This window comes from Ursus maritimus, unplaced genomic scaffold, assembly GCF_017311325.1.
Source record: "Ursus maritimus isolate PB19 unplaced genomic scaffold, ASM1731132v1 scaffold_16, whole genome shotgun sequence".
In the NCBI taxonomy this organism is placed as follows: Eukaryota; Metazoa; Chordata; class Mammalia; order Carnivora; family Ursidae; genus Ursus; species Ursus maritimus.
In genome coordinates this window covers 58,203,601-58,313,697 of record NW_024424008.1, presented here as the reverse complement: position 1 = coordinate 58,313,697, position 110,097 = coordinate 58,203,601, and the positions used below count along the sequence as shown (strand labels likewise).

Here is a 110,097-nt window from a genome sequence, read left to right as displayed (position 1 = left end):
ATCAAGAGAATTGCAGATTTTCAGAGCCTTTTGGGTTTCAGAATTTCGAAAAAGGATCATGGTCTTTTATTATGCCTTAACAGATAATTCAGAATTTGTGACTTTTCTCTAGTTAGTTCATCTTTGTCATACTTCAGCCTTGCACATAGCAAGAGCACATTAAATTTTGAATCGAGTGTTCAATCACACGGAAAAAGATTTCATAGCTTCTGCACAGAAAACTAGTTACACATGTAAAATATTTACAATGCTTGGCCCATAGTAAGTACCTAATAAATGTCACCTTTTATTTTTGTTTTTAGTGGTATTCTTACAACCACCGAATTGCCAGGAAGCCAGTTTTAATCCCCAAGGTGTCCTGGAAACTAATTGTTGATAATGGCAGTCTTACAGATCATTGCAAAGGGTCATGACTCTCTGAAATGGTCTGATTCTTAGAATCAGGGGAGCACGCTTTAGCAGGACAAACAGAAGATGATACAGGTCTTGGGGATGGCTGGCGTTCCCCGATGGCATCCGACCCAATGGACAGGGCCTCAAATAAGTGTAGCCTTCGTGTCTTGCCGTAGCTGCGCTAGAAACAGTCATCACCAGAACAGTGTGTGTGCGCGGTGTGGTAAGGACCCGGGCCAAAGGACTGGGCTTCTTAGTTATGTATGAAATGATTATCGGTAGCATTGTTTTTTAAAAGATTTTTTGGAAATGGCTTTATTGACATAGAATTCACGTACCGTACAATTCACCCATGTAAGATGTATCATTAGATGGTTTTTCACGTACTCCGAAATGTGCAGCGATCACCACAATCAGTTTTAGAACATTTTTGTCACTTTGAAAAGAAATCCCCACACCCTTTAGTGGTCACTCCCAACACCCCTCCCACTTCACACCACCTGAGTCTTAAACAACCACTGAATCTACTTTGTGTCTCTCTTTGCCTGTACTGGACATTTTATATAAATGGAATCAAATAATACATGGTCTTTTGTGACTGGCTTCCTTCCGTTGGCATGTTTTTACGGTAGTACAAATTGACAAATGATGGGCAAAAATATTCTCATGTTATTTATTTTATTTTTTAAAAAAATATTCTCTTTAATTTGCATTTTTCTGTTCTGAGGCTAAGCTGCATTCATAAATTTATCGATCATTTGTATTTCCTTGGTGAACTATGTATTAATATCCTTTGCCAATTTTCAGTTGGATTATTAGAATTTTTCTTACTGATTTTTTTACGACTACTTTCTATAATATGGACAGAAACGCTTTGTTTTGTGTTTTGAGATTATTCTCTTACAGCCAGGACTAGCTTGTGTAAGTTATCTTCTGTTTAAAGTTTTCATTTTTCTTCCTGTCTTCTAGGATTTATGTCTTGATTGGGAACTTCTTCCCTAGCCCAAATTATAAAACACTGTCGTACGTTTTGCTTTTTATGTTACCACTTTTATATGTCAGAATTTATTTGAACATGGTGTGACATAGGAATTTTTTCTGAATAGTCCGTTGTTCCAATGTCCTGTGTTCCTTTCTCCAAACATTTGAATTAACATCTTTATCACAAAAGATTTACTCTTCTATAGTTTAGCTTCTCTGTGTCTGTACAGAATCTGTTTCCAGACTTCAGTTCCACTGATTGTCTATTGTTGAGCTAACACCACACTTTCATTTGTTGAGTTTTTTATTAGCTTAGTTTTTTAAGTAGGCCCCATGCCCAGCACGGAGCCCAATGTAGGGCTCAAACTCACAGCCCTGAGGTCAAGACCTGAGCTGAGATCAATAGCCAGATGCTTAACCAACTGAGGCAGCCAGACCCCCCTGGAAGTTTTTTTTATTTTTACAATTTTAAGTAATCTCTGCATCCCACGTGGGGCTCGAACTCAGGATTCCCAGATCAAGAGTCACATGCTAGGGGCATCTGGGTGGCCCCGCGCTCAGTGGGGAGTCTGCTTGAGATTCTCGCCCTCTCAAATGAATAAATACAATCTTATAAAAATGTAAAATAATAATAGAATAAAAAGGCATATAATTCTCTGCTCTAGATGGAATGACTGTGATCAGGGACCCGAAGGGCTGCTTGTGCTTCTCCCATTGGGTCTCACCATAGACTCTGCCATACGTCTTTCCTAACCACCAATGGCAGAGGGTCTGCTGATTTTGGGTCCAGGTAGTACAGTCACTTGCACCACAATTTGGACCTGTTGGTGCTGCAGTTGGTTGGGTTTGGTTGTCTACTGTCCTCCAAAATGAGGGCAAGACTGGTGAATCACATGGAGATGTGATGAAGATTATCACCCCTGAATTCTAGAATCTTTAAGAATAGCCTTAATTTCCACCATTTCCCTCAGGATATATATCTTCTCCTGCCAGGGCAGAGACTTTGGCCTTCCGCACTATGCTAGCTTTTATTTAGTTCACAGGCTGATTCCCCGGTATGGCGGGTAAGGTACCAGGCGTGTCTGTTTCGATTCTGCATTGGAGGACGGGGCGAGAGGACCACCAGGTGGGTCTGTAGATGCAGTGGACCCACTGAGAGCTGGAACCAGTCAAATGCATCATTTAATACCTGGTTCCCATATGTTTCCATTATAACAGTGGGACCATGATGACACTTTAGGTTTCTGAATCTCAAAGTCAACTTGTACCTTGTGTCAAATGGTCCTTGAAATATTTGGGTATTCCCCTTTCCCAAGTGCATAGTTGCCAAAGTAAATAACTGTAAGTCTCTTTGGCAAAGAACAGGAGAAATCATCACTATGCCCACTCGCTGAGTTGTTGTGGGGTCCTTCTTTCTGGGGACCCAACTTCTTCTAAAGTCAATAGGTTCTGGGAATGTGGGACGTTTTTTTGGAGTGACTGCCCTCCTCATCATATATCCTTGATTTTTTTTTTTGACAGTATAGAGTGACGTATTCCACTCTGGCTGCCCATCGTCTAGAAGCAGAGCCATTGTATTAGTGAATTAGTTCCAGAGAACCAATAAGACATAGATATCGAAGAGATTCATTATGGGCAATTTGGCCATTAGATTATGGCGTCTCACAAGTCCAGAATCCGCAGGGTCGGTTGGCAGGAGAGCCAGAATGCCAGCTTGAGTCTGGAGGCCACCTGCTGTAAAATCAAGAAGAGTCAATATTGCAGATGAAATGCAAAGTAGGAGGCACCTGGGTGGCTCAGTTGGTTAAGCATCTGCCTTCGTCTCAGGTCATGATCTCAGGGTCCTGGGATTGAGTCCCACATCGGGCTCCCTTCTCAGTGGGGAGTCTGCTTTCCCTCTGCCCCTCACCCTGCTCTCATGCTCTCTTTNNTCTCTCTCAAATAAATAAATAAAATCTTGAAAAAGAAAAAGTAAATGTAATGTGGGTTGATATGTAGTTCAGCAAGTCCTCCTTTGTTTTTTTAATTTATTTTTTGTTTTTTTTCTCCTTTGTTTTTTTTAAATTTTTTTTGTCATTCTTCCACATATTTCTTCCAAATACATTTTCAATTGGCTTGTCACATTTCTGTAAACAAACAAACAAAATCAGGTAAGCATTTTATCAGCATTTTATTGAATATACAATTAGTTTAGGGGAAACCGTATCAGAGGTAAGTGTAACCAGACGTCCCTGCCAGTCTGAGCTGACTCTTGCGTGTGTCCAGTGGATGGGCTCCAGCTATGGTACCTTGTAAATTGCACCAGTCGAAGGAGGGCTGTCCTATTCCAGCCACCCCATCGACAATTGAGCGGGTGAGTTCTATTCAGAGAGAAGAGAGAAGAAAAAAGACATTGGGCCTCCCTTCCAAGACATATTCTCCAGCACAGCTTTAGACTATACTGTAAATATTTTATGCCCTACTCGTCCCCTTATGTGTGTCGTCCGTTGGCTCAGAATTAGTTTCTAACTGTATTATCTGAAATCATCAATATATTGTAAATGACAGGGCTAAGTGAAGCCGAGTACGAGCTGCATTGATCCTGAGCATTTTGAAGGATGCCCTGAAGACTAACAGAATAAAACAAAACAGAAAGAGTGAAGGGGAGAAGCGGAGGTTGGTGGACGAGGTGGCAAAAGTGTGGTTTTGATATTTTGATGTGACACTGGGGCTCTTGGCTGGCTCAGTCGGAAGAGCACGTGACTCTTGATCTCAGGGCTGTGAGTTCGAGCCCCACGTTGGGTGTAGAGATTACTAAAATAAGTGAACTTAAAAAATATACTGATGTGACTTCATTGCCTAGTCTTGTGAAACCTGGGGTTGTTTTAATTTCATAAGTCATAAGTAATTTATTAAGCAAAATAAAGCAGACACATCCTTCGTGCTCCAACAACTGGATTGCTTTGGCACAGAAAAATTCTCTGACAATTTACTTCGGGTTTAATTCAATTAGGAAATTGAGTTTCATGTAGAAAGTCTGTAAATTCTATTACTAAGATATTATTTTCATCATTCATCCTTATCTTGTCAACTGTCTAAACAGAGAATTTAAAAATAAATTGGATAAGGCTTTTGAATGGTACTAGCTTGAGTAAAAGTACTATTATAGAATTGTAAAATAAAATTCTAATTAGATGAGGTCTCCAAGTGATAGCATGAATAAAAATGTTATAATTGGCCAACAGCTGTTAATTTGTTTTTTCCACTTAGCGCTAATTAGGCAAGATAAAGTTGCTTGTTTTTTCTGGTACTGGGAAAGTGAATAATTGTGTAATTATAGATAATGAAACAAGTATTAGAAGTATTAGGGTGTCTCTGTGTGTGTGTGTCTTTTTTTTTTTCCAGGTTCTTTGAAATCCCCCTTAAGCCCCAGATCAACTTCGTCTCAGACGGCATCTCCTGCTCCTGTAGTTAACTGATATGCCACTAGGGGGAGCGCATGAGACAGAGCGTTGAACACTCCCCATCCCAGCGGCTGCAACTCCAACAGTAGTCGCTGGAGGGCACCAGACTGCAAAGTTAAGGAGCCCAGACTTCAAACCTGTCAGTCTTCTTTTTCCAAGAAGGAAGATTTCTACCTGCTGGGGAACTATTCGTTTTGGGGAATATTCAGTGGGAGAGGAAGGGGAAGAGGATGAGGTTGACTTGGGCACCGGAACAAACAAGTCCAGCAAAAATGTCAGAAAACTTGGAGCCATCTGCAGGTTAACCGCTCCTCTCCTACGAGAAGAGTTAGGGTATATCATGAGAGTAAGGAGAGATCCGCGGATGTGACAGGTGCAAAGAAGATCTAGAGTCTGAGTCTTTGGTGAGACAGCCTCAGAGAAGGTAAGAAGAATCAGGTCTAGAAGTGAAGGCTCAACCCCACAGTTCAAGCAAAACATTCCTTGAGCATATTTCCGTTGATATTTTTCTGTGAAGTCATCCTTCAGACAAGAGGAACATTAAATTCCAAATCTGAAGACTTGGATCTAGTGTCAATCACCAACACTAGCTACTATGGTGGAAGATAACTTGACTCCAAGCACATTCATAGGATACAAGTTGGTCAACCCATCAAGTTGGTTAAAATATCTGTTTGTTCCAGAAATCGTACACCCAATCACTGGTTTTTCAAGAATTGACAATTCTGGGGTCTCACAGTGTTGTTTTGCAATATTTTTCATCTTTAGACACTTTTTCTATTTTTCAGGATTTGGGGTTATTTTCCATTATATAAATAAAATGTCACAAACCCCATATTATTTAATTCATCTTTGTCTAGAAAACACATTTAAAGCATAAACTTCAGGCGTTGGCTAACAATTGTTAATGAAGAAGCTGGAAAGAACGGTGACAACTTATCGGTTGCCTTGAGAACACCAGCCTCAGACTAGTTATTAAAATTTGTTCCCCAGAATTCTCAGTACTTTGGTTAAGCCTGTCTTTCTCCCTGGGTTCCCTCCTCCTTCTAATAAGAATCAAGAGAATCCCTGGGGCCCCTGACTGGCTCAGTTGGTGGAGTGTGTACAACTCTTGATCTCAGGGTTGTGAGTTCAAGCCCCGTACTGGGTGTAGAGATTACTTTAAAATCTTAAAAAAAAAAGAGAGAGAGAGAGAATTCCCAAGAATCCTCTGGATTTGAATGGAGTAGGAGCGCCGTTCCCCAGCTTCCACACTTTCAACTGTAACAGAGGAAAGGGGACCCTAGAACTCTGTGTGTTTCTGGCAAGATCCCCACCCAGCCCTACTGCCTGACACACCTCCACTATCTGCTCTTACACTATTAAAACCAACCTCATTATGCCTTTACCCTTGTTATGTCTGTATCCACAAGAAGGTTACCCCTGGGCACTTACCCCATCTGATTTCGTCTCCCATTTCCCCAATCTCCAAGCCTCTGGACAGGCAGTAAAATCCTCTGTACCCTCAAACTCTTCTCTTTACTTTTTTATTCTCCGTGAAGCTTGATTCAGCCCTGAAGTCACTGCCTCTCCTGCGTCTCTCACAAGATGGTTGATGTTCCCTGGGCCTGGAGCTCCTGTGCTGGTCTTCTCTGCCTCCCACTCCCAGTTCCAAATTATCTTCTCCCTTCCTTCCTAGAAACACTCTGTTTTGAGTTGGGTGTCAATGGACTATCCATCCATGAACTCTCCTTGTCGCCATCATGTATCGACCCCTGAGGTCATACTCTCATTCCTTAGTTAAAGTGCTGACTCACTATCATTCTCTCCAACATGACCCCTGTCATAATTCTTAGTGATTTCAATATTAACAGAAGATTACTAACACTCTGCTGTTTTAGTAAGATTTCTCCTGAAACAAGGACTGGACATACCAGTGGTTTATTTGGGAGATGATCCAGGAATCAGGAACTAGGGAGCAAGGAGAATAAGATAGGGAAGGCGGAAAAGCCTCTGTAAAGGTGTGGCATCAAGGCCACTACCATGAACCCCAGAGACTCAAGTCCACTGAGACCTCTGGGAAGTCTCCTGAGTGCCTCACAACGTTGTCTACCAAAGCACTGGAGGCTGGGTCACTTACTCACTGGCTTCTGACCCTACTGGTTGAAGGTTTTCCTTGAAGCATTATCTTCCCCATACTTGCTACATTTGCTTGTGAACCTAGTAGGCTCCTGGGGTCTTGGAGAAGACCCCGAAGTGAAAGCAGAGAAGAGAGGTGCCCTTTTCAAGTGGGAAGCTATCAGGGGGAGACTGAAATTCTTTCCACCATAACTGCTGCTGAAATCAGAAGTGGGTTAAGGAATGTGACTAGGATCCCAAAAGCATCAGGAATGCCTGGTTTCTCAGTTCCCTACCTTCCTCTTTCCCAGGGATCCTGTCCTCCACCCTACCTCAACTCCCCTCTCTCCTGCAACCACTCACAGCCTGAGCTCTATTTCACCCCCAACCACCTGCTCATATCTTTCCTATCAACTCGGTCCCCTATTGTGTCTTGGCTCCAACAATCCTTAGAATCCCAGCTCTTTGATCCTTCTGTCTCATCACTGTTCTTCACTGTCCCCGACCCGACTCAGCTTTACTCCCACAGTCAACCATCACACTTATGCTTTCACATGTGTGCTCAACTTCCTGCATCATCCTCCCTCAGCACAACCCCAGCCTTGGTCCCATCGCGTTCTCTACCCATTCATTCCTTGCATCTGAGCAGCTGAATGTGGGTTTAAAACCAGACAGATCCTGCCACTCACGAGCTGCGGGACTGTGGGCACATCACCTACTCCTGCCGAGTCTTAGTTTCCTCAGCTATGCTGAGCAGTCTCAACTAAAATTCAGGACCAGTCGTCTCAAGGGCGTCCTTGGGGCTGCCGAGAAGTCACAATGCACTCCCTCAGTCCCTTCACTCCCCCTCCACCGTAAATCATAATTCCCCACCTTCTTTTCTCACAATGCCCTCGCTGTCAGGCTTCCAACTTGGGCAGCAGAGCCATCAGAAGAGAACGTTCACTTCCAACAGCCCATGTAGGCGTCGTGCCCCTCCGGCTGCTGTGTGTGACGGCCCCTGCTCCCGGCCACCGCCATCCGCGCTCCTCATCAGGACAATGGTTCCGGCAGCTTCCCCCCTTCCACCTTCTGCATCTTCGTTTGTTCCCTCCTACCAGCTTGTTCGCATCAGCCGGACGTGAAGTTTAAATGCTGCGTGAGTTCTCCACGAGGAGGGAAGACTTGGGGCAGCACGAGCCGTCACCTCTGTGAAGCGCACGGGGCCTGCCGCGTCCGTACGGCTCTTACCGTGCACGACTGCTTACGCGTGATACGTTATGCTCTACACGCCTTATCACAGTTAATCTTTATTTCTAAATTTTTCTTGAATATTTTACTCATCTGGGAGAGAGACTGTGTGTGCTTGCACACGCGCTCGAGCGGGGGAGGGGCAGAGGGAGAGGGACAGACAGACTCTGCCCAGCGGGGATCCCCCGAGGGCTCGATCCCGCAACTCTGAGATCATGACTGAGCCCAAACCCAGAGTCGGAGGCTTAACCAACTGAGCCACTCAGGCGCCCCCATATTTAATCTTTAAAATAACTCCATGAAAAAGAAAAACTCCTCTATGATGCAGATGCTATTTTTTTTTAAAGATTTTATTTACTTATTTGAGAGAGAGAGAGAGAGAGAGCATGAGAGGGGGGAGGGTCAGAGGGAGAAGCAGACTCCCTCCCGCTAAGCAGGGAGCCTGGGACTCGAGGTTCATGATGGCCCGAAGGCAGACCACAGCGAGAGAGGCAGACCTGTGGAGTAGGAAACAAGGGGGAGGATTTGGTATTGTGGAGGCCAAGTGAGGAAAGTGCTTCGGGACCGGGAGGGTGGAGATTGGGACTGAGACGCGCGGAACAGTAAGACCAGGGCGGTGACCATCAGAATTGGCAAGAGTCAAAGGAGGGATTCATTTCTTTTAAGGTGACAGCTGCTGACGAGTGGGGTTTTTTATGGGGGTGGGAATGATATGGGAGAGAGGGGAACACCAGACCACAGGAGAGGTAAAAGCCTGCTGGAGGAAGGGAGTTCTTGGGACAGGACCCAGAGTGAGAGCAGAAGCAATGGTCCTGAGCTGGAGCAGGGGCCCGGCCAGCATACTGCAACCGGGGAGAAGAATTACGAATGCGGGGACCGAGGTTTGAAGATGGGCTGTGGGAAGAAAAGAAAGCTGCCGTTTATGTTTGCAGTGAAGTCTGGATGGAGGTAATGCACTGAGGAGGTCTGAAATGAATGGGTGTACCAGGGAATGGGGTGGAAGAGCAAGCCCCCTGGAGAAACACACGCCAGGATTATTGGGTTGTGTTCAATGCTCATTTGTGGTCTAAGTCTGGGAGTTTAGAGAGAAGCCTCTGACCTTGGTTCCAGGCTTTTCTCTGGTGATGTTTCACTCCTTGGGTGTAGGCGTGAAAAAGATGGAAGGGTTTATTCAAGGTTGTGACTGGGTTACTTATGTTTGATGGACCGGGAAAGGGACGAGTTTTGTTGAAGACATTTGCAAGAAAAGTGATCATGTGACATGTAGAAAGGGGGCTGTGGAAGTTTCCCCCCTGACCTGGTCCCATGGGTGGAAATCTCAGGATGATTCTCCTTAGTTTCACACAGCTGCTAGCGGGGTTTTCATTTCCTCCCCCCCCACCCCCCTACCTCCCCACCCCCAGCCCCTGGCCACACATCTTGTCCAGGGCCCCACTTCCTAGAGGTAGGCATGGAGCTTAGAAGTGTTCGGGGGCCATGGAAGAGGGAGTCACCCATATAAAGTAGTGCCATGGGCTGAGCGCGGGACAACTGTCTTATAAGCAATATGGAGAAGGCAGCTCCCTCTGACATAGCCTTCCGAAGAAAGACAGCTAACAGATGGCTCAGCACTGGTGATGTGTGACAGTCCCCGGCAGAGTGGGGAAGGATCTTCTGGCTTAGGGATAAGAATAGAAATGGATATCGGGCTATGGTTAGATTCAAGTTTGGCTTAGGCTTAGGGTTGGCTCCCATGAGTCTTCCTAGTGCTGGGCGGGTGTGGGGGGGTGAGGGCAGTCTTGAGGTGGACTCTTTTTCTCCAGGTGCTGTACAGAGATCTGGGAAGCCCAATGGCCATCCCCCTCCTCTTGGGTCTGTTTCTCTCCTCCCTCTCTTGCTCTAAAATCTTGTAAACTCTTGGTGTCCCTCCAGGTTTTCACCAATTCTCTTATCAATCAATATATCGATTAAACTTTACATATTATCTTTTTTATGTGCAGAAACTTTTTGTTTTTTGCTTCCTACAAATCAAAAGCTTTGACTTTATAGCTATCACGTTTAAAAGGGACTGCAAGAGCCTAATTTTGAAGGAATAATCCTAAACACGCTGGGGGCAATGGCTGCATTAGGGCCTGCCAATAATTGTTTGAATGTCCATCAAGAATTATGAGAAAAAAAAAGCAGGAACGTATTTTTCAGTAATTTATATCATACAGCTGAGTGGGGGAAAAAGACGTAAGAGAGTATAAGTAGGACGCCACCATTTGTGGGGAGAGAAAAGAGAATACGTACACAAATGCTTGCATGGACACAGAATGTCCTAGGGTTCCACAAGAAATTGGTAACTGTGTTTGTTCCTGCATGAGAGATGATGGGTGGGCTGGGGGACTGTGGAGGAAGGGAGGCCTATTAAAAAAAAATTTCCTCCAACATTTAATTATGAAAAATTTCAAACGTATAGACAAGCTGAGATATTTTACACATTGAACACTAGTATACCCACCACCTAGATGCTGTCATTAACATTTTACTATACTTGCTTGGTCAACCTTTCCATGCAACCATCAATCCCTGTTATATATATATTTTAAGATTTTATTTATTTATTTGAGAGAGAGAGAGAGAGAGAGAGAGCACGAGTGGAGGGGAGGGGGAGAGGGAGAGGGAGAAGCACACTCTCCACTGAGCAAGGAGCCCAATGTGGGGTTTGATCCCAGGACCCTGGGATCATGACCTGAGCTGAAGGCAGTCGCTTCACAGGCTGAGCCACCCAGGTGCCCCAAACCATGTTATTTTGAAAACATTTCAAAGTAAACTGTAAACATGACCTCACTTACTCCTAAAGTCTTCAGCATGAATACCATTAACCAAATTTCAAACCATTTACTATTTTTTTCTTTTGAATGTGATGCAAAAACCTTAAGAGCACACAGCTAAGTTTTGACAAATACATACACCTGAATAACCCAAATCTCTACCACAGTCTAGAACATGACTCCAGGAAGGAGGCTTGCTTTTAGCTGTGTTCCTTTTAGCACATTCTGAATTTTGTACCACGTGCTTGTGATCTCTATTTTAAAATAAATGCAATATTTAAGCATTTAAAATATTTAAACATTTCTCTAATGATGGGCCATCAAATCAAAATAGGAAGGGGAAGACAGTGAAAATGGGGAATGCTAGGCAACAAGGAAGTGTTGTTACTTCCAATGACTTCCAAGGAGCCCATGGTAAGGAGAGTTCACGGGAAGCTGGGGACAACTTGTAGAAGTGTTGCCACGACAAGTGAGGGGGGATGAAATATCCTGTTAGTCAGTGGGATGTTTGCAGCTGAGTTTTGTTTTTTTTTTCCTAAAGATTTTATTTATTTATCTGACAGAGAGAGACAGCCAGCGAGAGAGGGAACACAAGCCGGGGGAGTGGGAGAGGAAGAGGCAGGCTCCCAGTGGAGGAGCCTGATGTAGGGCTCGATCCCATAACGCCGGGATCACGCCCTGAGCCGAAGGCAGACGCTTAACGACTGAGCCACCCAGGCGACCCTGCAGCTGAGTTTTGAAGAGCAGTCATAGGGTCCATGCTGTGGACATGGGAATGGTGGCAGTTAGGGTATTAGTGTCCCTCCCTACCATATGCTCTGAATTGCACAGTGTTTTTCCTTTGCACTATTTATCACAACCGCAATTAAGCAATTTTTAAAAAGATTTTATTAAGTAACCTCTACACCCAAAGTGGGGCTCGAACTCACAACCCCAAGATCAAGAATTGCAGGCTCCACTGACTGAGCCAGCCAGATGCCCTCAACTAAGTAAATTTAATTTGTGTAACTACACTTAATATCCAGCTCCTTTATGAGACGATAAGCTTCAAGATGGCACGGGGGTTCTCTGCCTCATTTAATCCTATATTTCCAGCACCTAGTACATAATAGGCGCTCAAACAAGTATGAAATACTTAATTGGATTCTTAAGCAGCGTTAGCCATTAATCAATGCAATTACTTTATCAATTTGTCAACTTTTTAAAAGATACATCAGGTTGACGATAATGTAATCAATTTACACCTTAAATTAAGCAGTGGAGTTGGCCTGGGGTTGAAGAGAAAATCCAGTTTCCCTGGAAAAGGGAACCGTAATTACATCAAGTTTGTCCTGGACGAGGCCTTTTCTCTGACCCAGTTGACTGACGTTGGCCAGATCACCCTGCAAGACAGATAACCTCCGATAATGGAGGGTCAGCTCTCTGCTAACACTTGGCCAGGACATCCCAGGCACAGTGGCTCTGAGTCCTTGGTCTGTCACCCAGTTACTGTTTAATCGTGCCTAGATCGCTCTAATAAAGCATTTGTAAAGTGGGGACGCCTAGGTGGCATGGTTGTTGAATCAATTTAAGGAGACATTAGGGAAGCTCCCTACATTACCCTTCTGCTTGTTTACTATTTACACAGTAGAGGGAGCACGTGGAGGCGGGAATTTGGTCATGCTGCCTCTCTGTTCAGAAGCCCAAGGTGATTGCCCACCTCCCCCAGAATCAGAGCCCGTCCTTAATCACAGTGGTCCACAAGGCCCTGAATGATCTTAGGCTCTCCTTCCCCTCTCTGCTGTCCACACACCAACCTTCTCACTGATCTTCCCACTCTCTGGGCAACCTGCCACCCGGGCTTCCCCCTGGCTGGAATGCCCTCTACACACAGCCTGGCCTCGCCCCCCATCTCCTTCACGTCTTTGCTCAAATGCCATCTTCTCGGTGATGGTGACGGGGTGATGGTGACGGTGACGCCTGCTGGGGTCACTCTTTGCAAAGTGCAAACTTCATGCCCCTTCCGGGCTGCATTTTCCTCCAGAGATCTTATGATTTTTCCCCCCTAAAATATGAATATAGGGCACCTGGGTAGCTCAGTTGGTTAAGCATCTGCCTTTGGCTCAGTTCACGATACTGGGGTCCTGGGATGGAGTCCCTGAGCAGGGGGAGTCTCCCTATTCCTCTGACCTTCCCCCTGCTCATGCTCTCTCTCTCTAATAAATAAAATCTTTAAAAAAATATAATGAATGTAGGAACGGATATGGTTTGTACACATGCATCGTATAATACCAGGTACACCGTCATTTCTACTGTGTTAGATTCTCTTCCCCGGGCCAGTGGTTAGTGGTCTGAAGGGCTAAAGCTTGGGGGTTTACGGTGAGTACCTTCTAGGATCATGTGCCTTCAGGAAATCCAAGATTAATATTCATTGCCTGAACAACCTTGCATGGATTATTTTGGCGCTAGGTACTCTGGGCTGGAAATATTAATAGTTAACACTTTTGCGCCTCCACTGATTCATGCAGTCATTCAACAAACATTTATTGGACGCCTTCGATGTGCCAGTTCTTACTGACTGAGCTGCCGGACCCAAGCCGAGCTGTCACAAGCGTCTCCTTCGGGATCGCGGCGCTCCCCAGCACACCCAGTCCCCGGATTTGGGGCGGAGGTGGGGGGGGGGGGCAAGGAATATATCCAGTCCCGCCAGCAGAGGGCGCGCTGCCGCCCTCTCCGCAGCCTCCCGACCCACCAAGGCTTCCCGGCTCCCACGCTCGCTCCCGAGCGCGCCCCCGCCCGCCGCGTCACGTGATGCGGCCGCGGAACCTGAGCTGCCGGGCCTAAGCCGAGCTAAATTCGTTGCGGGTGGCTTCCGCGGGTGCAACCACAAAGGCTAATCCGAAAGACTGGGGAGGCTCGCGGAGTCGATGCTTCCTCTTCCAATTCAGGTCGGCTCCCGCTATCTCCTCCCCGTTCGCCGCTGCCGACTGCCCGAGCGTGTGCATGAGCTCTCTGGTGTGGGGAAACGCCGGTGACCATGTAGGCGGAAAGAGCGAGGAAGCTCCAGGTGCCTGGGACGAGGTCAGCGCTGTCGGCACGCCTCCGCTGCGCCCAGCACACCCCCGGTGCAGGCCGGCGGGCTGCTCGGCCCTGCTGGGAAGCCGGGCCTCCGCCTGTGGCCTGGCCCGGAGCGGCACGAAATCTCGCGCCGTCTCGCGAGAGGCGAAGTTGCAGGAACATGGCGACGTCGAATCTGTTAAAGGTAAGACCCTCCGTCCAGCCCGGCGTGGACTTCGCGCCCGCCGGCTCTGGCGCCTCGGGAGAGGCCCGGTTCGGGTTCGGCGGCCAAGTGTGGGAGTGCTTGGGGGTTGTCCGCCTCGGGGGAGGCCGGGGAGGCGGCCGCCGGGGACCAGAACGCTGGTCTGTGGCCTTGGGGTCGGGAGGCTCCGGCTGTCCGCCCGCCGGCCGGCCCGGGGTGTGCAGGGCCCGGCCGAGGGCAGGCGGCGAGCGCGGCTGGCGGGGGAGCCGCTGTGGGCCGGGGCGGCGGGCGCGTGGTGGTGCTGTGCGCCGGCCCCGCGTGCCGCGGTACCCTGGGGGTCTCCGGTGCGGCGAGAGTCCAAGACGCATGAACGGGAAATCCGAGAGAATGCTGCCCAGTCGGTCTCAACGGCCCGGCTGACCCTCGCCTTCTTAATCTCTGTTGGCCTCCTCTTGTGTGCACGAAATTCCGGGTCAGACAGCAAGCGGTGCCTTCCACCCCGCTCGCGCCCTCCCTCTTCTGCTCGCTGCACCTTTGCTCCTGTCCTCCCATTCCTGAGTTCCCATTTTTCATGTTTTTCCTTGGGAAACTGCTCCGCAGCCACGGTGCAGCACACAGTCCGCTGAGTGCCGAGGAAGCGCTCCGCAAAGTTACCGGATCCAAGACAAGGGTTAAAGTTAGTTTTGGATCTGTGGGATGGCAAGGGAGATGCAGGCCCAGAGGGGCGTATTCCCTGCCCTCAGAAAGCTGGGAGGAGAATGAGGAACACATGGCACATGCATAATAGAAAATAATGGAAAATACGTTGAAATATGCTGGAACCTCACTTATGTCTTCTTTACACCACCAGTACTAACTGCCTAACAGATGGGACTGTCTTATGAAATGCAGACCAAATTTTACTAATTTAAGAGGCAGTATATCTTCTTTTAAAAGGGGGAGGGGCCTAGAACGAAACTCAGTCTGCCACTTAGAAGCTATGTCACTTTGGGCAAGTTTCTTAACTTCTCCATGCCCAGGTGTCCTTATCAATAATACGGCGTTATCAATAGCATCTATCTCGTAGGAGCATTGTTAAGATCGAGTCAACGTATGTAAAATGCCTAAAGCAGTGACTGGCACTGAATTAGTGCCCGATGCATGCAAATAACCAGAGTGACTACTGCTACTTTCTCTGAGAAAACGAATTCATGGGAATGGAGTAAGCCAACCTACTCTCTTAGAACAGGATAGCAAAGTTCTAATAGATTCAGAAAGAAAACTTGTTTACCTTCTGAAGACTCCTGCTAGTGCTTCCCACATGTTTACATAAGCAATCGCTAATGTTACTCGTCGAAATGTGTTTAAGAAATAATTGGGTTCATGATCGTTTGTGTTTTTTTTTTTTTTTGGACTTGATTACTTGGATGTAAAGCAAGGGCTTACTCCCCCAAGAATTCTCTCTTAGAGAAGAGCAAGTCACTTTATTCCACTCCCTAGGAAGCCTCACAAAGGAGGAGAAGGTGCCCGTCTGAAGCTGCTTGAGTAAATACCAGTGAGTGCTTACTTTGTAGAGATTATGAATCTGTGCATCCAATACACAGCTGTAGAAGGAAAAAACTGCTTCAATATATAGAAAGTGGGCATTTAGGACTTAGGTTAAAAAGTTCACAAGGATTCAAAAAGTTCTACTCAGACAACTTTTATAAAATAAAGGAAGGTGATAATGCTTTGAAAAAACAGGTGAAGGACTCATTCACTCTAGTGAACATGAAGACAGATGCCAAAGATACACTGAAAATTTTTCAAATTGTTTTATGAAGTGTCGAAAGGGGGAGAAATAATTTCTGAATGTTATTTTATGTAGTATGTGATTTTAAATACATACAACTAACATCATATAATGGGCATTATACATAGACATTTGATTCTTCTATCTGTATCTCCGAAAGTTTACATGTTCAAGTTGGCCAGAAAAATCTTTTTCTTTTTTTCTTTTTTCTTTCTGTATTGGGAGTAGGGAGGGGGGTTGTCTCATGTTAATACTTAAAGAAGCAGCTAATTAAAAAGTGAAAAGTTTGTCATTTTGGAGAAATGTAGTGAGACCCTGCCAGGGTAGACCCGTAACATAATTCATAGGATCACTTAAATTCAGGTGTGGTACCTTGAGTAAAGATAGAGCTGAGTGGGATGTGGTCAGATTAGCCTTGTTTGCTTTTTTGACAGGACTAATAGACCGGTTCATAAGAGAAATGCCTTAGACATTGTGCAATTAGGTTTCACCAGAGTGTATTTGACAGAATTATCATGTCCTGTGGTCAAAATGGAGAAGCGTGGGCTAGATGAGAATACAGTTAGAACTGGATTCATGATCATAAACAGCTGTACCTGAAGTGATAAATCATCAACCCTGAAGTAGGTCTGTGGTGTCCTGCTGAAAAAATAAGTTTTCTTCCTATTTGCCAGTAACTTGGGTGGAGTTAAGTTTATTGAGTTTCTGGATGACAGTTTGGAGGGATAGCTAATATGTTACGAAAGATAACAAGATTCAGAGCTTTGATAGGAAACGTACAAGTCAGAGGGCAAAGCAGTAAAAACCACCTACATTTTTAATATTGGAATTTGATATAATAATGATTGTATTGTCTATTTAAAGCAAGTGGACTATGACTAGATTTTGGAAATCTAATATACAAAGATTTGTGTTGTATATTTTGTCATGAACAGTTACCAGTTACTGGGGGGGGGGGGGAATTATATCTCCCCAAACCTTTTAGTATTACTACTTTAAGTTTGTTTTTTTTAACATATAATTCTGGTTCCTTTGCTTTGGCAGTATCTAGACCCTGAGTGCTGTTTTCTTCATTTCTAGTTGAGTATCCTATCCCAAATAGCAGTTGTTTAAATCTTATTTCACTGAGTCTCAACCCCATTTAATTCTTAGCATATTACTGTATGTAGGTATTTCGAGTGCCCTTCACTGTGGTCAGTACCACACATTCATCCAGTTTCCCTATATTCTCTTTTTCAAGGCACCTGCTGTGTTGCTTCCTGGCTTGTTCTTCAGCCTTCATTTCGCCTGCAGGACCTGGCAGCACATTCCCTGTTATTTTGTTTCAGTCCCCTTATTCTGGCTTCCATGGAGTAAAAAAGTTCATGTATCTCCTCTTATAAAACTTCGACCCTTTTTCCTCTTGCCATTCATTCCCCAGGTTGTTTGAAAGGCAGCCCCCACTTGCTGCCTTTATAGTTCTTCACCTTCTTGCTCAACTTACCGTGACTCTACTCCCCTTACCCCCACCTAGTTAAAGCGAAGCTGCTAGTTTTGAGAGCAGTGGCAACTTCCTGATTGCCAAATGAGATTTTTCTCCGATATTATTGATGACTATCTCTGCTTCCCTTTTGATTTTTATGAGATTCTCTCTGTAGTGTCCTCTCTCTCAAATCACCGGTGTTTTTCACTGACCTCCCTCCTGTCCTCCCCAGTGTGATTATTTCTCAGGAGTTAATCTTCGGCCCTATTCTATCTTTGTACTTCTGTTTCTGGGGCAGTCCTAACTCCCATGATTTCACTATTTTTATCTCTTAACTCTGATCTGAGCTCTGGACCAAAACACAGTTCTGACCATATCACTTTCCTGCTCAGATACCTTTGGTGGTTCAAATTCTTTGATATCTTTCCAGTTGGGTCTTCTCCCTAATATCTCTCTGTCTGCCTCCCCTGCCCCCTCCTGCTCTCTTTCCTCTCTGTCCCCTTCTCCCCCTTTTTCTCTCTCACACACCCCTACTTCTACCTGGCTGGTTTCTTGTTGGTTCACTGGTACCATTATCTCAGTACTGGCCTCTTAAAATCTGTTTAGTCAGTAAGATCCAGCCCAGATTCCTCCCTTCTTAGTGCTCTCATTTGAACCTGTTGCCTGTGTGCACAGCCAGAGCACCGCATCACATTCTTTTAGCACTTGCTTTATGCCTTGTATATTAGTTGCATAGTCTATTTGCATATCTAACTCCCTTTCAGGATTGTAAGCTCCATTATTGCGGGGTCTTTATTTTATTGATCTTTTGATGCCTTAACCATCAAGTGTGGTGATCACTCATGGTAGGTGCTCCGTGAGTGAGTAATAGTTGCTTCAAAAGAGAAGTCTAGTGCAGTATCTGTGCATTGTAGATACTCATTAAATGAGTGTTGATTGGTTAAAAGGAGGAATTTCTTTTTTTTTTTTCCTTAAAGATTTTATTTATTTATTTGACAGGATAGAGACAGCCAGCGAGAGAGGGAACACAAGCAGGGGGAGTGGGAGAGAAAGAAGCAGGCTCCCAGCGGAGGAGCCTGATGTGGGGCTCGATCCCACAACGCCGGGATCACGCCCTGAGCCGAAGGCAGACGCCCAACCGCTGTGCCACCCAGGCGCCCCAAAAGGAGGAATTTCTGATTCTGTTCCCTTGTAATTAGATCTAGAGAGAGGGGGAGAAAAGAGGGGAGAAGTATAAAAACCAATCCATTAGAGAATCCAAACTTGAAACTGAAATAGGCACGCTACTGTTCCCAGTGGAAACTTTTTTATTTTTTGAGAGGAAAGAAAATGGAAATTCATTATTAAAATGATTCATTAGACACATATGTACTAGGCACCATGAATGATACAATGATGTGTAAAACATCTGTCCTCTTTGGGAAATCACATATACTACAGGAAATTAAAAGGCACTAATGATTTTTTCTAAGGCAAGAACGTAAGGAGTGTTAACACTGTGTGGTCCTTCACAGACTGAGGAGATCATTTCTGGTGGATTGATCAAGCATTGGAGTTGGATTTTGAAGACAGGGTAGACTTTTTGTAGGTGGTGATTAGGGTAAAATTTGGTGGGAATGGAGAGGAGATTGGTTCGGCTGTGCTGGAAGCAGGACTGCCTGCTGTGTTGCATGCTAGTGAATGGTGTTCCTTGAAATTGTCGGAGCCCAGTGGCCCAGAATAGGGGAAACGCGAGGAGACAAGAGGATGAGGGAAAGTCCTGGGCTGTGAAAGGTCTTCAATACAAGGCAAAGGAGTTTGAAATAAAGTCCTGTAGATGATGAGGAATATTTGAAAAATATGTGAGCGGAGATCTTGTCAAGCCCTCAATTTATTCTTGGCTCTTCCACATAAAACCTATTACTTAGCATTACTTTTATTTTATGTGTATTCAAAATCTTGACTCGTAGGGTGGTCATGAATGAGGGGCATTTGTGCCGGGGACACCGTGTTCATTGGAACCTTAACAGGGAGTCAGTAAGTCTCTGGAAATTCATTGAACAAGTTCAATTCATTGAACAAGTATTCAGCATTTTCTAATTCCACCTGGTGATTTAGGCAAATTCCTGCCCACGTATATTTTTCTGTTGGGGAGAGGCAAAAAAACATATAAGCAAATAAATAGGTCAGATATGCTATGAAAAAAAACAATTAGGGTAAGGGTAGAGAGGGATCAATGTTATTTTTGATGGGTTGATAGGGGAAGGCCTCTGAGGAGGTGACATTGGACGTGAGACCTGAGTGAAGCAAGGGCACATGCCATGTACATATTTCGGAGATTTCCAGGTAGAGGGAATTTTAGGAGCGGCCAGCATAAAGGCATTAAGTCAGGAACATGCTTGGCAAAGAACTATGGATGTGATTACCGAGATGTGAATGTTGTCAGTAAATGGTTAAGATACACAACTGAGTGGTTCTTTTTAATTTCTATTTGAACATAAGTGAGAGCCTTATTTAGAAGCTACCTTGTCACTTTTCATTGAGTTGAGGGGAATTGCCCTTCCAAATGGGCATGTGAGAGGCACATGATCCTTCGAGCCACCTGCCCTCCCTCCAGTGTCCCGTCTTAGACATGGTTACCTTCTGCATGGCCTAGGGAGAAAAGGAACTCAGGGTTATGTATGTTGGTGGACTAAATTAGTTACTATAAGTCTGTGATAAATGTCGATGTGAGCATTGTTCATGTTCTGTGAAAATAAATGAGCAATTAATAATCTGGCAGTGATGTGTATTAATGCTCTGACAGGAAGTGACAGTTTAGGATAGACTTTGAGACATCAGTCGTTTATCAGTGGGTTAGAAAAGGGAAATTTTAGACTGCAGGAGGGTATCAAGAGGACACTAGACATCCATCTCGGGGGCGGAAAAGAAGGGTGGAGGAGAGATAGACAAAGACAGGTGTTTCTTATTGGATGTTTTGCAAGGTGTCCTGGTGAACCTAGTTGTGTCCCAGAAAGCCTTCTGACTTGTGCCTCGGTGTAGGAGGTGTAGAGTGAGTTGGTGCCTGATGGACTCTACACAAGTGACCAGGTGACGGCGCGGGTTAGAACATTGGTCATAAGACATGTAGTACAGGTGATGCCCTGGATGTGTGATATTTGTAATGGGGTTTGTTCATTCTACAAATATGTAGGCATTTATTCTGTGCTGGATACTAGTCTAAGTGTGGTAGAGTAGTGGATATGACAGACAAGGTCCCTGGTCTTTGGGGCTTATATTCAGACTTGTAAATGCTGACACCAAAGAAGTAACACATCGGGTAGTTTTTGTAGAAACGAGAGCTATGATGGAAACAGTATAATCAAGAGTGTTCAGAAGATGGGGGCACTATTTTACTTATATACAACAAAATAATTTTATCTTTTTCCCCTCAATACTGCTTTCAACTACGTTCTGTTGAATTTTCCTTCCCTGCCACTTGATGACATTTCAACCCCGTCTCCTAGCTTTCTGTTTTTTTAGAAAAAAAGTCCTTTTAGTCTAAATTAAGAATTTCAATCTCAAAGCCAAATTAAATCTATATGCTTAAGCCCTTGGCTTCAGATCTGCAGAGAGGAATGGGGTAAAGGCGGTCTTCTTAGGTTGGTTTAGGAAGGCCTCTGGGGGGTGACATTGACGCTAGACCTGACTGATATGCATTCTATTCTAGGCAAAGCTCTTGAGGTGCTGTGGTGAGCTTGGCTTACTTGAGGAACACGTTTAAAAGGGTGGTGTGGCTGGAACCTAGTGAGAATTGCCAGGAATCAAATATATACTGGAGTTCTGTGGTTCTTTTGGTTAATGGGGATTGCAGATGTGGTTTTAAAATCCCATAACTGGGAATGCTAGTGGGTCATAGACTATATAGGAACCCACACATTCAAATAGCCTCATGATTTACACGGAAGACACAAAATACACAAATTGGATTCCTTTTGTAAAGTGATTAGAATGCCATCATTGGATAAAATTCATCATCAATAGGATAGGAACTTCACAGAGGGAACAAATGCACATCTTAAATCACACAACCTCCCTGTGATGCAGTCAGAATGTTACAGGCATGAAAGTGTGCAGGTGATAAAAGTAATGGCTACTAATTGTGTCCATGTCATTATTTTTGGCCTTGCCTCAACTTGTCCTTTAACTTTTCTTGTTCCTTTGTCATCACAAGGATGTTATAAGAACATGTACAGTAATAATAACTAAATTTTCTGTTTTTTTCCAAATGCAAGTTTGTTTGTTTTAAGATGGTTTGGGTGTTTTTTTTTTTAGTAAGCTCTATACCCACTATGGGGCTCGAACTCACAGCCTGAGATCAAGAGTCGCTTGCTGCACTGACTGAGCCAGCCGGGCGCCCCCAAATGCAACATTTGATATCATAAATTGTTGTCATAGGATTACTTCTACAGTTTGATGCCATATGTTTTGTCCCATATGTTATGTAGGGATTTCTGGACATTTCAGGGCAAACCAATTGGTCAGTATTTGTGTTATTTTGTTGTAAATTGAGTAATTTAAAAATGATTCTAAGTACATTTTGCAAGCTAGTGGACAATTTTCTGTTTTTGTTTACTCTCCTGTGTTTAAGCATTACTAATTTTTTTTTAAAGATTTTATTTATTTATTTGACAGAGATACAGATAGCCAGCGAGAGAGGGAACACAAGCAGGGGGAGTGGGAGAGAAAGAAGCAGGCTCATAGCGGAGGAGCCTGATGTGGGGCTCGATCCCATAACGCCGGGATCACGCCCTGAGCTGAAGGCAGACGCTTAACCGCTGTGCCACCCAGGCGCCCCAAGCATTACTAATTTTTTTAGCATGGTACCACATTTTATATGTGCACACAAGGAATTATGTACCTACCTTTTTCTTGGGATTAAATAAAATGGAATTGTTGCAGATGAACCCATTGTTTGAAAAACCACTCTTGAATTTCAATAGAAAGTGTGCAGAACTTTTTTAAATAACATATTCTAGAAAGATCTATATGGCATTTTTCATTACTGCACTATAACATCCCCCCACCCCAAACATTTTACAAAAAATTAAACTTCGCTTTCTTCGTAATGCATGCTTGTTTTTCTTTGAAATAATCACCATGGCTATAGATAAGAGATCGTAGGATTTGACCGTCAATTTGTTTTAGAACTGGTTATTCCATTAGGGGGTACTTTATAGATACAGCTGAACGTATTTTATTGGTTCTGAGTAACCAACATGTTCTATTAAGAGATCCTGATTTCTCTGTATTGATTAGAGTAGGAAAGGGAGGTAAGCCTTTGTTCATCTATTTTTCTTTCTTTTTTTTTTCTTACTGTTTTCATCCTATCTCTCCTCTTGTTTCTGAGAAACTTCACACTGATGCTTTTTTTTTTTCCTCAGCCTTGTGGGGGAGACATTAAGTAAAGAACAGTTTAGTAGTGTATACTTTTATCTTATTTAAAATAAAGAGGAACAGTGAACACAGGAGAAAAGAAATGAGGCCAAGAGTTGAGTTAGAACTTCAGCATTTGCTTTTATTGGACTGTACATCCCAAACAACCTACCATTTCTTCCAAATCATTCAGCTCAAGTGCATTCCTCCCCTGGCGTTTCTTCTATGGTCAGCGTTCTGTCAGTTACTCACTCAAGTCAGAAATCTGAGTGCCGTAGAAAGAACAAACACATGTTTAGGTACCCTAGTCCCATTTAAAAAAATGAGAAAAAAGTGTGTGTGGGGTTATATATGATTTTTTTTTAAAGAAAATGTTTTAGACCTATTTATTAATCTATATTGGACCTCTAATCTAAATTCTAAAATTAATATCCTTTGTATTTTGAATTATATTGGGGAGTTCCAGTGAGGGGGAGCGACTGATAAGTCATTTAAGAGCTTAGTGCCTTAATGTTGCTTTTGTTGAGTCATTTTGAGCTTTCTCTCATTCCTATATCTAACTACCACCAAATCCTGTTACTGTAGGAGAATAAGAAGGAATAGTAGTTATGGTAGGAGTCCCTAATGTAATAAAGGTAGCCAGCACTTATATCATGTTTAATTATTTCATTCATGTCTCTCAGCATTTTAGATGTCTTATTAAATCCTGTAACAACCCTTGCACATAGATAACTTTGTTAAATCCATTTGACTTAGATGAAACTGAAGCACAGAGAGTTTAAGTAACTTATTCAAGGTCACATGGTTGGTAAATGGCTAAGTCATAATTCTTTTCTTACAAAACGCTTCATGAACATCTCACCAGCAGCACCTTGCCTCCGTGTAGGGCTTCGTCATGTATTGCTTGTATGGACTGTTGTGGAGGCTTCCTGTTAGACTGTTCTAATTTTTCCTTCAATGAATTTATAGGTGATCATTTAGAAGTCGAATGTAATCATGCCAATAGCCAGTGGCTACCTTTCCCCCCCAGCTAAAGAATTTTATTTAATGTGTTTAATCTGTTACTGTCATTTATTTTGCTTAGATTAAATACTTTCTTACTTTCTGACACAAAAAGGTGTTCCAGGATCATCTCTGCCCCAACCTTGGAATTAACATTTTCTCCAAGGAACCTTTTCATGGAGTATGGTATTGAGAAATCAGAATCTGGATGCTAGGTATGCTAATTGCTACTGGGGTGTTGTTCCTCCGAGGCCCTCCCATTGGGCGGAGCTGGGACACACATGCCCCTACGTGCATGCGCGCGCACGCACACACCCTGTGCTCGTTTCTGTATTCTGTAGACACCAGTGAGTTCACCGCAGTCCTTCCAATTCCAGTAAACTCATTTCTGTCCTTTTCCCTTTCCATATAATGTGACTTCTTTCTCTGACAGTGAGAAATCTCATTGACACTGGCTTTCGGACTGAGTTATTCAGGAAGGAAGGAAAGAAGGGAGGAAGCTATTACAACATTTTTAATATGTATAGATGTAAAACCAGCTATAAATTCCTTAAACTCAGAATTCTTTAACAATTAAAAGATAGTTACCAATTAAATACAACACTAAAAACTCAGTAATATTTAAATGAACAGCACTAGCGTAACAATTTTTAAAGCAAGATTTATTGAAATGTGACCTATATGCAGAAATGCATATAAATCCTACATGTGTAGCTGGATACATTTTTTATAAAGCAAACATACCTGTATAATCAGCACCCATATCTAGAAATAGAATATTAACAGTACCCCTGAAAGCCCCCTCGCTCTTGCCCTGTCCTAGTCTCTAATTTGGAACCCCCAAGCCCAGGGTAATCACTATGCTGACTTCTAATAACTGTAGATGTGCTTTCTCTGTTCATGAACTCTATTCGTGTAGTCTTGTGACTTTTTTGCTCAACATGTCTGTGAGGTTCCTCTATATTACTACATGTTAAATTTTTGTTGCTGTATAGTATGCCACTATTAGGAATATTTCACAGTTTATTCATCTTATTGTTGATGGACATTTGGGTTGTTAATAGTTTTTTACTCTTGAGAATAGAGATACAATGTGCTTTCTTGTACAGGTTTTTGGTAGATGTATGTATGCAGCTCAGTTGGAAGTCTACCCAGAAGTGAAGTTAGTGTGTCACATGACATACATATGTTTAGCTTTCGTGGATACTGCTAAGTAGTTTCCTAAAACAGTTGTATGAGTTTACACTCACCGGAAGGATGAGAGTTCGGGTTTCTCTGAATTTTCTCTAATACTTGGTATTGTCATTCTTTTCAATTTTAGCGTTTTGTATGTAGTGATATTTCATTGAGGTTTTAATATGTATTTCCATGATGATTAATGATGATGGGTGCTTTTTCATATGGTTATTGGCCATTTAGATATTGGCTTTGTGGAGGGTCTGTTCAAGTGTTGTGCCAGGAATTGGATTGGATTGTTTTTCCTCTCTTACTGATTTTTAGTAATCTCTACATATTTTGGATAAGAGCCTTTCTTGGATATATGTATTAGAAATAATTTCTTCCACTCTGTGGGCAGCTTTTTCACCTCCTTAATGGTATCTTTTAAGGAGCAAAAGTTCTTATTTTTAATATTCAAAAGTTCTTATTTTTAATATTGTACAGTTTACCCAAATTTTTTTTATGGCTAGTGCTTGGTTATAAGGTCATACAAATGATCCAGACTCTACTTGTGTTAATATCTTACTTAATTTTTAAAAACAAAAACAAAATGAAGAATTTATTGTTATACTTTTGAGCCACAAAAATATATCTTGGGACCCTTCTAGGAGTCCCTTAATCACAGTTTAAGAAATGCCATATTAGAGTGTGATTTCCTTGAAGACTTTTCATTTGTAAGTCCCAATGACTTGCATAATTCTTCAAGTACATTAGGCAATCAAGATATTCGTTCAATGAATAAATGAAACAAAGGAATGATGAAGCCCCCCAAATAAGTTCAGACTCTTTCACCAGTCCTGTAAGTTTTGTTGCTGTTTTTTTCATTAAAATTAGCTGTTTGCGTTTCTAAAAATTTAGGCACTATCAGAATTTGTTTAAAAAATTTTTTTCCTCTATAAAAGAAACCTAAAGGTTTTAAAGGGAAGTTTAGTTTGAAATTTCTCATTTCACTGGAAAAAGATGTTTAGCTTTTTGGAAAAGTGTTCTCTTTTGCACCATGTTTAAAGATAAATATGTCTTTCATGTAGTGGTGCTTCTGCGTTGTGGTTTTTAGATTATTACCAGTGAATTTTTATAATCATGGATTTTTTTTTTCCTGCCTTTTTTTTTTTTTTTTTAATGAAATTAAGTCAGGGGTTGTATTCTGCCCATAGGTTGCAAGTCCCTCCATTACTCATTCAGGAAACACTCAAGGAATAGTTAAGAATAAGGCTCTAACAGGGGCACCTGGCTGGCTCGTTCACAAGGGCGTGCGACTCTTGATCCTTGGGGTCAGGAGTTCAAGCCCTATGTTGGGTGTAGAGATTACTTTAAAAAAATAATAAAATCTTAAAAAAGAAAAAAAAGAAAAGAAAGAGGCTCTAACCGGAATACACTGCTTGCATTTGAACCCCAGCTCTGCCACTTATTGTCTATAATCTTAGGGAAATAACCTAACCTAATCTCAGGTTATAGTGTACAGTTTTTTTCATCTATAAAGTGAGAATAATATCACCAAACGCAGAGAGTAGTTATAAAGATTAAATGAATTAATACTTGTAATATTTAAAACAGTACCTGACACACAATTAATAGTCAGATATTATAAAGTAAAACAATCAAAGTTGATGGAATGAGCTACATTGAAGATTATACTGAACTTAAATAATAGAAGTTATAAATAGCTGAACTCAGATTTGGTTACAGTTATTGGATATTCAAATTACCCACCAAAATGTAAAGGAAGCTATTTAGAGATGAGCAAAAGGAAATCATCTTTCGTATCGCAGTTATCACATGTAAAAAATTTATTGACCCTAACCCCAGATTAGTTAAGTGCCATATATTTGCAGTGAAAGAAATAGTACAAAATATTGTAAGGGAATGACTAAACAAAAACAAAAATATAATGAGAAGTTTTTTAAATTTCACCCTTCTATAATGTCAGTGTCAAGCATCCTACTCTGATTACCCCCTCCTGTCTTTCTGACTCATTTTAATGTTCTTAGTCCAGTAATCTAGCTTCACTAAGGCCTTTAATTCATTGATTCTACCACCTTAGTGTCTTAGTGTCTTAGTGTCTTAGATCTGTGAGTTGATAATTTTTATCAAATTAGGAAACCTTTTGGCTTTTATTTCTTCAGGTATCTACTCACCCCTCCACCCCTGACCTCAAGACTCTGGTTATATGTAAGTTAGGTCATTTGATGTTGTTCCATAGCTTCCCGAGAATCATTTTTAGAAATGTTTCTATGATGTTCATGCTTTCCTCTATTTTCTTGAACTTGTGAAGTATATCATAGCTGGTTTAACATCATGCTGTACTGAAACTATCATTCATGTCATTTCCGGGGCAGTTTCTGTTGATGGGCTTTTCTCTTGATGATGGGTTATATTTTCCTTCTTTGCCTGCTTGGTAATTTTTAATTCAATGCTAGACATTGTGAGTTTTATGTTTTTGGGGCCTGAGTTTTTCAAATATCCTGTAAATATTTCTGGATTTGGCTTTGACACAATTAAGTTACTTGGAATCAGCGTGATCTTTTTGAAGCTTGCTTTTGAGTTTTGTTAGAGTGGGTCTGCAACAACATTTAGGGTAGGAGTACTTTGGCTCCGCTATACATGCAGTGCCTTTCTGAGGACTCTCTCTAATGTTAAGGAGCATTTCTACCCCGGCTGGTAGGAACACAAACTATTCTTAGCCCTTTATGAGCCTGGCTGATTGTTCTGTCTGCTCCTTTCTGATGGACCTTTCCCTAGTCTCTGATAGTTTTCTCATACACATGTGCAAGTCAGAATTCAGTCAAGGGCTCAAGGGGACCTCTCTGTATAGCTCTAGTACAGCTCTCTTTTTTTCTGTCTACGCCACAGATTTTTGTCTCCTTGTCCTCTCTAAACTCTGGCTCCTAAGTGAAGCGTCCAGGCTGTTTGTGCTGAGGCTTGGAAACTCTCTAGGCAGTATGTTGGGGATTTGTAGGGCTCTCCTACGATGGTTTTCTCGGGAAGTACTGTCTTGTACTGCCCTTTGGCTCTAGTTGTTGAGGCAGGAGGGGGAAATCTGGCTACTGTTGTTCAGTTGTGGTTGGAAGCAGAACTCTGTCTCTTATTCTGATGTCCTTTCTCTCAGTCTTTACTGGCATTAATTCTTTGTTCAGTATTGTAATCACTCCCTTGAATACACTTTGACCTCCCTGCTCCTCTCTCATTTCACTTGCAAAAACCGCAACCCTGGTTAAATCATCTCTCTACCTTTTAGTGCCAGCACCTGTGTGAATGTTGCAGGCAAAAGACACATCTGTACCATTTTCACCTTAAATCCATGACCAGAGTCTGTAAGTGAGCCCAGTCACACGATTATAGTCATTTATTCTACTTCCTAGATAGCTGTTTCGTATCTTTTCTCTCAGAATTCTAGTACCTCCTCCCACATCTTCCAAGGCATTTTCCTTTTTTCTACATCACTGAGAAATTGAAGCAATCAGAGAAGTTTGCAGAGTGGCACTTACATCATCTCCCCTCCTCCGAACATCTGAATGTGCACGCCTTGCCTTCCCCTCTCAGTGTATAGTCATTTCCTCCACCTGTGCACTGTAGGCCCCTCTCTCTCTTGCCTACCCAGGGCAAATTAAATTTAAATGCAAATTCTCCAGCGGTTTCCCTCCTTTTCTCCCACATCATCAATAGTATATCTTGGAACATGCCCATCAGTATAAAAACATACTGTATTTATCCCATTGTAAAAAAAAATTTGACTCCCTCTCCCTGTATCAGCTCCCCTGCCATTTCTGTGCTCTTGTACAACAAAAGTGCCAAGAGTTGTTTGTATTTTTCCAGTTTTTTCCTTCTTTTTCTCTCTTTATTCGCTCCAGTCAGGCTTTTGTCCTTAGCGCTCTATGAAATGCTTTTCTATGATTAATGTAAAGCCTGACTTCCCTTTTGCTATTTCAGTAGTCCTCCTACATAATCTTTCAGGAGCATGAGCTGCCCTTGATCACTCCCCCCTTTCTTGATATGCTTTATTCCCTTGGTTTCCAGAATACCAGAGTCTTGATTTTTGTGCCACCTCTGTGGTTGCTCCTTCTGTCTCCTTTCCTAGTTCTTACTCTTCTTCCCACCTCTTAGTGTTGGATGCCTAAGGCCGTGGGCCTTGGTCCTCTTCTCTCTTAGGTTCACTGCCTTGGTCCAGTAACAAGTTTTAAAATCCATCTGTAGGGGCGCCTGGGTGGCTCAGTGATTAAGCGTCTGCCTTCGGCTCAGGGCGTGATCCCGGAGTCCTGGGATCGAGCCTCAACATCAGGCTCCTCTGCTGGGAGCCTGCTTCTTCCTCTCCCACTCGCCCTGCTTGTGTTCCCTCTCTCTCTGGCTGTCTCTCTGTCAAATAAATAAAATCTTAAAAAAAAAAAAAAAGAATAAACCCATCTGTACTCCAGTGACTTCCATATTTTAATTTCCTGACCAGACCTTTCTTTTAATTGTAGAGTTGCTTATGAAACTGTATTCAACATCTTCAAAGGGCTGTTGAGTAGATGGGTCAGATGTAGCCCATCTGAAACCAAATGCCAGGGCTTTCCTTCTCAGCCTGTTCCATGTGCGGTGTTTTCCCTTCCAGTTGATGGCAGTGCCATACTTCTTGGACATGTCAAATGACAACTAAAACAATTAAGAAACGAGTTTGATGTCCTTGATTCCAAGGAAGATGATCCATGGGTTGAGGGAGTACAGTGCCTAACAGCCAGTGGAGAGAGTACTCTTCCTGAAGGATTTGGGGCAAGGGCAAGTTTTGTAGAATGTTAGAAGAGGTGGCACAGAAACAGGGCCTGATTGGTTAGGACGTTGGAGATTACCTTATGAGGCAAGCAGGCCCGCTTCTCAAGGGTAAGATAAGCTAACTGAAGCTGAGTTGGAGGACTGTGGTGTTAGGTTTCCTTGGCAGTGAGGTTTTTCCCGTAAGTGCAGGAGGACGTAGGTTTAGATTTGTGACATGGGCTGGGCTCCAGGAGTGGACTTCCTATTGTGGGTCTTGACAGATCAGACAAAAGCCTTAGAGTCCTGCTTTGCTCTGTTCTCTCATGCCCGATGCATACTATTGGGAAATCCTACTTACTGCCACCTTTAAAACATAAAATGTAACTACTGCTCCCTACTTCTGTTGCTGCTATGCTGGTCCAAGTCCCTGTCACCTCTCACCTTGCCTCCTAAACTTACACTCAGCTTGCTCTTGCCCCTTATAATGTATTTCTAACATTGCAATCAGGAAGGTTTTTATTTTATTTAATTTTATTTATTTATTTTTAAAAAATATTTATTTATTCGACAGAGATAGAGACAGCCAGCAAGAGAGGGAACACAATCAGGGGGAGTGGGAGAGGAAGAAGCAGGCTCATAGCGGAGGAGCCTGATGTGGGGCTCGATCCCATAACGCCGGGATCACGCCCTGAGCCGAAGGCAGACGCTTAACCGCTGTGCCACCCAGGCGCCCCAGGAAGGTTTTTATTTTTTATTTATTTTAATTTTTAATTTTTAAATTTTTAAATTTTTTTCAAGGTTTTCTTTATTGACTTGAGAGAGAGAGTTCAGAAGCTGGGGGAGAGGTAGAGGGAGAAGCAGACTCCCCACTGAGCTGGGAGCCTGACATGGGGCTCCATCCCAGGACCTGGAGATCATGACCTGAGCCAAAGGCAGACACTTAACCATCTGAGCCACCCAGGTGCCCCAGGAAGGTTTTTAGATGTAAATCAGTCATGTCACTGCTTCCTCAGAATCTTCTCATTGTTCCTCATCTCACCTATAATAGAGGTTATAATGGCCTTCAAGGCCCTGCAAGATCCAAACCTCTTTTGCTTCCCTCACTTCCTCTGCTCTCTCATCTGTCCTTTCTCTGCTCTACCTTGAATACATCAAGCATGCTTCTACCTTAGGGTCTTTCCAGTGGCTGCTTCCTCTGCCTGGAATGCTCCTTCAGATGTCCCTCATGACCAGCTCCCCACTGGCCTCCTCATAGCCCGCTTGTGTGTTTGAGAAGAAAGCCTGTGAGGGCATTAGTTGCACTGAAAGGAGTGAGGGATAGAGGGGCAGGGGTATAGCAGATGTTGAAATCTTGGTGAAAAAGAGCGAGTGGGCAAGATAATCCTAGATATACTAGGAATTGGTGAGTTCAGCCTACTGCTGTTCTGAGTAATAATGAGAGAATGCATAAGACACTTTGTAGCAAATTGATAGAGATGAGGCAGCCTTCAGTTAGCCAATGGAAACGTTCATAAATTAGGGTTCATAATTTGGAGGTCCCTTCATATACTGATAAGGCATGCTGTTTTGTAGATAGTGGATTTGGTGTCCTGCTGCTTAGTTATGATTTAATGATATGCTTTTCAGTTTAACAGAGAATAGGCCAAAGAATTGCTTGAACATCATTTTTTGACTATAAAAGATTAATAGAAAACATTCAGTTATTGAATTCCTCCTTTAATTCAGTATTAGGGGAAAATGTTTCTGAAGTTAGTTTTTTATGTTTCATCAAGCAGAAGAACCAAAATGTATTTCCTGTTATTTTGCCATAGCTAATAGGTTTCAGAGTCTAACTGGTATTTAATTTACCTCAAACACCTGTTTACTCCAGTCCTCTGTACCTTTTTGATTTTTAATCGCAAGATTTATACTATGTTTAATTTTATGAATTGCCAAAATTGCTAAGGGAAATAGACTTAGTTGATGTTACAAAGTATCCTCAGATTAAGGGGATATATTCTCCAGCGTCATAGCCAAAAAAACTTTCTGTGGTTCTTTTGAATTTGTTTATTTGCATGCTCCTCCCTCGGAACAGTAGAAAAAGTGAAGCCAGTCATAAGGTTAGTACACAAATTTTATGGCATAGAATTAAAATGTGACTCTGAATTTCTCCATTGCCAACACTTAAGAGCAAAGTTACCTACATGATTCACTAAAGTCTATAAGGTAAAAACGAAGCACAGCTAATCCCAGTACAAAATTTTGAGTGAATATCACTTGTGGGTGCTTATAATAAGAATGTTGTAATTTTGGGGCACCGGGGTGGCTCAGTTGTTGAGCGTCTGCCTTTGGCTCAGGTCATGATCCCGGGGTCCTGGGATTGAGCCCCATATCGGGCTCCCTGCTCAGCCGGAAGCCTGCTTCTCCCTCTCCCAATCCCCCTGCTTATGTTCCCTCTCTCGCTGTGTCTGTCTCTGTTAAATAAATAAAATCTTAAAAAAAAAAAAAAAAAAGAATGTTGTAATTAAAATACGTACCTGGGGCAAGACAGTACGGTAACTTTTAGGATCATCAGTGTTCGTGGATATAAAATGTGAGCACAGTCTGGCTGTGATGTCTGTCACCTCATTGATCAGCAGGGTTGATCTGGCTGATCTGGCTGACTAGACAGGTGTCCCCTCCTTCCCTCACCACTCCATGTACATCCCTCCCAAAGCTGCACACTTGGTTGAAGAGGATGACCCTCCCCAATAGAGGAAGACAGTTCTTTTGTCGAGGGTATATGAGTAGCTATACTCCTCTGCTAGAACCTCCAAACAAGCTCTCAGGGTCCATTTGTAGGAGAGCGCAGGGTAGTAAGGCTTGCAAGACTCCAGACACATTCAAATGCAGCCCTGCATGTCATAGACCCTCCAACATTTTTATCATGAATTTGCTAAATATGCTGATTCTGAAGTCAAGAGATTCTGATCCAGTAGGTCTGAGTTAAGTTTTAGAAACTTGTATGTGAAACCTCCGCACTGGGTGATTCTGGTGTGGGATCTTGTTAGACCACATGTTTAGAGACCACTTCTGGGTTTTAATTTTAGGGAGTTTGCAGATTCCAGGTAGTCAGTCTAGAAGCTTCCCTGATAACGAGTGAGCAGCATCTTTAAGAACATTATATAGTAAAAACAATGAGTTCCATAGGTGTGTTTGGACATTTTTCATGAGCATGTTAGGAAATGGATGACTCGTGTGGAAATTTATTGGTGAAAGCAAGTCACATGGCCACAGTAGTAATGACTGAACACATATGGTCTCTCTCCTCTCTCTCTCTCTTTCTAGTAATGTAATGAATTGGTGACCTCTTTTTAATATTCGACCACTTCACATTTGTGGGATAAACCATGTGTGATTATGAAGTATCATTCTTTTAATACACCACTTGTTTAATTTGCTAATACTTATTTAAGATTTTTGCACCTATGTCCTTGTTGAATTTGTCTAGAGTTTCCATTTCTTGTGCTCCTCTCACCAGTTTGGTGTCAGGGTTTTGTTAGTATTAAAAAAGGGGATGGGTATTTTTCTGGTTTTTGTTGTTGTTTTGTTTTTCCGTTTTCAGAGTTTATATAGACTCTCAGTGTATTTTTTTGTGGGGAATTTAGGGCAACTATAAAATTAGAAGGCACAGTCTCTATACACAAGACCACCCTCGCTTCTGATACCAGCTACAGGTTTGGAGGGTTCCCAAAACCACCCCGAGGTTCAATAATTCATTAGAAAAACTGATAGATCTTACAGACTCATATGTCATGATATGGCTTATTAAGGAGAAAGGATACAGATTGAGATCTGCCAAAGAAAGAGACATGCAGGGCAGAGTGTAGGAGGGTTCCAAACACAGAGCTTTCCTCGTCCTCTCGCTTGTAGTCAGATCGTGTATCTCTCTTGGCCTTACTGTGTGACCATGTGTATGGAGTACTGTTTGCCAGAGAAGCTCACCCAACCTTTAGGATCCAGAGTTTGCTTAATTTTTATTTTTTGAGTGATCTCTACACCCACCATGGGGTCACAACCCTGAGATCAAGAGTCGCGTGTTCCACTTACTGAGCCAGCCAGAGTTTTTATTGGGGCTTCGTTATGTAGGCATGACTGATTAATTGCTTGTGGATAATCTCAGTCTCCATTTTGGTTAACCCAAAACCACCTCTCAGAGTTACAGTGGTGTTTCTGGATTGGTCAGCCCCAACCCTAAGGACTCTGTGGGTATGGTCACTTCTCTCCTTAAATCACATTTGTTAGATTATCCAGTTTGACCCAAGGTTACCAAGCAAACAAAGGTCTCTTATCAGACACACTCTGAGAGCCCAGAGATTACCTACCAGAAGTCAAGGACAAAGACCAGACCTTCTCCTTGGGCAAGGCCAAATTCTTTATATGTTTGTACAATTAATTTTCTTTTTTATGGTGTCTTACTGTGGTTTCTTGAAACCTGATGAAGTTTATAGGGATTCCATTATGGAAAACAGATTGTTTTAAATTTTGAACCTTGCATTTCTCTAGTGAACTCTTGAAAGACAAAAATAACAAACACTTTTGATTTAACTGCATTTAAATTAAACTCTTTTTTTTTGTTTTTGTTTTTAAGAATAAAGGGTCACTTCAATTTGAAGACAAATGGGATTTCATGCGCCCGATTGTTTTGAAGCTTTTACGCCAGGAATCTGTTACAAAACAGCAGTGGTTTGATCTGTTTTCGTAAGTAATCCATTAACTCTAACTTTTTGCTAACGTAAAGGAAATTTTGGTGGTGCATTTCTATATCCAAATGGAATGCTCACTTTAGACTGGACTGTTTACCTGTTTACAGTTATTACTAGTCCATGTCCTCTTCTATAATCAGTGATTTGCTAGGGGGACTCTGTCATACACAGCTGTGGTTTATTGCAGCAAAAGGATACAAAGCAGAAGCAGCAAAAAGGAAAGGTACTTTGGATAAAGTCTGGGGAAGAACAGGCACAGGCTTCCCAGAGTACTTGTAGAATCACATATGACACAGTCTCTCCAACAACAAGACTGACAACATGTGATACGTTGTCTACCTGAGAAGCTCTTGCAGACTCAGTAATGAGCGTTTTTATTGGGGACTGGTCACATAGGTAGCCTCTGCTTGGCATATACCCAAATTTCAGATTCTCAGATCAGGTGTTCAATGTAAACCATATAGATTGTACATTTAAGGCACAGTGGGCCATTCTTACTATCAAGAAAGTTATATATCAGGGTAGGAAACTGTTCACCATTTAAGTAAACTCATTATTAGTAGGATACAATGGGACAAGGCAAGGCCAATTTGTGGTACCGATCTCAGTTATGTCTTTTAGAGGTCCTAGATTTAGCTAGTGAAAATAAATCCCACCAACCATGAAGTTTATTTTAGGAAACCAGGTAGTTTTCTTCTTTCCTTCCTTCCTTCTTTCCTTCCTTCCTTCCTTCCTTCCTTCCTTTTCTCTTTACTTTTCTTTTTTCTTTTCTTTCTGATTTTATTCATTTGAGAGAGAGAGAGAGTGCACAAGCAGGGGGAGGGGCAGAAGGAGGGAGGGAGAAACAGACTTCCAGCTGATGATGCGGGACTCGATCCCAGGTCTCTGAGATAATGATCTGAGCCAAAGGCAGACGCTTCATCTGAGCCACCCAGGCGCCCCTCTCCTTCACTTTCTATATGAACCTTTTTTACATGGCCTGCAGCGTCAACTCAGGCACAGCACAACTACGGGCCCCTAAGTTGAAGCACACCTGAAAGCTTTCCAGGGTTAAAGCAGTGTCATGATCATCAGAGCTTGTCCACAATGGCATATGTGGTCCCCCAGAAACCAAGAGTTTACTGTTGTTCAGGTGCTCCAGGCGATACATATGTTGGTCAGGCAGTATACGGTAACAAGGCCCCCAGGACCATTAGCTCTAGAGTTCTCATTCCTGTTGTGTTAATTCAGTTCGGGCCTTGTTTTCAGATGAACTGCCTGAAGGAAATTAGTTCCAAATAGTTTTGTTTATTCATGAAACCAGCTGATTGGCCTCACTAGTGTGGATGATGTTTTGAAGGGCTCTGTGTGGGAAGTGTAGGAGTTGGGCTGCTCCCTGCTGTCTCCTAGCACTGTCAGGTTTGATTTCAGGGTACTCACAGCAGCGAGGAAAACCAGTGCCGGAAATTGTCCTTCAGGAAGACAGCAGAGCTTTGAAGAATAATGCTGAAAAACAAAAATCATTGATGTCTTCCTCCTCCCCTGTGCCTTCTCAGGTGCTGTGTTTTGTTTTTTCTTTCTCGGAAAACCAGTGTGTCCCATTCAGTAATGAAAACTTTTCAGTTTTTTTTCCCCAATCATGTGCACTTGCAAGAGGAGCAAACACATTTTTACAGCAAAGTACTTTATATACCCTTCACTAGAAAGATGTATCGTGTTTGGGTGTTGTTCTGGATGAAATCCCAAGTGTTCAGAAATTTTTAAAGTAGGTTTATGTCACCTCCCATGCCTTTTGTCCTGATCATTTATCTAGTGAGCGTCTTAGAAAAGATCTGCTGCTTTCTGGAGATGGCTGTGTTTCACAACCAAGTTGCCTTATTAGGGTGAATGTACAAGGATGGCGAGGTGAAGGTGAGGGAAGTAGAGTCAGGTTATTATTAATCCATTGTTGAAAACTGAATACGAGTCCATCACAGTGAGACCTCACTGAGAGGGTGTCAGGAGTCCCATCTGTGAGGGGTGGGTCACTGTCTTGCCACTGGCGGCTTTTGGCAGTAACCACAAGTTAGGAGTGCAGGTAGTGTCTGTGTCGGATAAACAGAGCCAGGCCTCTGCTTGACTTCAGATGGCGCCATCAGAGAATAAACCCTCTTCTGTGGGCATCTGGAAGTGACTCAGGTGGTCCAGCCAGAATCCATGGTGGTTTCAGTTTACGGCTCTGCACAGGGTGTCTGAAACCTGCAGCAGTCCTCATGTCAAAGTCCTCTTCACTGAGCATATGTGTGCTTTAGTTCAGCACAGCTTATGTTGAACTTGAAACTGCCAGTAACAGATAGTATCAAGTTTCAGCGCAGAATCAGATCCAGGCAATTAAGATCTGTAAATTTGAGATTCTAAAAAAGAGAGCAACTTTTCTTCTCCAGCTGCAAAGCCAAGATCGTGACAGACAGACAGTCATGTTCCACGTCCAAGTAACAAGCAGGACTTTCCTAAGCCCTTTTCATCTTACCAGTCTTGGAGACCAAATTGACTCATTCAGAAACATGCACATCGGGCTGGAAAATCATTAGCCTCTTAAGGGTCAGACATCTGATTTCACAGGAGCCCAATGGCAACTAAAAACTGCTTTAAAAACTCCAAAAGTGTATTTCTATCTAAAGATTTCCTTTGTTTTTATGTTGTCCCACTTTTCTCAGACATACCAGTAGGTTAAAATAGTAGTAAATATCACCCTTTACAGAGGGTTTTTCTGTTCCAATATTCAGACACTTTAAATTCCAATTCCCTTACCAGCAGTTTAAAACAAGGAAGTTGTGTCCACTAACTTTTTGAGGGATAGCCTTTCCTGATAGGTACAATCCCTGTAGCATTTATGAAAGTACAGGCATATAACATTTTACATCTTTTTTGATCATACATCCAGATGCCATTGCCACAAAATACAAAGCCATCTTTTAAACCTCCCCTTTCTTCCCATTATAAATTCATTCAAACCCCTAGCAGCGTTGACAACATTAATGTTAGAGTTGCTGGGAGATCCTGGCTGGAAATCGAGGGGCCTGGAAGGATTGCTTTAGCAGCAGCCGTTGGGCTGAAGAAACAGCTGGAGTGGTTTCCTCTCCCTGTAAGCACCCCACCCCAGCATTTTCTCCCCTGATTTATCTAAATCTTTCTCCAACCCCAGGATCTGACTTAACTATTATTACCTCATGGCTCGGGGAGTAGGGGGGAGAATAATGCCAACATTTGACATTTTTGATTCACCCAAAGCTTAACTTTGGGCCTTTTCTCTTTCCAGTTGGAGGCAAGAACAAAATCAAAGGTGTTAGCCAGACTGTGTGTTTTCTTCTTTCACTTGAGTCCACATGGCCAAAAGCAGCCAGGGATGAGGAAGCCAGCTCTATAGGGATAGATCTCTTGTTTTCAGCTTTCCTGGGTAACTCTTCTCTCTTAAAACACATGCAGCTCTGCTGCTGTTTCATACCATAGCCACTCAAACACCAAAGGTTCATTGTCCAGTCACTTCCTCCTTTTATCAGACCGTGCTCTCACCATGGTTCGGCGAGTCCCGGCTAGTCTAATGAATCCCACTTCTGACACCAGTTGTGTCACCAGTCTCATGACCGCCTCGAGGTTTGGTGATTGCTAGGAATACTCACAGGACTCAGATATAGTTGTATTCATGGCTATGATTTATTATAGTAAAATGCAACAAAGGTGTGGGTGGCAAATTCAGGGGAAACCAGGTGCATGTTTCCAAGCATCCTCTCCCACTGGAATTACACAGGAGACACCTAATTCTCCAACAGCTGATTGTGACAGCACATGTGAAAGTCTGTCTACAGGGAAGCTCATTAAAGACAGTGTCCAGGGTTTTAACTCTGCCTGACATGAACTTAAGTCCCAGACTCCTAGGTGAAAAGCAGGTGTTCAACATAAATCAGATTGTTTACCTAAATATTTAGGCACAGTGAGCGATTCTCATCAGGAAACAGAACCTTCGCAAAATCCAAGTTCCCAGATACCAGCCAATGGCCAGCATTGCAAACATATCTTCCTAAGGACAGTGGTCTCAGATCTGCTGTAGCTTTTCTGCGTATGTTTTAGTGGAATATTGTATCAGGAGTTACAGATGTGTGACTGAATGATCCATACACATTAAGCTGTTGTGCTCAGTTTTTTTTTCTTCATCACGTAAGAAAAATCTAATTTCCCTAAATAATGTAGAACTTGTTGCATAATATTAACTTTTATGCACAATTCTGCCTTTTGAAAAATTAAAGTTCAATAAACAGCTAAGCCTTTTTAGAAATACATAGCATTCATGTATACTTATGTTCTTCTTAAATTATTTGATTAAACTATTTTATGAATAATATGTTGAATGTGGTGGGGTCTTTTTTGGTTTTGTTTTGTTTCTGTCAATTTGTGTTAATTGTGTCATTTATCATCTAGAATAATGCTTGTTTTCTGTGCACTCCTGACTGGGAGGAGTGTAGTGTGTTCCCTGCTTAAAGTGCAGTTCTAAGCAGAAACAGTCAGTACCTTTGTACTTGCTCTAGTTAGTGGTCTCATCACGTCGTTTTTAAAAATTCTTGATCTCCTTGGAGTTACCCAAGGTAGCTCAATATGTAGTCCTGTTAGGTTAAAGGATTCTTGTATATCTTAACATGTTATCACCAAAATTGCAAGACCTACTTTAGTTGAAGCCTTTAAAATTTTAGGGCTGCTTGGGTGCCTCAGTTGGTTGAATGTGTCCAACTCTTGGTTTTGGCTCAGGTCATGATCTCACGGTTGTGGGATTGAGCCCCATGTTGGGCTCTGTGCTCAGCGGGGAGTCTGCTTCCCCTCTCCATCTCTCTTTGCTCCTTCCCCTGCTCATGCTCGCTCTGCTCTCTCAAATAGATAAATCTTAAAAAAATGTATTGTAAAAAAAACTTTCAAATTTTATCCTGTTTGATCACGTAAATTAATAACATTTAGGTTGCTTATATCTTTCTAAATTTGGGGTGCTAATATATTGTAATTAAACTCCTTTGACTATTAGCTCCTTTTTTTCCTCATAAATCCTTGTTTCTCAATAAGAGTGCTTTTGGCATTTTAGGTGGTTATAAAAGATTGTCGAGCATATTGTGGGATGTTTATCACCTCTGGTCTTCACTCTCAGACACTCTTGTAGTGGACATTCCTTGTCCACCCCCACCCCTCATTAGTGAAACAAACAAAAAAGCTATGATACTTTTCCAAATGAGCTGTGGGGATGGTATGTCCCTCAGTTGAGAACTACTGCTCTAGACACATACTTGGTTTGACTCTGGTTAGTGAAATTAAAGCCAGAATTAAATAATAAATTGTTTTCAACTTGTGAGACCTTATTTTTATTTTTATTTTATTTATTTATGTGTTTATTTAAAGTAGAGTCCACACCCAGCGTGGAGCACACCATAGGGCTTGAGCTCACGATCCTGTGATGAGCCACCCAGGCACCCCAAAACCTTATTTTTAAGAAAATATATCTTCACTATAAATTTTTTTTAAGATGTTATTTATTTGCACGAGCAGGGGAGGGGCAGAGGGAGAAGCAGACTCCCTGCTGAGCAAGGAGCCCGAGGCAGGGCTCAGTCCCAGGACCCAGAGATCATGACCTGAGCTGAAAGCAGGTGTTTAACTGACTGAGCCACCCAGGTGCCCCTTTACTATAAATTATCTTAAATAATATTTTTCTTGAGGGCGCCTGGGTGGCACACTTGGTTGAGCCTCTGACTCTTGGTTTTGGCTCAGGTCATGATGTCAGGATCCTGGGATCGAGCCCATGTCAGACTCCACGGTCAGTGGGGAGTCTGCTCTCTCTCTCTCTCTCTCTCTCTCCCCCCACCCTCACCCTATGCCCCTCCCCCTGCTCATGCACTCTTTCTTTCTCTATAAAGTAAATAAATAAATCTAAAAAAAAATTATGAAACATTTTTCTTGTTCCTGAGTTGGTTTTGGGCATCACTTTCTCCTCTCTTGTCTATCTCGTCTCCATCATGTAAGCTGACTTGTTGTTGTGTACCCCTTAAATCCTGGTTTCTTCCAGAGTTCCATTTTTTTCCTTTTAACTGAGTTCTCCTGTCTACAAAAACAATCCAGATTATTCTTCTGAGTTGAACTTCCGTACTCAAAGGTCCTATTGTTTTTTTCTATATGTCTGTCTCTTAATTTCTGTAAGTACTCCATATTCAGAATGATAAAAATGTGTTATTCATAGCTTCAAACCAAAACTCTGAAAGCTACCATCAGCTTCCTGTATTCTTACTCCCTCATATTGAATTGATTACTAGGTTTCTTAGGTTTCATAGGTTTTATTAACTATCTCTTGAATTGACCTTCTTTCTATCCCAGCTTCTTCCCCGGCCTTCATCTCATCTAAGTATCAATAGTCTTCTGCCTCCCTGTCTTTGTTGTGTCTCCATGTATCAGTTGTCCACTGCTGCATAACAGATTACTCTCAAGGTTAGCAGCTTGAAACACTGCACACTTACCCTGTCATGGTTTGAGCGTCAGGAAGCTGGTAGCAGCCTGATCGGGTGTTCCAACTCAGGGTCTCTCGTGAGCTTGCAGCGAAGCTCAGTAGCAGATGTAGGCCCAGACTCAGGCAGGGCTGAGTGATCTTTCACGGGATTGTGGGCAGGGGTCAGTTCTTCCCTAGCTGCTCAGTTCTTCACCATGTGGGCCCCTCCATGGAGCAGTTTACATGTGGCCGCTTGCTTTGCGCAGAGTGAGAGGGTACTCCCCAGACAGAGCTCATGGTGTTTCTGTCATAGTTTTGGCGGTGATAAGCCTCCACACGTGTCACGCGCTATTACCCGCACAGACTTGCTTGTACACTGTAGGCGGGAACAGTACACGGGTGTGAATACCAGGAGACCGGGATCATCGAGGGCCGTCTTAGAGGCTGTACCTCAGAGTTAGAGGAAATAGATGGTGCAAGGTTTAGAAAGAACTCTTTAAAAACTCCAGCTTATGTCATAGAGGAAGAAGATTTAAAAAGAACTTACATTGAAAACGAAAGTCAAGATAAAGAAGAGATCTTTGAAATAAAGGATAAAGAGCCAAAACATAAAGACCAAATCAGTGATTTGAAAAATAAAAGCAGAATTCTCCCTGGATGTAGAGCAAAAACAAAGTATGGAAGATAAAATAGAAATGAAGAGATAGGGAAGGTAGATCTAGAATTGGGTAAACTTGAACCAGGGGGAGAGACTAGAAATAGTAGAGGAGAGGGTATAGTCCAAAAATACAAGGTGGAAACTCCCCAGGTGGAACTCTTGTCCCTTCCCACCCATCTCCACAAGTCTTAATATTGAAAGTGCTAGAAAACATGCTGAGACATATCCTTAAGGAGTTTCAGAATTCCAAGGATAAAGAAAATACCCTAGTTTTCTTGGCATGAGGGAAAAAAGTTAACTTTCAAAACAAAGCCGACTGTATTCAGCACTTTTCATTGGCCAAATTGGATGTAGGAGGTTGATGAAACATTTTCTTTAAATATTTGAACAGAAATTATTCCAAAATTAGTATTTTCTAGTCAAGTTTATAATCAGGTTTAAAACAAGATGAGCATATTTTCAGATAGGTAAGGATTTAGAGGATCTAAGGGTCCTGCAGAAATGACGTAGGTAACCTTTCTTCTGTTACCAACGTTGGTCATTAAGGAATTGAGCTTTACTAAGCTAGACAGAAGGTGGTGCTCCCCAACTAGGAATCCGGACCTCAAGATGACCATGAATAGAAGATGGCAGACATCATCCATCCAAAACTATAAGGAAGTAGAAACCAAAACATTTTAGCTGATAAAAATTATTCCACAGAAACCAGCTATGAAGCAGAACACAGACACAATGTTCCAAACTGAGTTTGGTATCCTCACACACATTTAGGGTAATTTAAGAAATCTTGAATCAGAAATTCAAAAGCTAAGGAGAGAAATCAACAAAAGTAAGAGGAAATAAAATGAAAATTGAACTCAAAACAAATAGGAAAAGTCAAAATCATATCAGAAATTAATAATCTCAGTAGATGAAGAAAAAACAAAAAGATAAATGTTTCCTAAAAAATTAGAAAAATAAAAAATTATTCTTTAATCTGATAAAGGTCATCTGCAAGTATTCTAGCAGTAGACATAATTTCAATAGTGATACGTTGGAAACCTATTTAAAGTTGGGACTAAGACCAAGAGTCTATTTGCACACTTCATTTCTTTTCCCCCTAGATTTCGAAATTTGTTGCCATGGTATTATCAGTAGTATATTTATATTGTACATGTTTATATATCTCATATATCATCCCTAATCCTACATATTTTTCTTTAATCTGATCTTTAAGGAGTTGATCCATTTTATTGATCTTTTCATATAACCAAGTTTTAAAAATTGCTTTGATAAAATACATCATATCAAAACTTGTTCGATCCATCTAAGCAGGGCTTAGGTGCTGAGGAGTTTATATAGCCTTTAATGCGTATGTCAGGAAAAAAGAGTTTGGAAGTCAGTGATCTGAGTGCTCATTTCAAAAAATGAGGACAAAGCCTAGCACGTTAAAACTAAGGAAAGTATAAGGAAGGAAAAGACAAAAGCCAAAATTAATGAAATACAAAATAATTGTGCAACAGAGAAAAGGAAAAGGCAAATATTAGTTCTTTGGGAAGAATAATATTTATTCAATTTATTTTCATTATCAGATCCATAATTGCTTTTTTTTTTTTTTTTTAAGTGGGCTCCATGCTGGGCATGGATCCCAATGCAGGGCTTGGACTCAAAACCCTGAGATCCAGACCTGAGCTGAGATCAAGAATCGGACACTTAACTGACTTAGCCACCCAGGCGCCCCCATAAGTTGCTGCTTTATTAATGTCTTCTTTCTGGTTACTTTGAATTATTATTATTTTTTTCTGGTTTCTTTTAGGATGAATTCTTAGTTCTTTTATCTTTTTGTTTCAGATGAAAGCATTCAGGGCTATACATTTTTTCCTTAATACTGCTTTTACTGTTACCATAGGTTTTACAGTATGAAATGTTTTCCTTTTTATTGCTCTCTCTATTGTTAGGAAATTTGTGTTCTCAAATCCACGCATTATCCAGGGACTTAATTTCTTTTTCTTTTTTTTTTTTTTTTAAAGATTTTATTTATTTATTTGACAGAGAGAGAGAGCCAGCGAGAGAGCGAACACAAGCAGAGGGAGTGGGAGAGGAAGAAGCAGGCTCCCAGCAGAGGAGCCTGATGCGGGGCTCTATCCCAGAACTCCGGGATCACGCCCTGAGCCGAAGGCAGACACTTAATGACTGAGCCACCCAGGCGCCCCCCAGGGACTTAATTCCTAATAGTGATGTCTTTTTTGATCACTTATTTATTTATGGATTATGATCAGAGAAATAGCCTGTAAAAATATTTTAAAAAATTTTATATGGGTGCATATGTTCTTAGGAAAAAATTATCTTTTTTAAATAATTTTTTTATTTTTTATAAGATTTTATTTATTTATTTGTCAGAGAGAGAGAGCACAAACAAGGAGAGCAACAGAGGGAGAAGCGGGCTCCCTGGAAGCCCGACGAGGGGCTTAATCCCAGGACCCTGATATCATGACCTGAACCAAAGGCAGACTGAGTCACCCAGATGCCCCCCCCTTTTTTTTAAAGATTTCATTTTTAAGTAATCTCTATACCAAGTGTGGAGCTTGAACTCACAACCCTGAGACTGAGTCACATTTTCCACCCACTGAGTCAGCTAGGTGCCCCGAAAAAATTACCTTTTTGATAGTTGTAATGAGAATCTCTAATAAATCATATTTATTGATTGTATTTTTAAATTCCTCTTTGTCCTTAATTTTTTTTTGGTCTAGATTTTCACACGTTGAGAGATCTTGGGATAGACACTGCTGACATGCTAAGCCACACCCATTCCTGGTTTTATGTGCCTTGTGTACTTTCCATGCGGCTGCGTTCGTAATACTCACTTCTTCAGCTTCCCTTGCTGTTTGGTCACGATGTGACACAGTTCCAGCAAAGAGGTTTACAGGAGGGCTTCTAGGTTTTGCTTTTCAGATGAATTAAACTAATGTGCCAGGCGTGGTCTTCCTTTTCCACCTTTAACCTTCACAGGGATAAGAGGCTAACATGCTAAACTGGTGGAATGGAGAGAGAGGGATGATCTTCTCAGTCTCTGACCACACACCAGCAGCTGCCTACCTGTAGACTTCCTGTTATTTAAGAAAAATAACGTAGTAGTTGGAGCCACTGTTAATTGAATTTAATGTTTTATCTAAATGCATCCTAACTGATATAATTAAGGATGTTTTAAGTATTCCATTGTATTTGTATCAAGTTCTTTCATTCCTAATTATTTTGTGTTACATTTTGATATGCATATGTATCAAAATGTAACACAAAAATAATGTAAGTAGTTGGATATATCTTCATAAATAATGCTTATCATTACATAAGATTTCTTTTCTCTAGTTCTTTTAACCTTAAATTCCTTCTTGGATGATATTAATATTGCCACCCTGCTTTATTTTGGTTTGTGTTTGCCTGGTATCTCTTAAGACACACTGTCTTTTTATTTTCCTTAAAAATTTTTTTTTGGTAAATTGTACATTACATAAAATGTACCACTTTAACCAGTTCAGTGGTATTTTACAATCATTGGCACTGAGTACATTCACAGTGTTTTGCCAACATCAACATTATCCATCTTTTGCACCGTCTTCCTCGTCCCACACAGAAGATTTGAGCTCTTTACCTGTATGAATTTGCCTATTCTAGGTACCTCGTATAAGTGAAATCATACACTGTTTGTCCTTTTGAAGGACATACTGTCTTCCAGTGGGATAATTTATTGAGTTCATATTTAATATTACAACTGATATCCTTGTTTTATTACTTCTCTAACTTTATCACTCAGTAGATATTCTTGTTTCTTCGTTTTTTTGTTTTCCGTATTTTTGTTAATCTGAAAGTTCACTTCCATTAGTGGTTACATTCCTATTTCTCACTTTCCATCAGAAGCAAATAGTGTTACTATTAATCAAAAGCAAAATACCTGTTTTTTTATACCAGGGTCACACTTTCTCTTTTACTTTCTTTATACCCAAGGAACTTGAAACCTTTGGAATACTTCTTACCTCCTGCTTCTTCTCCCATCCCTTCTGTCTATTGCCTTAAAACCTTTGAAGAACCTTTACTTTGTTCCTTTCCCACCCTGCCCGCTCCCCAATTTTTCTAATATAGTTAAGTAGTTAAAAAGAATTTTGCTTACATGTCCCTTCTTTTTTTTTTTTTTTAAAGATTTTATTTATTTATTTGACAGAGAGGGAGACAGCCAGTGAGAGAGGGAACACAGGCAGGGGGAGTGGGAGAGGAAGAAGCAGGCTCCCAGCGGGGGAGCCTGACGAGGGACTCCATCCCAGGTCCCTGGGATCACGCCCTGAGCTGAAGGCAGACGCTTAACGATTGAGCCACCCACGTGCCCCTACATGTCCTTTTTTTAAAAGCACTTTGGTTGGGGCGACTGGGTGGCTCAGTTGATTAAACATCTGCCCTTAGCTCAGGGTCCTGGGATCGAGCCCCACCTCCACCTCAGGCTCCCTGCTCACTGGGGAGCCTGCTTCTCCCCTCCCACACTTTGGATATATATTTCAAGAGAATGTATTTTTAACTATTCAGATTTAATTTCGTACATTTATTGCTTGCTATTACTCCTTCCCTTTATATTCAGATGTCATTTGATATAACAGATAAAGTGAATGAACTAGAACTACTTGCACCTATTATGGATAAATACCAGAAGCAATGTTGAGTGAAAAATCATTAGAAAAACTGTTGTTTGATACAATCTATCCTTCCTTCCTTCCTTCCTTCCTTCCTTCCTTCCTTCCTTCCTTCCTTTCTTCTCTTTCTTTCTTTCTCTTAAGAGAGGGTGAAGAGGGAGAGAGAGAATCTTTTTTTTTTTTCCTGTAAAAATTTATTTATTTATTTGACAGCGCACAGGCAGGGGGAATGGCAGCAGAGGGAGAAGCAGGCTTCCCATGGAGCAGGGAGCCTGATGGGGCCTTGATCCCACACCCTGGGATCATGACCTGAGCTGAAGGCAGACGCTTAACCGGCAGAGCCACCCAGGCACCACCAGGAGAGAGAGAATCTTAAGCAGGCTGCACACCCAGGTCAAGAGTCAGATGCTTACTGACTGAGCCACCCAGGCATCCCTGTTAGATACAATTTCTGTGAAGTTCAGAAATACTCATAGTCTGTTGTAAAACTTGAAAAATAATAACAGATTCAGTCTTGGTTACTTCTGGGGATGGTGGAAGAGAGTAGGATCAGGGAGAGGAACATACAGGTATTACCATAGGGTATTTATTAACCCATTAACGTAGGGTATTACCATAATCCATTCCTCAGGTATAATATAAAATTTTTCAAAATGTGTGTGAAGATTGACCAGGAGACTTGAGGAGGTCTTTTGTGTGATGATGAGTAATACTGTGTTTTGAATAAGAGTGTATTGAGAGCATGCTTTCCTGATGTAGCAACACTTAGGAGTAACTGGAGGTTGATAAAAGGGGGTGGAGAAGTGCTAAATCAATCAGAAGTTTAACTCTTTCGGGTGAGATTAATCCCGCATTCTTCACCACACCATTCCTTCTTGCCTTATGAGAGTCAAGCCACATTTTAACCCTTCTGACGTGTATACCCAGCAGTACTTCCATGGACAAGGATACCAGGGTAGTCCTCTTTCGGGGTGGCCTCTGACTCCTCTGAGGCATGACTTTTGCCCAAAAACTCCCAACAGCGTTACCATACTTTCTTAGAACTGCCTGACAGCCTAAGGCCTAAGGCTCTTGGTACTTAGCCATCCTTTCTGTTCTTCCCTACAGGGAGCAGACTGGTTTTGGAGGTTTTACGTTTAGAGCTACTATGATGTATAATTTGTTTCAGAGACTCACTTTGGCTACTGTTTGTGGAATGGTTAGTTTGGAGAGTTGCAGGGGTAAATTTGGGGAAATGGTTTTCTGAGTGTTCCGGGGCCCACCTGCCGGTTTCAGCGTGTGCTGGCCATGTGGCCCCAGCTCCACCGTATACTATCTTTGCAATCTTGGGAATGTTCCTTAACCTTTATTTGCCTCAGTCTCCCCATCTGTAAAATGGTGATAAAAATAGTACTACCTTCAGAGTAGCAGTGAAGGTTAAGTGAATTAAAACAGCTTAGAATAGTACATTGTTATTCAGCAAATATTTGTGTTTGCTGTATGCTAGGCAGTGAGCTAGATACCACTCTAAGCTCAAAGCTAAATTTAACAGGTGACAAAAGCAAGTTCAAATTAATGATATGCAGACAGAACTTTGAATTACAGTGATGTCCCTGAGAATCTGGACATAAAACAAACGATTTGGCCATTGTTATAATGTTACAATTCTGGAGATCTCTTATTTTGATTTCTTTGGCTTTTTTTAATAGCAGGGGCTCCATTCGTTACTAAATGAGTCGCTGGGGAACATTTTGTTTTTGTTTTGTTTGTTTTGTTTTTTAAATAAAGGAGATACAGTGGTAATTCATGTGTAAATAGGATGACTCTATGGGGGAAGCTGAGAGATTTGCTGGTATTTAAATGACTAAATTTTTTTTAAAGAGATGGAATAGTTTACGTGTATTGTGGTGAAAGATTAAAACAGTTCATACTTTACATGAGAAAAAAAATTGATAATGGTTAACCATGGGATGTGGGATTTAAAGATGGGAGCAGGCTTTTATAATTAAAGATAAGCAGTGACTAGCAGAGATTTAAGGAGGAAAACAATGACAAAGAAAGCAAAATGAAAGTAGAAAAAATGTGTGTGTTCGATAACTTACAGAGAACTCGTGGTTCTTAGGGATGGATTTATCCACCCTCAGCTGGGAGTAGCACGGTCCTCAGAACTGTATTCATGCAGAACTTGATGTGAGTTTTGTCTTTGTCCTAGTGTTCATGTTTGTTTACCTGCTTTATTTTTACAGGGATGTGCATGCAGTCTGTCTCTGGGATGATAAAGGTCCAGCAAAAATTCATCAGGCTTTAAAAGAAGATATTCTTGAGTTTATCAAGCAAGCACAGGCAGTAAGTTCCATATCTTTAGATTATTTTAAGATTTAGAGAATATCATATTTTCCGATGTAGGACTTCTAGAAATAATCTTAAAATATCCCATTGACTTTTGACATTTATTGATTAATTTTTTTTAAAGTTTGTTTATTTAAGCAATCTCTACACCCAACGTGGGGCTGTAGCCCACGACCCCAAGATCAGGAGCTGCGCACTTTACTGACTGGGCCAGCCAGGCGTCCCATGTTGATTAAATTTTTTAATGAGATGATTGTTATTGGTCGTTTATTCCCCCTCAGTAACATTTTTGTTAAGACAGTACATCATTATCCTCAATTAAAAGATGCTGTACAGAATTCAGTTTTTTATACGTTCTTTAGAAGTCCCCACCATTTTTTTTTTTTTTTGCTGCATGTCAGTACACAAGAATCGATTTTTTTTTCCTCACAATTAATACCTCTTCTTAAGCTGAGAGTAATTTTCTTCAATTCCAGATACTACTTCAGCTGCACTGTCCTTTATTGCTGCTGCTGAGCTGAAATTCACTTGGGTTGATAATATGTATAAGTGTTTAATATTACTAAAATGAAGACAGAGCTCATTTAGACATTAGGTCAATTATGCAAGAGTTAGTTTTGTTTTGTCTTTACTAACACCTTTGTTTTTTGGGAATAGTTAGTGCAGAGATAAGGTATTACTTTGAATCAACTCTTAACACTGAATTTTTTTTCTGTTCTATAAAATGAAGTTAGAAAACAACAGAGCTAGAATTTTTTATTCTTTAGGTGAATTTTTATGTCAGTATCTCAAACATTAGTCAAAGTAGTCTATTAGAAATTTTGTTAAATACTAATAGCTTAACAGTTCAAAATCAAAAATGGTCTTTTTCTATATATGACTTAAAGAAAGATGTTGACGTCAAGTACCTGATTGTTATATATTTAATTCTGCTACTAGCCACCACCATGATGTTAAAAGATTCATGTCACATGGGGTATTACTTACAAAATGAAATGTTTTGATATCACCGTTAATTCTGTCATCTTGATTTTTTAAAAAGATTTTATTATTAGAGAGAGGGAGGAAGGGGAGAGAGACAGTCGGGGTGGGGGAGAGAATGAGAGAATCTCAAGCAGACTGCTGAGTGCAAAGCCCGACCCGGGTCCATCTCAGGACCCTGAGATCATGATCCAAACTGAAACCAAGAGTCAGACGCTCAACTGACTGGGCCACCCAGATGCCTCCTGATAAATGATTTTTTTAAAAGTATAGTTTTGGGGTGCTTGGGTGGCTCAGTTGGGTAAGCATCTGCCTTTGGCTCAGGTCATGATCCCTGGGTTCTGGGATGGAGGCTCCCTGCTCAGTGGGAAGTCTGTTTGTCCCTCTGCCCTCCCCCACTTATGCTCTCTCGCACATGCGCTCTCTCTCTCTCAGATAAATGAAAAATTAAAAAATATATATATAGTTTTATAGGAAATTCTCTTTTAATGAATATAAACGATATTTTCAGGCTTTGCTTATATAAGTAAATACTTCAGTATCACACTTGAATCACAATTATACTTTTCCAGAACTCATTTAGAAATAATGCATTGGAAAGCATATCAGCTTTCCTGTTTATGACTTTCAGTGAAAATATAAATTATGTTTATTTCAAATTGATGGAGCTTTAGTCTTTAGTTTCTGGAAATGGGCTCCTGAAGAATCATCTTAGATATTGTTAACAAATGTTAAAAAATACACTTCACACTAGAAAACAAAAGTATGTGTTTCACTGTAACATGACTCAGTAAAGTCTGGAGGGTAGACTTTAGCAAGACCCTGAGGATGAGGTTTAGTGTCACTAATTCAGAGTGCTTAAACGGTAGGAATAGTAATGCCAGATATGCCTATATGCTTTCTCAACTTTTTTTTTTTTTTTTAAAGATTTTATTTATTTGACAGCAAGAGCACGCGTGGGGCTGGGGGGAGGGTGGCAGAAAGAGAGGAGAAGCAGGTTCCCCGTGAGCAAGGAGCCCGACACAGGGCTTGATCCCAGGACTCCGGGATCATGACTTGAGCTGAGGGCAGATGCTCAACGACTGAGCCACCCAGACACCTTGATTTCTAAACTTTTAAGAAAATTTAGCTTTGTGAGTTATTTTACTAGTCAGTTATTAGACTAATTGAGCTTATCTGGTTAGGGAGGACCAAATCTCTTAAACAGGAGAGATTGTTTCCATATGCATTAAGATGTTTATAGCATTATTTGAAATGACGAAATGGAAAGTAAAAGATAAATGTACAATGCTTGGCAGGTTATGAGGGTATTTAATTTTGTTTTGTTTTAAATTAATGTAAGTGTTCTTTTTTGCTTATAATTCTGTATAGCAATTTGGGCTAGGCTTACCTGATTTCTCCTAAGCTTATTAATGTGCCAGCAGGTAGCTGGTGGCTTTGCTGGGACTGGATGATCCAAGAGCGCTTTTCTCACATACTTGGTAATTGGTGCTGGCTTCCACCTGGCATTTCTCCCTCAGGTGGTTTCCCATTCTGGGGGAACCCAGCTTTTGAGGTGATGGTGGAATCTTCAGGACCTCCTCAGATCTTGGTTCAGAAGTCTCACGGTGGGGGCGCCTGGGTGGCGCAGTCGTTAAGCGTCTGCCTTCAGCTCAGGTCGTGATCCCGGCGTTATGGGATCGAGCCCCACATCAGGCTCCTCCGCTATGAGCCTGCTTCTTCCTCTCCCACTCCCCCTGCTTGTGTTCCCTCTCTCGCTGGCTGTGTCTATCTCTGTCAAATAAATAAATAAAATCTTTAAAAAAAAAAAAAAGAAGTCTCACGGTGTTACATCTGCATTCTGTTGGTCAAAACAAGTCACAGGACCAGCCCAAACCACTAGTGCAGAAATACACTCTGCCATCTTTTAAAAAATTGAGATATAATATACATACCAGAAAATTTACCCTCTTAAAGTACAAGGTTTAGTGGGTTTTAGTATATTCATAAAGTTGTGCAACTATCATCCACTCATTCTAGAACATTTTCATCACCCTAAAAAGAAGCTCTGTACCCATTAGGAGTTAATCCCCCATAACCCACTCCCCACAAACGCTGGCAACCACTCATCTTCTTTGTTTCCGTGCATTTGTTTGCTGCGTGCATTTCCTGGAAATGAAATCCTGCAATATGTGGCCTTTAATGACTGGCTTCTTTTGTTGATAATAATGTTTTCAAGGTTCAACTACACTGTAGTATTTATCTGTGTTGCATTTCTTTTTATGGCTGAATAGTATTCCATCGTATGACTATACAACATTTTTTTTTAAGTCTATTCATCATTGGTGGACATTTGGGTTGTTACTACTTTTTGTCTGTTTTGAGTAATGCTGCTATGAACATTTGTGTGTAAGTAGTTTTTTTTAAATTGAGTTATAATTGACATAATATTAGTTTTAGGTGAACAACATAATGATTTGATGTTTGTATATATTATGAAATGATCACCACAATAAGTCTAGTTAACATCCATCACCACACATAGTTACAGAATTTTTTTTCTTGTGATGAGAACTTTTAAAATCTCTTACCAACTTTCTGATATTCAGTACAGTATTGTTAACTGTTATTGCTACCCATATGCTACATTACTTCTTCCTCAGTCTTATTTATTTTATAATTGGAAATTTGTACCTTTTGACTCTTTTGCCCATTTGTGCCCCACCCAGCACTCCCTGCCTCTTGTAACTACCAGTCTGTTCTTTGTATCAGTGAGTTTGGGTGTTTTTGTTTTTGTTTTAAATTCCACATGTAAGTGAAATCATATTTATCTTTTGCTGTCTTATTTCACTTAGCGTAATGCCCTCAAGATATATCTTTGTTATTGCAAATGGCAGATTTCATTTTTTTTCTAATGGTTGAGTTCATTGTATATATATATACCACATTTTCTTTATCTTATTCATCTATCAATCGATACTTAGGTTGTTTCCATATCTTGGCTATTGTAAATAATGCTGCAGTGTACCTGAGAGTACATATGTCTTTTTGAGTTAGTATTTTGTTTTCTTTGCATAAATACCCAGGTGGGGAATTGCGGATCATATGGTAGTTCTGTTTTTAATTTTTCGAGTAACCTCCATACTGTTTTCCACAGCGGCTGCAGCATTTTACGTCCCACCAGCAGTGCGCAGGGTTTCCCTCTTCACGGCATCCTGGCCAACACTTGTTCTTTCTTCCTTCTCGGTACGAGCCATTCTGACAGGTGTGAGGCGATGGCTCACGTGGGTTTGGTTTGCATTTCCTTGGCGATGAGTGAGGTTGAGCACCTTTTCGTGTGTCTGTTGGCCACATCTGTGTGTCTTCTTTGGAAAACGTCTGCGTAGATCTTCTGCCCGTTTTTCAGTGGGATTGTTTATTTTTTGCTATTGAGTTGTAGGAGTTCTTTGTCTGTTTTGGGTGTTAGCTCCTCGTCAGATCGGTGACGTGCGGTGATTTGCTCCCGTTACAAGGTTGTCTTTTCATTGTGTCCGTGGTTCCTTTGCTGTGCCACAGTCCTGTAGTTTGAGGTGGTCCACTTGTTTATTTTTGCTTTTGTTGCTTTTGGTGTCACATTCAAAAAAATCACCAAGGCCTATGTTAAGGAACTCACCTAAGCCTGTGTTTTCTTCTAGGAGTTCTATGGTTTCAGGTCTCAGGTTCAAGTCTTTAATCCATTTTGAGTTAATTTTTGCATATTGTGCAGGATAGCGGTGCGGTTTTGTTCTTTTGCACGCGGCTGTCCAGTTTTCCCAGCGCCATTTATTGAAGAGACTGTCCTCCCCATTGTATATTCTTGGCTCCTTGGTTGTGAACTAGCTGACTGTATACGTGTGGGTTAGTTTCTGGGCTCTGTGTTCTGTCCCGCTGATCTCTGTGTCTGTTCTGATGCCAGCACCACACCGTTTTGGTGATGACAGAGCTCTGTAACATAGTTGGACGTCAGGAAGGTGATGCCTCCAGCTTTGTTGTTCTTTCTTAAGATTGCTTGGACCGTTCTGGGTCTTTTGTGGTTCTCTACAAGTTGTAGGACTGGTGGTTCTTTTTCTGTGGAAAATGCCATTGGACTTTTGATAGAGATTGCATTGAGTTTGTATGGTTCTGGTAGTGTGGACATTTTAATGCTATTATTCTTCCATTCTGTGAGCACCGAATATCTTTCCATTTATTTGTGTCTTCTGTTTGTTTCATCTGTGTCTTAGAGTTTTCAGTGTACCGTTCTTTCACCTCCTTGGTTGAGTTTTTTTGTAGGTATTCTTGGGATCTATCCCAGAGATACAAGGTTGGTTAGTTCAACATCCACAAGCGAATCTTTGTGAACCACTACGTTAACAATATGAAGTATAAAAATCTTATGATCATCTCAAATAGATGTAGAAAAAGCATTTGACAAAATGCAACATCTGTTTATGATAAAAACTCTTAAAAAGTGGGTATAAAGGGAATGTACCTCAACATAATAAAGGCAATATATGACAAACCCACAGTCACTCAATGTAGAAAATCACACTCAATGTAGAAAAGCTAAAAGCTTTTCCTGTAGGATCAGGAACGGGACAAGAATGTGAACTCTCACCACTTTGATGAGGCATAGTACTGGAATAGCAGTCAGACAAGAAAAAGAATTAAAAGGCATCCAAGTCAAAAAGGAAGATTTAAAAAAAAAACAAACCCGTCACTCTTTGCAGATAACATAATATAGAGAAAACCATGAAGATTCCACCAAAAAACTGTCGGAACAGACAAATTTAGTAAAGACGCATGATACAAAATCAATGTACAAACGTCTGTTGAATTTCTTTACACTTAAACTATCAGAGAAATTTAAAAAACAATCCCATTTATAGTTGCATCAAAAAGAATAAAATATGGGCACCTGGCTAGCTCAGTCAGTTAAGCGTCTGCCTTTGGCTTCGGTCATGATCCCAGGGTCCTGGGATGGAGCCCCGCATTGGGCTCCCTGCTCAGCAGGGAGTCTGCTTCTTCCTCTCCCTCTGCCCCTCCCCCCAACTTGTACTCTTGTTTTCTCTTTCAAATAAATAAATAAAATCTTTAAGGAAAAAAAAGAAGAATTGCATGCTCTACCAACTGAGCCAGCCAGGGGCCCCAGTCCTTAGTATTTCTCTGTTATCAGTTGTAATGTCTTCTATTTTATTTCTGATATTGTTTGAGTCCTCTCTTTTTTTCTTGGTGACTGTGCACAGGTTTGTTATGAACTTTTTTTGGGACATAGATATTTATGGCAGCATTTTTCGTGATAGCCAGTGGGTGGAAATAACCCAGATGTCCATCAGTGGACAAAATAGATAAACATAATGTGGTATATCTATAAAATGGTATAGAGTTCAGCCATAAAAGGAATAAAGTATTGATATATCCTAGGACTTGGGGGTCCCTTGAAACTGTTAAATGAAAGAAGTCAATTATTAATGTCTGCGTATTATAGGGGCACCTGGGTGGCTCAGTTGATTAAGCTTCTGATTCTTGATTTCAGCTCAGGTCTTGATCTCAGGGTCATGAATTCAGGCCCTGCATTGGGGGTGCTGGGTGGCTCAGTCAGGTGGACTGAGTCCATCTCTTGGTCTCACATAGGGTTGTGATCTCGGGGTGGTAAGATCGAGCCCTGGGTAGGGCTCTGCATGAAGCATATGGTTGGCTTGGTATTCTCTCTCTTCCTCTGCCCCTCCCCTTCTTGTGCACGTGTTCCCTCCTTCCCTCCCTTGCGTGCGCTCTTTGTCTCTCAAAAACAAATAAATCAATAAAACGTTTAAAAAAAAAAAGTCTACATATTACATGTTTCCTTTCATATGGAAATCTGGAACAAGCAAGTATGTAGACACTGAAAGTAAATTAGTGGCTGCTTACGGCTGGACAAGGGATGGATGGGAGTGATAGTTAGGGAAGGCCAAAAAAGTGATGGCTTAAGGATATAGGGTTTTAGGGTTTTTTCACTGAAATATAGTTGACGTAAAACATTTTATTAGTTTCATGTATACGTTATGATTTTACATATGTACCAACATTGCCACAGTAAGTATTTGTGAAAATGTTTTTATTTTTCTTGGATATATACATGTTTTAATTTCTCTTAGATATAATATAGTTTGTACGATAAATAAAATATTTTATATTTATAGCATGAATGTGGTCTGTTATTCTTTCAAACACCTACCTGTATTTATTTCAAATTCGTACGATTCTTTTTTTTCAGCGAGTACTGAGCCATCAAGATGATACAGCTTTGTTAAAAGCATACATTGTTGAATGGCGAAAATTCTTTACACAGTGCGATATTTTACCGAAGCCTTTTTGTCAGTTGGAGATTACTTTAATGGGTAAACAGGGCAGCAATAAAAAATCAACTGTAGAAGACAGTATTGTTCGAAAAGTAAGTTAATTGTTGCATTTTTTACCCTAATAGTGCTCAGAAAGAGGGTGATTTTACAACTTTAGAAAGTAATTCAGATTTTAAGTGGGTTTTTCTACTTGATGTATAAATTCCTTTTCGACTCTTGCTGGGTTTTACTGAATACTACTAACTTTGTTCCATCCACGTTTAGCTGCACTTCTCTTTCTTTATGTCATGTGGTGTTAAGTTGTGGATCTGTGTCCTCAGACTTTACTCCCTTAATTTCTCCTTTTCCTGGTTTTATCTTCAGTATTCTATTTCCTACTTTGTATTTCCTTTAAATTACTTTTTTCCTCTTTCAAAAATCTCTTGTTAGGTTACCTTCTTGTATCTTTGTGTTTAATTGTGGCTAAACTGTTGTTATCTACATGATATTCTTTTTACTTGATTCCAGTTATCATGAACTCATTATGTACTGTGTTCATTTTCATATTTTTGCATAGTTTCTAGTTAGAAGCTCTGTGTCCAGTAATCCCTCGTGATTTAATGTAAAGAACTCAGCTTTGAAAGTGGAATTCCTGGTTTTCTTTTCAACTCTTCAATCAGTAATGACCTAAACTCTCTGTCCTCATTTCTCATATGTATTTCTGCTTCTGAGAATCAAGTGAAAACATAGATTTGAAAAGAAAAAAAGTGAAAAGTGCCTCTTGGACTTTAAGCAACTTGCTCCTTGCTGTGATGGTTATAGCAACAAAGTCAGGCATTCAAATAGTGGCATAGGCATTCCTGCCCCTTCCCAGCTCTAAACTTTGTGCTGATGTGGACAGGGATGCCATGAATTTAGACACCCAGTGGTTCTCCAGTAGTAGAAATAACTGTAGTGTGAGAAATTATCCCCTTCCCCCCCAAAAGAAAAAGAGAAATACTTCTAGATGCTTTTTAATTTGCAGTTTCATAATCTTGTCCTCTCTTGTTTTTCTGTTATTCTTTCAATTTATACCATTCCCTACTGATTACAGGAATCAGCATCATTTAATGATTAAGAGCCTAGATTCTGGGACCATACCTGTTGGAGTCACATCCCAGTGTTGCCATTTATGAGCTGTATAAGTGTGGGGAAGCTAGCTTTCCTCTCAGTGCCCCAGATTGTACATTTCTAAAAAGGGAGATAACAGTACTGATTTATTGGTTTTGAGGATTAAATGAGTTACTTGTGAAAAGCACTTAGAGCCATGCTGGGTGTGTAGTGAATGTCGCATACCTGCTCTTGTTATTATTGATGCTGGTGCTGTTGTCGTTAATACATTTTCTGTATCTGACACAGTTTCTTGGAATGATGATACATATGGCTGTGTATATAACATTGCCGTCATTTAAGTGGAACATCTGTCAGGTGCATTTGTGTGTTTTTTTTAAAGGTCCAGTATCACACAGGTTTTCATTTGGTGCTTTTTGCATTTATTGTGTGTTTATACAAACATGTATATGAGCATTCCAAACACCAGTATTGCTGAAATTTAACCTTGTATTTATAGGAGAGGATAACCTTTAACATGTATTGTTATATTTAATTTTTACAACAATCACTTGAAATTTGTATTATTATTTGTACTATTTTACAGATGGGAAATCCAGTAAATAAGTTAACATTTAACCAAACTTAAACACACTCATTCCCTGAAGTATTCAAGTGAATATAGGCCTAAGAATTTGATTTCCTTTTTTAGTATTTCTAGTTAAAATTTTTTGTGTGTCTGTAGGATACCTGGTATATGAATAATTGAGATGACTGCATATTTCTTTTTTTCCTAGCTCATGCTTGATACATGGAATGAGTCCATCTTTTCAAATATAAAAAACAGACTCCAGGACAGTGCGATGAAGCTGGTACATGCAGAAAGACTAGGAGAAGCTTTTGATTCTCAGCTGGTCATTGGAGTAAGAGAGTCCTATGGTATGTTCTGAACTTTTATGATCATAATTTTTTTCTGGAAATTCTGCGACCGTTGCAGAATATAGTACCATCGGAGTTATGTGTGCTATGCAATAGTCATGTCTACTTTTGGTGCCAGGTGCTTTGAAGAGCCCACAGAAGGTAGTAAATCTCTTCAAGGAAATACGGGAAAAAGGTCTATATTCCTGTGATTAATATTGGTTTTCTCCATCTCATTCAGTTCTTGGCTGGTGAATCCTTTCAGTGACCTAAATTAGAGAAATGTAGATTTGAATCGATAGCTCAGAAAAGGTGGTAACTGGTTTTGTCCTGTTTTCAGAAAGTATGTTTATTCCATGTACACATTCCTCTCTGAACTTTTCAGTGTCTGACCATGATACTCTGGTTTGTTCTTTAAATCAGATAACACTGTTTTCTCTGAGAATGCTCCTCCTCCCGCTTTACTTGTCGCTCATCCGCATCCTGTTTGCTGGCGGAGGCCTTCCCTGATTCCCAGACTAGGTCAGGTCCCTCTCACATGGCTTCATAGTCCCGGTGCCTCCCTCTCATCACTTTAGTTCACTGTGTGGTTGACACCGTTTCTTTACTGAACGTAGAACGTGGGCACTAAGAATGCCTCGGTAAGAATTTTTTGTATTAATGAACCTTCAGCTGTCTTCGATTGGCTCTCTCTGTTGCCCCCATATTTCTTTAGGTATCAAAGTCTTTAGGCTTTCATTACCCATGCTGTTGAAATTTATTCCTTCTTATTTCAACTACTACCAGTTTATACTGTGTAAACTCTGCTTCTGGACTTTTGAAACAGTCTTCTTACAGTGATCTTAGCACTATCATTTAACCCACATACTGTTCACAAGGTGAACTTTTAAGTACAATTTTGTTATTATTTTTCTTGGCATTTGGTGGTACACCATGCTCAAATCAGGGAGCTGAGGCTCTCCACAGCTACGCCTAACTTCCCATTCTGCCTTGTTTTCTATTAACCTTACAGTCCACTCAGACAACCTGGTCATTTTACCTTGACTTGGCCTTGTGACTTCTTCCCAATATTTACTTCCTTTACTAGCTTCCGTGTAAATTCTAGTTTTTCTTTAGACTCACCTCAAATCCCATCTCGGCTGTGAATGGTTTCTTGACCATCTAGTTGGAAGTCATTCTCTTTCCTATTCAGAAATACAATAGACCATGTTGTCTGTACTGTTTGTCACTTGAGTGCTTTATGTGTTACCTACAGAGAAGGATTTTGTCTCGCATAATTATGTTCTCCTGAGCGTTGTCATAGTCCCTTGCACATAATGACTCCTCACTATTTATTTCATTTTTTGTACTCGAAATACTGGTTTAAAGTGTAATTAGAGTAAAATTTTATTTTCTGTTTTTCAGTTAACCTTTGTTCTAATCCCGAGGATAAGCTTCAAATTTATAGGGACAATTTTGAGAAGGCATACTTGGATTCAACAGAGAGATTTTATAGAACACAGGCACCCTCGTATTTACAACAAAATGGTGTACAGAATTATATGAAATATGTAAGTCAGAACTGAGTCTGTGTGATCATTTGAGCTGTTCTCTTGATATTCTTAAAAATGATTGCTATTTTGCTTCTGGGCAGGCAGATGCTAAATTAAAAGAAGAAGAAAAACGAGCACTACGTTACTTAGAAACAAGACGGGAATGTAACTCTGTTGAAGCAGTAAGTAACTGTGTGATCGTGTATTCTTTGAGATTATTTCAAGTAGTTGCCCAGGGATGGCAAATATGTGATGCGAGTATTCTTACTCATCCTTCTCACGTCTCTGACCAGCATGACTAATGCGTTTAGTACCCTTGTCCCGGTGCCCGAGCACAGCTGCAGAAGGCCCCTTACTCAGGACTCAGTCCTTGTTCTTGTGAGCTGATGTGCAAGATGAGATCTATTTGCCATCCCTGCTCTGACTTCGTTACGTTTAATGTACTTAATTTTTAACAGTCTCCTTATATTATGTTTTATGTGCATCTGTAGTTAACCGTTTTAGTGATTTTCATGTTGCAAGTAAAATATGCTCCCTAGAGATACAGTTGATTCTTGTTATTCACAGTGATTTTGTTCCGTAAAGTGACTGTGAACACTGAATTAGTGAGTACTGATCAAATCATTACTTCTAGGGGATATTTATTCTTGTTATGGGAAGATGTTTTCAAACTTGTCATGAGATGAAATATTACTTGATCAGGGAACATCAGTCTTTATATTGTTATTTTGTTTTTCTTTATACTGTAAGTTCCTCAAAAAACAAACAAAACTGATCAGAGATAGTAGCCATGTTACAATATCTGTCCTGAGCGTTTTCTTAGAGAGAATGACCTAAATGTGCTATAGTAAGGAAAACAGCAGTCACGTTCGCGAGAGTCTTAGAAATTGCTCACATATGGCAGTGGTACTTCCTCTAATTCCCTTCAGTCTTTGGAGCCTAGGAACTGGATTTAGATTTACATTCAAGGGGGCAATATTCCTGTTTGCCTATGACCAAACATTTTCCAGCTATGGATGGATTTCTTTCTTTCTTTCTTTATTTGCTTCTGACTTTTCTTCAGCTCTTCCGTCTTGAATGATAGTCATGTTTATGCCTTGTTCAGAAAACAGGTTGAGTTGGATTTTTTCCCCTCTTGGCTTCTTGTTTTGTTTTGTTTTCTGTTTGTCTTGCTTTACATGATATACAGTGTATTTCCTCTTTTAGTGGTTAAATAACTTTCATATTGGCCAGAAAAGAGGGCTAATTTCATGGTTGTTTATAGAAATTTTCTGTAGAAATTTAAAGCCAGGCTTGGACTTCATCCAGAATGCAGGGAAGGCTGTTGAATGTTTTTTAAGCAAGTGTGCCATGCTCAGAGTTATCCCCCGGGGAGATTAATCTGGTAACGGTATGAAAGAGGAGTTGGAATGGGAAAGAGAAGAGGAGAAGGTAGGAGGTTTTGCAATAATTCATGCAGGGGTTTAGGAGTACCACGTAGATGATAGCAACGGGGACGTAGCTGAGCGAGTAGAGAGAAAAAGACTTCCTAGAAGTGGAACATGGTGTCATATGGATGGGGCTAAAGGTTAAAGGGAGCGGAGTCTGTAGTGTTCCCAAGGCTCTGGCCTGGGGGAATTCACTGCTACGAGAGGTTGGGAGGAAAAGTAAGTCTCAGTCCTGCGTCAGAAATAGGAGTCAGTGTGAGGGGTTCGAGTTGATGGATGTGCCCGTAGCATCTGGCTGGGATGTTGCAGTTCCGTGAGATAGAATTGTTGTTTTTCTCCTCTAGTTTATACAGCTTAGTTGTATCATATTTATATGAAGCCTAAGGAGTTCAACTGTAGATGTCTAAGATAAGAGAAAGCAAGAAAAAGATGATGACAATGGTAGATAGTCAGCTGCACATGATAGTTGGTATAGAGCAAGTAAGCCTCCCTTTCTACTTCATGTATTTTTATTTTTTAAGATTTTTATTTATTATTTGAGAGAGAGTGAAAGCAAGAGAGATCACAGAGGGAGAGGGAGGAGCAGACTCGCCGCTGAGTGGAGAACCCAGTGTGGGGCTTGATGCCAGAACCGTGGGATCATGACCCCATCCGAAGGCAGAAACTTAACCAACTGAGCTACCTAGGCGCCCCTCCCCTTCTACTTCAAAGCGCACGCGCACACGCACACGGAAAAAAGTTAAAATAGAAGGTGTGAATTTACTTTTTCACAGTTACCAAATAGCGTGAGCATCTCATCAAGCTAAAGGACTTTAGGGTTCAAAGATAAGTTTTTTCATTACAGTTTTCAACAGAGAGACCCTAAGTGTAATACAGCGTGCTTCCAAAGAAACTGTACTTTATTTGGGATGTGGGAGGTCCTTTGTGTGGTCTGTTTTTCTTTTGTTTTGATTTTCTGCTTATTTTTAAAAATGAACTCTTGACTCAAGTAATAAGGTATATACAGAAAAGTGCACAGAAATCTCAGGTATGCATTATCACAAAGTGAACATACCTATAAAATCACCGTGACAATAATTACCAGCAATTCTGAAATCATCCATCATGCCCTCTCCAAATTAGTCTAACCATCTTTTTCTTCAAAGGTTATCACTCTCTTAACTTTTAATGACGTAGATTAATATGCAGTTTGTACAGCAATATTTGGTGCAGAGGAGAAATAAGTACCAAAACTGCAGGATTAATTTTAACATTGGGAATTTCAGATTTAATGAAGATGTATTGTTGTTTATACACCTCACTGAGCTAAGGCCCTTATACTGTGTACGTAACATTTATTATATATTTGTTAATTTATAGTTTCTGTTTTCAAAGAGAAATGATATATATTAAAATGAAGTATGTTGTGATGGAAGGAACAGTAAACCAAAAAATCACCAAGTCCTGATATAAATAAAATATAAAGAGCATTATTTGAATTGCTAGTAAGAAACAAGTCCCTTTCTACACTACAAACTATTCAGAACAGACTTACTGCCCTAAATTCTCTGGGAAGAATTATCAGCCATCAGAACATGCAATGGTATGTACTTACCTGTTAGACTATTCTTATTAATGGAGGACAATTACAGTATAGGGAAAATATATTTTACTGTTAACAGTCACTTCATATGGGGCTATACTGTAGTGCACACCAGAATTTAAGATTAAAGTATGTATGTTTTTGGCATTTATGTTTTTCTCTGTAAATTAGCGAATTATTGTCATTGATCAATTACCTTCTTTGTATTTAGTTAGTATAAATCAATATCAATTTTTTCAACCTGACTAGTTTTTTTTATATATGCAGAGAAACAAGTTTTTCGACCTGTATTGTGTATAGTAGAGAAAATCTTACCTAGGTAGTACCCAGTTGTGAGGCCAGGCCTCCTAAATGTCAGATGAACATCTCAAGTAATGTTACTATAGTACTTAGCAGCTCCCTGGATTCTTTCATTGTTATCAGAGTTTTGTTATCTTGGATATTCCAAGCAGCTGATAACATCATTTGCAAATAATAATGATGCTTTTGCCTAATATTAATATCTCCTATTTCCTTCAAAAGACTCAATCTATTAGTAGTTAATTTTGGGAAAAATGTTAAATATGGGGGATCCTTGCTTCTTCAGTCTTTGATGGGAGTGCTTCCACATTTTCATCATTAAGCGTGGTGTTGCATTTTGGCATGATGTATGCATTTTGTTACGTTAAGAATCTATTCATTTATTCTTCTTTTATGAAGAGTATTATTAAAAATGTATATACTTTAGTCCCAAAGCCAGTATCTTATTTAATGGAGAAACGAGTCATTTCCACTAAGATCTTGAACAAGGCGAGGATGCCCACTATTTCTGCTGCTTTTTAACATTGTATAAGAGGTATTAGCCTCTGCAGTTAGACTGGAGAAATCAGTTGGAGGTATGAGAATGGGTGAGCAGAAGTAAAACTCTCAGTTTGGAGATGATATGATAGTATATTTGGAAAACTCCAGACAATCAACGATAAAACTAACTCAAACAATAAAGCAATTCAGTAAGGTAGTAGGATATTAAATTAACATGCAAAAACCAATAGTCTTCTTATACACAAATAATAAACAGGATATAATATTAAGGAAAACATCACTTATGGTATTAACAAAGAAAATTAAACACTTGGGAATAAATTTAACAAATATATGAGACCTGTAAGAGGAAAACTTTTTAAACATTCAAAAAACACAGAAGTAAACTCAAAAAAATGGAAAGACATCCCTTGTTCTTAAATTCTGTGACTTAGAATTATAAAGATGTCAGTTCTTCCCTAAATGAATTTATAAATTCACTGTAATGCCAAGGCAAATACTAACAACTATTTAATGAAGTTAAGACAAGTTGATGTGTGGGGGGCCTGGGTGGCTCAGTCGTTAAGTGTCTGCCTTCGGCTCAGGGCGTGATCCCAGCGTTCTGGGATCGAGCCCCGCATCAGGCTCCTCTGCTGGGAGCCTGCTTCTTCCTCTCCCACTCCCCCTGTTTGTGTTCCCTCTCTTGCTGGCTGTCTCTCTCTGTCAAATAAATAAACAAAATCTTAAAAAAAAAAAAAAGACAAGTTGATGTGAAAGTTTGTGTGGAAAAATAAACATGTAGGAATAGCCAGGAAAACACTGGAAAAGAAAAACTATGAGTAGAAAGCCCTACCAGACATTAAGACATCCTTCGTAAAATAGTGTGGTAATTGTGCATGAATGGATAGGGGACCAGTGGGATGGAGTAGACAGTCCAGAATTTTATGGGACAAAGGTTGGATCTCAAATCATTGGGGATAAAGATAGACTTAGAAGATGGTGATGGGACAACGCAGTAGCCATTTGGAAAAAGATAGGTTTGTATATTACAGCATTCAGAAGAATAAACACCAAATAGGTCAGGGATTGAAATGCTAAACATGAAATCATATAGGTACAAGAATAATTCCTCTTTTAACTTTGGTTTAGGGGAAAGCTTTTTAACATGACTCAGAATTCAGAGCCAATAAAAGGAAAGATTGATGAATTTGACTACATTTTTTAAATTGTGGGGGTGCCTGGGTGGCTCAGTCGTTAAGCGTCTGCCTTCGGCTCAGGGCATGATCTCAGGGTCCTGGGATCAAGCCCCACATCGGGCTCCTCTGCTGGGAGCCTGCTTCTTCCTCTCCCACTCCCCCTGCTGTGTTCTTTCTCTTGCTGGCTGTCTCTCTGTCAAATAAATAAATTTTAAATCTTAAAAAAAATAAAATTGTGAAAACCATAAACAAAGTCAAAAGAGAACTGACAATCTGGGAAAGAATATTTGCAACATATATCACAGAGAAAGGCCTATTAGCCCTGCTATATAAAGAACTTTTAAAAATTGAGGAACAAAAATGGGTAAGAACCCGGTAGAAAAATGCTGAGAAAAGATACAGACAGATGACACAAATATATACCTAATACTGGCTATCAGACATTTGGAAAATACTCAGACTCATTCTTATAGAAGAGTTCCACCTTATAAACATGGAGGGTTTTGACAGTCCCTATTAGGCAAATATCACAGTAATAATTGTTGTAGACAAGCTCCGAGAATGGATATTAAAGTTAATAACCAAAACTGTGAGGTAAAATGGAGTACATTAACAGCTTCAAAGTATATTCCCCAGGATATGTTCTAAGGGAAAAATAGTAACTTTACAATGCAGAAACCCAAAAGACACTATCTTTTTTTTTTTTTTTTTAAAGATTTTATTTATTTGATGCAGAGAGAGAGCCAGCGAGAGAGGGAACACAGTGGGGGGAGTGTGAGAGGGAGAAGCAGGCTTCCCGCTGAGCAGGGAGCCCGGTGCAGGGCTCAGTCCCAGAACGCTGGGATCATGACCTGAGCCAAAGGCAGACGCTTAATGGCTGAGCCACCCAGATGCCCCCCAAAGACACTATCTTAATCAAGTGAGTAAGGTTAACATCACCAGTTGGAGGGACGTACTGACATGGTGAACCTCTTGATGTGATGCACTGAGAAGACAACCTCATTCCTGTGGTGTTCTCATCAAAAATGGATAACCTTATTCTAATGAGAAAAGATTGAACAGTCTCAAATTGGACGACAATCTACACAATAACTGACTAGTATTCTTTAAAAGTGTCAAGATCATAACAGACCAAAAGAGTAAAAAAGAGAGAGACAGACCAAGGAACTGCCACAGACTGGGGGAGAGTAGGAGATCTAAGCAACAACTAAATGCAGTGTGGGCTTGTAGGTAAGATCCTGGGGTAGGAAAGAGACGTTAGTGGAAAAACTGGTGAATTTCTAGTAAGATCCGTAGTTAGTAGTAGTAGTTTACTATTTTCCTGGTTTTAGTAGTTGTGTTGTAGTTGTGTAAGACATTACCATTAGGGGAAATGAGGTGGTGGATGTATGGGGACTCTGTGCTGTTTTTGCAACTTTCCTGTAATGCTAAAATCAAAATAAAATACAAAAATAAAAACAAAAACATATTATGAAGAATGCCTTTTCAATATGGGAAGCATCGGTAGAGTTCACTACATGGCATTTTCCTCCATTGGACTAATTCAGTAAATCACATCAACAGAGTTCCTCACGTTAAGCCATTCTTCCATTTTAGGAATGAACACAATGTCCCATTTATTAATGGATAAACGTGTGCCCCAAAGGGATTTTGACATATCCTATATAGCCAATAAAAGTTACTCCCAAGATTTTCCCCTCATAGTTTTTTTTGTTTTTGTTTTTGTTTTTGTTTTTTAGAGAGAAAGCGCTGCAGCAGGGGAGGGGCAGAGGGAGAGAGAATCTTTTTTTTTTTTTTTAAGATTTTATTTATTTATTCGACAGAGATAGAGACAGCCAGCGAGAGAGGGAACACAAGCAGGGGGAGTGGGAGAGGAAGAAGCAGGCTCATAGCGGAAGAGCCTGATGTGGGTCTTGATCCCATAACGCCGGGATCATGCCCTGAGCCGAAGGCAGACGCTTAACCGCTGTGCCACCCAGGCGCCCCAGGGAGAGAAAATCTTAAACAGGCTCCACACTGAGCGCAGAGCCCGATGCGGGGCTCGATCTCACAACCCTGAGATCATGACCAGAGCTGAAATCAAGAGTCGGATGCCTAACCGACTGAGCCACTTAGGTGCCCCTCCTCTAAGTTTCTTATATGTAAAATGTTTAGATGTTAAATTTAGTATGTAACGAGAATAATATCTTTAGAATCCTTTTATAGATTTATCCTAATTCAACTTTTACTTGAAATTGCTTGTCATTAATACAGCAGAATCAGTGGGAAGTTAGTCATGCTGTGAGTTGTTTAAATATCACAACATGAAGATGCCAGTAAGCAAAAGGTGGGAAAAAAGTGGGGAGCACTTTTTTATGTTCTAATTTTTAATTCTTTTTTTTTTTTTTTTTTTTTAAAGATTTTATTTATTTATTTGACAGAGGTAGAGACAGCCAGCGAGAGAGGGAACACAAGCAGGGGGAGTGGGAGAGGAAGAGCAGGCTCCCAGCAGAGGAGCCTGATGTGGGGCTCGATCCCAGAACACCGGGATCACGCCCTGAGCCGAAGGCAGGCGCTTAACCGCTGTGCCACCCAGGCGCCCCTTTAATTCTTTTCTGATGCCTGGCCTGTGTGTTGGAAAGTTTTGGAAGTTAGGAAAAGTGGAGGGTGGATTTTAGTCTTGTTTTGGAGAACGTTTGAATTCTAGATTTGTATGTTTGAACTAGGCGTATATATATATATATATATATATATATATATATATATATATAGCTTTTATATATAAATATATATATACAAAACTATATATAAAACTATATATATATATAAAACTATATATATATATATATATATAGTTTTTAAAGATTTTTATTTATTTATTTGACAGAGATAGAGACAGCCAGCGAGAGAGGGAACACAAGCAGGGGGAGTGGGAGAGGAAGAAGCAGGCCCATAGCGGAGGAGCCTGATGTGGGGCTCAATCCCACAACGCCGGGATCATGCCCTGAGCCGAAGGCAGACGCCCAACCGCTGTGCCACCCAGGAGCCCCTAGGCTAATATATTTTGATGAACTCTCTAGGCCAGGGGTTTTCAGGTAACATCTACCTCCAGAAAGTGTTGTGCAGATTGTGGAGGCTTTTTTGGTTGCCACAGTGATTGATTTGTAGTGAATGAGGTCAGGAATGCCACATGTCTCACGGTGCTCAGAGTGTCCCACATAAACCAAAATTAGGTCACATCCCAAAAGGAGTGAGTCAGTGGTCCCACTGGCCACACGGGTCAAGGAAAATCTTGTTATGCCTGAGTGTAAATCTGAATTGTGTTTTACTTATAAACCAAAATATTTTTACATGATATTAATAATACACCTTATTTTCTAGTGTTGATATTATTGCGTAAGTTGGGGGAAGATAATATTTTTATTGCTGTTTGGGATTTAAACCTATTTTTACTACAGACGCTTATGTCGCCGGTAGCGGTGCTCCCTGTGGTGTGTGAGTCGCCGGCCTGTCTGTGCTGCACTGCATTCGTAGTTGTCACCTTCCCAGAGACACCACGCAGAGGGGCAGGCGCCTGACTGCTTCATTGTATCTCTTGTTTGGTTGTGGCCACGACTTTACAGGTTGAAATATATATTGACTTATTATAAAGAACTGTCCTTTGATTTCTGCTGTATGTTATAATTAGAGATTGTATCAATGTTCTTGAAATAACATATAGGTAAATTTCAGTGTAAGACTTGCTGTAAAAGGGAGAGTTGGGCCTGAAGGGTTTGAGAACCAGTGCTTTGGTGGTGCAGAGCCTTGAAAGTTTATGACGAGGGGATCAAAGCTGCTCTAAAGAGGCAAGAGACTTGCTTTTGGTTGTCACGAATGTGGTAAAAGGGGTTCAACTAGGTACATAATGATAAATGAAGGGAAGTAAGAGGCATTTTGAAGAAATAATTAAAGGACATTTAATTTATTTATTTATTTTTAAGTAAGCTCAGCGCCCGATGTGGGGCTTGAACTCATGACCCTGAGATCAAGAGTCACATGGTTACTGACAGAGCCAGCCAGGTGCCCCTAAAAGACATTTTAATGGCCTGTATGATGATCGAAAGATTTGAGACTGGGTTATTGGAGTAATCTGAGTAGAGAGTCAGAGAAGAGCTAATTGTGAGAGCCCTCTCCAATTTTTGAAAGATTGTATACTTGTAAGAGCTTAAGGACTTCTGAGGAGTTTTCAGTTAGAATTTTGGGGAGGGCAGTGTGTATAAATAATAATCAGCCTATTATACAGCACTTTGTGAAAAGTAATGAAAAATCACTGTCTTCAGTATTACATAAGTAATGATGAGTTACAGCTTCTGTCTCCTGGCTCCAAACTAGTACTTTTCTTCCAGTGTGATGGGCCATGGGATATGGATCAAAATAGATAATCTACAGATTTGTTTGTTTGCTGGTGAATATGCCCTGGGTTTATGGGGAATAGGATTCTGTTGCTAGAGACTACAATCCTCTAGTTTTATTTTTCTTCATTAAACCATTTGACCTATGTTTATTGAGCACTCATTCACTCAGTGAATATGTATCTAGTCTCTATTAGTAGTGAGGTAGGTAGAAAGGGGTACACCATGAACAAAAAGTCCTTGCCCTTACAGAGTTAGCATTCAGATAGAGGAAGACAGATAACAGACTAGTCAACAAATAAAAATGATTTTTTGAAAATTTTTACTCAGGTTTTTTTTGTTTTGTTTTGTTTTTTAAGATTTTATTTATTTATGTGACAGACAGCCAGCGAGAGAGGGAACACAGCCCGGGAGTGGGAGAGGAAGAAGCAGGCTCCCAGCGGAGGAGCCCGATGTGGGACTTGATCCCGGAACGCTGGGATCACGCCCTGAGCTGAAGGCAGATGCTTAACGACTGCGCTACCCAGGCGCCCATACTCAGTTTTTTAAAGCTAAAAACAAAATACATTTTCCCCACCCCTAGCCCCCTGCCTCTTGGAACCACCGATCTCTTCTCTGTATCTATGAGTTTGGGGGGTTTATTTCTCTCTCTCTCTTTTTTGAATGATTCCACATATGAGAGAGATCATATGGTATTTGTTGTTTTTTGCCTTATTTCACTCAAGCATAATGTTCTCAAGGTCCATCCAAGTTATTGCAAATGACAAGACTTCATTCTTCTTATTGACCAAATAATATTCCGTTGTGTATTTGTATCATAGTATCTTTATCTTTTCATCCATTGGTAGACACTTAGGTTGTTTCCATATCTTGGCTATTGTAAATAATGCTGCAGTGTACCTGAGAGTACATATGTCTTTTTGAGTTAGTATTTTGTTTTCTTTGCATAAATACCCAGGTGGGGAATTGCGGATCATATGGTAGTTCTGTTTTTAATTTTTCGAGTAACCTCCATACTGTTTTCCACAGCGGCTGCAGCATTTTACGTCCCACCAGCAGTGCGCAGGGTTTCCCTCTTCACGGCATCCTGGCCAACACTTGTTCTTTCTTCCTTCTCGGTACGAGCCATTCTGACAGGTGTGAGGCGATGGCTCACGTGGGTTTGGTTTGCATTTCCTTGGCGATGAGTGAGGTTGAGCACCTTTTCGTGTGTCTGTTGGCCACATCTGTGTGTCTTCTTTGGAAAACGTCTGCGTAGATCTTCTGCCCGTTTTTCAGTGGGATTGTTTATTTTTTGCTATTGAGTTGTAGGAGTTCTTTGTCTGTTTTGGGTGTTAGCTCCTCGTCAGATCGGTGACGTGCGGTGATTTGCTCCCGTTACAAGGTTGTCTTTTCATTGTGTCCGTGGTTCCTTTGCTGTGCCACAGTCCTGTAGTTTGAGGTGGTCCACTTGTTTATTTTTGCTTTTGTTGCTTTTGGTGTCACATTCAAAAAAATCATCACCAAGGCCTATGTTAAGGAACTCACCTAAGCCTGTGTTTTCTTCTAGGAGTTCTATGGTTTCAGGTCTCAGGTTCAAGTCTTTAATTTGTGTTGATTTTTTTTTATTATATTGTGCAGGATAGCGGTGCGGTTTTGTTCTTTTGCACGCGGCTGTCCAGTTTTCCCAGCGCCATTTATTGAAGAGACTGTCCTCCCCATTGTATATTCTTGGCTCCTTGGTTGTGAACTAGCTGACTGTATACGTGTGGGTTAGTTTCTGGGCTCTGTGTTCTGTCCCGCTGATCTCTGTGTCTGTTCTGATGCCAGCACCACACCGTTTTGGTGATGACAGAGCTCTGTAACATAGTTGGACGTCAGGAAGGTGATGCCTCCAGCTTTGTTGTTCTTTCTTAAGATTGCTTGGACCGTTCTGGGCCTTTTGTGGTTCTCTACAAGTTGTAGGACTGGTGGTTCTTTTTCTGTGGAAAATGCCATTGGACTTTTGATAGAGATTGCATTGAGTTTGTATGGTTCTGGTAGTGTGGACATTTTAATGCTATTATTCTTCCATTCTGTGAGCACCGAATATCTTTCCATTTATTTGTGTCTTCTGTTTGTTTCATCTGTGTCTTAGAGTTTTCAGTGTACCGTTCTTTCACCTTCTTGGTTGAGTTTATTCCTAGGTATTTCATTCTTCTTGATGCAAGTGTAAGTGGGATTGTTTTCTTAATTTCTCTTTGTGATACTTTGTTATTCATGTAAAGAAATGCAACAGATTTTTGTATATTGATTTTATGTCCTGCAGCTTCACTGAATTTATTTTGACAGGTTTTTGGTGGCATCTTGTGGTTTTCTGTATAAAATATACTATTATCTGTAAATAGTGGAGTTTTACTTCTTCCTTTCATTCAGCCCTGTCTCAGCTCTTGTTTGTCTCTCAATCCTTTATCTTGTACAAGCAGCCAGTGATATTTTTAATAACACCCAGGGAAGTATGTACCGAATCTTCGGTGTCCCAGTGTAAGTGATTCTTTATAAAATAGATGAATGCCGTAGAGAGCGAACTGGTTCTGGTAATGCTCCTGCTGTCACCTTTGCCTTACAGAATATGGTCAGGGAAGGTCGTCTTCAGGGAGTGATATTAGAGCTGAGACCTAAGTGATAGCGGTGTAGCCTTGTGAAGATCTGGGATAAAGCTTTCCAGGTAGAAGGAGGAGCAAGTGTAAAGGCTGTGAATCAGGAATGAGTTCAGCATGTTTTAGGAACAGAGAAAGGTTAGTGTGGCCACAGTGTGGTGGATGAGGGGAGGGGTGGGGAGCAGGAGCTCAGTGCAATGGGCAGCTGTTGAAGGATTTTAAGCAGAGATGCTGATGTGATCTTATTTTTGTATTTCAAAAGAGCATTTAGGTTGCAGTAGGGTATTTGGATTACAAACTATAATCGAGGTGAGAGGTGTTGATGGCAGTGGAGATAGATATATAAGTGGAGAGATTCAGGATGTATTTCGGAGGGAGAACCTGTAGGTAGGTGCTGTCATTGTTTATCCTTTACAGGTAAAGAAACTGAAGGTCAGAGACTGCAGAAGGTTGGCCTCAGACAGCTGGGACATGGTGAAGCCGGGCTTCTAATTAAGTGCAGTTTTTGGTCCTGAGTTCCTAAGGATAATGCTAAGCACTTTGGGGGTGTATGAAGAAGATATGCAAAGTTCGGTACATAATTTTGGATATATGTATTGCACTTACACATATGTAGTCAGCACTCTTGGTGACAAGAAGCAGGAACCCATCTCAAACAAAAAAAAAAGGCAAATGTGTTAGTTCATGTAAAATCCAGTGTGGAAAGTACAGGGCTAACACTAAAATGAAGGATATCTGGATTTAGGAATTTGGAACATTGTAAGAACTTTCTGCATGTGTATTTTTGTACTCTTAATTCTGTTATCTTTGACAGCTGTTAGTCTTTTGGTTGTTGTTGTTGAAGTGGGGACCATGATTGCTGTCCTTCGTTGTGTGACCTGAAAGAAGATAAGAGTCTGGCTCCACGGTTTTAATTATCCTAGCTCTAATTGACCCAGCTCGAATTGAGGGCCCAAGCTTGGATCTAATGCGCTCTGTGTGTGTCTTTGCCCACGTGTGTGAGCATGCTTCACTGTCAATGTGTATGGGTCTGAAGTATGTATAATATCGTAGAATTTGACTTGTCCGAAGGACAGCCCTTACAGCAACTTGAGCTGCTTACAGTTCAGTGGAGAACCTGAAAAGTCAGTCCAAGAATCCGAGCAGCCAAGTGTTGGTTAGAAGCCTAGAGGCGCATGGTTCCGGTTTTGCTTATGGGAGAGCCACGTAGCCCCACTCAGAACCAGTTAAGCACACAGTTCCAATAAGCTTGATTCTCGTTGAATGGTTCTGTAGGACGTGAGCAGCAGTGTCTGTGTGAAACCAGGAGAGGCTTTGAGCTGTCTGCTGAAGAGACATGATTGACAGGAAAAGATGAAACATAATAATAAGAAAAAAGTGAGAAAAAAACTTAAACAACTTCAAAAGTTTTTCTATGGCTATTAGTATTTTAGGTGATTGTCCTACATACCTGCATTCCCTGAGGGCATTCAGTTTGTATTTATTATGCACTTAAAATATGCTGGGCCTCCTGTGAGTTGTGCCTAGTAACATAGATCTGGTTCCTGTCTTCAGAGTGACACTAGAATAAAACGGATTGTTTATACAGCAGAGTGATGGACTAGAGCGTGGATTGGCCGTGGCAAGTCTTCATCTCTTCCCTGTGACCAAGGCCCTGACGAGGGAGGTGGTGTGTTAGAGTCGTTAGGGACGTACATGTAAGAATCAGAGGAGGATTTGAGTTCCTTTGTTGTCATGTTACCAGCAGTGTGCTCTTTGGCAAGTTATTCAGCCTTTGTAATCTGTTTCCTTAACTGCAAAACAGAGTAACACCCACATGTATTGTCAGAGTTTAGTAAAACACTGCCTGGCATGGTGGATTTTACTGTTAAAGCTCAGGTTTGGAGAAAGTTGCTGATTGGAAGACAGATAGGAACTATCGTACTGTTTATACAGAACATTGAATTAGCAACCAGGTCACAAGTCATAAATTATTAACATTAAAGTATTTATTAACCTTTAGTATCTTAGTATATTAAGGGCGATTTTGAAAAAGTCAAGGTGAGTAAGTCTGAATTTTCATTGCTGTGTATAGTTACTGTGTAAACAGTTTAGAAATAAAACAAATACCACTAGTTATAATGGTAAAATAAAGAAATCTTAACCAAGCTAGAAAAGGCGAGGGAAATTAATTTTGAGAATAACCTACCATGCGTAGAATAAATTAGTTACTGAATACGTTACAGATATCCTTATATGGTTAAAGACCTTACAATGATAAAGTCTTAAAGTGAAGAACCTAGGATAATTTTTAGTTCATCTCCTATTTTATAGTTGAGTTAAAGCAAATTATTACTTGTACAGATTTGAATAACGAAAATTAGAGCCATTCTTGTTGCTTTGTAATAAATTTCAGTGAAGTAGGATTAATTGTGCAAATTGAATACCAGTAAAAGAAGACTCTACTCCATCAATTAGCCTATCTGTCCCACCTTTCATCTTCACAGACCTTGACCTTTACATCCATTCATTCAACAAATACTGAGTGCCTGCTGTGTTTTATGGCAGGCATCATCTTTGAAGAGTTTTGCTATAGAGGAAGGTAAAACATCAAGCACATTGATAGTTAAAGTGTTTCACCTTGCAGACCTCTGGGGAGAGATTTCTATGGATTTAGAAGTTGTGCTCATCTCAGGCAAAATACAGGATTTGATGGCATGTGGCAAAAAGTTTTTTTCTTCACCGAAGCTAGCAAAAGGAGACAGAAAGGGAATACAAGGTGAGAGAGATGGTTTATCACTACCCTTTCCCTTCGAGATGTATTTTTCAAATAACAAGTATATATTTAGGGTCGACTCTCTATGTAGTATTTTGGTAAATGATGGGAAAGAAACATGAAAGAGGAGTAACATGATTTCTGACCTCATGGAACCAACCCTGTCGTTAAGACAAGACTCATTTGCAACAAGGGGAAAGCACCACGCAGTCTCCCTTTCCTCTCTTTGCCCACGTGAAATAGTTCTCTGAAGGATTTTTCATCTCACAAGGATTTAGACCATAATCAATCTCTTTATTAAAAAAAAAGCCTGGTTATGACAGTTTTCAAATATTTACAAAAGTGGAGAAAGTAGTACAACGAACCCTAACCGTCACAGCCAGCCTCTGGTTTCAGCCGTGGTCATCATTTCGTTCCGTTTGCTTGCTCCTTGCCTGTTTTCCTTCCTTTTCTTTTCTCTTTTCCCTTCCCTACCCTTCCTTCCTTTGATCATTTCCAAGAAATTTATGATATCATGCATATTTTACCCTGTATAACACAGAAGTGTATTGTAACATTATTTTCGATGCCTGTATTTTATCATATATATTTAGTGAATATACCCAACCTATTCTCTAATGATGGGCATTTTTATTATTGTTATTATTGTAGCTTATTCCTTATGAATATTACTACCTGGGACATCTTTATATGCCTTTAGCTCTTTAACACTTTTAAGTACACATGGGGCATTCTCTTGGCATGGAATTTACTGGAAGTGAAATTGCTGAAGCCAAGGATATGCACCTTTGACCAATTGCTACATAATACCAAACTGATCTTCAGAAATACAGTAATTCTTACTCCCATCAACAATGTGCCTGTTTATTTTTGTTAATCTGGGTTTTTTGTTAGTCTATTAATTGTGACAATCTCCTAGTATTGTAGATTAAAAAAAATTTGTGTGCACTTAAAAACTATTGAGGCTAGATATCTTTATTCTTATTATGAACCATTTATATTTCTTCTTTTGTGAGTTCGGGCTAATCTTTCATAAACATCACTTTCATTCTTTATTCAGAAACCATAGTATCATTATTTCTTATATTTGATGTTTAAGACTCTTCATTATTCGGCCCTCACCTATTTTTCTAACTTAATACTTTTCCTGCAAGAGTCATTCTGCTCCAGTAAGTAGTTCCTCATTCTTAAACTTCTTTCTGTTCATTTTTTTTTCTTGGATTCATTTTTAAGAATTTTTTTTACTTGTTTTCCTAATGTTTTACTTTCTACTTTTCCTTTGCCTGTTTAAATCCTTCAGAACCCTTATAGTCCATCTTGTGATAAAGTCCCTGCAAATTCTGTAGACTTCATCAGTTTCCTCTTAACTTGAATTTCCACTATACCTATTGTTTCTACCGCTAGATTCAGTAGCAAATTATAGACTGTTGTGTTATTTCTCAGACACCAGCTGTGGCTGGGGCCATAAATACACAGCTATGGACAAACACAGTCTCTGTCCTTGTGAAGTTTATAGTATAATAATGATGCATTTATTTCCACATCTTTGCTTTATTAGCAAGTTGAACTTCTTTTAGTGTACCTCTGTTATATGGGAATTATACACAGATTTTTAGATGTGTACTTACATGTCCCCAGTTGGACTGTAAGATTATTGAAGGTATAAACCATGTTTTATACTTCTCTATTCCTTATAGCGCCTAACTCAGATCTCGGCATGTAGCCATTGCTAAGTGTATACTTTTTCTGTTAATGTAGTAACAGAAGTTGTAGACTTTGGAGTCACCCACCAGGCCTCATATAACAAGACCTGGTGAACTGTGTGTGTAACACTTGCACGTTACTTAGCCTCTCTCAGCTTGTTTCCTTCTGTGTGAAATATCTGCTTAAGGTGGTCATGTGGGCTAAATAAGATAATGCACGTAAAGCATTCAGCACAGTGCTTGGTGCAGACTAAGTGCTCATTAAAGATCCCTCGTATTGTGATAGTTAACCCTCTCAAACCAGAAACCGCCGCAGCAGACTCCCTAGCTCCTGTCATCGAAGACTCAACTAGATTCTGTTGAGTTTCTTCAGTTGCCTTGTCCTCTCCTTTTAATCCTCATTGTAACCCACAATAAGGAAGACATTATTTTGTGGTTTAGTATACAGTCTGCTCACTTGCACATACCTGAAATGAAAGTTCTACGAAATAATATTCACTTTTGTTATGTATTATGCTCTCTGCTTTTTTCTGTTTTGTGTTAAAGAAAGCTGGTTACAGCCATTAACACACTTCAGAACAACAGTTTGAAACACACGCTGGATTTTTGGAATTTGCAGAAGTTGGACTACTATCCAGTCACACAGCTTTGACTTCTCAGTGAAATAGAAACTGGGGATGCAGGGACAAGGCTCGGGGCTCATTCCAACTGCACGTGCTCTCTCTTCCCCCTGGGTTCTGTGTAGTTAGGTTCACGTGTTGTCAGTCTGGCCTTGCCACTGCGGCAGGAGTGCTCAGCCGTGCGTGGTCCAGCGCTGGTGCCGGAGGAGACAACTCAGGACTCGGACACACCGTCCCACCTTGGCAAGGCAGGAATTTCTCAAGCACTTTTTGTGTGTATTGTTTCTCTTAGGAAATCGGCGTCCTTGGGTTTTAAAGTTGTTAGCATAATTCTCAAAAAAAGGGACTTGAAAAAAACTTTTTATTACAGAAATTTTTTAACATTTAAAAAGGAGGCAGAATAGTATAATGAATCCCCATTATCTAAATTTAGCTTCAGTTATTATCAACATTATGTCAATTCCAAGGAGAATTTTTAACAAAGAACTTTTAAGACACACATAATTCCCTTCCTTAGAACAGATGATCTTTATTTCAGAAGATACATATCAGCCTTAGTGTACTGTGCTCCAGTACTCATAACCTATTCATTTTACTTGATGCCTGCAAGAAGAATGAGGAATTCTGTGACGTGTGGGAGCAGTGATGGGGTGGGTGGATTCTGTTGAGGACGGCCTAGGACACCAGACCCTGGCCATGTTACCTGGAATATTTCAGCCGCCTTGTTGACCAGTCTGCTCTTAGGGGAGTAGACATTTGTTCCATTTATCTTCTGTTTAAAACCTTTGATTCTTTGTTCCCTACCCTATCTATAGAATAAAAATCCCAAATATATATTTTCTTATATAATCTGGCTCCAGCCTACCTTTTTAGTTTTCTCTTCCACTCTCTGTCTCTTCCCTACCATATTCAGTTTCTTCTTATTGCTTGAATACTCAATCCATTTTGGACTTGTAATTATTTTTCAAGATCCAATTTAGATTTCATCCTGTAGATGAGACCTTTTTAACTACCCCAGAAGTGTCTAGTTCCTCTGCCTGCTTTTCTGTTTGTTGGGCATGAGTGTGTGTGTGTGTGTGTGTATGTTGCCGCTTAACTGGGTTGTATGTGTTAGTTTCTGTTGCTGTCTTCCCTGCGCTTCAGGAGACAGGGCTCCTCCTCCAAAGCAGGGCTCGTATCTCAGTCGTCTCTGTCTCCTCACCACTTCCCTGCTGCCTGCACATGGTAGCCGTCCAGGGATGGCTTGTGGAATGACTGTATTTAGAATTTTAGAATCTAATTTTAACACATATTCTCTCCAGATAAGAATTCATCAAAGTTTATTTTTTTCATTTTGTTTTGAATATTTTTCAGTTTTTTTCCTCCCCTCCTTGGGGACTTCTATTAAAATTTCTAAAGAGAACACAAGTTCTGTAGCCTTTTTCTTGGGGTGAATATGCCTTGGTAAACTAGTCGTAGAGTATCCATCCACCTTCAGTGCTCCTGCAGTAAAGGTGAGTAAGATCTGCTTTCATGATGCTTAACGTTCTGCTGTTGTTGAACAGTATGGTTTTATGGAGCTAAAAAAGCAAAGTGGGGTGGAGTAGGTTTGTGTTTCTAATAGCCTTGACCAATTTTTGATATGTTTCAGCTCATGGAATGCTGTGTAAATGCCCTGGTGACATCCTTTAAAGAGACTATCTTAGCAGAGTGCCAAGGCATGATCAAGCGAAATGAAACTGAAAGTAGGTAAAACATCATATAAAGTTCTCATAATCTTTTAAGAGGGTACCTTTGAGCAGATTACTTTTAATAAGCTGCTGTTAGATCATCCTTTCCTACGTAGGTATATTTGTTACAGTAAACTGTGCTTAAGGAAAATGATAAAATGTTTAACAGCAGTACTGTAAAGACGGTTATAAATTTACATTTTAAACATTCCACCCTTTGGTATCAATACTTGTGTGTAGAGAATGGGGGTGGATTTCAGTTTGTTCTCAGATGTACGGCTCTGCTTTTAAAGACTAATTTAAATGATAAACATCTGGGAGAGACTAGAAGTAGGTATTTGACTTTTGTGTGGAACTTCTTGGCGAATATTTTTAGAAAGTAATACAACAGTCCACGTTAATGATCTTCATCCCTCTCCCCTAAAATATGTAACAGTTTAAGATATCTGCAAGTGTACTTATTTATTACTGACACATTTTCTTAATAAAGATAGATTTTGGGAGGTTGTGAGTATATTACAGCCAATGTGGTAAAAGTTACCTATATTTCTACTACATGGAGATAACAACTTTTAACCTTTTGATGTATTCCTCTCCAGGTTTCATTGTGTATAATTACAAAGTCCTATTTAATCTCTAGTTGCATTTAAAGTATGTACTTCGGTTCATTTAGGGTCATACACTTGTAGTTTTGTAGTAAAAAGCTCATTGGCATAAATGAAATACTTGAATTTTTGTGTGCCAGGCTAAACAGAGTTATTTCTGATCCATGTTGGGCTCCCTTCAAAAGTATTTTTGTAGTGGGAACCAGTTCTATGCAGCAAGATTTTTGTGAAGGTCAGTTAAATGGTGTAACGAGAAAGTGCTTTTATAAACTGAAAAATTCCCTATGAATACAGTTTTATATTATCTCTGATACACTTTTATAATCACTTTGAATAGTCTGATGATGTGATTTTTTTTTTTGCCACTTGATGTGGCACCAATGTATTTAATATTGTGTCTACTTTATGAAATATACTACACTTCTGTGTAAACTTTTGTACTACTTAGAATAAAAAATCCATTATCATATGGTCTCATTGATATTTGGAATTTAAGAAACAAGGCAGAGGATCATAGGGGACGAGAGGAAAAAATGAAATAAAATGAAACCAGAAAAATACTAAAAAAAAAAAAAAAGATGAAACCAAAGAGGGAAACAAACCATAAGAGACTCTTAATCTTAGGAAACAAACTGAAGGTTGCTGGGGGGTGGGTGATAAGTGGGTGATGGACATGAAGGAGGGCATGTGATGTAATGAGCACTCGGTGTTATATGCAACTAATGAATCACTGACCTGTACCCCTGAAACAAATAATACATTATATGCTAATTAAGTGAATTTAAATTAAAAAATTGGAAAATAAATAAAAATATTCTGTTGAGTTGAAGGTCAAATGACTCACCTTTTAAGAGGAGTTAAGTTTTGTGGTGTGTGATCACTTTTAATTAGAGTTTCTTTTAAAAATAATTTTTGTCAGAGAAAGTGGATCAGTAAGTTATAGTACTTATTATAACAACTCCTAATTATATCCAAAGAATACTAGTAAGGTTCTCAATTTCCAACTAATATTTCTCCAGACTTTTACTATCCTAGGCATTCTAGATCCAAGATACAAATCAAAGAGAAAATTTATTTTGATGGATGAGATGCTTACATGAGTGTGTTCTGTTGTTTCAGAATTACATTTAATGTTTTCATTGATGGACAAAGTTCCCAATGGGATAGAGCCAATGTTGAAAGACTTGGAGGAACATATCATTAGTGCTGGCCTGGCAGATATGGTGGCAGCTGCTGAAACTATTACTACTGTAAGTTTCCTCTGTGGTGGTGATAGATGTGCGTCAGGGTTGGGTATTTAAAATCGTAATTGATGACAAAACAGTAGTGTTGGAATGCCTTTTAATATCAAGAAAAAAATTTTTCAGAGAATTTCCCAAATTTTAGAGCTACAGTGTTTTATTAAAATTTCGTTTATATTTTCTCATTTTTTGTATTTTCTTTTTTTTAAAAAACTCAATTGAGTATAAAACATTTTATTTTTAGGACTCTGAGAAATACGTTGAGCAGTTACTTACATTATTTAATAGATTTAGTAAACTCGTCAAAGAAGCTTTTCAAGATGATCCGCGATTTCTTACTGCAAGAGATAAGGTATATATTCTTGTATATTAACGGTATTGTCATGATGTTCTTTAAAAAGAAACTTGCACCACTATGCTACTAAATTATAAACTAAAAACGTAGCAACTTTGATTTTTTATCTGTGGAGGACAACCATTTTTATTATATTTGGTTTGTTACATGTTTTTGTAAGAATTGGGTATGCTTATGAAGTAGAATCTAGTTAGGAAATTTCTCTCTCCTCCTTTTTTCAAGAATTTTTTAAAATATTGAATTCCTATTCATCCATCCTTTAAGACCCACCTCAAAGTACACTTCTCGAACTTCCCTTATACCCTGCCTCAGGGGTATATAAAGCTCCCAAATTTATTATATCAGGTCTGTTCTCTCCCTTACACACTAAGCTTGACATTGCCACATGGGTGTTTAATAGAGGCCACAGACACCTTTAAAATATCAAACTGTATTTTAAATATTAAAAATAATGTTCATTTCATTGTAAATTCTTTGCAGGCATACAAAGCAGTTGTTAATGATGCTACCATATTTAAACTTGAATTACCTTTGAAGCAGAAAGGGTAAGTTTTTAAAACTGACGTTTAAAATTCTTAACTTTTTTAGAGTGTTTTATACATTATTGGGTGTGCATAGTGCCCTATCTCCCTAAATCTATTAGGTTTGATTTTTGTTGCTGTTGTTTTTTTTTACTTTTATGATTTTTTGCTACCTTTGAATATTAAAAACTGTCTCAAATTTTAATTTCATATTATCTCCTTTTGTGACCCAGAAATGTTGATCTTACTTTTTAGGTAGAAAACTGTTCTTAATCCTTTAGAATCTCTACGTGATTGTTTTTTCCTCCTTATTAGTCACTAAAGTTACTGTATTACTTATAAAAGCATAGAATATAACTCGGTTCACCATAATAAAAGAGGGAAGTCAGTTTTAATGTAAATATATTGCCATTTAACAAATCAAAACAATGAATTAAAATGGATTAATTAATAAATTTAAAAATTAATAAACCTGAGCTAGTTTTGGTACCTTTAGAGTAGTACTAAGCACTGAAGGTTAATTGGAAAAATGTTTTGATACAATTTCTAACTAAGAATTGCTATTTTAGGGGCACCTGGGTGGCTCAGTCAGTGAAGCATCTGCCTTCGGCTCAGGTCATGATCCCGGAGTCCCAGGATGGAGTCCGACATCGGGCTCTCTGCTCAGTGGGGAGTCTGCTTCTCCCTCTGCCTGCCACTCCCCTGCTTGTACACACTCTCTCTCTCTCTCTGACAAATAAGTAAATAAAATCTTTAAAAAAATTTTTTTTGAAGATTTATTTATTGGAGAGAGAGAGCACGTGCGTTCATGCACTTGAATGGGGGGGAGTGGCAGAGGGAGAGAGAATCTCAAGCAGACTCCCCACTGAAGAGGGAGTCCCAGCATGGGGCTGGAGCCCACGACCCTGAGATCATGATCTGAGCTGAAATCAAGAGCCACTCAGCTGACTGAACCACCCAGGTGCCCCAAGAACTGCTGTTTATTTATTTATGATTTATTTTACAGAGCACATGGAGGAGGGAGGGGCAGAGGGAGAGAGAGAATCCCAAGCTGACTCCCCACTGAGTGCAGAACTGGTCAGGGGCTCAGTCCCACAGCCCTGAGATCATGATCTGAGCTGAAACCGAGAGTCGGCTGCAACCGACTGAGCACCTAGAATTGCTATTTTAAACAAAATTTATATATAACGCTAAAATACTTGAAAAGTACCTTTCTTAAGAACGAAAAGTAATTGTTTAGAATTCTTTATTTTAATCGTTTTCATTTTGTCTTTTTTAGCTGTATAAGTTGAATGATATTACAGTGGAAGATACCTGGGTCATACAGTGTTATAGTACCTGGCATAGTTTAAGAGGCATTTGTCTTGTTTTCTTTATACATTGTGAAATGTATGAAATACGTAAACGTTGTGTCTTCAGAACCTTTTCATATGGAAGTCTGGAAAAGACTTCCTTATTCACCCCTGCTCCTAGCATTTTTTAAAATTTTCAAATTTTTGTCACTCTGTTGCTTTATCAAATATGTATCTTTTTACCCATCCATCAGTCAGCTTTTTAAATGGATTTCAAAAGACGTTTCAGGGGACGCCTGGGTAGCTGTCAGTTAAGCATCTGCCTTCGGCTGAGGTCATGATCTCAGGATCGTGGGGTGGACCCCTATGCCGGGCCCCTTGTTCAGTGGGGGAGTCTGCTTCTCCCTCTCCCTCTGTGCCCCCCCCCCCCACGTGCTCGTGTGCACACTTGTGGGCTCTCTCCCCCTCTTGCTCAAGTAAATAAAGAAAATCTTAAAAAAAGAAAGTTGTTTCAGGCACCAGTAACTTTTATTTCCTGAACACTTCAGCACGCAGTCATTAATTGACTTTAGTGTTGGTTTATGTTTTCAGGTAAAATTTACACGCTGACATATGCATAAGTCCTAAGTGTATAATTTTGTGAGATTTGGCAAATGCGCCTACACCCCTTTTAAGATGTACCATGTGTTCATCATCCTTGAGAATTACCTCATGCCCATTCCGTCAGCGCTCCCCCTGCTTCCTTCCCGAGGCAGCCGTTGTTCTGGTTATTTCAACATAGATTACTTTTGCCTGATCTAGGACTTTATATAAATGGAATCATACAATATGTACTTTGTCAAGTTTCTTTCAGTGCAGCATAGTGTTTCTGAGATTCACCCATGTTTTTGCAAATCAGTGGTTTGTTTTCCCAAGTGTTTGTACCGCTTTACCCTCTACCAGTAAAATAAGGGAGTACCAGTTGATCCTCATTTTCACCAACATTTAGTGTTGTCATTTTAACTTTAGTCATTCTGGATGTGCGTAGTGATTATCTCATTATGGTTATAATTCCATTTCCCTTATGACTGTTGCTGTTGAGCACTTTTTCTTGTACTATTTGGCCTTCTTATATTTTACTTTATAAAGTATCTGTTCCATTTTTTCCACTTTTTTTTTTCCATTGCATTATTCCTTTGTATTAGGGAGCTGTAGACATTCTTAGATATTCTGTATGTAGATTCTTTGAGAGATACATGCTTTTCTTTTATGGTTTTTGCTTTTTTATGTTTTGTCTAGAAAACCTTTGTCTGTTTCTACCCCTATGACATAATCTTTTTTGTTTCTTCTAGAAGCTTTATAATTTTAGCTTTCACATTTAGTTCTAACATCCATCTTAAATTAATGATTATTTATAATGTAAGTAGGGGATTAAATTTAATGATTTTTTTTCTTTTCCATATGGGTAGCAAGTGGTTTCATCACCATTTGCTGGAAATGCTTTCCATCCCCCCTGCATTGCTTCGGTACCTTTTGTCAAAAACCAAGTGACTTAAAACTATGTGTGTATTTCTGGGCTCTCTGTTTTATTCCATTGATTTATTTGGGTGTCCTTTGGCTGTTACTGCATAGTCCTAATTAATACAGTTCTGTAGTCAATAGAGTAGTTTAATTTTGTTCTTTTTTTTCCATGAACACTTTTGATGTTCTAGTATTTTGTTAGTATATAGAAATACAGTTGATTTTTGTATATTGATTTTATATCCTGTTACCTTGTCAAAGCTGTTAGTTCTAGTAGTTGTTTTATAGATTTCTTAAGAGTTTTCTATGTAAATAATCATGTAGTCTGTGACTACAGACAGTTTTATTTGATCTTTATACTACTTGTTTCTTTTTCTTGCCTTGCTACACTGGTAAGGGTCATAAGGAAGTGTTGAATAGAAGTAGTTAGAGTGGGCATCCCTGTCCTTTTTGTCAAGCTTGGGGGGAACCTTCAGTATTTTATCACTAAGTACAGAGTTAGCTGAGGGTTTTTCATATATGCCCTTAATTAGATTGCTTTTTATTCCTAGCTTGTTAAAAGTTTTGATAATGAATGGGTATTGACTTTTATTAAATGCTTTTTCTGTGTTGAAATGAGCATAGGTTTTTCCTCCATATTCTTCTGATGTGGTGAATGCATTGGTTTTTTAAAAAAACAATTAACCAAGGTTGAATTGCTAGGATAAACTCTACTTGGTTATGATGTATATTATTCTTTTTATATAGTCATGCATTCAGTTCACTAATAATGTTGGTTAGATATTTTTTTTTTTCATCTATATTCATGAAGGATTTTACCTCTTTCTTTTCTGGTCTTTGTGCCCTGTATAATTTTCATTTTTGTCATGTCTGTCATTTTCTGGTATGAGGATTATGCTGGCTTTGTAAGAAGGATTGAGAGTTATTTCCTCTTTTTGTATGTTCTGAAAGAATTCATGTAATTGGTATTACTTCTTCCTTATGTTTTTGATAGAATTCATAAGTAAAACCATCTGGCCTTGGGGTTTTCTTGATGGGCTGATGTTGATCCCAAGTTCAGCCTCTTCAGATTTCTTACGTAACCTTGTTTTAGTTGTGGTCAGGTGTGTTCATTCTGAGTTGTCGGACTTACGTTAGAACCTCATTAGGATGAGGAATACATCCACAAGGAAACAAGGCCAGACACTGTAGTTGTAAATGAGTATGTGTATCTCTATGTTTGTCCATGGAGAGGGCCTAGCAGCAGTGACACCCCAAAAGCAGTGAACACAACTAGGACAGATCTAGTCCGCTAAATATTATCATCTGCTGAAAGAAATTAGGGCTCTGTGAAAAATGGCTGATTCTACCAGAGGTAGACTGTTTCTTAACAAAACGGCAGCCCAGTCCCTGATTGGAGCACAGTGATTAGCCTCTTCCATAGCAGAACAGAGTGTGAACCCACTCTTACTGGAAGATGACATCATCGGGTGCCTCTGTGATGCTTTTGTATTAGTGCCCAGTATTCAGTATGACATTCCCAGGCTTGTGAAGGCAGAGATACTTAGGATCAATTAAGAGAAAAACCTTTTTAGAAACAGACTCTTAGATGATCCCCGTGCTGGAGTTAGCATTAAGGACTTTAAAATAATTAAGATCAATAGCTTAAACACACTGATACACCACTCACACCCACTGGAATGGCTAAAATTGAGAAGACAGTAACAAGTGTTGGTGAGGATGTGGGGAGATTGGATTCATATATGGTTCATATATGTAGCTACTTTGGAAATAATTTGATAGTTCCTCGAGAAGTTAAATATAGAATTAACTGTATAACCCAGCAATCCCACTACTGGGTATATACCCAAGAGAAGAAAAACGTACACCCTCTCAAAAGTTTGTACATGGATGTTTGTAGCAGCAATTTTCTTAATAGCCTTCCCCAAAAGGAAACAACCCAAATGCCCATTGTCTGATGAATGGGTAAGCAAAATGTGGTATAGCCATGGAATGCAATATTATCCAACCATAAAACGGAATGAAATTCTGACACACGCTACAACATGAATGAAACACTGAGAATATGCTAAGGGAAATCAACGACATATAGAAGGACACATTTTCTATCATTCCACTTATATGAGGTATCTAGGATAGGCAAATGCACGGATATAAAAAATAAAATAGACATTAACAGAGCCTGGGGCTGGGGGGAGTAGGAAGTTACTGTTTAGTGGGTGTAGGGTTTCTGTTTAGGACAGTGAAAAGGTTCTGCACACAGATAGTGGTCATATTTGTAGAACATTGTGAATGTACTTAATGCTCCTGAATTGTAAACTTAAAAATGGTTAAAATGGTAAATCTTTTTACCACAATAAAAAAGGTAAATATTTTTTAAGAAATGAACTACTAGTATATGTTACAAGGATGAATCTTAAGAACGTTATGCTAAGTAAAATAAGTCAGTCACAAAAGACCACATATCGTATGGTTCCCTTTATTGAGATGTTCAGAATAAGGAAATCCATAAAGACAGAAGGTAGATGACTTGTAGCCAGGGGCTGGGAGGGAGAGAGAGCTGGAGAATGACATTTGACTGCTAATGAGTATGGGCTTTCTTTTGGGGATAATGAAAATGTTTTGAAATTTCATTTTGATGATAGTTGCACTAGTTTGTAGATATACTTAAAAAACACTGAATCGCGCACTTCAAATGGATGAGCTGCATGGTATGTGAATTATATCTTAGTAATACTAAGTTTAAATAGAACAGGAGTAATAAAGAATACATATTAATGGACAAATAGGTGGAAATTGTTACCTGAGAAAAGGTAAAATATCTATAGCAACGTGTAATTGGAATTATAGAGAACAGAAAAGGGGGACATAAGCAATATTTGAAGAGCTATTGACCAGAAATTTCCAAAATGGATATAAGATGCCAGCTCTTACATTCATGCATCTCTTTGAGTCCCAAGCAGAATAAATACAAATTAAACCATTCCTAAGTATGTCATAGTGAAACAGCTAAAAACTGAAAACAAACAAGTTCTAAAACAGCCACCAGAGGGGAAACGACACTGCCTTCACAGAGACAACACTGAAAGGCTGACCGCTGTCTTCTCAGCAGGCGAATGGGAGGAAGGGAGACAGGTAGACCACTGCAGTTAGGGCAGCAGTTCACGCAGAAGCTAGGCATTGTCACTGTGAATAAATGGGAAGAAATAGAGGGATTCTTGGGAAGTAAGTTAGTGGTCTTCTGGTTGTAGGAAAACCTTCCTGGAGTCCGCCGGTGTGGACATCTGCTCTCCTCTACACTGGAGCCCTCTGGTGGGAGTGTTGCTACAATTTGTCCTCTCCACTTCTTCCCACAGTAAATCTTCTCTGCTTTACGAAGAAAGGCGTACATCTCTCTGTTCTTACTGTGGTGTGTTGCCTTGAAACATGAAAAGCCTCCAAGTTTCATAAGAAAGGAATATTTTAGGGTGCCTGGGTGGCTCAGTCGGTTAAGCATCTGCGTTCAGCTGAGGTCATGATCCCAAGATCCTGGGATAGGGTCTTGTGTTGGGCTCCCTGCTCAGTGGCAAGTCTGCTTCTCCCTCTCCCTCTGCTCCTCCTCTCCCGCCCCGCCCCCGTGCTTGCATGTGCTTGCTCTCTCTCCCTCTCTCTGAAATAAATAAAATCTTTTTTTTTAAAAAGAAAGGAATATCTTGAAATATTGGGATTGATGTACAGAAAATGAATTAACTCAGTGTCAGATCCTTTTGCAAGTTACATGGTTTCCAGTTCTTGGCTTCCACACAATTGATGGCTTATTTGATGCATTACTAAAAATAACCTTTTTGTTAGATCTGTATGTATTTTTTAAGCACATAACTCAGGAGGTTCTCAACGAGTGGCATAACATCAGAAAAACTTCTTCCAGTCCCATGTACTTACTTATGTGAATAAGATTTTTCAGGATAGACGTACAGTTATAAAAATAAAAAGTAGAAATAAAATTGATTGTAATTTCTGGATTCGTTAAGTAGGAGGGAAAAATTTCATCTACCTCACGAAGATTTTGCAAATGTGTTATACACACAGACACGACATAATTATGTTGTTTTTGGTAAGTTGTGTACTGAAAATAATTTGAATAACTCAATTCTGCGAAGAATAACACTTGAATTTTATATAAACAAATTTTAAAATGTTGAACTTTAATTTATTTACATTTATAATTTAGAGAAGCTGGATAAAGAATAAATGCCAGATGAATAAATTCAGGACTTCTAAGCATAAAAATACAGTACATTGGTTTCTAAATTTTGTTAGCAAAGTAAAATAGAGATCCAAGTTCTTCATTGTTTAAGGAAAGTTTGTTTAGTTTTCTAAAATGGGTAATGGTAGGTATCACATAACTGGAATTTAGGTTACGTTGGATACTTTCCAAAGAACAGTTTTTTCTTTACATAATAATGAAAAGTTCTAAATGTTAACTTATAAATATGCAAGGATTTATACAATTTTTTCAAAAGTATTTAGCAAGTTTTAGTACCTGAGTAAAAATTTTTAAAGATCACTGACAAGGTCACCACTCGATGGGGGGTGGGGGCAGGGCAGCACCCAGGGTGCAAAGTATGTAGGTCTCCTCCCAGCATTCTGCAAGTGCACCTGTGGGAACTGAGAGTAATTGCCTCTTTAAATTATGCACCCTCGTTGTCTTGCTCATCCTAGTCTCAGTGCTGATCACTGGGTTTATACAACATAAGAAATTTGTGAAAAATTGGCTTTAGAAAAAATAATTGCAGATATCATTCACTTTTCATCAGCTGCTTTTAATTTGTTTTTTAGGGTGGGATTAAAAACTCAGCCTGAATCAAAATGCCCTGAGCTGCTTGCCAATTACTGTGACATGTTGCTAAGAAAAACACCATTAAGCAAAAAACTAACCTCTGAAGAGATTGAAGCAAAGCTTAAAGAAGTGGTACCTATTTTTTTTAATTTCAAAAAATTTAATTACTTTACTTTGAGTTTGTGTTGTGCTTATAAGACTTTGCGTGATAGCAGCTAATGTGAAATTTTACAGTGTAAGATCTCTGTAGGGCAGCTATTTCTCTTCCTGGAAATTTTTATTCTGTAGTTTCTAAAAAAGGGAAATAGTATTTAATTCTTCCCCTTTCTTGATTGTTTTGAAGGAATTCAATGCTAGCTCCTATTAAAAGACAAAGGGAAAATGGAGCTGGTGGTGTTTGGAATGACAGTAGAGAGACCGGGAGTTTGTCACTTCTTTCTTTTTGTGAGAGCTCAAAATAGATAACTAGAAATGAGCGAATGTAGGTAAGAGTTAGTTGCTTTCATTTTTGCCTCCTGGTTGTTAGTATAATTTGCTATAAGCCCAGGAATACAAAGAAGAAAAAAAATAAAGATAGAAAATATAGACAAAAAGACTTAGAAGATTAGTGTAAGATCAAAGTGAAAAGGCTATATAGAAGAGAAATTTGGGGAAGAACCCTTAATTTTCATGTAAACTTTTATTACATTATTTATTAAATCTAAAAAATTGATGTTTATAGGAACTAAAAGGTTATGTGATTACAATTTCAAATTTGCTAGCTTTTGAAGTGGTAAAGTAGGGTATTGGGACTGGTCATTTTTCAGAGATGGGTGGTTCAGTAGGCTTCTATCTATATATACTTATGTGAATTTCTGGATTTTGACATTGGGGGTATGGAAAGGTCTCAGAGAGTTGGCTAAGAATATACGTGAATTGAAAGTAACTTTGTTTTCTGTACAGCTATTGGTACTTAAATACGTACAAAATAAAGATGTTTTTATGAGATACCACAAAGCTCATTTGACACGACGTCTTATATTAGACATCTCTGCTGATAGTGAAATTGAAGAGAATATGGTAGAGTGGCTAAGAGTAAGTAAATTTTAAATTTTTTTTTTTTTTTTAATATAGCACATGGTTCTTCTGTGTGCTTAAGTAATACATTTTGGTGATATTAGTGCAAAAGAAGTAGGGGATGTTTTACAAGAGCATGGCATCAGTTATATAAAAGAAAATGATATCTAATAAAGCATATATTCTTCTTCTTTTTTTTTTTAGGATAGGGAATTTTACTTATTTATTTGTTTGTTTGTTCTGTTATGTTAGTCACCATACAGTACATCATTAGTTTTTGATGCAATGTTCCGTGATTCATTATTTGCGTATAACACCCAGTGCTCCATGCAATACGTGCCCTCCTTACTACCCATCACTGGGCTAACCCACCCCCCACGCCCCTCCCTTCTGAAGCCCTCAGTTTGTTTCCCGGAGTCCATAGTCTTTCATGATTCGTCTCCCTGCTGAAGTATATTTTCTTAATAAAGACTTTTAGTGAAACACTTTTGCTCTTGGTTTGCTTCTGATGTTTTGCAGTTTTGTATTTCCACTTTCATTTGAGTTGACCTTATTAAATGGGTTATGGGACAAATCATTGAATTTTTAAGGTGTTTTCAGTACTAAATGCTTAACTGTAGGGATGTTTGTAAATAAAGACTTTTATATAGCTAAGAGAACCAATATGTAAAAGATGATGGCTTATTTAGGGTAAACAATGCTAATTTAAGTATGATTAAATTCTCATATCAAAGTATTTTAAGTCTGTTCCTGTCAGTTCACTTAAATGGAATTTGAGTTATATTAAAATGAATGGCTTTTACTTATATATATGGTGTTAAGATACATAATATGATTATATTATATAAGATTATATATTATAGTTATATATATTTTATATGTATCTTTCACTTATATATATATTTCACAATACACATTTATAGATTGCCCTGCCCTGCATGATACTATGGGAGAGTAAAACTGACAGTGTGCAAAATGATGTTACTGTTAATCAGTGGGAAAAATTATTGTTTTGTAAGTCTGAGAAATTTCTGTTAAAACATTAAAAACTCTCTCTTACATAGGAAAAAAATTATAAAATGAGCATGTATTTAGTACACTATAATTTAAAACATAAGAAACTTTTAGAACTAAAGTGCTATTTCTTTGTAAAAACCTAAGATTAGTTAGGAAAATATTTACAATTCATATGTCCAATATTGTATCTGGAATACACAAAGAACTCTTAAAACTCCACAGTAAAAAGACAGCTGAGTTACAAATGGGCAAAGAATTAAAATAGACATTTCTTCCCAGAAGATACATGGCCAGTGCACGTATCAAAGACGTTGGACATCATTAGTTGTTAGGGAAACGCAAATCAAAACCACAGTGAGATACTTTTTACTTTCCTCCTCCTTTCCTCCCACTCTTCTTCACTCCTGCTGTGGTAGCTAAAATTCAAAAGAAAACAATAAGTGTTGACAAGGAAGAGGAGAAATTGGAATCCCATGCTCAGCTGATGAGACCATCAGTCAGTGCAGCCACGGGGGAAACTGTTCGGCTCTTCTTAGAAGTTAGACGCAGAGTCAGCCCAGCAGTTCTCCGTAATTGCGCTCAAGAGAAATGAGAGCATGTGACTACCCAAGAGCCTTGTCTGTGAAGTTCACAGCAGCATTATTAGTAAGAGCCACAAAGTGAAAACTCAAAATGTCAATCAGCTGATGAAGGGATAAACCAAATGTGGTTTAATCATACAGTGGGTGACACTTAGTAGTCACGAGAAAAGCAATACTGACACACACTACAACATGAGTGAACTTCGAAAACACTGCTAAGTGAAAGAATTCAGTGACAAAAGCCCACGTAGTATATGTTTCCACCAAAACAAAGTGTCCACAGTGGCCAAACCCACAGAGACCCCTAAATACACGACAACCTACCTAACTGTACACTTGAAAGAGTGAGTGATGTTGTGGTAGATGAGCTGTATCTCAGGAAAGCTGTCCTGGAAATGAAGAGTAGTCTGACCACCTGGGCCTCTTGTGTGACTTAGAATATGGCGCAAGCATCTTCCGTGTGCCGTGGAGAGTTGTCAGACTCGCTGCAAGTTTGGGTCAGCTTCCAGCCTGTTGCTTTTCACTCTCAGGGTTGTGAAAGTTTTTGCTGGTGTCACTTCTCCTGGGGCGTCTTGTTTTTTCTTTTTTTATCTTACTACTCCTTTCTCACTTAAGTTGATAGTTTACCTTAAGTTCCTGTGCCTGTATATTTAGAGTCTTCAGCATTGGCAGGTTGACCTCAGTCAGCTCTTCTAGAATGCCATTTATGTTCTATTAAATTATTTTCATTTCCAGCTTTATTTTTATTTCTGTGGCCTGCTTTTATCATCATCATTGGCCACTTAACTCTCTTGATTATCCATTTTTATAAAATGTCAAGTGGATTTATCTCTGGAAGGCAAGGATGCAACAAACCTGTATGCTTTGCTTTCTGTGGGTAAACTGAATTAACAGGTGGCTAACAGGTTTTGAAAAAAAGTGTTGTGATTGGTCACTGATGAGAAGTAAATTTTGTACTTTATGCATTCCTCACATTTAATGTATGGTGATAACTGAGAGTTGACTTGCTTTGTTGAGGGACTGATGCTGTTGAACTATACTGTGGTGACTGATTCATGTATATTGGAACCTTGCAGAGAAAGCCTGGGTGACCTGTACTCTCGCTTAGTTTCTAAGAATCAAATTTAATAGGTATTAGAATAAGTATTCTAATAAGTAAGAGGGGAATGATTTTATATTAAAGCATCTAAGACTTAGTTTTCCATTCAAAGTTTTTCCTAATAGTATATCAGATTATATATTATTGTTCATTACCTCTTTTGTCTTTGCCTTTCATAGGAAGTTGGTATGCCAGCAGATTATGTAAACAAGCTTGCTAGAATGTTTCAGGATATAAAAGTATCTGAAGATTTGAACCAAGCTTTTAAGGAAATGCACAAAAATAATAAATTGGCTTTACCAGGTATTTTATAATTACGTGTGTGTGTGTGTGTGTGTGTGTGTATACATATATATATATACATATATATACCTTTTTAAAGAGAATATTTTTGTTTTCCAGTATATTAAAAATGAACTCTAGCAATAACAGATACAAAGATGTTACAAAGTCCACAGTCCTTGAAGACATCCAGCAAAACAGAATTTAACAGAATTTAGATTTGCTAATCCTTATTTTTATGTATGTATGTATTCTTATTATTTTTTACTTTTTAAAGATTTATTTATTTGAGAGAGAGAGAGAGACAGAGAGAGAATAGAGCAAGAAGGGTAGAGGGAAGGGAGAGAGATTCTCAGGCCAACTCTGTGCTGAGCGCAGAGCCCACCACGGGGCTCACTTTCATGACCCCGAGATCTTGACCTGAGCTGAAACTAAGAGTTGGATGCTCAGCGGACTCTGCCACCTAGTCATCCCTATTCTTTATTTTTTCAAAATAGCCACAACTCACTGCCTGAGGTTTACATGTTTCAGAGCCAGTCACATGAAGAGACTTACTTATTTCTTTTTTATTTTAAGATTTTATTTATTTGTTTGTTTGTTTATTTTTAAGTAGGCTCCACACTCAGCATGGAACCCAACAGGGGGCTTGAACCCATGACCCTGAGATCAAGACCTGAGCTGAGACCAAGAGTCGGACGCTTAACTGACTGAGCCCCCCAGGCATCACCCCCCCCCCCGCTTTTTTTAAAAGATTTTATTTATTTACTTGAGAGAGTGAGAGAAAGAGAGAGCAGGAGTAGGGGCAAGGGCAGAGGAAGAAGAAGACTCTCCCCTGAGCAGGGAGCCCAACGCTGGGGTCGATCCTAGCACCCTGAGATCATGACCTGAGCAGAAGGCAGACGCTTAACTGACTGAGCCACCCAGGCACACGTGTTCCCCCCCCTTTTATTTAACTTTTATTTTTAAATAATCTCTACAGCCAATGTGGGGTTCAAACTCATGACCCCAAGATCAACAGTCGCATGCTCACCCAACTGAGCCAGCCAGGCATCCACTAATCCTTTTTTTTTTGTAAATGACACTTTTAACAAAAATTTTAGGGTTTTGTTTATTTTTCACCAATGCTTACCCAGTATGTACATATTTATTTCTTTTTAATTTTATACATTTTCAAGATTATTTATTTCATATTTTCTGATATTCTTGCCTATAGCTGATTCTGTTAATATAAAAATTCTGAATGCTGGCGCCTGGTCAAGGAGCTCTGAGAAAGTGTTTGTCTCACTTCCTACGGAACTGGAGGATTTGATACCTGAAGTAGAAGAATTCTACAAAAAAAATCATAGTGGTAGAAAATTACATTGGCATCATCTCATGTCAAATGGAATTGTAAGTAGAGGGCGTGTTAGTTCTGATATTGGTTTGACTGAAAGTACCAGGACTCCAAATAAGAGTTGCTTAAATAAGCGAGATCTTTGTCTCACGTGTGCAAGTTTGGACAGGTCTAGTGAATCCAGTCCATGGAGTTGTAGGGATGTGGGCTTCTGGTTGTATCAGCACATTTCAGGTATTGCTCTTGTCTGCAGATCCAATATGATCCCCACTGTGGCCATCTTCCAGCCCAACAGGAAGGGCAAGATGAGAGTGTACCTTACTTCAGGAGCAACTTCTAGAAGTTTCCCCATCATTTCCCCTCATATCTCATTGGGCAGAAATGGTCACATAACCACATTTTGCCCCAGGCAGAGCTGGGATTTGAGCCTTTATTCTGGGCAGTCATTAAGGTCTGCTAAAATTTTGATTACCATGAAAGAAAGGAAGAATGAATATTGGAAGACAGCTAGCAGTCTTTCTCATGTTTAATCTCATGTAAGGGAGAATATGGTAGAGAGATGGTAATCATCCTGAAGAGAGTCTCATCTCTGTATTATTTTGTCTGTTATAGATAACATTTAAGAATGAAGTAGGTCAGTATGATTTGGAGGTAACGACGTTTCAGCTGGCTGTGTTGTTTGCATGGAACCAAAGACCCAGAGAGAAAATCAGCTTTGAAAATCTAAAACTTGCAACTGAACTCCCTGATGCTGAGCTTAGAAGGACTTTATGGGTTTGTTTTATGTTTGTTTTTAAAGTTGTATCCAGTCACAAGGCGGGAAATATTTGATGGCTTGCTTACAATAAATTTATTAATTCATAGCACTCTGAAAATGATCTTCAACCAAGAAAAAATACACTAATGAGGTATTAATGCACCAATGAGGTATTCATGGTAAAGAAATTGAAAATAAGCAAGTTACCAAGATGGTGAAAGACAAGAAAGAAAGAAAAAAAAGATTGAGTTTGCTTAAACATTACCCGTGAGGAGTGTGACCAGAGATTTCATACTGAGAATGTGTTCAAAGATTTTATGGTGACCAAAAATGTAAGAATTAGAAAACTTTGGTCTTTTTGAGGGCCGGCAAAATGTACTTGTTGGTCTCCTGCTCATAGCTACATTCTACCCCTTCTCTGCAGACCTCTTGAAAGTTCCAGAATAATAATTGTCTAGAGGGAACTAGCTGGTGTGTAACTGGTAGGTTGGTTTTGCTGTGATCCCTGTGACCAGTCCCTCTGGTCTCTTGTCTTACTGTAAAGAGATCATTTATTGCTTCCTTCCTCATAAGGGACTCTTTCTCCTTGTTCTTTTCTCAGTATACATTTACATTGTTATGTTCTTCGAGGTACCAAATAAAAATTGAATTGTTATTTTGTGCTTATAATGTGTTCTCACCTCTTCTAGTCATGTTGGAAAATTGATCTTAGTATTCCACACCATTTATAGATGTTAACTGTTTTCTTTTTATTCTTCATAGTCTTTAGTGGCTTTCCCAAAGCTCAAGCGGCAAGTTTTATTGTATGAACCTCAAGTCAACTCACCCAAAGACTTTACGGAAGGCACCCTCTTCTCCGTGAACCAGGAGTTCAGTTTAATGTAAGGTTGATGTTGATTGATGTAAAATAAAAATACCTTGTTTGAATTTTGGAGTTTTATTGTTAGCGCAATAATTATGTACCTTATATTTTATTTAAAGCATCACTCAGGGGCTATGCCATTTAATTGTTTATTAAACACAGTAATGAACTGAGGATGCTTACTTCTTATCTGTCAAAGATACATTTTGGTTGTGGTTACATTGCTTTTCATCTTTAAAGATCCTGTTCAACTCTGTGGGGCGCCTGGGTGGCACAGCGGTTGGGCGTCTGCCCTCGGCTCAGGGCGTGATCCTGGCGTTCTGGGATCGAGCCCCACATCAGGCTCCTCCACTGTGAGCCTGCTTCTTCCTCTCCCACTCCCCCTGCTTGTGTTCCCTCTCTCGCTGGCTGTCTCTAATAAATAAATAAAATCTTTAAAAAAAAAAAAAAAGATCCTATTCAACTCCAAAGAAGCTTCATTCACATAAAGGACTTTTTCCCCCTAAGATCCATTTAGATGATAATGTTATTAGCAGCCCCTGTATCTCCAGCTCTCTACGCACTTTGATGGCAGTATAAATTACATAGCTCTGTTATTACAAGGAATTGTTGTCACCCATACATTATTAACTCAGCTTTTGTTGTGTTTTGGGGAAATCATATGATTCATTTTAAATAAAGCTGTATGTTGATTATTTGTTACTTTTTCTTTAAACAGTTCTGGAGAGTAATCTTCAGAATATTTATAAATCTTTTTTCTCAGACATTGTTGCTGTAACATGATGTCAGAAGGCCTTCAACTGTAAAATATTTGCTTCAATGTTTTTTACAGAAAAAATGCAAAAGTTCAGAAAAGGGGTAAAATCAACTTGATTGGACGCTTGCAGCTCACTACAGAAAGGATGAGAGAAGAAGAGAATGAAGGAATAGTGCAGCTCAGAATACTTAGAACCCAGGTTTGTATAAGACGAATGTCTGTATTTTGAAAAAATTTCATTTTCTGTTTTTTATCTTTAATTTTTCTTTAAAAGCATGTAGGTATTCAAACTGTTTGTAATGAAGAGCTAATTTTCACTTTACTTGAGTTTAAAAATTATATTGCTGGCATTCTCTTAGCTGCCGAAAGAGACGTCTGTATGTCTTGATGGCTTCTGGTAGATAGATTCTATTGGTTTGGCAAAACCTCGGTTTTGCCAGTAATCTGGGCTGTCCCTTTAGGTAGCCTTTCTCATTTCTCCCTGATCTTCCTCTACCCAGCCCCACTCTGTGCTGTTTCACAGATGGCATCTGGAAGGACCGAGGGTGAGAGGAATTCACTTGACCTCGTAGTGACAGTGGACAGTGAAGGGATTGTCATGTCCTGGTGACAGTGTCCTGGGTTCTTGCATTTTGTGTGCAGTGCTTTATCTGTCAGCTGCGGGAACCTGACTTTCTGTTGCTGTCTGCTGCTTATGTCTGTAGCAGATGGGCTCTGGTCCATTCTTTTTCCAGTTGGTAAGGACCACATGGGCTCTTCCCTGCTCTGACTGCCTGTCCTCTTTCTTATGGAGTTCTCCAGCTCTCTGAGACTCTGCCCCGTCTCCCGTGTGGCCCCTTGGCCTGCATGCACTCTGTCACTCTCACCTGCTGCTGTGGGATTACTCATGCCTGGCACTAAAGGCCTGTGGGGGTTTTGTTAGCTCTACACCCTATCTGCGTCATGCGGGAACTGAAGGAGGTTCAGGAGTACGTGTTCTTCCCACCCTGTCATGCCCCTCTTCCTGTGACATCTGGCTAGTGAGTGCAGACCAGGCTCCCCACCCCCACTGTGCTCTCTGTTTTCCTTGTCACTTCTCAAACGCAGCCGCTTTCCGCCAAAGCTTGGGTCACTTACCGTCGGTCTTCTTCCCTGGCTCCCGAGATCTCCGCGTGTCTGAAGGCTTTCCCCCTTCCTTTCTGTCTGGATCCTTGACGTAAGCCCCTGTTGTCGAGAGCCTGGCATCTGGATACATTGAGAATGGAAGGATTTCACTGACCTCCTCATGACAGGGGAGGGATCCTCATGTCTCTGCCGGGAAAGAGTCTTTTCTCTTGCTGGATGGTGCCTGGCCCCCAAGCCTGTTACCGCTTTGCAGCAAAACTTCACTTTGAATGTGAAAAGTCAGTATTACCTCTCATTTTCTGTTTTCACATTTCCTTTTTAACAAATCCTAATCTCTACCAAGGCAGACAGATCCCTTTGGTTTGGTAAGTATAGAGCTTGTATGGGAAAAGCAAAAGAGAAAAGAATATTTAATGATTTTCTAATTATCCCTATTACAAGCTTAATAGTAATTAAATCATCAAGGAAATATTTATAACATTGACTTAGGTGAGGGGTGTCTGGGTGGCTCAGTTGGTTAAGTGTCTGCGTTCAGCTCAGGTGATGATCCCAGGGTCCTGGAATTGAGCCCCGCATCAGGCTCTCTGCTCAGCAGGGAGTCTGCTTCTCCTTCCTGTTCACCCTGCTTGTGCTCTCTCTCTGTCAAATAAATAAAATCTTTAAAAAAATAAAATTGACTTAGGTGAACAGTGCTTACTCCTGTAGGAAGTCAGAATATTTCATTGACTCAATAAACTGAAGGTAATATTTATAACAAATATAATTTATTATTCTGATAAATATGTAAAGAGTAGTAATTACTGATTTTTAAAACTAGACACCAGCTGGCATGTGCTTCTACACAAAGAAATAACTCTGCCTATGATGGAAAAGGGTGGATAAGGGGTTCGTTGTATCTTAATTGATATTAACACAATACCAGGTTATATATGTATTATGTTCACAGGTAAGAGAATTTTTAAAATGTGCATAGTATGGAAAAAAAATAATGGAAGGAAGTATCCCAGAACATTAGGTGTGGTTTTCTGTGGAGAGGTTATGGGTAATTTTGCTTTTTCTTATTTTTCAAAATCTTTACAATCAGATTTTCTTTTACAGTGAGTGGGGAGAAAAAAAGAATTTTATTTGTTAAGTAAAAGCTGCTGGTCTCAAGATTAATCTGGTGATTAGTCTTTTGGGTGGATGTCGGAAAGTGAATGAAATACATAAAAAGTCATGTTTTGTTGTTTTACTTAAAATTTAATCTAATGATCTTTCATTTTTCTTTTTCTTTTAGGAAGCTATCATACAAATAATGAAGATGAGAAAGAAAATTAGTAATGCTCAGCTGCAGACTGAATTAGTAGAAATTTTGAAAAACATGTTTTTGCCACAAAAGAAAATGATAAAAGAGCAAATAGAGTGGCTAATAGAGCACAAATACATCCGAAGAGACGAGTCCGACATCAACACTTTCATATACATGGCGTAGCCTTGACTATCATGGGCAGCACCGAGGACCCAGAGTTCAGAGTGCGTGGGCAGGAAGTGTAACAGTTTGTGCTGGAGGAAGGTGTATGTGGACTTTGATTACATAAATATTAAAATCTCTGCCTTACCTGACGAAACAACTGTCTTTTGCCAGTCACATTAGTTAGCATGATGGCATTCCCTTCATGTTGCACACTCTGTCACAGCATGCTGTTTTGTGGGGAAACTTGCATTCATGAAGAGCCCATGATGAACTTGTAAAAGTAAATTTGATTGAAATCCACCAGAAGAAATGGGAAGGGTGAGGGCGGGGTTCTTGTTGCTTTTTTTTTTTTTTTTCCTTTTTTTCCCCCCTCTCTTACAAAAATGTACTTGCACAAGGAAGGATCTTCAGATATTCGTGCACTGAATAATGCTGTTCTGTTTTGTTTTTTAAAATGCAATTAAAACTAGAAATAGCACTCTTGGTTTCTTTCGATCAAAGGAGGGAGCTGGTCTACACAACATTGGGGGAGGGCAGATGTAGGTGAGAAGATAAATATTTAATAGTATAACACTATTTGTTCACGCCCCGCTTCAGTATAGTAACTGGACTTAATGGTGATCTGAAAATAGATTACATTTTTCCAACTTACAAACGTTGGCTTTCTTTAAGCAGGAGACTGCTACTTTAGTTGTTTGTTGTTAAATAGGGAGATTTAAAATCTTATATGGCTGGAGAACTTGTTTTGAAAAACTGAAGCTTATATTAATTTGTTGCTCCAATTGTTTAAAAAAATGTATGGAGATAGGTCATTTCACCTGCAGAGTCAAAATAGCAAAACAAAGCTAGTAAGTGTGTTCACTAACACACGTAATGTTTGTATACCTAATATTTATTATGCCAAATTTATTATATCCAAATTTATTAAAGACAAGGCAGAAATCTACTCTCATACAGTTATGTAACTGATCTCTTGATCTGTAGCATAGAAATATTTTGGAATTTCAAAGTCTCATGATTAGGGATTTAAAGCGTCAGGTTTCTGGAAAGGAAGACATTCTGTTTTAGAAAGTAGTGAGTAGTCCATTACCTAGGGGGAGGAGAGGAACGACAACACAAGACCTGAAAAGCATAAGATAAGCAAAATTGTTGCAGTCTTAATATGAGAAGTAAACTTGCCAAATATATGTACATATATATTTATATATTTTAAAAATAAACGTTTTTAAAATGTTCAGAAGGCAACACTTACCTTGTTCCTTTCAGTCAATCCAAAGCAGCAACTTACTGGTTGCTGGTAACTGAACACCCAGAGTAATGCGGAGTTCAGGACTTGAGGACACGGGCAACTTGGCGGAGAAAATCGTGTTCCCTGTTGGGAAAGAGTGGCTCAACGTGGATTTTTATTCATTATGCTGCACGTTCCAAGTGTTTTCGCAAATACTTTTCTATCTTGTTTGATACTAAGTAATACTTTAAACCTATGATTTTGGAAATAGTAGGAAGTGGAATGCTGAGCTTTGAAAGGTGTATGCTTAGACAGTATTATGCAAAGTGCTTTCAGGAGCGGTCCGTGGCATCTGTCCCCAGTCCCAGGAGACGTTGTGAGCTGCGTGCTGAAAGGAAGGAGAGCAAATTCAAAACATCGAAGGTGTCACTGGGTATAGTCACATGTCTGTTCTGAAACTCATAGGAAATTGGAATTTTGTTTCTAATTTAAAATCTTACATTTAACTCTGGGGGCAGCATGTGTCCATTATTAGACCGAGTGTCTTGTGGAGAATTAAACTAAATTGATGACTGTGGATGATGGATACATTTGAAGTTAAAAAATAATAATTTGTAATAATTGTGGCCCTTACGTTTAACAAAAAGTTCAGGATCAGGCATATTTGCTTCTCCCATATAAGAATGCCCACGGGAAGACAATGGAAGAAAGAATTACAGGTTATTTTTTAAAGTTTCAGATTTGTTGCTTTAAACCATAATTGTTCTCAGAACATGTTTGGAATTTCTTATCTTTTTGGTCATTTAATTTAAGAATTGAGAGCCATGATGTTTTGATTTATAAAGGAAAATTTAATGCAAAAGTGGGTAACTAAATCCATAGCAAAGTTTTCTATTAAATTTTATAAATTTTTTAATAGCTAATTATGTCCTAATTGTATTTTGGGAAGTTGAACAGCAGCAAATACTGTAGACTTAACAGTTTTCATCTTCTTTTTGTTGTTGTTATGTATACAAAAGTTTAACTACTTTTTGGTGTTTATTTAGTTGACAGGTGCCTATACCATTAAGTTTTCTTTAAATGTGTCTTGACAATAGATTTGCTAATTAAAAAAAAAAAAGAATCTGATAAAAACCTTACCAGCAATTAGCGAAAGGTACAGAATCACAGCTAGTATCCTTTCTTAAGTCCCTTCTCTCTGCGCTTAAAAGTGGTGCTGTCTGAGCGGGGATGAGAACTGACATAGTTAGGGGAGAAGAATCCCGGCTGCCAGGAGCAGGGCAATGGAACGCACCACAGGTTAATTTAAACTGTGAACACTAATATAAAGATGGAGCCATCTGGAAAATGTTAACCTCTGTTGTCCTCATTGCCAGAGTAAGTAGACATGAAGCAAAACTTACAAAGTAAAAGGAGCAATTGTAATGCTTACAATGAGATAAATATTAGGACATTAGTGTTCCAATGATTTAATGAGGATCTCGAAGTAAATTATGAAGTCTTCCAATTTTTACATTTATTGGAGAGGTCCCTGCATTGTCAACCTGTTTATTTAAGTCTCTTACTCTTATTTTGTGCATAAATGTTACAGTTTCCAAAAATGAACTGTTAGCTTTCTTGTTTTTACTTTTTATTGAATTTAATACAAAATATGACCGGAGTAGTTACAAAGTATTTTGCATTATTTTCAGTAGGATGTCATTAGCCCGGCTCACGGGGCAAATTTTAAAAATTCAATTTGGGTGAAAGATTTGCTAGTTTTCCAGAAAGATTTGCTATCGTAAACTCAAGCCGGTTTTTCTATTTTCATGTAAATGACTGGGATGCTATCTTATAAAACTCTTCCGAGGTCATGTTTGTGAAATCAACATTACATGAGAGCTTTCCTGTCATCTACACTATATATGTCGTCTGGAGTGTTGAACAAATTTGCGTTCCTAAGTTGTACTCTATCTTCGTATGGTATATACGATTTTGAATGTGTGCCACTACATACTGAGATGATAATGCTGTACAATTTTAAATGGTAGCAGTTTCTGTATGCAGTAGGCTGAAATATTTTGATGAACTGCTTAATTTTTGGATTTTATTTTTTAAGTTGTATAATTTATTTTCTTGCAAAATAAAAATGTAATATAAAAGCTTTCACCTATCCAGAAAATGTTGATGTTCTACTATTAACTAGTTTTTAAGAGTTAAATTTGTGGAATAAGTATATTTATACACTTCGTGGTGAAATAGTAAATCTTAGCCTGAGGAATCAAACATGAAAAGTAACCCACTTCTTTTAGATTTCGAATTTTAGTCCATAATGAAAGCTATCAGGAATATAGCTTTCTCGATGATAGCAGCCTAAGGTTAGCATGCCTGGAAAAGATAAACTATTTCAGACCTGAAAGTGATTAATGCATTCCTTCATCAGGTTAGATAGGCCATGTCATAACCACAGTTTGAATTTTATATCAGATAAAAGTAAAAAAATACATAAAATTATTACGTTTTGTGTTTTTTTGAAAATTTGTGAAATATTTAAATTTCAAAGCTAGAGATAGTTTGGTAATAAGGTTATGAGGATGGACAGTGTCTTTCGCAAAGGACCATAGACTGGGTGGCTTATAAACAGCAGAATCTGTTTCTCACAGTTTGGAGGCCGGAAGTCAAAGGTGAAGAAGGTGCCCGCGTGGTTGAGTCTGGTGATGAACCTCTTCCCAGGTACAGCGGCTGACTTCTGGCGTGTCCTCACAGGGAGGAAAGAGGGCTGAGAGAATTCCCAGGGTCTCTGTGTAAGGGCAGGAATCTCATTCGTGAAGGCCTTGCTTCCTGAGCTAATGACCTCGCAAAGCCAAGCCCACCTCCAAATACCATCCCTTTGGGGATTAGGTTTCAACATAGGATTTTTGGGGAGACACAGACATTAATTCTATTGTACTTAATGACCCTAAGCTCAGCTTGGGAGTTGAGCAGGGCTTGGGGAGGGGTGGGGAGTTGATGGGAGAGTGTGGTCTCCGTGTAAGATTCACCTCAACCTGGAGATCGATTCACCGTCACTTGCTCAGGCCCCTCCTTTGGGCCCTGGGAATTCTGTACCGCATAGCTCGGTGTGCTTCACTTTACTACATTTTGCAGAGAAGTTTTGTTTTGTTTTACAGATTGAAGATTTGTGACAACCCAGCTCATTTCCCAATCGCATATGCTCACTTTGTGTCTGAATCACATTTTGGTAATTTTTGCAATATTTGAAACTTTCATTTGTTAACGGTGATCAGTGATCTTTGATGCTACTTTTGTAATGGTTTCAGGTGCCCCAAACTGCACCCACGTAAGGACGGCAAACTCAACTGATAAATGCTGTGTGTTCGGACTCCTCCACCAACGGACTGTTTCCCCATCTCCCTCTCCTCAGGCCTCCCTGTTCCTGAGACAACAGTATTGAAATTGGACCAATTAACAACCCTACAGTGGCACCTAGGTGTTCAAGTGAAAGGAAGAGTCAACCATCTTTCACTTTAAATCAGAAGCTAGGATTAATTAAGCTTAGTGAGGAGGGCGCGTCGAAAGCGGAGATAGGCTGAAAGCGAGGCGTCTTGTGTCAAACAGCCAAGTTGTGAATGTGAAGAGAAAGTTCTTGAAGGAAATTAAAAGTGCTACACCAGTGAACACATGAATGATAAGAAAGCCAAACAGACTTACTGCTGATACACAGAAAGTTCTAGAGGTATGGATAGATCAAACGAGCCATAACTCCTTGAAGCCAAAGCCTGGCCCAGGGCAAGGCCTTACCTCTCTTCAATTTCGTGAAAGCGGAGAGAGAAGAAGCTGCAAATGTCTGAAGCTAGCAGAGGTCAAGTGCAAGGTACAGAATGAGTGCTGGCGTTCAAGCGACGGCAAGTTCTCTGAAAGCATTAACGAAGGTGCCTCCACGTAACAGATTTTCAGTGTGGATGAACTGGCCTCCTACTGGAAGAAGCTGCCACCTAGGACTTTGATAGCTAGAGAGCAGAAGTCAATGCCTCAAAGCTTCCGAGGACGGCCTGACTCTTAGGGGCTGATGCCGCTGGCGACTAAGTTGAAGGGAATGCTCGTGTACCACTCTGAAAACCCTAGGGCTCCTTAAGAATTATGCTAAGTCTCTTCTGTCCGTGCCCTACAGATGGAACACCGAAGCCTGTATGTGAAGAGTGTGTTACTGGCACAAAAGTGGACACGTAAATCCATGGAACAGGATAAAGAGTCCAGAAAAAAAGCTATGCCTATACCGTCAATCTATGACATGGGAGGCAAGAATATGCAATGGGGGAAGGGATGGTCTTTTCAATAAATGGTGTTGGCCAAACCAGACCACTTTTTTTTTTTTAAGATTTATTTACTTATTTGAGGGGGGGAGGGGCAGAGGGAGAGGGAGGATCTCAAGCAGACTCCCTGCTGAGCGCAGCCCCTGATGCAGGGCTTGATCCCACAGTCCTGAGATCATGACCCTGAGCCGAAATCAGAAGTCAGACACTCAACTGACTGAGCCACCCAGGCGCCCCCAAACTGGACTACTTTCTTACACTGTGCACAAAATTAAGTGGTTAAAGACCTAAATGTGAGACCTGAAACCACGAAACTTGAGACTATACGAAAGTGAAGCAAAGGAAGCCGTCAACAGAACAAAAAGACAACCTAGTGAATGGGAGGAAATACTCGTAAACGATAAACCCAACATGCAGGTAATAACTAAATGTATAAAGAGCTCATTCACCTCAACGTGGAAAAGGGAAAGTTTGTAATTTTGTATAATTTTTTTTTCTCAGAGTCCCAAAAATATTAAAAGTTGAATCGAGTCCGGCTAAAACTGAATACAAAAAGAAACCTGTGTGGCACGTACACAGTAGGCGCTCAAATGTGGGGTGAGTGGGTGAGAACCCGTGTGCTTGGGAATAGCATAGATCGGTATCTTAACCTTTGAATGAGGAGCCTTTATTTTCCGATTGCTTATTCTAAGCTCTAAAATCAAATACGGGCTTTGTATGTCATTACATTCTGTTTTGACCCATGGACAGCCTGGAGTCTTAGATTCTTGATTTACAAACTTTCATGAATGTCTGATTAAAGAGAAAGATATCCATGTAAATATATACACAATTGTTTGTGTAAATTTTAAATGTTCCCACACTGAAGATCAAAAACGATGATCGTGACGTCCTAGAGTGAGTACAGAAGTAAGGAGCCGCTTGCTCTGCGGCCCGGTCATGATCTCACGTCACACGTGCTGGTCCAAACTCAGATCTGCTCTCCTCTTCGGCTGCTCGTCTAAAGAATGACAGGAGGCTTTCCCGGGCGTTAATGGTTTTTGCTGTTTTCATTCAGTGACTCGAGAAATCCAGTATTTCCTTTATTACGTTGTGGTTACTGAGGCAGACTGATGCTGTTCAGAGATTTCCTCGACCGTGGTTGATGTTGGAAGCTTAGCAGTGGGAACCAGGTAGACGAAGGCCGGAGGAAAGAGCCAGCTTTGCACTGAGCCAGGTTGGAAAATCCGCAGTGGTCACTGAGACAGTATGTCCCGTGCCTTTGAGAAAGAGCGGGATGTGGGAATACCTTCACTCCGTCCTTTTCCTGTGGCTGCTACAAGTGTGCTATCCTTCTCCATTCTCAGCAGATGACCTTGCTTTGAGAAAATAGCTGAGGAAATGGGGCCTTCCCTCCACCTCTAGGCTTTCCCTCTAGCAGTGCACATCTTCACCTGCCTACTGTCTCAGGGGAAGAGCTCCCTCACTCTTACTCAGGGACAACTATTTTACTCTCTCACTGAAACCCACCTCCTGCTTCCTATGCTTTGCTGCAAAGGTCCCTGTGTCCCCTATACCTTCCAGACATCTGTCTGGTTATTTCTTCCTTAGCCTTCAACAGCGGTTATCAAAGTTTCGGTCCACAGACCAGCAGTGTTACCACGTGAGAACTCAGAAAAGCACATCCTGGAGCTCTACCCGAGATCTGTGGATACAGGAACTCTTCAGGTGGGACCCAGCAATGTGAATTTCAACAAGCCCTCCAGGTAAGGCTGATGCACACTAAGTTCGAGACCCCCTGGCTAACAGACGTATTCAAGTGTCGGCCATCCTTACAGAAAATTCTTCCCCTACCTTGCTTGTGCTGTGACCTTAGTTTCTTCCTTCTGTTCTCTTCTAAACATCTTGAAAGTGCCGTCCACTGTCTGCCCCTAGTTCTTCCCCGTAGTACTCACTGCCTTATGTCCCCACCATTGTCTTGCCAAGGTCATCCGTGACCTCCCTGTTGCTTAATCAAAGGTGCATCTTCGATCTTCCTCTCACTTGATCTTAGAGCATTTGCAACTTTTTTTTAAAGCTTTTATTAAATTCCAGTTAGTTAACATACAGTGTGGTATTAGTTTCAGAAGTACACGTTAGTGATTCAACGCCTCCATACATTCGCGCTCGTCACAGCAGGTGCGTTCCTTCCTCCCCAGCACCTGCTGCACCCCTCCCGCCACCCCCCTGGTGCCCATCAGTGCATTCTCTGTAGTTAAGAGTCTGGTTCTTGGCTGGCCTGTTTATTCCCTTCGCTCATTTGTTTTGTTCCTTAATTTCCACATACAGCACTTGCATCTTGAACCCTCCCACTTAGAGAATTCGTTTCAACCCCTGCTGTCCAGGATACCATTCCCGCTTCATCTCACTTCGTCTCTTGGCTCTGTCAGTCTCCTTCCCTGGCTCTTCCTCTGCCTGCACGCCCCAGGCTCTCCTCTTGGTTCCCTCCTCTTGCTGCGCCACGTGATCGTCCGGGCTGATTTCACTGGCTCCCCTTACCGTTGCCACTATCTGCGTGTGGAGGCTCCAGACGGTCTCCAGGCCAGGCTTTCCCTGCCAGGAGCAGCGTGTCTTTACGGCCGGTTCTTGAACATTGCATCAGGAGTCAGACACTTGCTCCGCTTCGGAACTTGGTCTCCCGGGTCAGCAACCCTGATGGAATTCTCTACTGCTTCCCTCCCCACCCCAGCTTATGAATTCTACTTCTGTTTTATATCTACAATCAGACCGTGTTTACCTTCACTTCTGTGTTCGCCGAGTGTTCAGTGTCTCCTGGCGTGCTTATACCGTCTCGGTTGCCGCTGGCTTGCCTCTTGGCCTGCATTTTGAAGTGAAGTATCTACATGTACAGAGTGGTAAGTAGTGCTCAGTGAGATGGTTTGCTTTAGATCTGTGACGTTTGGGGGGCACCTCGGGAGCAAAGTTGGTTGAGCGTCTGACTCTTGGTTTCAGTTCAGGTCATCTCAGGGTCATCAGATGGAGCTGCGTTGGGCTCCGTGCTCAATTCAGTCTGCTTGAGATTCTCTCCCTCTCCCTCTGTCTCTCCTGCTCATGCTCTCTCTCAAATAAATAAATCTTTTATATATATACACATATATATATATAAAATTCTTTTTAAAAAATATTTATTTGTCAGAGAGAAGAGCACAAGCAGGGGGACCAGCAGGCAGAGGGAGAAGCAGGCTCCCTGCTGTGCAGGGAGCCCAATGCAGGACTCGATCCCAGAACCCTGGGATCATGACCTGAGCCAAAGGCAGTGGCTCAACCAACTGAGCCACCCAGGCGCCCATATATATATTTCTTATATAGGTATATATATGTTGGGCCTCACACACACACATATACGGAGCTTCAGCATGGATACATACTGTAATGATTTTCTTTCAGTAGCTGTTGAAGCAATAGGTATGAAGAGGTTTGTACTTGGCCTGGAGGAGGCTTAGCAAGAGAGAAGGCATTGAGTGTGACCTTCAAAGGAAGGGGGTAGGACTTGGTGACTTTGAATATAGAGGCTCTGGTGGGTGAAGGAATCAAACACTACTTTAAGAGACAACCAGGGGTGCCTGGGAAGTTAAAGATAGGGGTGCTGTGTTTATCTATTGCTTTGTTTAAAGAAAAAAAAACCCAACCCCAAACATAGTGGTTTAAAAACAGAAATAGCCATTTAATATCTTTCACGGGTTCTGTGGACCATGAATTCAGGGCACAGAAGAGAAGGCTTATCTCTGCTCCATAATGTTCGGGCTTTCAGCTGGAAGGGTTGAATGCTGGGGACTGGAATCATTTCAAGGCTTTTGATCCACATTTCTGCATAGACCTAACTTGGGAAATCACACAGCCTCATTTCTGCCATACTGCACAGGTCCAGGCAGTCCGTGTTCGATTCCAGGGGAGGGAACACAGACCCCATCTCTGGAGTAAGCATCAGTCATGTGGAAAGAAGGGCTTGTTGGGGGGGGTGGCTAACTACAGGTGTGGCCATCTTTGAAAAATACAATCTCCCTCATCTGCCAACAAAACATAATATTAAACAAAACCTAATGAAGGGTGGGAATTTTACTTTAGGAAAAATATGGTCTTGGGCTAAGTTGTATGCTATCACTCCTTGTATCTTCTTCTTCTGTTTTAAAGATTTTATTTATTTGAGGGGCGCCTGGGTGGCTCCGTCAGTCCAGCGTCTGCCTTCAGCTCAGGTCACGATCCCAGGGTCTTGGGATCAAAACCCACGTGGGACTCCCTGCTCAGCAGGCACCTGCTTCTCCCTCTCTTGCTCCTTCTGTGCTTTCTCTCAAATAAATAAAATCTTAAAAGATTTGAGAGAGAGAGAGAGCACAAGCAGGGGGAGTGGCACAGGGAGAGGGAGAAGCAGATTCCCCTGCTGAGCAGAGAGCCTGATGTGGGGCTCGATTCCAGGACCCTGAGATCATGACCTGAGCCGAGTGTAGACACTCAACTGACTGAGCCACCGAGGGGCACCCTATTCCTTGTGTCTTCTGTATGACAATCAATATAAAAAAACATAATGGTAGAGACACAATGATTTGCTGTCTCCAGGTGAAGATTCAAGGTTAAGTAATGGGTTCCCAACGTGTGAGGACAGTAAACACAGCTGACATTTTCGTGGTTCCCTGGGAAAAGGATCAGGGAAGCAACGCAATGTAGAAATAATCAGTTCCCACCCCAGCTCCAGTACTTTGTGTTGAGGTGAAATAGAGTCCTCCCCTTAACCGACTGAGCCTACTGACCCCCCAAGATTAATATAATGGTTATTAATTGTGTGGGCACCTGGCTGGCTCTGTGGGTGGGGCATGCGACTCTTGATCTCCCGGTCTGAGTTCCAACCCCATGTTGGGCGGAGAGATTACTTAAAAGATAAATAAATTAAAAATTCCTATTAAATGTTCAGTAAAGTTAGCTATTAACATGTATTCTATTCCTCCTCTTACTGAAATATAGTTGCAAAAGTATCTCATCATAAATTAAAAACTAATTGGTGGGGCGCCTGGGTGGCTCCCACCGCTAAGCGTCTGCCTTGGACTCAGGTCATGATCTCGGGGTCCTGGGATGGAGCCCCGCGCCCCGGGCTCCCTGCTCAGCTGGGAGAATGCTTCTCCTTTTCTCTCTGACCGCCCCGCCCCGTGCGCGCTCTCTCAAATAAAATCTTTAAACGCAAACAAAAAGCTAATTGGATTGGTCAATAACATTTGAATAAGCTGGGTGAGTCTGAGTGGGAGAAGCCAGTTCTGTGAGCGGAAAACGCTTGGGTGACACCTGCACCACCCGAGCGGCAAGGTCAGAAGCGGGACTGTGGGGGGGAGGATGGGAGAAAGGGACTGGCGGCCTCTCTGTGCCAGCGCCTCAGGCCGAGTCTGTGCCCCGAGGCTGCGCCCCCTGCCGCCCGCCTCAGCGCTGCCGGCCAATAGCCGCGCACGCAGTTGCCGTCCGAGGCCACTATTGGAGGGGCGGGGCGGGCGGGGCGCGGCGCGCCGGGAGCGCGGCTGGAGGGGCGGCGGCGCGGGCTTTGGCTGCGCGCTCCTGTAGTCTCCGTCTGCGAGGTCTGTTGAGACGCCCTGTGGTCATGGCTGTGTTGGCGGCCCTTCTAAGCTGTAGCGCCCGCGGGCGCGGGCCCCTGCTCCAGAGGCTGCTGCAGGTGAGGGGGACTGGGGGCCGGGCCGCGGCGTGCCGGCCCGCCTGCCTGGGAGGGCCCCCGCTCGCGGCGCGCGGAGCCCCGGGTGTAGGCCTAGGGATCCGCGCCGGGGAAGCCCACCT

At 40.3% G+C, this 110,097-nt stretch overlaps 2 protein-coding genes across 3 annotated transcripts in view; both read left to right on the top strand.

Moving 5' to 3' along the window:
• Nucleotides 1-14,049: 14,049 nt before the first annotated feature.
• CUL5 (cullin 5) lies at nt 14,050-102,164 on the top strand. Its single transcript, XM_040631260.1, has 19 exons — nt 14,050-14,180; nt 34,359-34,468; nt 48,481-48,580; nt 55,794-55,970; nt 57,744-57,885; nt 59,269-59,414; nt 59,498-59,578; nt 78,078-78,171; nt 79,881-80,011; nt 80,247-80,354; nt 80,838-80,902; nt 88,489-88,621; nt 89,432-89,563; nt 92,422-92,545; nt 93,738-93,913; nt 94,470-94,631; nt 95,377-95,495; nt 96,309-96,432; nt 98,614-102,164. Exons 1-19 carry the CDS (start codon nt 14,157-14,159, stop codon nt 98,806-98,808), a joined length of 2,343 nt encoding a protein of 780 aa, XP_040487194.1. The 5' UTR covers nt 14,050-14,156; the 3' UTR covers nt 98,809-102,164.
• Nucleotides 102,165-109,795: 7,631 nt separating this feature from the next.
• The window catches only part of ACAT1 (acetyl-CoA acetyltransferase 1), an 18,892-nt gene continuing 18,590 nt past the window's right edge, over nt 109,796-110,097 (top strand). Inside the window, exon 1 of one of the 2 annotated variants that reach the window (XM_040631258.1) lies at nt 109,796-109,978. In XM_040631258.1, the coding sequence (XP_040487192.1) occupies nt 109,907-109,978 (72 nt within the window). In that variant the 5' untranslated portion in view covers nt 109,796-109,906. The remainder of the gene's footprint in view (nt 109,979-110,097) is intronic. The other variant, XM_040631259.1, reaches the window with a different exon arrangement.

Bases quoted from the DNA above. Each gene is read 5' to 3' on its own strand.
- CUL5 (XM_040631260.1), top strand. From the start codon at position 14,157: ATGGCGACGTCGAATCTGTTAAAG. The intron at 80,012-80,246 runs GTAAGTTTCCTC...TTTTATTTTTAG, and splicing joins CTGCTGAAACTATTACTACT to GACTCTGAGAAATACGTTGA. The intron at 93,914-94,469 runs GTAAGTAGAGGG...TGTCTGTTATAG, and splicing joins ATCTCATGTCAAATGGAATT to ATAACATTTAAGAATGAAGT.